General features: G+C 37.6%; 3 protein-coding genes and 1 pseudogene across 9 annotated transcripts in view; 2 read left to right on the top strand and 2 right to left on the bottom strand.

The window, feature by feature from the left end:
* Positions 1–48,143, bottom strand: part of NAA16 (N-alpha-acetyltransferase 16, NatA auxiliary subunit) — a 64,266-nt gene extending 16,123 nt beyond the window's left edge. For 2 of the 4 annotated variants that reach the window (XR_013998186.1, XM_081128736.1), the window contains exons 1-12: positions 47,864–48,143; positions 41,872–41,956; positions 39,963–40,067; positions 38,379–38,536; positions 35,537–35,671; positions 26,277–26,430; positions 23,100–23,219; positions 20,278–20,373; positions 16,238–16,344; positions 6,430–6,502; positions 3,772–3,941; positions 3,286–3,438 (exon numbers count right to left, since the gene is read on the bottom strand). Coding sequence is in view for 1 of the 4 variants with exons in the window: in XM_081128736.1 (XP_080984862.1) it covers positions 3,286–3,438; positions 3,772–3,941; positions 6,430–6,502; positions 16,238–16,344; positions 20,278–20,373; positions 23,100–23,219; positions 26,277–26,430; positions 35,537–35,671; positions 38,379–38,536; positions 39,963–40,067; positions 41,872–41,956; positions 47,864–47,917 (1,410 nt within the window). In the remaining 3 variants the exon portion in view is untranslated. The remainder of the gene's footprint in view (positions 1–3,285; positions 3,439–3,771; positions 3,942–6,429; positions 6,503–16,237; positions 16,345–20,277; positions 20,374–23,099; positions 23,220–26,276; positions 26,431–35,536; positions 35,672–38,378; positions 38,537–39,962; positions 40,068–41,871; positions 41,957–47,863) is intronic. The other 2 variants (XR_013998187.1, XR_013998188.1) reach the window with 1 other exon arrangement.
* An 18,584-nt stretch (positions 48,144–66,727) lies between these two features.
* On the top strand, positions 66,728–118,010 carry MTRF1 (mitochondrial translation release factor 1). 3 transcript variants are annotated; one of them, XM_081130388.1, is made up of 11 exons: positions 67,034–67,118; positions 68,703–68,817; positions 69,319–69,744; positions 75,286–75,377; positions 76,960–77,041; positions 77,224–77,331; positions 85,083–85,255; positions 91,660–91,777; positions 104,146–104,282; positions 107,184–107,282; positions 116,131–118,010. In XM_081130388.1, the coding sequence occupies exons 3-11, from the start codon at positions 69,327–69,329 to the stop codon at positions 116,245–116,247; spliced, it is 1,344 nt and encodes a 447-aa protein (XP_080986514.1). In that variant the 5' UTR covers positions 67,034–67,118; positions 68,703–68,817; positions 69,319–69,326; the 3' UTR covers positions 116,248–118,010. The 3 variants fall into 3 exon arrangements, with proteins under 3 accessions (XP_080986515.1, XP_080986513.1, XP_080986514.1); XM_081130389.1 differs by lacking the exons at positions 67,034–67,118; positions 68,703–68,817 and adding an exon at positions 66,728–66,827; XM_081130387.1 differs by lacking the exon at positions 68,703–68,817 and having other exon boundaries at positions 66,729–67,118.
* Positions 118,011–129,461: 11,451 nt separating this feature from the next.
* KBTBD7 (kelch repeat and BTB domain containing 7) lies at positions 129,462–134,582 on the top strand. Its single transcript, XM_081127675.1, has 2 exons — positions 129,462–129,557; positions 129,725–134,582. The coding sequence occupies exon 2, from the start codon at positions 129,745–129,747 to the stop codon at positions 131,785–131,787; it is 2,043 nt and encodes a 680-aa protein (XP_080983801.1). The 5' UTR covers positions 129,462–129,557; positions 129,725–129,744; the 3' UTR covers positions 131,788–134,582.
* Positions 134,583–138,156: 3,574 nt separating this feature from the next.
* Positions 138,157–138,627, bottom strand: LOC308553191 (ADP-ribosylation factor-like protein 2-binding protein pseudogene; annotated as a pseudogene). The gene has a single exon. The product of its transcript is annotated as an ADP-ribosylation factor-like protein 2-binding protein pseudogene (transcript).
* Positions 138,628–144,179: the final 5,552 nt, after the last annotated feature.

Raw genomic sequence — 144,179 nt, 5'->3', positions numbered from 1 at the left:
TTGTAAGAAATCTACATTATATTTCATTTCAAAAACTTTACCAACTAGAACTAACAAATTTGCATCAACAACTATAAAAATTCTAAACTGTGAAAAATCTGCAAGAAGGAAATGTAAGTACTTCACTCACTTATTAGCAAGCAGATACAAACTGATTTTGATTATTCAAGGTTGTTAGCAGTTTTCCTCCTCTGGATCACTACGTTCTCTGCCACATGTGACGGACACATCTGGACAATGAACCAGTATGGATAAACTGAACAAGCTCTCCATACAGCATGGCAGTTGTCAAGAGCAGACGACTAAAAGCAATTACGATGAGCAAGCTAGATTTTAGAGACTACTCTCAAACAGCCAAACTTTTCCCTTCTTTCTCATTTCCCTGTACTTTTTCAGACACATCCTAGTTGTCTGTGGTTTAGGTGTGTGTGGGGAGGTGTCTGTGGTTTAGGGTGTGTGTATGTGGTCTGTGTTTTAGGGTGTGTGTGTGTGTGTGTGTGTGTGTGTGTGTGTGATTGCACTTCCTTAACTTAAGAAGTTTTGTGTATCTATTTGTTATTGTATTTTACTACTAATCTCTGCCTTGGCCTTCCAGGTGGTATTTTTCTCTACAAACATCACTGCTTTTACATTTACATTTGTACTCTCTTCTAACCTTCGAAACTGTGATACAGTGGGAGAAGCACTGAAAAGTTAAGAGCATTGAAAAGTTTGAGCCCCAGCAATATTACTGTGTGACTGAAGAAGATTCAAGTAACAGTGCTGGAAAGTGTCACACAAACACATAATAAAGTGCTACATGAACATAAGCATTATTGCTATTTTCCTAATTTTTTTCTCCTAATCTTCATCATTCTTGCTAATACTTTTCCCCAACATTACAAAATCTGCTACTTTGCATCTGCTGTTGATCCTATGGCTTCTGAGTTTTAGAAACACTAGTCACTGTAGTTTCTGCTCCTACAACACAATCTTAAAACCTAGGTTTTAGAGTCAGAGACAGCTAAGCTAAAATCCTGGCTCCAAATAAATGACTAGGTGATCTCCTGAAGGCACAGTACCTGACCTTTCTAAACATTTTCTTAACTGTAATATGAGAGAAGTGATAGCATAGGGTTGTTAAGATTAAATGACATCATATATATAAAGTACTTAGCTCAGTGCTTAATAATTGTTAAAGCCACTTTTCTATTTCTTCTTACAAATGGTACACAGATTATTAGCATTATTCTAAATATCAGAAAGTAAAAGTCTGGCAGATTCAGATGAAAAAACCCTTTTTATGATGAGAAACAACAAATGGTCTACAGATAATTGTCCTAATGAAAAATTATATAACACACATTTAATTTTCATTGAAGGCCACTACCTATAAACAATTTGCTGTTTCTAGCTCATCATAAAGATATACACGCTATATATTTAATAGACATATATTTCATATATGTGTATATATAAAAAACACACTATCTGTCATTACCTAGTAATGTCAGAGTTACATTTCTTAAATTTGATGTGCAAAAATGCTACCTTATCATTTCCTTATCAATGAAGACTTCTTTATTGGCCATTCCATTTTCCACTTCTGTGAACTATTCATATCCTTTGTGCATACTTTTGTCGTCTTTTTATTGAGTTTTGTGTGTATATTTGTTTCTATGACATCATTCTTAAAAGTTAATTTTCATAATAAAAGTTCAAGCTATTCTGTGGCTTCTAAATTATAAGGGGTTTCCATTAGCAATCAGTCACAACCAGATTCTAATTAATATTTAAGGAAGGTAGCATACTGGTGCTGTAGTAGCCACGTATCAGCATCACAAGCACGGTGGTAATTTATGTCATCCTGAATAACTTACCTATAAACACCAGCACTAAAGCCCTCCACTTTGTATCTAATGTGTACTTGGAAATTTAAATTATTTCAAAGAATCTTAATTAAAACTTGGAAATCAAACTTGCAACAACGGTTTCCTCATTATGCCTCAATGTTACATTGAATATGTGTTATATAACTATTTCAGTGAATTCTTTGGAGTTCATTATAAATTCTTTTTTCATTATATGGGTTGGCAATAATCTTCCCCAATTCTGTGGTTTAGCTTCTCATTTCACTTATGGTTATTCTGTTATACATTATCTTGAATTTTAATATAGTCAAGTGTATCATTTTCCTCTTGTACTTTATGCTTTTGTTGTCTTAAGAAATGTTTCCTGCCTCAAGCCCTAATTATAAACTTCTATCCTTTCTTCTAAAAGTTTGAAAAATTTGCTTTCCATACTTAGATCTTTAATCCATCTGGAACTGATTGTGTGCAGTGTAAGATAAGGACGTCATTTTATTTTTTTCAACACAAATAACTAATTGTCCCAGCAATATCTTTTCATCTCTGATTTTTAAAGCACCTCTGGTTATATACCAAGTTTCCAAATATATGTGAATGTGTTTCTGAGCTTTCTAGTCTGTTCCATTAGTCTACTTATATTTTTAACCATAAACATGTATTATTTTTATAATATAACACAAAGTCTATGTTGTAAGGATATAAAAGGACTGTGAAGAACAGAAGGTAAAGGAACAAACATTTAGCCCAACAATTTCAGAAAACTTAAATTCTCGAACGGCAGACTAGCAGTCCACGAGCTTTAGTTCTACACAGAACTCTATGAGCAATTGTGAAGTAAGGCACTGCAGAAGGAAACTACACAGCAGTCACAAACTCCTAGTGCGACAGAAGAGTTGTAAATAGAATAGTACACACAGTCACTGAAGTATGGCATACTGCTTATTTTTTACAAAGGTATAAATATGCTCCTGCTATTGGTTTTTTCTTAAATCCTCATCCGAGGATATGTTTCTATTGATTTTAAAGAGAGAGGAAGGGCGAGGGGGGGACATCAAGAGAGAAACATCAATAGGTTGCATCCCATACACGACCATCTGGGGGACTGAACTCAAAATCTAGGTTTGTGCCCTGACTGGGAAATGAACCTGCGACCTTTTGGTGTACAGGACGATGCTCCAACTGAGCCTCCTGCCAGGGCTGCTCCTGCTACTGGTTTTTAACCATCCCCCACCAGAAGCACCTGTACACACACACGCGCGCGCGCACACACACACACACTCTCTCAACTTCAGTAAGAAACCATACTTAGGACATAAGTTAAATGGGATTTTAAAAAATAACAAAAATGAATTCTTAAGAACTTCAGTGGCAAACTTGAGATATCACAACAGAACTTAAGTTTAATTTTACTAACATACAATTACACGCTATTTCCTACCCTTGTGAACTTAGAGCACATTTCCTCTGCTTCTTTTATCATATTTGCTCGAAGCATATATTTTGCACATTTGGAATTGATGAATCTATCAGCCGTGTCTAAAGACTGTGCTTCATCCATCCACTTTGCAGCTTCTTTGAGATTACCTATATGCTTTAAAAGATGAAAGTATTAAAAGAAATTATAGTTTAAGAGAATACGGGTGTAATACAAACAGCAACAGTTTATAAAGACAAATTAGAACTTTGGTACCATTTCTGCAAAATTTATCTAGAAATCTGTAAATTAAATTTCACATTTAGTTAAGAGCTGAATCAAATGAGTAACACTGAGTATAAAAATATGCAACCTAAAGCTCTTTAGGATTATTAGTATTAGAAACAGATTATCAGGGTGCCATAAAAGTTATTTCTACACAGAAATAACTCTGAGGGTTCTTAAGTGGCTAAATTTTCAATTATTCAAAAAACATGTCTAGGATTTTACCTTGTAAATTTTTGCTTTCATATAGAATAATTCTATTAGAGTTGGAGTATTAGCAATTGCAGCATTAATATATTCCAAAGCCAAAGAATATTGCCCAAGTTTATCAAAGTGCTGTGCCAGGAAATACTGAACCCAGAGTAGTGTTGTTGGGGGTTCCTTCTCACCATCCTCTGCAATCAAACAAATACAAAATTATTACAGGGAAGAAGACAAAGTAAAGGATATAACATACTTTCTCTCCCCCAAAGCATAATGAAATAAATAATTATTACAATAATAAACAGTAAAAACCCAGCAAAAATGACCAATTTCAACAGAAAGAGGTATGACTTCCTGTGATCAAGTTCAAAAAGTGGCAGCCAAGCAGAGAAATAAAATACTAGTTTCATAGGCTTCTAACTCCTACCTCACTCCAAAGAAACAGTGCTGAGGAAAGAAGGTAAATCAATCTAACTATGAATTCTCAAGGCTGGCAGTGTAAGGCAGCAGACCCAGGAAAAGTCAAGGAAAATGGCTTGGAGAAAAGATGACCCTAACTACCACTGCAAGATTTCCATAAAGGCAAGAACTGCCAGGGCTTATCACTGTCTAGGTCTCAAAGCTAAATCAGGGAAACCCAAAATTGACGATATGAAGAAGATACATTCCTGACAAGGCAGAAGTAACCCTATGTGAGGCAAAAGCACTCACATTCAGTAAGCTGTTCCCAGTCTTGTACCCTCAAGCTACAATAGAGTAGACAAAGAAATAAATACCAAGCTCTCAAAATAGATTTCAGAAGGGAAGACCTACAGGTATAAAATGAGGAAGAAAGAGCGAAAAAGAGAATTTACCCATACTACATCAAAAAACACAGGTCTTCTAGACTAGCTGACCAAATAAAGTGACAATATGCAAACACACAAATTAGTATAAATTAAAACACAAATAATCAAAAAAAGGCAAAGAGTCCAGCATTTATCTTGTTCCTCTCCCATAAACTATAGTTCAGGGGAACTGAATATCTGATGAATGCAAGTTCTTTACAAGAAGATTTCTAACTAATAAATACAGAAGAAATGATGATTTGAATGAAATAAGGGATTGGGGCAAAGACTCTTAGTGACTGCTGCAATCATTAGGTGAGAGGCCAATGAGGACTCTTTAATGGGCAGATCAGGCTGACAGTGTCTGAACCCTGACCAACCTTAACATCACAAAAAAAGAGACAAAGAGAATGTCATCTGCCTCCAGTTGTGATATAACAGGAAGTACAGTGCATCACATATCAAGTATTCAAAGGGAACCCAAATCTAACCAAGCCTGTAAATCTAACTATCAGTTTACAAGAAATATGGATGACAGCAAAATATATTAAATGATACCATGAGAAAGCAAATCAGCCAAATCCAGAATATGGGACATTCCACAAGACAAATAACCTTTCAACAAATAACATTTCTTTAAAAGGGAGAGGAGGGCACTACTCAAGATTAAAAGAGTATCAGAGATATAAAAATCAAGTGTGGACTTTAGTTGGATCCAGATTCAAATAAACAAATTATATTAAGACTTAAGATAATCACGGAAATTTGCATGTACACTAGGTGTTAGATATTACGGTATGAGAATTAATTTTATGTGAGATAGCACTGTGGTTATGTGTTAAGTGTTTTAAACAGCTAGCGATGCACACTAAAGTACTAACAAGTAAAACAGTATGTCTGCTTTAAAAATACTCCAGAAAGCCCTAGCGGTTTTGCTCAGTGGTTAGAGCGTCAGCCCTCAGAGTGAAGAATCCTGGGTTTGATTCCAGCCAAGAGCACATACCTCGGTTGCAGGCTCGATCCCTGGCCCTGGTTGGGGCGCATGCGGGAGGCTACCCATCAATATGTCTCTCTTACATCAATGTTTCTCTCTCTCTCTCTCCCTTCCACTCTCTCTAAAAGCAATGAAAAAATTATCCTCAGGTAAGGATAAAAATAAATAAAAAATAAAAAATAAAAGTGTCTACAAATTTAAAAATAAGTTAGTAAATAAATAAAAATACTCTAGAAAAAGAAGTAGACAGAAGGTACTTCAAATAAGACCGGCAAGATGTTCATAACAAAAGCTAGGTAATGGGGACCCAAGGATTCCTTAAATCTATTTACTTCTGTGTCTTTTATTTTATACGGAATTTGTTTCAAACTAACAAAAACAAAGGAGCAATGACATGTAAAAGACATGAAGAAACCAGACTAAAGTTACCGTCTGCATGACTGAAAGCAATCTAGAGTGTTTTCTAAAGTTGCCTTGATTTACCTATGCACCTACAAACTGAAAAACAAAGAACCAAATTATACAAGACTTAAAGTATATTTTTTAAAAAAAGAGAAGCAGAGATTCAGTAATAATGCACTACAATATAAACTAACTGCATCATCTTTGGCAAGCCACTCAGTCTCTCAAGTTTGTTTACTCCTGTTAAAATAGGGTTTACTCCAAACTCACATTTATGGAAAATTTAAATTAAATAAAATTGAAGTGCTCTTTGTATTTCATTCACTAATGCAAAAACTTTTTCGTAAGTAGCTATAAAGTGGCATGTACATAATAAACATGACAATTTTACTGTAAGTGATTAAAAATGGATTAAAATGAGTACTCATATTCCAAATGAATCTAATTTAAACTTACCATAAGGACTAAAAAAGTCACACGTTTTAAGGGAGGCTTCATAATTAGTAACAAGCTCCTGGATTACAGAAATCTGTTAAGGAAACATAGTTTAAAATGTTTTAAATATTTTATTGAAGATATTTATATATATTGTGAATTAAATTAGATTTGGAAACAAGATACAGCTTATTTCAAAATTATAAATTAACTAAGCTACTAGGGTGTCTGCACTTTCCCCATCCCGATCATTAGTTTCAGGTTTTGAAGGACAAATTATCACTAGTCACCACAAAACTTTTTCCCCCTCAATAAACACATCTGTATAATTTATTATTAACAGTTAATTTATTTGCTTTTTGCTTCTCGCTGTTTTATTGGGAAGTTGTAGGCCATTATATATTCAAATTTTCTAAAATGTCACCCATCATAAAAAAGTTAAATGAAATTGATACAAATTATACAGTGAGTTGATGGAAGAAGAGGTTAAGTAAACTCCTAACTAGATGTTTAAACTACCATTGTTTTTTAATGATCACTTTAGTAAACAGATTTGAATTTCAATGCTACTCAGGTAGAAAAAATATATTATAAACTGCACTACAAATGTGCTATGCCCTGAAAGTGCCAAATGAAAAGTGACATAAATTAGAAGTGGCAACAGGAAAAAAAACTGCTTATATGTACTGTTGGTATTAAATGCCTATTGATGTTAATTGTTCAGAATAAGTTGGGAAATATAACCATCTTATTTGTGAACTCCAAAAAAACAAAGGTCAAAAGTGAAGGAAAACCATTAAAAGTTTTAATAGTGTCTGACGAATATGGTATTATTTTAATAGTGAAAACTTGAAAGTTTTCTAGTTTTATAAAGTGGGATGCTACTAATACCACCAGAAAAAAGAATATACCAGACAGAGTAACAATAACAGTAATAAGCCATTAGTTGTCATTAACTGCTTTATACATGTAAAGGAAAAATAAAAATATGCTGAAAGCACACAATGGCAGAACCAGCACTGAACCCAAGCAACAAGGCTCCAGAGGTTAGCTTTTAACTACTCTGCTATATTGGTCACTGGTGTCCCTGGAACATTTATTACTAAAGGGCAATTCTCTTTGACTCACAGGGTTACACTAAGAATAGAAACCATTAACAGGACAGTAACCCTTCCCCTATCATTTTTAGTGCACAGAGCACCACCTGGTACACATTAAGTCAGCCAGATCATAAAAAATATACCAAGTACACCAAAATTTGGAAAGGTTAAACTTTAAACATGCACGCATGCGCTCACTGGGAAGACACCAGGGAAGCACAAGTATGTGAGAGAGGAAAAAAGTAAGAGAAGGTTTGGGAGGGACAAACTTACTGTACTTTATGTGGCATTAAGCAACGTATTTACACATACACATTTACAAATTGAGTTTCCAGAGAATCTTCTGGAGGACTTTAAAGGATAGATCAACAGCAATATAGTCATAGTAGGGGACTTTAACACCCCACTGACTTTACTGGATAGGTCTTCCAGACAAAAAGTCAACAAGGAAACAGTGACTCTAAATGGCACACTAGATCAGATGGATTTAACTGACATGTAAAGAACATTTCACCCCAAAGCTGCAGAATACACATTCTTTTCAAGTGTACATGGGACATTCTCAAAGACAGACCACATGCTAGAACACAAAACAAGTCTCTAAAAGTCCAAGAAGATTGAAATCATATCAAGCACCTTCTCGGACATTTACACCATGGAATATTATGCAGCTATAAAAATGAAGGATCCCTTACTCTTTGAGACAGCATAGTGGGACCTGGAAAATATTATGCTAAGCAAAACAAGCGAGTCAGAGAAAGACAAGTGTTACATGATCTTACTCATATGTGGAATCTAATGAATAAAATAAATTGATGAACAAAACAGGTCCACAGACATAAAAGCATGGAACAGACTGATGAATATCAGAGGGAAGGCAGAGGTGGGGGTGGGTGGGGAGAGAATAACCTAAGAACTTATATGTATATATGCATAACCCACGGACACAGACAATAGCGTGGTGAAGGCATGAGGAGGGGGGTGGTGTAGGGCGGAGGGGATCAATAAGGGGAAAAAGAGGACATTTGTAATACTTTCAACAATAAAGATAAATTTTTTAAAAGAATAAACACATGAAAACTAAGGGAGAAAAAAAACTTTCTAGGCTTAAAAATTACTCAGAGTTCAATTTATAGAGCCAAATATCTTTTCATGAACTTACATTGCCATCTACTGGCAGTTGCAAAAACTGCAGCTACAGTGGTTTTAAATATAGCCTGGCAGGAATGGCTTGGAGGTTGAGCACCCACCTATGATACAGGAGATGGAGGTTCGATTCCCAGTCAGGGCACATGCCGAGTTGCGGGCTCGATCCCCAGCAGGGGGCATGCAGGAGGCAGCCGATTAATGACCCTCTCTCATCAGTGACATTTCTATCTCCCTCCCTCTCCCTTCCTCTCTGAAATCAATAAAGATATATTTAAAAATAAAAAAATAAATAAGGGTATATACCTTTGCCTCTCTAGGGTGAAATATTTTTAAAGTCAGTTCAATAATAAAACAAAGTACAACAAAACATACTGAGGTTACATATAATTCTTTATAAAAAAAGAGTATAACCACTACTGGCTAAAATAAATCTTCAGCTTCAGAACTTCAAAACAAGATTTGATTGAGGAAAAATCAAGATAATGGAAAGCCCACACAAAATCTCCTAAATAAAAAAATTGCAAGGAACACTGGCCTCTTTGGTTCATTAAGCATATTTCTTGAATTTAAAAACTTTCTATCATAGTCATTAATTCAGTAATTAAATAAACAATTCCATTTTTTCAAATTTGTCTATGAAAGTTAATCTAAGGATTTTTACTAATGTATAAGGACACATATTTTACTTCAAGTTTAACTTAACCAATTATATCTCAATTAGAAAGTATATTCAACTCCTTTCTTGTAAAGGTTAATACATAATGGCTATTCTTCTTGAAAATAACAGTCTGCCATTGCCATTTAAAATCAAGAAAGCCAATCTACTTAAGTTAGGTATCTAAGATCACAATAAAAAAATAGCCTCAAATAGGACAGCTTAAATTACATGGCCAAAAGATTTGGAAGCCCAAGTGCCCATCAGTAGATGAGTGGATAAAAACACTGTGGTAGATTTACACAATGGAATACTACTTGGCCATAAAAAGGGGGGGCATTTAACCTTTTGCCACAGCATGGATGGACCTGGAGTATTATACAATTATGATCCAGGTGAAATAAGCCAGTCAGACAAAGACAAGTATCATACGATTTCACTTATATATGGAATCTAATGAACAAAATTAACTAACAAACAAAATAGAAACAGACTCATCTGTCAGAGGAGAGAGGTGTTTGGGGAGGGGGGGAGAGATGAAAAAGATGAAGGGATTAAGGAGAAAAAAACACAAACAACAACAAAAAACCTCATAGATATAGACAAGATTGGTGTTTGCCAGAGGGAAAAGGGGTGGGAAGAGGCACGGAGGGTAAATGGGAGATAAGTGGTGATAGAAGATTTGACTTGGGGTGGTGAACACACAAAACAATATACAGATGATGTATTATAGAACTATACACCTGAAACCTATATAATTTCATTATTCAATGTTACCTCAATAAATTCAATTAAAAAATTATATGGCCAAAATTTTCTATGTACTGAAAAAATTTCCAAGTTCAACTATCTTCTCTTAATTTAAATATTTCCTTCTGATAGTTACATTTGATCAGAATTAATGAAGCTCTATTTTTGTTAACAAAATCTAACCTGGGCAAAATATTGTGACTACCACAGATAATTTTCTAAACTATGGCCCTTAATCAGCTTTTTTAATGTACAAGTTGAAAGAAGTCTTTATTAACCTTAAAGACACAACCCTACAACACCATATAATGATACACAATTTTTGACAATATAGATACAAATCATGTTTAAAATGTTACTGCAACAGGAAAGCCATTGGAAAGATCTTTTCATTTTTTAACCCAAATTAGAAAACTAAACATAGTGTTATCAACAAGGACAAAATTGCTGAATTTCCAATAAATGTACAATTAGCAGTGACAATTTTGGTTTCAAAGGAGCTAGTTACAGAGATAAGTTGCCCAAGAACTATGACGCTAAAATGAAATAAGTACTTTTTTACAGAGATGAGGTGTGAGGTGTGAGAAGTAGGGGTGGTGAGAATGACCAGTTCTTGAACATCATCTCTGAATCAAGCACTTTATAAACTTTACTTAAAACACACATCAACTCTTTAAGTACTATTTTCCCCACCTCCATGATCTGGAATCGAATAAGTAGTGACTCATGTAAATAAGTAATGGAATCAGGACTACAAACCAGGCCTGATTCCAAAGCAATGGTCTTTATCAAAAGTATTCCCAATATTTCCCAAAGTGTGGTACATATGATGGAATATGAAATGATTACAGTTAATGCACCAACTTAAATTTTGGTTGCATTTTTTAAATGTATTTTTAAAAAATAAACTAGCATAAACCCACGATTTTTACAAAAAACAAGCAATCAAATTTAGTGATAAATCAACAAATTATAGGTGTTTCCCAGCAACAAAAGCCAAATGATTCAGTACCTCCCATAGAAACATTCCAATAAAGTTCGTGATGATTCTTTCTTCACTGAATAACAGGCCAAGTTTTTTACAATTCCTTGTGCCTATTGTCACAGGTTTCTAAAGGGCACACATATTTCCACACATTCTTTAACTGAATGAAGATCCTGGAATCTTTTCATGTAGGGACAGATTTAACATAAGAAAAGTTTCCTGGGAAACAGCCTACCCTACCTTCTTGTGTATGGACAGCCATACAGTACCGTTTGTTGAGACACCTGATGCTTCATCAATTCAGAGTCTCGTCAAATACTCAATTTCAATGTTGTTGAAAATTACTCATATTCAATATACCTGTGCACTGATGTCCAGCTTCACTGGAATCAACCGCACCTGTAACAACCCACGGCAAACCCTGACGATGATTCATTGTCTGATACAGTGAATGACTACTGAAGAAAACTAGGAACTACTTTTTATATTATAGGTGAAAATGGAAGTCTAAAATTAATTTGTACCTCTTTTTACAGTCAGTTTGATTTCTTTTACAACACATACAAAAAGGAATGTATAGGCTTTGCCTTGGCAAATGAACTAAAATTAAATAAAAACTGACTTTACTAATTATCTTTCTGTGCCAAATACACATCTTTACCCTTAGAGAAAACCCATTTTTCTCACTCATTAAATCAGCAAAGTAAAAGATAAAAGTATAAAACATTAGAACATGTTAAACAAGAAACACTGAAAAAGAAAATTAAACCTAAAATAAGTAGAACAACATAATAAAGATCAGAGTGGAAATTAATGAAACGGAGGAGAGGGTCAACAAACCCAAAACTTGGTTCTCTGAAAAAATTGACAAAATGAGCAATTTTGTCAATTTAGCTACATTGACCAAGGAAAAAATGAAGACTCAAACTATTAACATTAAAAATGAAGAGACATTGCTACTGATTTTGCAGGGGGGAAAATGGTTATAAAGGAATACGATGAACAACTGTATACCAATATTGGATAACTTACATGAAATAGACAAATTTCTAGAAACACAAATTTCAGAAACCAAGTCAAAAAGAAATAGAAAATATGAGTAAACCAAACAAGAGTTTGAATACATAAACTACCCACAAAGAAAAGTGTGGGTCCAGATGGCTTCAATGGTAAATTCTACCAAACATTTCATACCAATACAAATTCTTCACAAACATAAAAATAAAATTCAGAAGAGGAGGGAACACTTCCCAACCCATTATAAGGTCATTATTGCCCTGATATCAAAATGAGACAAAGACATCACAAGAACACTTTAGACCAGTATCTCTCAGAAATACAAAAATCCTCAGTTATATGCCATGAACAAGTGAGTTTTATCCCAATAATGCAAGGTTGGTCTAACATCTGAAAATCAATTAATGTAAGGCACTAATACATTAAAAAACAAAAAAACGCTTGATCATCTCATGAGACACAGAAAAAGGATATGACAAAATCCAACATCCTTTCACAATAAAAACTCAATAAATGTGGAATAGAAGGGACTTCTTCAACATTATAAAGGGCATATACAAAAAAAATCCATACTTAATATTTTTAAGATTTTTTTAAAAATTGATTTTGAGAGAGAGGAAAGGAGAGGGAGATAGAGAAATATTGATGTGAAATCGAAATATCAATAGGCTGACTCCTGCACGCCCCCTATGGGGGATTGAGCCCACAATCTGGAATGTGCCCTGACCTGGAATCAAACTGGCAGCCTTTTGGTGCACAGGACAATGCTCAACCAACTGAACCACACTGACCAGGACCATACTTAATATTTAATGGAGAAAGATTAGATGTTTTCCCCCTGATCGGAACAACAAAAAGATGTCCACTCTCATCAATCCTATTTGACACTGTACTTAGTGGTTCTAGCTAGGGTAATTAGTCAAGAAAATGAAATTAAAAGAATACAAAATTAAAAGGAAGAAAAAATTTTTCTATTTGCAAAAGGCATGGTCTTGCACATAGTAAATCCTAAGGAATCCATTACACCAACTATAACAACTATGTTCAGCAAGGTTGAAGAATACAAGATCAATATATAAAAATCAATTGTATTTTATATACTAGCAATGATCAATCTAAAAATGAAATTAGAAAACCCATCTAAAATAGCATAAAAGAGAATAAAATTTAAAGAATAAATTAACAAAACATATACAAGACTTGCACACTGAAATCTACAAAGCACTGTTAAAAGAAATTAATGATCTAGAAGAAGGTACAAATAAGTAGAAGCATATACCTGCTCATGGATGGAAAGAATTAACTCACACAAAAACCCAAAGAACCACAGCAATCCTGAGAAAAAAGAACAAAGTTGGAGGTATCATGCTACTTGGTATCAAGCTGACTCCTGCACACCCCCTACAAGGGTATAGTAATCAAAACAGCATGGTATAGGCACAAAAACAGACACACAGATAAATGGAACAGAATACAGAGCCCAGAAATAAACTCACACCTATAAGGTCAATTAATATATGACAAAGGAGAGCACATCAAAATTACAACCAAACTACAGAAAAACCAGCATTCAGAACAGCCTGAAATCTAGGTGAATGTAAGTCCTACAACCAGGCATTTAAAGAAGACAACACACATCACTTCTCAGCTTTTTGCCTAAGATCAAGTGTAAAAAAGAAGACATATCAAGACTGGTAGGTGGGGTGAAGACACAGAATGAGCTGGTCCCACACCCACGTACAGGATGTACTTGTTTATCAAACTTAATGTCTTTGAAATCCATCCTTAAGAATTAAAATGCAACCCTTAGCTAAAAACAGAAATCATCACCAGTTACAAATATGCAATTTTTTAAATTTTTTATTTATTGATATGAGAGAGAGACAGAGACCACCATCGATTTGTTGTTCCACTTATTTATGCATTCATTGGTTGGTTCTTGTAGATGCCCTGAATGGGGATTGAACCCGCAACCTTGGCGTATGGGGACGATGAACAAACTGAGCTACCTGGCCAGGGCCACAAATGTGCAAATTTTAAAATGCCTTTGTAAGTAATCACAAATATATGTGGCCAAAATTATTTGAGAAGCATTTCCCATACTTGTAAATATTTCTCACTATACTAACGTTCTGATAACTTGCACTCAATTTTCAGCAGCTTAATTCAACTCTCAAAAGCACCTGGTAAAATTCCCGTAAGATGTTTAAAAATTAACACTAAAGAAATGTCAAAGGTTCCTATATAAATTAGTGCACTCTCAGTGCCTCCTTTAAAAATGTAAATTCTGCCCAGCCAGTATCTCTCAGTGATTGAGCATCAATCCATGAGCCAAGAGGTCACAGGTTTGATTCCCGGTCAGGGCACATGCCCGGCTTGCGGGCTCAATCCCCAGTAGGGGGCATGTAGAAGGCAGCTGATCAATGGCTCTCTCATCACTGATGTTTCTATCTCTCTATCCCTCTCCCTTCCTCTCCCTAAAATCAATAAAAAAACATATTTTTAAAACAAATGTAAATTCCATGCTTTATAAAATACCAACAAATGCTTAACACCTTTATGATGGTAACTTTGGATCAATATTGAAGGAATTTGAAAAAACAAAAACAAAACAAAACAAAAAAACAACCTATGCCCCTTGTGAAAACTGAGAAAGCCAGCTAAAGCCTAAAAGGAACAAATTCTTTAATGACTACAGTATTCAGTAGTTGCTGCAAGAGTGTGTTTGTTACAAAAGCAGTAGTGTAATTCACATACAAAAGTTCTTTATTATTTCTGACTTTCATCTCACCTTTCTTCTCTGTCACCCTTGTCAAAAAGAAAAAGGTGAATTTTGGCAAACATTAATTTAAATAACCCACAGAAATTTTTGGTAGGCACTACTACATGTTTTCATAAGAATCAATCACTATTTATCAAAAAATTGACAGCAGTACCATTACTTGTAAATTATAGTCAAATAAAGCATACAGATATTAAAGAAATGTAGTTTTTTAAAATGTAAATGACACTTTCTACTAACTGGGTCCTAGACAGAATCAGTTGTCCCTTTTAGTTTATGAAACCTGCTGCCATAAGGAAGAAAGTGCCAATCAGTTATACCTATTATTGACTTTGTTTTCAACAAATTATTATTCACAAATAATTATGGGTCAAAGTTAAATAAACAAGTGATACATGGTTAACTAAAAACATTTGGACATTTCCCATAAAATCTTTTCCTTTTCCACTAGTAACTTTCAAAAATTCTGACTATAGAAAACAAAATTTTAGAATTTAATAATTAAGAAGCAATTCTTGGGCCCAGCCAGTGTGGCTCAGTGAGTGACCATTGACCCATGCATCAAGAGATCACTGGTTTGATTCTGGGTCAGGGCACATACCCGGGTTGCGGGCTGAATCCCTAGTAAAAGGCATACAGGAGGCAGCCGATAGATGTTTCTCTCTCATCAATGTTTCTCTCATCAATGTTTCTTTCTCTCTCCCTTCCTCTCTCTCTAAAATCAATAAAAACATTTTTTTTCTTTTTAATTTGGATCCCAAACTCTACTCAGAAATATTTAAAAAAAGAAAAAAAAGCAATGCTTGGAAATAGAATTACAACTTGTCTTCTATTAACTTTTAATTTTCTAATTATCCTTCTAATTTAATACCAAGTGCCTCTTCTCATTTTAAAAACAGGAAAGCATTATTCTCTTTATTCAAGAAATAGCTAAACTATACTTATTAAAATGTAACCTTATGAGTTAAAACTGATAGTACCAAATGGCATTTTACTATTGCACTAAGTCAATTATCCATGTTCTAACTTTAAAAGCATATATAACAAATTAGAAAGTCCACAATCATACTATAAAATAAATGATTAACCACAAAATAGTTAAATATAGACCTCTGGTGACAATTTGTCAAATTTGTAGAACAGTGTACCCATTAAAAACAACAACAATCTTTAATCATCTTAGTGCTTTTATAAAGCCTTTACTCTGTAGATTTCAGACTGACATTCCCTTTGATAGTACTTACACTACATGCATATAATTTCAGTTCAAGTGAATAGCATTATTAGGACAGAGAAAATGATTAAATCATAGCATACTATTTACATGGAAATCTTTCTAAAATAATTTAGTAAAAAGACTACAGCAAAACTGAATGAAGACCAAATTTTACCTTTTCTGTATTGTAATATAAAGATTTCAAAGTAGTAAACAAGGGTGGGCAGCCTTTACTGAAGTTAACCCTCAGGAACTTATCCAATAGTTCTCTAAATTTTTCACCTAGAAACAAAAGTGTACTTTGTTACAGTTTGATTAATGCAAACAGTTCTCAAAATGATTTATAAATAAAAATCAATTCAGAAACAATTATCCCCCTCTCCAATTTTTAAACCCAAAAACTCAGTGAGCATGATTTCTTGTTGGTTACCACCAAAAAGCCTAACACCAAATATCTCAGTTGGAGGATATAGTTTTCCCTACATCTAGGTTCAAAATATCTTCAAGGAACACTTCCAAAGATAGATAAACAAAACGACTGTGTAGCTTTGAGTAAAAGTAACCTACTCTATCCATTCTAAGTATAGTCCCCATAGCAAATATCTTTCCTAATCTCAATGACCAGCAGACTCGGTCCTACTATCAGCAGACAACTCATAAAGCACCCTGAAGACTATAAAATGATTCTACTGTAACCAGCATTATATTCAAGTAGCAGCCAAAATATATTTTCAAAAACTAAAGTAGTATTTACAAATGTTTTCCAAATCAACTAGTTATTTACTTCAACATTCATTTATTCCATAATCATCTACCAAGCACCTATGTGCTAGGCACTGTTCCCAATACTGGAGGTTTAATTTTAAAAATCATGAACTTAACATTTCAGGGGTGAGAAAGACAGTAAGTAAAAGAACCTATGTTAGACAATAGACTGAGCCCAGGGCATTCTAACATTAGAATTAAAATAAATGCCCTATTTGCAATATCAAGTAAATAATTCTATTATTGTTAAACTTTACCAAAAAAATTTTGGTACCACTTTTTCAAAGCAGAAAAAAAGTTGAAAAAAAAATTAGTATTAAATACATAGGCTCTAACTCACAGATATATAAAGTTTTTGACAGTAAGGGTTAATATATAAGGACTAGGGTTAATATATAAGGACTCATTAAAAAAAAAAAATACATGTATGTCATGAATGGTTTAACCTAAAGTAGAATTAAGAAAATGAACTCTTGCTCAGCTGATGGGGCTCAGTAGTTGAGCATCGACCATGATCAAGGAAATTGTAGTTTGATTGCTGGTCAGGGCACATTCCCTGGTTGCAGGCTCCATCGCCAACAGGGGGCATGCAGGAAGCAGCCAATCAATGACTCTCTCATCATTAATGTTTCTATCTCCCTCTCTCTGAAATCAATAAAGCACATACATATATTTTAAAAATGCTTAAAAAAAAGAAAGAAAAGAAAATGAACTCTTAAGGTTTCTTTATGAATCACACTTTATTTAAAAAAAAACACCAACAACCCAAAGTGGTTATTTCTATTTGTTATGAACAATAGTGCTGAACAAAATATGTATACTCAATAAAACTAGATGTCATAAAATTTAAGAGAATTTTAAATTTTATTGAGTGGAAAGTTTATCAAATTTAAAAAGATACAACAATTTGTTAACTCAATTTACTATAAAGATTGTTTTGAGATTATCACTAATCTTTTATTAGATCACATACAAAATAAAGGTCTTCTGGAAATCACAGATTACCAAGACAGCACAAAATTTTTCTTTTGGTTAAACATACATCATTACTTCTCTCAAAATCAAAAGTAATTTCAGAGATCAAATTTTCCCAGCACTTCCTCTGATATAAAAGCAAAAGTTAACAATATTATGGCAGACAGTAAGAGATGTTGTTGCTTACAGGAATGCATAAACCTCCACTTATTTTGTATGTCCTTGTGCAAATAAGCTGTCCACTAAAAACCTCACTTTCTCCACTGTAAGATGAGTGTAACACCTCAAGAGTATTCTTGCATGGCTCAAACAAGATGATAAGTATATAGCAGTAGGCAGTGTGGATGGCATACAGTAATCACTCAATAAATGTTGTTTATCATTATGTCTTGATATCTGACCGATATTGTATTTATGTAGTTAAGAATCTTTTCCATATTTGCTATCATCTACTGAAAAAACAAGCATTTTATCTTCATGTCAGAGACTACTCTAACCTCCACTACTTTGCCAAATTTCTCAGTCTATGCAGATCATACCGGCAAATTTGATTTAAAATACTATAATATACTCAACTCCAAATTATCCATAATATTAAAAGCATCCTTCCCATTAAACTGTTATTTACCTGTACAGCTATGAGGAAAAAATGAGGAAGCTCTTATGTACTCAAACAGAACTAAGCACCAGATACAGAGTTAAGTGGAGATAAGAAAAAAAATGGTGCAGAGCAATCAATGTTTGCTACCAGTTTTGTAGAAAAGGGGGAGAAAAAAGAAAGTTATAAATAAACTTGCCAAACATATATTTCTGGAAGAACCACCATGTATCAGTAACAATGGCTGTCTCTAGGAAAGTTAACTTGATGGTCAGGGGACAGAGACAAAAAAAGACTTCTCACTTAAAAACTGTTTTGTCTCTTTTATTTGAAACTGTATGAATATTACCTAAAAAAGAAGCCTACAAACAGCTATTCAACTACTCAGTCACACACTATATCCAAAACTTACTAATTACTCATCTCATAATTTTTTGCTTTAGGTATAAGAAAAACTCAACAAAACAATCTCCTTTCTTCCTAGTTATTTTCAAATAACTCTTTTATTAGGAAAATGCTCCTCCCTGCACAGTATATCACATCTTGGAAATTCACAATGCATATATTAAAAGTTCTAAGTCCTACAGAAACCTGATTGCTATGTTTAACCCAGTTCCCAAACTCACTTGCCTGAAGAGCATCCCAGTACACCAGCACTCTCCCCACAAAGCCTATTAATATCCACTTGGATTAATATTCCCAGGAAAACATTAGGAAAATTTGCTCTCAGTATTTTACAAATACAAAACAAAAAAAGAGTATTAGAAGACTATTAATCATCTGTGGTACTGAAATGTACTAGTGGAAATGTTTTTAATAAATTCATATCTAATGTCTAATCCAATACATTTCTAAGAAGTATTTCATATATTTTGTAAGTCAGTCAAGTAAAATTGCTTTTAATTTCCATGAATTTTTTGACAAAAAGAAAATATAGCCCAAATATTTAAAAAAATATTTCCACTGTAAAGGAGAATTCATTAGAAAATACATTCCCTCCTTATCCCAAGCCTAGAATATTTTTAAAAGATGTATCAGCTTCCTAGGGTCTGACTTGTATCAAAAGACATGCCGGAAGCCCCAATAAGTAATTCATAACCTATAACACTTCCACTAAAAATAAAGATGACTTTAAAAAAAGGCAAATTTTTCTATAAAATCAACAATGATATGAGCTATCTAAAGAGCTAACTTACTTTTTACTTCCTATACAGCCCAAAAGTGAATAAGTTCAGCTACATGCAATAACCTTAACCAAGGTCATTAATATACTATTGTTCAATAAAAGCAAATCACAGACTACAAACCATAGTACTCCAATTTACAAAAAGTACAAAAGCAGGGCTTTTTTGGGTTTTGTTTCTGGGGATATAAAATATATGGAGCTCTATAACAATAATGCTATGATAAAAAGCAACTTTTAGGAAAGTGGTCAACTCTGAGGATGGCCTTCAATAGGAATGGTGATATTCTTGTCTTGAACACAGTGGGCACAAAGAGCTCACAACTCTTTCTTTGAATTTATACTCTAAAACAATCTAAAACTTCAAAATTTCTACCACTTTAATCATAATACCTCATATAAAATTCATCATCAATTCCAGGGAATTTCATTTACCTTCTAAAATGGCATTTAATTTTTAAAGTCATTTAAGAAAAACAACTTTATGTAATTCCTGATACATAAAACATATAGCTATACACTGAACATTCTTATTAACATATACATAATAAATTCATAACTGACCACTCCCACCCCCAAGAATGGTACAGATGTAAAATAAACCCTAAACCATAAACATGTTTTTAAAATGTAAATGGTACTGAGTAATTTCAACAAATAATTATTAGTGTTACAAAAGATATCCTAATATTACCTGGGACAAGATTCAAAGGTAATCTTCTAGGTGAGATTGCTCTGGGGTGCTGCTTACTAATTTCTTCATAAATCTGAAGCCTCTCTTCTAAAGTGCCTATTATCAGTGAATATGTGTGAGATTCAAAGCATCAAAACTTTTACCTATGATAAAACACTAATAAATGTTTTCAATTATAAGAAAAACTGTATTAACAATATTAAAGTGGCCCTCAATTTTTATAAGAATGACATAAAAAAAGTCTGTGGTGGTGAAATAATATAATCAGTAAATAAGCATTTTAAACCCAATCTCTGAAAAAATCCAAAACTTCTTTTATTACAACAGATTGTATATCCAACTCAAATCATATACACACAAGACACATAGAGTCAATTTATATTTGTGTTTGTCTTATATTCCTTAGTACACAACCCATGAAAAAGAAAATGTTCCTTTATAACAGCGATTTTCAACCGATGTGCCGCAAGGTTTTTTAAAACATGCAACACCTGACTATTTAGTCAGGGGCATTAACCTCTTTTCTCTTATATTGTCAAATAGAAAAATGACAACAGCCAACACAACAATAGCTGCCTGGTGTGAATGAATCAAAATTATACCTATTTTTTTTGGTCAGATGGGAAAAAAATATGATATATATTTTGGTGTGCCACAGAGTTTTCATAATTTATGTGTGCCATTAGATTAAAAAGGTTGAAAATTACTGCTTTATAACAAATCTTACATAAACCCTCTGACCCAATGAAGTCTTCATACATCCCCACAGAAGTTTGTAACACACATTGATTAGGCTTAGAGAAGCAACAGTTTCAGATCTTAAACGTAAATGTTTTAGATGTAATAAGATGAATTAAATCTCTAAGGTAGCCTTGACACTTAAAATGTTCAATGAAACTCCATTATAAAGAACCCCATTAGTACAGATTATGTTTAAAGTAGTAATCATTTCTCCCAAATACAATGATATAAAATGTACTTCTCACAGAAAATTGTATCTTCCCTCCCAAGACCAATCTAATTTTATAGTAATAAATAGAGGCTATACATATAAACTATACGATAATCTGCAACAATTTGCAGATTATAATCTGGGTCTGGTTTGTTATTCTAAAAGAATATCCTGCATAATTTACAAAGATAGAATGCATGCATTATTTAACATAAGCAATAAGCCAATTTACAGCAGAATTTTCAGAAAAAGCAAACAAACCTATTTTTAAACTATAAGACTTAAGGGGATTTTAATTCAGACCACAGAAATACAATTATTTTAAGAATAACTCTTTGTGCTAGTAATCAAAGTATCTCCATAATATTATATCATGATTATAAACACTGTACTTGTTTGATTTTGTTTAAGACGCCTTCCTTCCCCCAATAATATGTTTTGGAGCTCCAATGTGGTTGGATTTTTCGAACTGGGTTATGTGAAAAATAATTTTCACATTCTGTTAACGATTTGGAGGCTTCATGAAATATTAAGCACCCTTCCACCAAAATTCGCATAAAGGCTATTGTATTTTTGTTTTTTAAAAAAGCAGTTCACATAGTTAGGCCTAATATTAGAAAATGACAAGTTTTAAGTATAAAAAAATTTTCCACTACCCCAAATATGACAAGTCTTATAAAGGTAGTTAAATTAACATTAAAACAAAACTATTTCAATGCCCTATTTCAAGTCACAAGTTGGAGCTCCAGAACTTACCATGGGGGAGAAAAGGTCCTAAGGAACCTAAAAAGATAAAGTAATGTAATTAGTTTTTAGTTTTGTAATCAATACATTTTAGATTAAGTATGGATCCTGACATATGGAATATATTATATTCATTTTACCAAAACATGTAAATGCTCTGTATTATTAACTACATGTCAGTAACTGGTAGTTTAAAGAAAAATCATAGTTATCTCACATTTCCAACTTACAGACATATGACTTTTATCCTGTTTTTTTTTAAAAACAAAACAAAGAAACAGATTGATCTAACCAATATTTAAATTTTCATCATTTTCTTAAAAACATGTAAGAAAAATACTTTAGTAATTATGACAGTAAAATTTAAATACAAACAGAAAACCTGGATTAATTTATAACAGTGGTTAGGATACAACAAATAAACTTTTTTCATGGTTCATACTACTATAATGAATATGGGTAGCTACCTATTTACTATTCTTATTAAATTTAAAAATTCTGCTCTTTCAACACTCCTGAACCATAGTTTCATAATTATTTCAGTCATACATTTATCCATAAGTAATGTGATTTTAGAAATATTAACTGCTAACAACATTTAATTATGAAAATATTAGGGAAAATTTGAACTACTACTCTAGATTTCAGAAAAGGGTCAAGGTTACATAATTTCAAAAGATATATAATATTTTACTCCACACAAATTAACCTAGTTTGAAATTAAGAGAATAATTTTTATAACAATGCTATATACCATATACTCTCAGCAAAATTTCTTTGGCCTATTTCTTATTTAGAGGTTGAGGATATCAGACCTCTAATTCTTTAAAAATAATAATTATGACATTTCCCAGAAAGAGAATGCTCATTCTCTTTCCCATATCTCTAGTTAGTCTAAATAGGTAACATTATAATGGGTCAAGGGACCTAAAATTATCTGTACACATTTATCACTTAAGTATAAATATTTTAATTCATTTTCACTCCAATGTTAACCTATATTTTTCCTACATGGAAAAATGAATTCTAGTGCTAAAAATATATGTCCTCAAATTTTACAACTTTACATTTTATTATACTTCAAACACTAGTTAAAAGAAGGTAGAGGAGAAAAGTCATTACATACTAAGTTGCAGAGCTTTTTCCAAGCCTTCATAATAGCACCAATTTTCTGCATTCCGATCAATCAAGTTTTTGAATACTTCACTGGCTTCTTTTAATCTTCCCAATTTCAATAGCATTTCCCCTAAAATTAAGTTTAAAGTTACACTCATTTAACTTAAACATTAAATACCTTTATGATCCCAGATATTTCACTAAACATCATTAGTATAATAGATGTACATGAATGACAGGACTGTACGTGCCTCCCTTTGGGGCATATTGCAGTTTATATAACTAAACATAGACAATTTACAGCTTGCCTTCAGAAATGGACCTTCATTTACACATTCTTCTATACTAACATTCATTTTTGGCTCTCTCCAACAACTCAAATACACATATAGAATATTAATTTGTTAGTAACAGTCTTTGCATATTTTTATATACCTTTTAAAATAACAAAAGACCCCCTACACAGATTGTTAAATAATTCTAATGAAATTTCCCTACCTTCCTATGCAAGATTTAAATGTACTTTCTCTGATAAATTCATGTATTAAACAGTTCTCCATTCAATCCTCTTAATTTCCTTTCCAGGTCACTAAAATTTAAATTAACTCGTAAAACAGTAAAACAAACTAAACACCACTTCACAGAAAGAAACCACACAAACCATGTTCACATGTGGGATACCTAAAGGTTCAATTTTTATGTGGCTTTTATGAAGGCACACAAATTGAAAGCAAGTATGGAGAATGAAGATCTAAACTTCTCAACCACAACAGAAATCATACCTAGTCTAAAATAAAAGGGAGATTCTCAAAAAGAATATATCTCAACTTCCTACCCCTAAGATTTCCCATTCCCCAAAGAATCTATTTCAAACAAATAATCCTCTGAAATGTCATTAAGTCATTACTATTTCTGCTTTTATCATCTTGGAGGAGGTAGCATATGACAGTGGTTATTATATACTATTATTTTACTATTTATATATATTACATATTTTTCAAGCTCTAGAGTAAAACTACCTAGATGTAATTACTGGTTTTACCACTTTCTAGCTCTGCGAACTTGAACAACTTACAAACTTTCAATGTCCATTTCCTTACCTCTAAAATATCAACTACCTCAATCCACTTATGTAATAATCAAAGGAAATAATTTACTTAAAAGGGGTTAACACAATGCTTGGCATAAAGTGAATACATATAAACATTTGCTACTTAAAACTAAAACATGCCCCATTCCTCCAGAATTAACTTCTGGTCAGTCTAATTTTTACCCTGCTTATATAGATATAAGAGACAACAGCCTATTCTTCAAGTCTAAAACTTTTGTTATCTGCTCCTATCATAAGGCAAAGATTATTACTAGAGGAATATACAGGACAAATTATTCACTTGCATATTGATAAAGTAAAAATCTCTAACTTTAACAGTTTTTAAAAGTATCTTAATATGCTAATGTCTACAAAAGACATAAACGTATGAATATCAAAGTCTCTGGGCCTACAAAGTTCACTGAAAAAATAAAAATACCATAACCTGTCTCTATAAGCAATACAGAGTATTGGCTTTATATTCAAACTGATGGCCCCAAAATGACCCTCATTACCAATATATGCTGCAACTTGCAGAATTTTTAAACCAGAATTGACCATACTATATAATATCTACTTTTTAATCACTGCATTCCTATTGATACCAGAAGACAAAGACAGAGAAACAGAAAAAGCAACCTGAGAGTTAAGATTTAATCAGGAAATAGCAATAATACATCAGAACAAAAAAATAATTGCCATCAATTACAGGTAATAGAACAAGAAAGAAACCAGAATATTATTTATCCACATTTTACCAATAGTTTGAAAAATAGTGTTGTAGTCATTATTGATATTAGTACTAGTCACAATAAAAACTAAGTCAGTTGTTATACATTAACAAGAGTAAAGTAAAGGGGTTAAAAGTAAGGGCTCACAGTAAAAAGAGCAGTGGTTGCCAGGGTTGGGGGCAAAGGGAAACAAATAGGCAGAGCACAGAGAATTTTTAGGGCAGTGAAACCAGTACTCTGCATGATACTATAATGGTGGATGCATGTCATTATACATTTGTCAAAACCAAGAGGGTGTACAACACCAAGAGCTAACAGGAATGTAAACTATAGACTTCAAATGGTAATGATGTGTCAATGTAGGTTCATTAATTGTAATAAATATACCAATCTGGTGGGTGATATTGATAGTGGAGGAGGCTACGCATGAGTAGGAAAATACAGTATATGGGAAATCTCTATACCTTCAACTCAATTTTGCTGTGAAACTAATAAAACTACTCTAAAAAATAAAGTCTATATTAAAAAAAAATTTTTAAATAAGGGCTCAGAAGTCAGAAAGATGTGTTTAGAAATTAACTCTATCACCTAAAAGGTGGGGTGTGACTTTGGGCAAGTCCTTAATATCACTAAGCCTTAGTTTCCTCAGCTATAAAATGGAGATAGAAAATAGTACCCATGTTAGAAGTGCTAAAAATTTAAATAAAATAAAGCAGTTTAAGCAATTACCATGCCCTGAAACACAGGAAAAGTAAATAAATGTTAGCTGTTATTTTTATTAAACTTTAGAGTTCTGCAACTATAACAACTTTAGTTTTAAACTGATCATTTTAGTTGGACATTCTATTTAATACAGTATTGCTTATGGAATGGGTAATTGTTGAACAAAGCTTTGTTAAGAAAAAAATGTGCTTGACCCTTTGTTGATAAACTATCAGGACCCTGTCTTCATAATTAGCCCATAATGATACTTGACTTCTTGATGAGCCCAGTATCATTTACTATTCTCATTATATTTTACTACACACAGAGATTAGAGAGAGAGAGAGAGATATACAGATATATACATAAATATATAGACATGGAGGGGTGAAATATAAAGGCAATATAATATTCTGCTTAATAGAATCTGGAGTCAAAATTCTTGGCCACAAATCCAGCACTATCCAGATTACTTACCTGTGTGACTTTGGGCAAGTTACTTACCCTCTCTGTTCCTCAGCCCCCCAACTCTAAAGTGAATATAACAACTACATCGTAATAATAAGGATTTAGAACGTCTTATTTAAGTGTTAAGACAGAATAAAGTAATACAGTTTTTGTTCTTTAACTAAGGCCATGAAAAAGAAAAGGTAGGTCAACTAACCTTTAATTTCTTCCACCAAAAGTTTATCACATATTTGTTTCTCATATGTTTCTATATGTTCCAAAGATTCCTGAAACAGATCTGCTTCTCGCATCACTTGATTCTGGTATAATATCAGTTCACTGTATTCATAGTCTATTTTGTTAAGAGGAACCTAAAATAATAAGAAAGGACTAAATTATTTTATTCATATAATTACATAAAGCAGTTTCAGATCTTTAATTTCATTGCTTTCTCAGGAAAGTAATTCACACAGACTTAAAAAAACAATCTGTGAACAATTACAAACAGAAGAGTGATTAACAGCAAAGATTAATACATTCTTTAAAATAAATAAAGGGGTGGGACTCTGGTACAGAGCAAAGTGAAGAGGTTCTATACCCCCAAAAAAGTATAAAATCATTAAAATCCTAAGGAATCTACATTTAAAAACCTCATCAAGGAGTTAGGCAAGCCTGGCCGGGCATGGCTCAGCGGTTGAGCATCAACCTAGGATCCAGGAGATCAGGGTTCAATTCCCGGTCAGGGCACATGCCCGGGTTGCGGGCTAGGCAGCCGATCAATAAATCTCTCATCATTCATGTTTCTATCTCTCTCTCCCCTCCTCCTTTCCTCTCTCTGAAATCAATAAAGATATGTTTAATAAAAAAAAAGGGAGGTAGGCAAGGTGACAGAAAACAAAATCAATTATATTTTTACATACTAGCAACAAACCACCTGAAAATTAAATTAAAATAATTTCATTCACAATAGCATCAAAAAGAACAAGATATTTAGGAATAAATTTAAGGAATAAATTTAAGAAACAAGATCTATATACAGAATATGCTAAGAGAAATTACAGACCTAAATAAATGGTGAGATAGTGCATCCATAGTCATGAATCAGAATGCTCAATAATGTTTTGATGGCAATTCCTTAAAATTGATCTATAAATTCAATGCAATCCCTACCAAACTCTCAGCAAGCCTTTTGAAGAAATTTATAAGCCAACCCTAAAATTCAAATGGAAATAAAAAGAAGCCTACATCTGAAAAAGAATAAAGTAGGAGGACATGCATTTCAAATTTCAAACTTACTATAAAACTACAGTAATCAATACAATGTGGCACTTGCATAAAAATACACATACAGATCAGTGGAACAGAATATAAGGTCGAAAAATAAGTATTATATTCTGGTCAACTGATTTTCTACAAAGGTGCCAAGGCAATTCAAAGAAGAAAGGGTAGCCTTCTCAACAAATAATGGTGGAACAATTAAATATCCATATGCAAAAAAATGACCTTAGACACATAATTCATACCATATACAAAAATTAAGTCAAAATGTATCACACATCTAAATGTGAGCACTAAAACTATAAAAGAAATCTTAGAATAGGAAAAATTCTTTGTGACCCTATGCATAAAAGAAAAAAATTAGTAAATTGGACTTCATCAAAATTATAAAACTTTTCTTTTTCAGAAGATAACATTAATAACGTGAAAACACAAGTTACAGACTGGGAGAAAATATCTGCAAATAATATATCTGATAAGGAACTTGTAATAAGAACATATAAAGAACTTTTACAGCTCAGTTTTAAGACAAATAACCCAATTAAAAAATGGGCACAAAATTTGAATAGACAATTCATCAAAGAAAAAATATAAATGGCTAATAAGAACATAATAAAATGGTCAATATCATTAGTGTTAGGAAAATGCAGAGAAAATGTAAAGGGGAATACACTATACTTATATAAAGCTACCCATATTAATCTTAGTAAATGTTAAATCCAGCTTATTACTCTAACCTGATTTTTCTCAAAACTAGAGCTTACATGTTAAAAGTTTTTTTAGTATACTTCACAGTCCAGCAGTTTCAGTTCCTGTGTAATCCTAAGGAGCAGCCCTGGCTAACGCCGAGGGTCCAGACACAGGAGTTCATTGATAAAAAAAAAACAGATGATCAACTCAAGGATGCTGATCATGAAAATCCATATCAGGACCAGCAAGGACACTGCCTGCATGTCCATAGCCCCTCCCCCTGATCTCTTTGTCCTGGTTTCAGTCTCCCTCCTTATAAAAACCTCTGTCTGCACTGAGATGTTAAGATGGGTTTTTGAGGAGCGGGGAAAGTCCCCCATCTTCTCAAGATGCCAGCAACTGAATAAATCTCTTTCCTTTTACCAGCACCTGTCTTATGTGTTTGGTTTTCGCTGCAGCAGGCAGAAGAATCCGGATTTTGGTTATAATACCACTAAAACAGATACTATTACACATCCACTAAGACGGCTATCATCAAAAAATTATATATGGTATTGGGGATGAAATTGGAACCCTCGTACATTATTGGAGAGAATATAAAATGGTTCTGCCACTTAGGAAAACTGGGCAGTTTATTAAAAAGTTAAATATAGCCCTGGTCAGCATGGCTCAGTGATTAGAGCATTGGCCTGTGCACCGAAGGGTTGTGGGTTTGATTCCTGGTCAAGGGCACGTACCTGGGTTGCAGGTTTAATCCCCAGCTGTGGTTGGGGCATGTGCAAGAGGAAACCAATCAATGTGTGTCTTACATTGATGTTTCTCTCTCTCTCCCCCCCCCCTTTCATTCTCTCTAAAAATCAATGGAAAAAATATCCTTGAGTGAGGATTAACCCCCCCCCAAAAAAAGTCATGGTATTTCCCGACATGGATTAGAGTGCAGTTATGAAAAAATAAGCATGCCCTCTATGTACTGAAAGGGAAGACACTCCCAAATAAATCAAGTGAAAAATAACAGTGACTCTAGTATGTTACCATTTGTGTAAAAAAAAAAAAAAAAAAGTTAAATGTATACTTACCAAAAAAAACCAAGTAATTTCATTCTTAGATATATACCAGAGAGAAATAAAAACATATGTACACACAGAAATTTGTACACAATGTTCACAGCAGCACTATTCGTAATAACAAATTAAAAACAATCCTTATGTCCACCAGTTAATGAATGGAAAAGCAAAGTGTCATATATCCATAATAAAAGAGTATTTAGCATTAAAAAGAACTGAACTACCAATACATGCTCTAATATGGATGAATCTCAAAAACATGCTAAAGAATAACAAAATAACAGAATCTAGAGATAGAACACTATATTATGATTGCCATTGTATTTCTGCACGCCCATTATTTATACACGTGGAGAACTATGTTTTTTTTCTATAAGTCTTCTCTGAACTAGTCTTCTCTGAACTTCTCTGGGGTAAAGATAGAACAGAGGACTTATCATATAAACTCTGCATTGAGATTTACTTGATAAATGAAAAGAGAAAAGTCTATCAGTCTAGCACACAAAAAATAATTCCTTGCTTTTAGAGTAACTGTCAAAAAAAAGTTCTCATCAAGAAAATACGAAGAGGATGGTGTTAGCAAAAAAGGTAAAGACCTCCAAAAACTCTTATCTCCATAAAAGCAATAAAGAAGTTGGCAAAAAAACTCTCAGAATCACCTTTTCAGAACTCTGGAAATTAATCAAAGGCTCGAAGCTACCTGGGGAGCACATATTGAAGAAAAATGGCTGGATCTTGGTAAGACCAGTGAGCTCTGTGGTGTTTTAACTTGCCCTACTCCTGCTCCATGCTCTCCAGCTACACAGCAGCCTTGAAAAATAAGCTTGTATGCCCAGAGTAGCCACCAGAGAGAACAGAATAAAGCTGGAGCTCTTTTAAAGCCTCCTTCTAAAGGAACTGTAATTAACTGACCCATCAAGTGGATCCCTGTAAGATCCCACATAAAGGCAAACACGGAGCTTGCCCAGAGCAAAAAGCCTTATGGGGAGGAGAGGGCCAAAGGCGTTTGTCAAAAACAATTATGGACAAGTGTTTACCTTTACAGTGCCTGAAGTGATGAACAGCAGTCCAGGTAAACAACAGATTAACCAAAAATCTTAAAGGAGAAGCTGGGAAATGTGATGTCCATCAGAGGCTTTGAAAAGCCACATACACATAAAGGTCTGCACATGCTCAGGTAAGAACTCAGGAAACTCTAAGCTTTCACCTTTTGCTACCCTGACACTGAACAAACAAGAAGCAAAATCTAAGGCAGAGCTGCAAATTGCTTGACTGAGTGCTGAAGGCATATCCCAACTCTTAACAAAACTACAAGTTGGTTCTTTGAAAGACCAACAAAATTGAGAAATCTTCATCTAGAATGACCAAGAAAGAAAAAGAAGAGTACTAAAATCAGGAATAAAAGGAGGGACATTACCACAGAACTTACAGAAATAAAAAGGATTATAAAGAACTATTTTGGCCCAGCTGGTGTGGCTCGGTGGTTGAGCATCGACCCATGAATCAGGAGGTCACAGTTTGATTCCTGGTTAGGGCACATGCGGGAGTTGCAGGTTCGATCCCCAGTAGGGGCAGAGTGTAGGAGGCAGCCGATCGACGATTCTCTCTCATTGATGTTTCTATCTCTCTCCCTCCCCTTTCCTGTCTGAAATCAATTTTTAAAAACATATTAAAAAACAAGAACTATTATGAAAAGCTATATGTCAACAAATTAAATAACTTACACGAAATGGACTAATTCCTAGAAAAAAATACAAGCTACTGAAACTGAAGAAGAAATAGAAAATCTGTATAGACCAATAACAAGTAGAGAATAAATTAGTATCAATGAACTTTCAATAAAGAAAAGCTCAGGAGCAAATGCCATCACAGGTGAATGCTACCCAATGTTTACAGAAGAATTAACACCATCCTTCACAAACTCTTCCAAAAAAACAGAAGGGAACACTTCCCAACTCATTCCATGAGGCCAGACACAGACATCAAACAAAAAGAAAACTACAGACAATATCTCTTACCTCAATATCCCATAACCTCACTAATAATCGAAGAAACACAAAAGAAAAATGAGATAAACTTCTTCACATCTAGAAGACTGAAAAAAACTAATAAAGCTGACAAGAGTCAGCAAGGATGTTGAGGAAACAATAATTGTAAAACCTTGCTGGTAGGCATATAAATTAGTACAGCTCCTTCAGAGAGTGATGATAATAATACTCAGTAAAACGGAAAACATACAGCTACAAGTCTGCAATTCCAGTTTTAGGTATACACTGAAGAGAAACTCACAAATGTGGCTAAGGAAACAACAGACAAGAATATTCATTACAGCAATGCTTTTTAATAGAGGCAAAGTAGAATGGATACACTATGGCTTATTTATATAATGAAACTCCAAACAGCAAATAGCAATGAGGTATCACCTCACACCTGTCAGAATGGCTCCCATCAACAAATCAACAAATGACAAGTGCTGGCGAGGGTGTGGAGAAAGGGGAGCCCTAGTGCACTGCTGGTGGGAATGCAGACTGGTACAGCCACTATGGAAAACATTACGGAGTTTCCTCAAAAAATTTAAAATGTAACTGTCTTTTGACCCAGTGACCCCACTTCTAGGGATATATCCTAAGAAACCCGAAACACCAATCAGAAAGAATATATGGCACCCCTATGTTCATAGCAGCACAATTTACAATAGCCAAGATCTGGAAACAGCCCAAATTCCCGTCAGTAGATGATTGGATAAAAACGCTGTGGGACATTTACACCATGGAATAATATATACTACGCAGCTATAAAAAAGGATCTCTTATCCTTTGACTCAGCATGGAGGGACCTGGAGAGTATTATGCTAAGTGAAATAAACCAGTTAGAAAAAAATAAGTATCACAGGATCTCACTCATATGTGGAATCTAATGAGCAAAATAAACTGATGAAGAAAAGAGATCCAGAGACATAGAAGCATGGAACAGACTGACAATCTCAGAAGGAAGGTGTGGGGGAGGGGGAGAGATTAACCGAAGAACTTCTATGCATAACCCCTGGACACAGACAATAGTGTGGTAAGGGCCTTGGTGGGGGAAGAGGTCGGGAGCAGGGTGGAGGGGGTCAATGGAGAGAAAAAAGGGGACAATTGTAATACTTTCAATAATAAAAATAAATTGTTTAAAAATGGATAAACTAGCCTTACATGTATCAAGACAGACATATCTCAAGAAAGTTGAATTTTAAAAACCTGCATATCATTCATACAGATTTTTAAGTACACAAGATAATACTGTTTTATAAACTTATACATAATGTAAATGCACTGGAATGATTTCTACCAATTTCAGAATAGTGGCTACCTCTAGGGAGGCACATGGAAGAATTTAGCTATTTCTGTAATTGTATTCCTTTAAAAAAAAAATAATAAAATCTGGAGCAATAGGACAAAATGTTAACATCTACAGTGGTACCTCGGTTTTCAAACGTCTCCGTTGACGAACATTTTGGTTTACCAACACCATAAACCCGGAAGTAAATGCTTCGGTTTTCGAACAGGCCTCGGAAGTGGAACATTGCCACATGGCTTCCGCTGAGGGCAAGGTCCTGAGGCCCAGCTGTCGGCTGTTGATCCCTCAGTTTTTGAACGTTTCAGAACTCCAACAGTCTTCCAGAACAGATTGCATTCGAAAACTGAGGCACCACTGTATTTAATTTCTCGTGTATATTTTTATACTTTTCTATCTTACATATATATTAAAATGTATTTATTAATGTTTATATCAAATATAAAGCATATATATTGAAAAACAATTCCCAGTCACAAAACTTTCATTTTCATGCAGTCTTTTATCATTTAAATATTGCTGAAATTATAGTGTACAAAAATTTTATATTATTTCTTTTGCATTAAGAATTATGTTTTAGCCCTAGCCAGTTTGGCTCAGTAGTTAGAGCATCGGCCTTTGGAATGAAGGATCTCAGATTCGCTTCCATGCAAGGGCACGTGCCTGAGTTGCAGGCTCGATCTCCAGCCCCAGTTAGGAGTGTGCAGGAGGCAACCAATTGATATGTCTCTCTCACAACAATGTTTCTTTCTCTCCCTTCCACTTTCTTTGAAAAAGCAATGGAAAAAAATACCCTCTGGTGAGGATTAAAAAAAAAAAAGAATTGTTTTAGCCCTGGACAGGTAGCACAATTGGTTAGAGCATCATCCTGATACACCAAGGTTGAGGGTTTGATCCCTGGTCAGAGCACATACAAGAATCAACCAATGAATGCATAAATACATAGAACAAATTGATGTCTCTCTCTGTCTCTCTCTCCCTTTCTAAAATCAATAAATAAAGTATTTTTTAATAAAAAATTCTGGGTTTTTTTTCCAACCACAGTTTACATTCAATACCCTCCCACACTAGTTTCAGATGTATAGCAGTGGCCAGAAAACCAGGCACTCTAGAGTGTTCCCCCCACCGCCTCCCTGCTGTCCCAAGCATCCACCTGGCCCCATAACTAGTTATCTCTACATTATTGAACATATACTCTATGCTACAATCCACATCTCTGTAGCTATTCTGCAACTACAGAATATTTGTACTGCTTAATCCCTTCACCTTTTTCACCTAGCTCCCCCAATTCCCCGACCTTCTGACACCTGTCAGTCTGTTCTCTGTATTTATGAGTCTGTTTCTATTTTGTTTGTTTATTTTGTTCATTAGATTCCACATAAAAGTGAAATCACATGGTAATGTCTTTCTCTGACTGGCTTATTTCATTTAGCATAATACAGTAAAACCTGGATATAACGGACTAACCCATTAAAGCCAAAAGTCCATTATATAATAAAGTAGGTTTCCCAAATGTGCATGTTAAAAAATTGTCAAATTAGTTAGTTTACCTGTTTTTACTTATGTAGACACATTTGTCTAATTAAAATTAAGTGTGTATGAAAAGTTTAATTTCACAGAAAAGTTTTCTACATGTATTACTGTAATTTTAAATTTATACTGAATAGGTCTAGTATATAAATGAGTGCATTTACCACTCACCAAGAGTAAACAAATGCACACTGCTGGGCTGTGGCTTAGCACACTTCGGAACAGCTGGCATGCAAGTTAAAACTACTACAAAAAGTCATTCCACACAACAACAGAACCAATTACTTCAAGCGATGCAGTGTGATAACGTGCTAATCATTCATGGAATATTGTTTACAAGCAGTGACTCTTGGATTTAAATATGTAGGCTATAGTTATAGATATGTAATATTTATTTATGTTGGTGAAATTACTAGAGTTTTTTTCCAACGTATGGCCTATTTGCTTACATTTGTTAAAAATAACAGTGAAGCCCAGCTGGGTGTGGCTCAGTGGATGAACATCGACCTATGATCCAGGCAACTGGGGTTCGATTCCCAGTCAGGGCGCATGCCTGGGTTGTGGGCTCAATGCGCAGTGGGGGACATTCAGGAGGCAGTCAATCAATGACTCTCTCATCATTGATGTTTCTATCTCTCTCTCTCCCTCTTTTTGAAATAAATAAAGATATGTTTAAAAAAATAAAAAATAGCAGTGAGGCTCTGGCTGGTGTGGCTCAGTGGTTAGAGTGTGGGCCTGCACACTGGAGGGTCTAGGGCTCAACTCCCAGTAAAGGGTCCATACCTGGACCCTTTTAGGTTAGATCTCTGCCCCCATTTGGGGCGCATGTGGGAGGCAACCAATGGATGTGTCTCTCTCACATCAATGTTTCTCTCCCCCTCTCCCCTCCCTTCCATTCTCTCTAAATGGAAAAAATATCCTCATTCCTTGGGTGAGGACTTAAAAATAGTAATAACAATGAATTAATAACAAAAAATAACCTGTTAATTTAATTATAAGCAAATCTTGGTTAAAAGCATTTTAAAATTAACAGGATGTTAATTTTCACATATGATATTTGGACTGGAAGTTTTGTCCATTAAATCTGAAGCCATTAAATTGAGGTCTTCAAAATCAAGTGTTTACTGTACCCTCTAGGTCCATCCATGCTTTGGTAAAAGGTAGGATTTCCTTCTTTTTTACAGCTGTGTAGTATTCCATGGTATAAATGTCCCACAGCTTTTTTGTCCACTCATCTACTGATGGGCACTTGGGGTGCTTCCAAATCTTGGCTATTGTAAATAATGCTGCAACGAACATAGGAGTGCATATATTCTTTTGAATTAGGGTTTTAGGTTTCTTCAGTTACAGTCCCAGAAGAGGAATCGCTAGGTCATAAGGCAATTCCATTTTTAATTTCCTGAGAAACCTCCACACTGTTGTCCATAGTGGTTGCACCAAGGAATTCTGTTTTACACTTGTCAATTTTCAAGTTTTTCCATAGGTCTCAAAGACTTTAATTCACATTTGGGGGTGGGGGCAATACAGAAGTCAACTATTTTATTTGTGAAGGTAGGAAAAAAAGTTAAAATGAACTTCTTACTTGCTGAGTTTGTCTAAATTCTTCCAATAGTTTTAGTGCCATGTCGTAATCTTTCAGCAAATGGTATGCAATAGCATATCCAATCCAGGAAGCACGCTGTGTTGGGCGCAACTGAAGAAGCTGATACCTTGTCTCCTTAGAAGAAAAAAAAATTGTCTTTTTAACCTTCTGTACTTTAACTTTCTATAAAATATTTATATTTCATCACAGTTTTCAGAAAACAATTCAATACCTTTAATTCCTTTTTAATGAATTCAATTAACAAATATAAGTTCCACAATAAAATAGAAATGCTTTTTGTGTGCCTTATCTAAATTACTTTAAGTTGTAAAATACCCCATTACTGTTCATTGTAAGGCTGTCACTGAAAGTGGGCCCTGGGGCCCATGCTTTTGGGCTGACTTACAAAATTACCTTTATATAACAGAATTTCTTTTGGTAATTACACATCTTGGAAGAAAGACTAAGATAGTTTTTTATTGAACTAAAGTTTGCTGTTTATAAAATTATTATATGAAATTTCAATGGATTTACATTATTACAGTAGGCCCCAGAGATAGGATGGACACAGCAGGGGAACTCTCAAACATCTGACAGGGCTTTTCAGCAGAAACACCACTGCTGCTGCTCTGACTGGTCAATATCTATGACATTAGGAAGAAAACACCAGAAATTCCCCTAATGGCTGCCCCAGAAGAATCAAGGTATCTTCATTAGCAGAAAATCCAACCTCCCTACATAGGCCTCACTTCTTCATTGCTCATATCTGCCTCAAGTTCTAGGCAAGTGCAACTGCTGGAGGAACAGGGTCTCATGTAGAACACCAGCTGCAATGAAATTTTGAAAATGTAGTGTTTAGCTTCTGTGACTCTGTGGTTGGAATGGGTGCCATACTCACTATATGCCAAAAGGAGCAACAAGAGCAGATCTTCTTTTGTAAAAAGATATCTTTAACAACTTAGTATCACTCCTCTGCCTTCATGTGTCTGGTTCCTTTTAGGCATATGAAATTAAGCTATTATCACTCTCACTCATTTTCACTGTTGCTTCTGTCACTCCACTCCTTCATTAAAGTCCGGATCAGTTTTCTTCTCTCTGCCAAATCCTACCATTATCCTGGGCAAATGGAACACTGTGTATTCCAACAACCTAACTTCTTAGATCTAAGATTTCCTCATCTCTAATGATCTCCTCTACCCCTCTTTAAGGACCCACTCCCACAACCCCATCCAAGACCAGCAATTTTCAACTGGCGTGCCACAAGAATTTTTAAAACATGCCATACATGACTATTTAGTCAGGGGCACTGATCTCTTTTCTGTTAGATTGTCAAATAAAAAAATGGTAATAGCCAACACAACAATAGCTATCCGGTGTGAATGAATCAAAATTATACCTTTTTATGTCAGACTGGCAAAAAGTATATTTTTTCGTGTGCCACAGAACTTAATTAGTAATTAGTTTGTGTGCTATGAGATGAAAAAGGTTGAAAATCACTGCAATTGTCAAATAGAAAAATGACTATAGCCAACACAACAATAGCCAACCACTGTGAATGCCCTGTCTTGAACCATAAATATATAGGTCATGTAATAGAATTGTATCTTACTGGTCACGTTGCATAATAAGGTTGTGTCTGACTGGTTAATTCTTGGTACTAGAAATCCTTACATACAAATATAGGTACTTAATTTTTTAAAAAGTACTTTGGGCAAAAACGGTAGGTAATTACTTTTTTTTTTTGTAAAGCAATCAAAATTATACCTTTTCGGGGGGAGGTCAGATAGGCATAAAGTATCTTTTTGGTGTGCTACAGAATTTTAGTTTATATGTTCCATGAGATAAAAAAGGTTGAAAATCACTGTTGCAGACCTTATTTGCCACCCAGAAATCATAAATTCAAATATCTCACTCCTTGGCCACAGTGCTTATGGTGCCAACATTTTCACTTAGTGACATTCCTACCCTTATTCTTAAGAGGACACCACGAGTACCTCTAGTTCCTTGGGTCCTTCACTTCTAACCACCAGCTCTTTTACCTTCATTTATTTCACTATTCCTCTCAGGAACCACTCTCTTGCCAACGTTCTTAATTTTTTTGCCTCATGCCTAAATATAATTAACTTTAACTCTCACTACACCCAGGCTGCTAAGTACTGCTCAAGAAAAACTGCAAAACCTTGAAGAATGGTTATTATAATCAAGCTCAACAGAACTCTTGAAACGTCTGTAAAAATCTAGGCATAGGGTGTAAGGACTTATGGCAGAAGGGCAAAAGTAAAAAGTACATGAAAGATTTATTTAAGGAGAACTGTTAAGGGTTGGTGGCCTCCTTCACTTAAGAAAGCAAGAGAATTAATTATGTTTTGGACATAATGAATTTAGGATACAGATGGAGATGCCCAGCAGAAATGAAAATGCCAGTTTGAAGAGGTCTGGACTACAGAAAAAGTGATGTATAGCAATACTTCTCACATTATTTTATATTTACTAACCCATAATAAAGAAAGCTAATTAATCGCTACATTTAGATTTCAATTACAAATGTCTTGTTTACCAGATTTGTAAATTTCAAGCCCACAAAGAATCTAGTACAGCATTTGTACACAGGAGATAGCAGTTTTTTTAAAAGCATTAAATAAAATTATCCTTTTTTAATAATCAAGTATGCAGTTCTACAGCTATTATTGGGAGGAGGTCCCAAGTGACTTTCCCCTTTTATAGACTGCAATCAACAATCAAATCTACATGATCTTGGCTTAGGCTCACCTCATTCTGAATTCACATGCTTTTAAATTATATCTATTGTAAAAATGTGTACACTTAAGACTAAAGTACTTACTCGGTAACCTTCAAGGTCTCTCATTTGGATCTGCAACAGAGAGAGGTCCCTCAAAATTTGCAGATTATCTTTATCTAATTTGAGGGCATTTCGGTAACACTTAATAGCTTCATCGTATTTCTTATCAGAACGCTGCAAGAGTCCATATACATGCCAACCTATTAAGTTAAGGAAATACAGACATTCACAGGTACTAGAAAATACTATGCTACACATCTATCTAATATAAAGCTTTCTTTAACAAAATGGTATTTTGCCTAAGATTTACTTCAGAATGATCTGGGGTCAGAGGGAAGGGAATAGTGAGCAAGTGGTAAGAGATAAAATGAGATCGGCCTTGACTGACAACCGTTAAATTAGTGAAGCTGGGTGCTGGGCACGTAAAGATTCATTATTCTATTCTCTCTATATGTGTACATGTTTGAAACTTTCCATAATATTTTTAAGTAACCTTGGAAAATTCTTGGTAAAATTCTTCACATTCCCTATTTTCCAGTCCCTCACTCGTCTTCATTCTCCTACCCCACCACTTCAACATTTACTTACTATATATTGAAACCCAATATATACAAAAACTACAATTATCTTTTAAAACAAATTTATAGTCAGTCAATTCTAAAACAACATGTAACCATCAGTTAAGTCACCAATAATATTAAAAGCCATAAAATTAAGTTTTTATTTATTGTAAATTAAGTTCTTAGCATATCTTGGAGCCAAAAAAACTACCATATTTACATGCTCTGTTTCTTCACTCGGGAGTTAAGCACTGGGATAAAGAAATAAGTATTTAATATTTTGAGAGAACTCTTAAGTTAAAAATGTGAAAATACTACTAAAACTATTGATGGTCAATACTGGCCCATAGATAGATAAATTAAATGTAAAAAAAATAAGAAACAGGACAGTATGTGAATAAACATATAGATAAGCAAAACAGAAATGAAAATCAATTTCAATGATCCAGCCTTAAAAAGTATTTTGGTTTTTTTACAAGCTGCACAGTAGACACAGAAAAATACAATTATGAGTATCAGTGAAAACAGCTATGTCCCTGTGCAAATGAAACAAGCTGAAGAACCAATATAATAATCATACTTAATACTAAATAAAATGCTTTAAAATAAATGTCTTCTGAATTTTTCTTCTAAATTTTCTAAACAAAAGTTTAAAGAACACAAATTTTACTATACAGATTTACTATACAGATAAGTTATCTGGAATGATGAGAAAGCATCCCTCAGTTTATGGATACAGAGGAAAAACAATGGGTTTCAAGTCAGATATAATTAATAAAGTTATTCTTCTCTCACACTAAGCACAACTGAAATAAATACATGCTATATAGGGATTCTCTTTAAAATACTCCAATAAATAAAAAATGAGGCACGGGGACAGATTAATACTACAAAATTTTGATAATTATTAAAGCTGAGTAATCAGTACATAGAGTTCATCACATTCTCTTCTATATAGGTTTGAATTTTTTCACAGTAAAGTTCTTAACATTCGAATTAGGAAAAAACCTAGCAAATGGAAAATACATATATGAAATTAAACTACTCAACCACAGTAAAAGGATACAGACATGACTCTTGACATCGTTACGAAGTCCTTTACGAACGAATTCATATGCTTCTTCTTTTTTTCCTAAACAGTTCAATGTTAAGCCTTTCATAGCCAAAGTCTCTGAAAAATATTGTTAACCTCTATTTACACATGAAAGATTCAAATTATCTTAGCACTATTTTAATATATGAGACCTGCCATGCTTATATTATTCATCTTCTTAATCCCATAGTTAAAAGAACTTCTCTCCAAAAACTACATTTTAAATACTTGCTTAAAGTTTAGCCCAAGTCCTTTACTGAAATTCCTTAGGTGGGGATTGAATTGCTAAAATGCTTTCTGCTCTTTAGAAGACTCTTTAAAGGGGGTTGAGATTATTTTGCTGAGAAAAGGTAACACATCAGGCACCTGAATCCTGTTGAGTTAAATCTACTACAGTCCACACCTTTCACCTGAGATCAGTTTTGTGTGTTTTTTTAAAATATGTCTTTATTGATTTCAGAGAGAGGAAGGGAGAGGGAGGGAGAGAGAGAGAGGGAAACATCAACGATGAGAGAGTCATTGATCGGCTGCCTCCCGCATGCCCCCTACTGGGGATCAAGCCCGAAACCTGGGCATGTGCTCTGACCAGGAATCCAACCACAATCTCCTGGATCATAGGTCGATGCTCAACCACTGAGCCACACCGAGTGGGCACCTGAGATCAATTCTAACCAAGAATCAAATCTGACTTACACCCCACAAAACAATCTACCTTAATAAAGAGAAAAAAAATCACCTTAATACTGGAACAGACTGCATTTTTGGCAAATTTATTCCAACTAATCCTAATTAGGCTAATTAATATACTTTTGCATTTCAAGGATACAACACTGGAATACAGGAATGGCAACCCAAAAATATGTTTAAGGTAGCTAATGAAAGATGCTTTAGAATGAAATAACTCTCTGAATAATCCACAAAAAATAATCCACAAAGGAATTAGACAAGAACACTTGTTTTCAAATTTATCTCTGTGGATTCTGGTTTTCAGAACATGATGATAGAACAGTCCAAGCCCCTATAAGCAAACATCTTTTTTCTGTTTATACATAAAGAACTTCCCCACAAGCTTCCATGTAGATAATGGTTCCATAGCGAAAAGGCTTGAGAACAAGCTTTAAATTTCTAAAATTCTATGAAATGAAGACTTATTTCCATTTTCTTCAAAGGATGTTTTCAACATTAGAAAGATGAGCTGAGTCAGCCTATTTTCCCAATAAGACAGTCTCAAGAATTAGCCAAGTCTAATAGAGATCCCAGTTAGCTTTGCTTTGCTATAGGATCATAATTTGCATATCTAACCTCATCCATCCTTTTAACAAACACTGGTGACAAGTGAAAAAAGATGAGACAAGCAAATATAGACTTATTAATTATTATCAGAACTAGAAAAACAACTCAAGATAAACAATCTAATGATAAATCAGTAGTGTCATATTTATAAAGGACAGCAGACATATAAAAGACATCTACCAAAGAACAAAATGCACTTGACTATATCTTTATACTACTTCTGTGTTGCAAATATTGTCCTAATTTTATACATAGGAAATCAAAGCATAAACTTAAGTTCTAGTCAAAGTAATACATGAAATCAGGTCTATAAAAATATTGGTATATACTCCAACTGTCCCCCAATTAATCAACCAACAACTTCTCATCTAATAGTAAAGAACTGTACATATACTTACATGAAAAGATTCATAACAGAAGTAAAGTAACCTAGAATAAGACTGATATGAGACATAACTAAAAATGTTAAATATTTATACACTCTACTAGAGAGCTACAAAGCCATGGAATTCTTCTTTCACTGTTAGGAATCCTATCTAATTTTAGAATTAGATTTCCCCAAAACAGTCTCTCACAAATAAGACAGTACCTCCATGTTCAGCAAATTTTGGATTCGAAAGAATCATCTTGCAAAACTTGAGGCCATTTTTGTATTGCTTCTGTTCATAACATTTCTGTAAAGAAATACAAACAAAAATTATTTTATAAAATGAATATACATGGAGCAACTTTTATATAAATTCTAAATTCAAGATCCAAAATGAGGTCTAAAAACATATGTGATGGAAAGATTTTATGTCAATTTATATCACTTATGACATGTACTTCTGTTACCTACTCCCAGTGTCTATTTTCACTTTTACAGAAGATAAAGAAAAAAAAACTTAATAAACAGAGAATTTAATTGTCAATCTACACTTCTACAACTTTTTAAAACCCAGAATCCAAAAGCAAAGACATAACTGACAACAACAGAGAAAAATACTAGAAACTGCATTAAAAGTCTCTGCTACTTCAAGAATGGAGCCGAGGAATACACACAAAATACTGCCATTTATAGAGCAACCTATCATCTCTCTACAGAACTTGTTATAACTCATATTACCTCTGCCTCACAGATGTGGAAAATGTTCACAAATGCTTTCATAAGTGACTCAGCTTAGGAGCAAACTCTGGTGTGACTCCAAAGACCATGATCCTTCCATCACTAGTCTAATATAAGTGTAAGCAACCTCTTCATACCTAAATGCCACCAGACAGTCTAGACTAAGGAATCAGTGACTGCCCTCCATAGCCACTGATAATGGGAACATCCCATCTCCTTTCACTCACATTCTCACTTACGTTGTTACGGGTATTCCTTCGAGTACTAATCCCCACCATAGGACCTCTGCACTTGGGGTTCCCTCTACCTGGAATGTTCTTCCCCAAGTCTTCCCATGGCTAATTCCTTATGATCTGAGTGTCACACATCACCTACCTGACCACTCTATCTAATACTGCTAGCTTCTGACCCCCACACATACACATTTTCTCTATCATATTACTCTATTTTCTACACAACACTAACATTTCCTGAAATTCCTATTTATGTGATTACTTTTTTAGTATCTTCCCCACCATACTGTAAGCTCCTTGAGAACAGGGATCTTGCCAATTTAAAACATGTTTTTATTGATTTTAGAGAAAGAGGAAGGGAGAGGGGGAGAGAGAGTGAGAGAAACATCGATGTGAGACAGAAACAACAATTGTTGGTTACCTATAGTATGCACCCCAACTGCGGATCAAACCCGCAACCCAGGCATGTGCCCTGACCAGGAATCAAATCAGTGACCTTTTGGTGCACTGGAGGATGCTCAACCAACTGAGCCACACCAGCCAGGGCTCTTGCCTATTTTAAACGCTCCTGCATCCTCAGGTCCTAGACAAATAAGCACTGCTCAATAAATACAGCCTACTAAGTTCAAAGAAAAACAGTACCAGCAAAGGAGGAGGAAGTGATTTATCCTTGCAGCAGGAGTAGGATGTGGAGGAGAGAATTAGAAAAGTGTTCAAAGAGAAAAAGTTTATATTGAGGCTTCTTGATTGCCTCTGGAGAAGGAAACTTAGTGGTTGGGAGACAAGAATAGGAGAGGAACCTGAATTTTGAACCATGTGAATGTATTACCTATTCCAAAAATATTTTGAAGTAAAAATTTTTTAAATAATCTGAATTTTGATGATAGGAGTTCACCTGACATATAACAAGAAGAAAAGGAGCAGAAGGAACTACCGGGGAAAAGGAAAAGAAGATAAATGTTTTTTTCTGACTCACCAAGTGATCTCGAAAGTAATAATAATCATACTACCAATAACAGTAATAATAACAGTTAACACTTACTGCAACATTTACTATGTGCCAGGCACTGTCCTCATTTAATCTTTATTGAAATGCCAGGAAAGCCTATAAGATGCATGCTATATCCATTTTAGATGAAGTAACTGAGGCACACAGTTACTGAGTTTTCACACCTAGTGTCAGAGCCACAATACCCAAGTACTCAAGTTAAAGAAAAGTCTTAAGTTCAGTAAGGACTATATATTTAGTATAAAAGATAGATTGTAGTTTCAACTTTAATACTAACCAGAGAACCTTGGACACTTAGCCATTTACCATTCCTGGGTTTGACTGTCTCAACTGAAAAAGAGGGCATGAAGTAGAGCTCCAAAATTCAACAAAATCTACTGCTAAGAGCTAGTCTGGGGAGGATAGGCAGGCATAAGCCATGCAGACCATGTGATAAGCTGGCTGGTGAATTTCTATGGGTGTGCTTATGTACACTAATAATTAAGAAAAATTTACTGTTGGTGACAAAACATTTTAGTCCAACCAAATTTTAAAATTTTATTATAGAGATTTCAATTTGCCATGGAATTTTTGCAGCAAAATTTTACCCACATTTATAGCAATTGTGAGATGATTGAATTATTCACCTTTGTAACACCCTCCTAAACTCATGTAACCTTATAATAAACATTACATACCCAGATAAGAAAATGTTTAGCATTTCCCAATTTATTTGGAGATAAAGCTAACTCAGCAGCGGCTTTAACTTTTTTGTAACTAGAGTATAAAAAAAAATCACAGAGTTGTTTTTTTCTTTTTTTATCTTTATTTAGATAAATAAAGTATTGAAAGTATTACAAATGTCCCCCTTTTTCCCCAATGATCTCCTCCACCACGTACCCCTCCCCTCAAGCCTTCACTCATGGGTTATGCATATATGTGTATAAGTTCTTAGGTTAATCCCTCCCCACGCACCCACCCCCGCCTTCCCTCTGAGATTTGTCAGTCTGTTCCATGCTCCTATGACTCTGGATCTATTTTGTTCATCAGTTTATTTTGTTCATTAGAGTCCACATATGAGTGAGATCAAGAGATACTTGTCTTTCTCTGACTGGCTTATTTTGCTTAGCAAAATACTCTCCAGGTACCATCATGCTGTTTCATAGGGTAAGGGATCCTTCTTTTTTACAGCTGCATAGTATTGTATGATGTAAATGTCCAAGAATATGCTTGGTATGACCTCAACCTAGAAGACTGAGCTTGCAGAGACTTGTTCTGTGTCCTAACATGTGGTCTATCTTTGAGAATGTCCCAGGTGCACTTGAGGAGAATGCATATTCTGCAGCTTTGGGGTTAAATGTTCTGTAAATATCAATTAAATCCATCTGATCTACTGTGTCATTTAGAATCAATATTTCCTTATTGATTTTTTGTCTGGAAGATCTAACCAGTGAAGTCATTGGGATGTTCAAGTCTCCTACTATGACTATATTGCTGTCAATCTCTCCTTTAAAATCCTGCAGAAGTTTTTGTTTAATGTGTGAGTCTTTTGTTCTGGCCTGGGTTTCTTGTAGACAGCACATACTTGGGTCTTGTTTTCTTATCCATTCAGTCACCCTATGTCCTTTGACTGGAGCATTTAATACATTTATATTTAAGGTTATTATTGATAGGTACTTATCTATTGCCATTTTATTTCTTTATGTCTGTTTCTCATTCGCTTTATTTCAACTTCTTATTACAGCAGTCCCTTTAACATTTCTGGCAATGATGGTTTGGTGGTTACAGATTCCTTTACCCTTTTTTGTCTGGGAAGCTCTCTATTTCACCATCTATTTTGAATGATAGCCTTGCTGGATAAGGTAGTCCTGGTTTCAGATCCTTGTTTTGCATTTCCTTAAATACTTCATACCATTCCCTTCTGAACTATAGAGTTTTCTGATGAGAAATCAGCTGACAGCCTTATGGAAGTTCCTTTGTAAGTAACAGATTGCTTTTCTCTTGCTGCCTTTAAGGTTCTCTTTGTCTTGAATTTTTGGCATTTTAATTATGATGTGTCTGATGTGTCTGACGTGTCTGGGTGTGGGCCTCTTTGGGTTCTTCCTGCTTGGGACTCTCTGTGCCTCCTGAACTTGTGTGACTTTTTCCTTGACCAGGTTAGGGAAGTTTTCTGCCATTATTTCCTCAAACAGGTTCTCTAAGCCTTGCTTACTTCTATATCTTCTAGTACTCCTATGATGCAAATACTGTTAAATTTCATGTTGTCCCACAGCTCTCTTAAGCTGTCCTCCTGTTTTTCAATTGTTTTTTCACATTTTGGTTCTCTGATTTTTTTCTACCTTGTCTTCTAATTCACTGATCTGATCCTCAGCTTCCCCTAATCTGCTGTTCATTACTTACAATTTTTTTTTCTGTCATTCTTAATTTCCTTCATAGTTTCCATTTCTTTTCTCATGCTGTTGACCATCCTTCAGTATTCTGGACTCTATATCTGATAGACTGCTTATCTATTTCATTTAGCTCTTCTTCTGAATAATTCTTTTGTTCTTTTATTTGGGGCTTTTTTGTCTCCCCATTTTGGCTGCCTGTTTGGATTTGTTTCTATGTAATAGGTAGATGTGCTAGGTAGGACTCCCAATCTTTTTGGAGGGTCTCTTGTGCAGGCCAATGTCAGATGCTGTTTGTGACTGGCCTTCTACCCTGAAGTTTTCCCCACTCTATAGCTTGTGGTTCCCTCTGCTGAGGCTGGGTTTGTTTGGACAGGACCAAGATGCTCACCAAGGTCTGCTTTTCCAAGACCTGGGTCCAGAAGCAAATTAGGCAAAAAAAAAACAAAAACCCACCACTAAAAAACAAACAAACATGGAGTTGTTTTTCATTATCTTACTGATAACATGACTTGAACTACAAGTACCCATATATAGAGGAAGTAAGCCACCTGTAATCTTTTAGGTATAATGCCAATGTCCTGAAATCCAACAATTCATATATGATTTTTCATTAACATATTTCAGATTCCCTAGACCAAAAAAATAAATCCATCTGAAAGGGGCAAAAAAAGTTCACTTCTCAATACTATGAAAAATATGTGTGACAATAACGAAAGTAAGGATTAAATGTGAAGGTTCTATTGGCTAGAAACAGAACAGCTACTATGAATTTTTACCTGCCATTGATAATACTTAAAACATTCTAAACTTAGTATTTATAGCAAAGGTAAGCGATAGCTAATAGTTACATAACACAAGCTCTAAATAATAAATTCACCCTTAAAATCTAAATGCTTACGTTCAGATGAAAAGACAAACTAGAGAAAAACAACTATTTACAGTATTAGTTTAAAATCTATGGTCCCCAGCGTATATCTAGAAAAGCAAAGGCACGTTGTCTCTCCTCTCTGGAAGAACAGGAACCTGGAAAACCGTGAAGGCACCCGGGACACTGACACACAACCTAAAGAAAAACACACTTCCAGGCTGGCCAGTGGTTATCACTACAGGGCTATTATTCAGGTTTCTTCTCAGAGACAAAGAAACTGCTCCCCTCAAAAGCAAAACCAGCCAGTCCACAAAGCTTTTAACCACTTTCTGAAAGCAGGGCCTGTGCGAATTAAAAGCAATCAGAGTCATGTTCGACTTTATATTAGAAATGCAGTTCATGCCACCTTTTCACTTCGCAAAGACAAGTATATCAAAAACAGGCAGTCTCCCCCAACAGCAAGCTTGGCCTCCCGGCGCTAATTTTCTGGTGACCAGTGTATATCCCAGCCCCACCCCTCCACGGGAGAGCTCTGGCTTTAATAGGTACCAGGGCGCGCTGTGCAACAGATTCAACACAAAGCAGGGAATGAACGCCCGGCGGAGGGGAGGCCGGCAAAATAAAGCAGCAGGAGGACGGAAGAAGGTGGTCACGACTCCGGCCCCGAGGCTCCGCGGAGGGCACCGGCACCTCTACCTGGCCGCCGCGCCCCTGCCCAGAGCGACCGCGGAGGCGACGCGAAGTTCCTGGGCGGGCTGCAGGGCCGGGCGCGGCGGCGGAGGGGAGCGCGGGGGAGCCCAGGTCGCCCGTCCCGGGCCGGGGGGCAGGCCCTGGTCCGGGGGCAGGCGGCCTGGCGGAGGCGGGGAGCCGGGTCTCGCTGCCTCCCAAGTAAACAAAGAACAGAGCGGGGACCCAGCCGGCCCTCGCCAGCGCCAGACCACTCGCCGCGCAGGGCCCGAGGCTCCAGAGAGCCAAAGCGCTGCCTTCGGCCCCTTACCAGGACGCGTTTGAAGAGGTTACCCTCCTTGGGCGGCAGCAGCACATTTGGCATCTCGACCGGCGGGGAGGCGGGGAGCTCAGTTCCGCGGGCTGGGCACCTGGAGGAACACGCCAAAAATCGGGTGCGGGCGATGGGTCAGTTCATTGGCGTGGAGTTGGCCCTGGGTGGCCTCCGAGGGGCTTTTGCGCAGGGCTGGCAATGGAAGGGGAATGTGGCCGGAGCCGGACCCCTCCGTCGGCGCCGCGCACTGTAAGATGGCAGCCAGGGCCCGCCCCTCCCGCGGGCGTGCGCAGGCGCGGCTGCCGGCTGGGGGGGGGCGGGGGACGGCGCGGGGCGCGCTCCTGCACAGAACCTCGCCCGGGGGGCTCATGCGCCGTAGCCCCTCCTAAGTCGCGTGTATTGGGCTCTGATTGTTAATATCTTGGCCCAAGATGGCACGTATATCAGAGGGAGACTTTTTGGATTTCTCCACTCAAGAGCTTGAAACAGTGGTCAAGCCCAACGTCAGTGGACGAACTCGTGCAGACCAAGGACGCGGTCTCAGCATAGGTGACGTCATTGGGCAGGCCTCAACAAAGCTGATGTGAGAGCCCTCTGAAATGTCCGAGGGAAAAACGTATTCCCAGCAGTTTGGAACACCTAACATTGTCAGTGAGAATTAGGGTGGTTTTATGGGGTCACTGATTCTCCAAGTCTACTCCTCCTCGGATGGTTCCCCTTCATACAACACATACAATAATTGTTAGATGGGCCAGGTAGGGAAACTTGGGTACAGAAACTCACCAGGCCTAGCAAGGGACAAAACTGGGAAAACAAGAACCTTGCCCCAGGGGAACCTATCCTCCCCTAGCATACCTCTGGTCATGTGGCTTAGACCCTCTGAGCGGTTCCTCCCTAAAGATAAGGGCTAGGCCTTAGTTGTAGTTCAACTCCCGGCCCAGAAAAGCAGCAAAACCAGATAAGTGGCCCCATGGCTGACTTGGGACCAGCTATTTGACTAACCACCGGTGGCACTGACTGATCAGTGGAGACCACGACCTGAAAGAGCACACCTGGAAAGCTGATGAATACTCTACTGAGACCCTTCCCTAAGATTTCTACCTGCAAGGAAGAGATAAATACACTCATGACAAAGGACCCAGTGCACACTCTCCACAAGGGGAGCACACCGGTGTCATCTCCATGCCCTTCGTCCCAACAAGGGGACCCCACAAGACTTGCAACCAGGGGAACAATGGGCAGCGGCAGCTCGTCCAGGGCTTACCCCTTCCCTGGCCTGTCTCGGAGGCCCACCCCTCTCTCTCTGACTTCTCAGTGAGCCGAGGCAGCACAGCGTAGGTTCTCCTGTTCCTCCTTCTATGTTCTTCCTTGTTTCTCTGTCACAAATATATTCTTGCTGCCATCATGGACCCAATACCCTTTGACTCAGTGCTGTGTAGCCCTTCCCTTTGGGTATCCGCCCATTCCTCACCCCCTTTCCTTATATAAATTCAGTATTTCTTTATCCACCATCTGAGATGGCTACTTAACCTGCCCGAGCACTACCGACCTTAACCTTTCAATAATGAGAGAAACAAAATTTAAACCCAGGATCTTCCAACTCTGGGGCACACTCTACCATACATAAAAGATAGTATAGCCCAAAACAAAAACAAAGCAGAAAAAGATAGAATAATGATAGAACATGTGTGAACCCAGAAAGCTATGGATATGCATCGTTAACAAGAATAGCCATACATACAAGGTAGTTTAATATTAAGGAATATGTAAATATTAGGTACATAAACTTATTATTTATATATGTTCTGGATATTAATTTTTTGTGAATGTTTGTGAGACTACAGGATAATTGGTGCATAATTGCATTTAATGGGCTGTAATCACAGATGGTTTGCAGCTTATTTGATTTTTTTCCCCTCTAGCCTCAGTTTGAGATAAGAGAAAGTATCACGGGAATCTTTAAAAATAGGTAATGTTGCCCAGCCGGGCGTGGCTCAGCGGTTGAGCGTTGACCTAGGATCCAGGCGATTGGGGTTCAATTCCCGGTCAGGGCACATGCCCGGGTTGTGGGTTCGATCAATGACTCTCTCATCATTGATGTTTCTATCTCTCTCTCTCGCTCTCCTTTCCTCTCTCTGAAATCAATAAAGATATATTTAAAAAAAAAAAAGGTAATGTACTGTTATTAAAAAGGGGGAGGTTCGTTGTTATTGTTGTTTTCCCAGCCTGTGTGAGTCTTTTGTTCTGAGGTGGGTCTCTTGTAAACAGCATATATTTGGGGACATTTAATCTATTTATATTTAAGGTTATTATTGATAGGTACTTATCTATTGCCATTTTATTTCTTTATGCCTGTTTTTTATTCTATTTCAACTTCTTTTTTACTTTAACACCCCACTTACTTTACTGGATAAATCTTCCAGACAAAAAACCAACAAGGAAACAGTGACTCTAAATGACACACTAGATCAGACGTATTTAGTTGACATTTACAGAACATTCCACTCCAAAGCTGCAGAATATGCATTCTCCTCAAGTGCACATGGGACATTCTCAAAGATAGACCATGTTAGGACACAACACAAGTCTCTACAAATTCAAGAAGATCGGAATCTTATCAAGCATCTTCTTAAGCATTTACACAATGGAATGCAGCTGCAAAAATGAAGGATCCCTTACCCTCTGAGACAATGGTGGGACCTGGAGAGTATTATGCTAAGTGAAATAAGCCAGACAGAGAAAGATAAGTGTCACATGATATTACTCATATGTGGAATCTAATGAACAAAATAAACTGATGAACAAAATAGATCCAGAGACACAGAAGCATGGAACAGGCTGACGAATATCAGAAGGAAGGCAGGGTTGGGTGGGTGGGGAGAGATTAATGTAAGACTTTATATGCAAATATGCATAACTCATGGACACAGACAATAGTGGGGTGAAGGCCTCGGGGGAGGAGTACAGGGTGAAAGGGATCAATGGGAAAAAAGGGGGGACATTTGTAATACTTTCAACAACAAAAATAATTTTTTTTTTAAAGTGGTGGGGGAGGTCTAGAGGGCCTATGTGTTCTGGTCAGAAACTAGGCTTCCCAAGCTGTTAGAGAAGGAAATAAGGAAGGAGGGCTTTGTGGGAAACTTGGCTGATTTGCACCTGAACTTGTGGTAGTCTAGACAACTGAGCAGGAGCAGTGAATTGCCTGCTCACAGCACCCTCATACCCACCCACTCCATAGTCACTACCCACTGTTTGCTCACTCTAGCAATATTCCGGAAAATTCTTTGGCTCCCAATTTATCTATAGCCTCAGGAGTAAAGGGTTAATTGTAGAAAAAGTTGAAGCTCTAGTGCTCCAATCAGGCCATCCCTTGATTCTCATAGAATATGGAATTTTCTGGAATGTAGTTCAGCCATCTCAAGCCACTCTGCTTCACCTCAAGTCTGATTTCAAAATGACAAATTGAAAAAAGAAAGTAAAAGAGAAAGGGGGAGGGTGGAGGCATGCCAACTGTAAATATTTGGAGACAAGTAATGTTTATCTTTTATGAAAGTTTATTGTGGGCCTTGTCCAGTCTAACTCAATACAAATCAGTAACTCTGTGGTAGCTGCCACATCTTCACCATGGCTCTCCCCACCCCTAAATCAGGCAGCCTATGCTGGTTCTGCATTTGCAGTCTGCAGCTTCCTACCCACTGCCAACTTTTCCCCCTTCCCACAGGCTTCCCAGCATCTCCCAGCAGTACAAAGGAAACCTGCAATCCCAAACACCAAGAAATAGGTAGTTATAAATACTCATATTTAATATTTTCCTCATCTGTCTTTCATACACCATGACACGTAATGCATACATACCTAGGATAGGGGTGAGAGGAGAGGTGAGTAACTGAAAAGAATGCCAATAGTGTTGCTGGTAGTTGTCAGCCTGAACCTTAGAATTCATAAAAGATGTAATGCATGTAATCAGAAAGCCTCGATTAGCCAGTGGCAGTAATTTTATTACTGACTTCCTGTTTAGTCTGGAGCAAATCTTATTTCCACCTTTCAACAGAAAATGGGGTTATAATAGCATTATTGTAATCTTTCACAGCAGGGTTATGTGAATATAATGCTTAGTCTTTTCTAAGCCCGTAGTATAAAACATGCACTGTAAATCTGTACTTGCCGTCTCTCAGAAAGAACGCTGAAGCCCCACTGGCGGCATGACGGGCTTTCACCCAGGTCTTCCCTCCGGGGGCTTCAGGCAGGGTGTACCTCCTTAAGAATCATGAACACAGTAAAATAACTGTAACAACATCTGTAAAGACCTTAACAGTTCCTAATCACTTTTTACATACATGACAAGGGCCGGTGATTCTCTTGCCTAAGCCTAGTAGAGCCAAGGAGAAAAGAATCTAGAAAAGGATGCCTTCCGACCCATAAACAACAGATCTCATGGAGCTAGCTGGCAGGGTAAAAGCAGGGACTTTGCCGCTGTCCCCACAACCAATTTAACCATGTAACTAAAGGCTGGTGGGAAAAGAACTCATCAGATTACCTACCTCACTGCACTTCAGATTCCCTAATGTTTCTGCTCTCTTCTGCCTACCTTGCTCTTGTTTCAGAGGAAGAAAGAGCACTGCATTCCTCCCTTGGAGTTTTTTTATTTGAGAGAGAGACATCGATGCACTGCTCCACCCATCCATGAATTCATTGGTTGAGTCTTGTATGTGCCCTGACCGGGGATCAAACCCACAACCTTTGGCATATGGGGACAATAACCAACGGAGCTGCCCAGCCAGGGCCTGGATAGCATATTCTAGCTAAGGGGAATCACGTGCAAATGCCCTAATGCAGGAACAAGATTGGCATGGTCAAGGCATAAAAGGGACAGGTAGGAAGTTCAGGTTCAGAGGGAAAGTGGTAGGCAGGTTAGCTGAAGCTGTGGGCCAGATTGCGCAGGGTTTGTCATCTCGGGCAATGCGGTTTGGTTTGGTCTTATCCTATGTTCAGTAGGAGCATTTTAACTGGGGAAAGTGACATGATCCGAGATTTTTTTTAATCTTCACTTGAAGATATGTTTATTATTATTGATTTTTAGAGACAGAGAAACATCAATGCGAGAGAGAAACACTGATATGCTGCCTTGCCTCCCACACACGCCCCAACTGGGATGGAACCTGCACCCTTTTTTGGTGTAGAGGACAGCACTGCAACCGAGACACCCGACCGGGGCAATGACAGGCAGTCTTTTAACAAACAAAAGTATCTTCCCTCACGAAGCCTACATGCTAAGGACTGCCTAGTGGCCAAACCCAGATTTTTCCACTCCGAGTTCTCCTTAACCTCCCTGCAGCATTTCTCACAGTGGACCGGCCTGTTTCTTGACTTCTGCGTTACGTAACCAAGGCCCTGCCGAATCCTGGTTTCCTCCTGTCTCTCTTCCTAGTCATTCTCTGGACGCTCCATCAACTCTTCTCCTAAATGTTGGTCTAGATAATTCTGCTTTCTTTTTCAACAACAGCAATAAAACATGCTTTCTCTCTAAATTCGCCCTCCTACAGCTGTTCTCTAGCCACACCTTTCCACTCAGCATTATCCTCAGCCCTCCACTGAGCACTCTGCCTCTGCGCCTCGATTGATACCCAAGCCTTACCAAGGACAAGCTCTCTCATTTTGCATTTTCCTTGCCTTACACACTATAGAAGCTGGTGGGGCAAACATCAACACTGTTTTCTCATCCCACTGCTCTATCATTCTCTTCTTTTCCTCTTGGTCTCAATCCTTCATTTGTTCATTTGCCTAGTGACAGTAGTCATCCTTTCAACTTCACTCCTAGTGCCCATCTACTATGACTCCAGTATCTGTGTGGGTGGCTCAGACCCTAGCCTTGGATAAACAGTGGTACATCCAAACAATGGAATATTATTCAGCACTAAAAAGAAATGAGCTGTCAAGCTGTGAAAAGACATGGAAGAATCTAGAATGTATATTACTAAGTGAAAGAAGCCAATCTGAAAAGGCTACATACTGTATGATTCCAACAATATGACATTCTAGAAAAGACAAATTATGGAGACAGTAAAGAAGATCAGTGATTGTCAGAGGGAGGGATTAACGGTAGGGCACAGAGGATTTTTAAGGCCATGAAAATATTCTGTATGATACAATAATTAGGTAGATATTACAACACATTTGTCAAAACCTAGGGAGTGTGCAACACCAAGAGTGACCCCTAATGTACACTATGGACTCTGGGTAATAATGATGTGTCAATGTGGGTTCATCCAATGTAACAAATATACTGCTCCGGTGGGAGACAGTGATAATGGGAGAGGCTGTGCTTATGTGGGGGCAGGAGGGGTTTCCATAAGGGAAATCACTGCACCTTCCACTTATTTTTTTCTGTGAACCTAAAACTGCTTTTAAAAAGTCTATTTAAAAAAAAAAAATCCCTAGTCCTATAGTTTCTTGGTTTCAGCTCTAAAGACCTTCACCTTCTACTCTATTTTAGTTACCCACTCCCATGACCAAATTTTGAATCAGCAGGACCTGCCCCACCTCTTAAATCGTAAATTCCAGCAATCTATTATCTTATTTTTCTAATTATTTTTAAACTGTATTTGCCAATATTTTTAACACCAAGGACACTTGTTACAGCAAGCATAACATTATCTGTTGCTGAAGATGAGATCCCAGCTTGTGGAACTGGTAGCTTGTCAGAGTAACATTGAGAGAAGTCTTTTTGCCATGCACTGAGGCTCCAGCCAAGAGCTGTTGCTCTCATAGGGCTGTGCTGTACACACCTGTAATTTCTGACGATAATGACTTCAGATTCTTTTGGGGACAATTCATGTTATAATGACAATCTCCTTTCTTTCAACAAACATTTGATTCCTTAATAAGTGCCATCCACTCATCAAGATGCAGGGGATCTAGGCTAGCTCACTCACTCATCTATTCTCAATACACCTATTCTTCAACTGTACCTAACTTGCCAGTATTTGGATCACACCATCTTCTCCTTATCTGTTCACTCATTCAACCTACACTTGCTGAGCACCATCGTTTTTCTCCTTTCTTCCCCTCAGCAAAAACAGTGCTTTCAGTTAATTTCCCATCTGTGCTTACGAGGAAATACATTTCTACTTTCTCTGGAGACTATTCCTGTCTCCTCTCTTCTTAACCCTTTCCTTTTCAGTTACTGTAATCATTTAATAATAACTGTTATTAAGCACTCTGTACCAGGCACTGTACATACTTTGTTATTTCTTATGTAAACCTCATGACAACTCTATGAGAAAAATACTATTATCCCTCTTTTACAAATGAAAACTGAAATTTTAAAAAGGAAACTTTCACACCAAATTACAAAGCAAAGGGCCATACCACCAAAGGGCATGTATTTAACCACTATGCTAAACTGCATCCCAAAGAATACTCATTAGTTTCCATAGACCCTTGGCCAGCCTTCTTCAGTTCCTTTTCTGTATTGTATAGCTGCCAAGAGATTCTGTATTAATTTCCTGTTGCTACTGTAACAATTTGTCACAAACTTAGTGGCCTAAAGCAGCACACATTTATTATCTTACAGTTCTGCAGATCAGAATCCTGCAACATATCTGCAGAACTGCATTAGAGGCTCTAGGAAAGAACTCCTTTCCTTGCTTTTCTCAGCTTCTCAAGGCTGCCTACATTCCTGGGCTCCTGGCCATTTCCTAGAACTTCAAATCCTACAGCATAGCATCTTTTCTTGACCTCTGCTTTCTCCTCACATCTCTCTGACTCTAACACTACTGCCTCTCTGTTTTAGGACCCTTGTGATTACATTGGGCCCACTAAGATAATGCAGGATAATCTCCCCATCTTAAAATACTTAGTTACATCCGCAAAGTCCCTTTTTGCCATATAAGGTAACATAGTCACAGAGTCCAGGGATTAAGAGGTGGACCTTTGGCATGGTAAGGGACATTATTCAGCCTAGCACTTGATCTTTGTAAAATAAAAACCTAATGGCACATCATTTAAAAACCTTCCATGGCTTTCAGGAGAAAGTTGAGCCTCTTCACCTAAGTATGTGAAGCCCATTCTGATTTGGTTCCTGCCTGTCTTTATAGCCTCATGTCCCACCACACAGCCAGACTGTACTACTTGTAATTTCCCAGACTATCAGGGTGTGTGATGCCTAGCTAACTCCTACTTGTCCTTCAAAACTCAGATTAAGCATTAGCTTCTCCCAGAAGCCATCTCTGCTTGCTACTCTGATATGGCTGCCCCTCTTCCACGTTCTCAAAACACTCAGTACTCACCTCTAATACAGCACTCATCATACTGTTGTGGTGGCGGGAACCGCACCAGGTGTCAGACCCATGGGGTCAAAAGGGACCTGGGTTCAGCAACCTCAATACTTGAGATCTGGCTAGGAAAGAATTCGGAGCCAAGATCCAAACTATAAGAGAACATTTATTTGGTAAATCACAGAGGTAGAAAAAGTAATTCCTAGAGGAAATGGGCTTAGGAAACAAGTTATAAAGGAAAGGGCCTTGGAGCTTAGAAGTGAGGAAGCTAAGATAAAGTGTCTGGGGAGAGGGAAAGGGGGAGGGGAGGGGAAAGGGAAAGGCTCAGGTGCCCTCCCAGAGGGAGAGCTCTCTGGGTCCTCCATCCTAAGGATTTTAAGGGTGGCGATCTTAGGGGAGGTCCCAGGGGAAGATCTCAATAGAATATTCAGCAGCTTTCCAGGTGTGTCCTTTCAGGGTCCTGGTCTCCACTGATTGATTGGCAGGCACCAGGGCAGAGGGTCATTATCCAATGCAGCTGGTCCTGAGGTCAGCTGTGGCTGGTTTCATTGCTCTTCTGGACTTAGAGCTGAATGAAATACAACTGAGGCCTAGATGTTACCTCTAGGGAGGAAAAGTCAGGGGGTTCAAACCACATGACCAGGATATGCTAGGGGAGGAAAGGTCACCCTAGGGATGAGGCCCCCCCCCACAAATGTCCTGTGCTAGGCACTCAGGGCTTTCCACCCTGGTGACCTTCTGTACCTGGCCCATTGTCCTTGCTCTGCTCATGTCCATCTGCCTACCACAATACTATGTTGAAGTTAACTTATTTGTCCATTTTTTCCATGAGATTGAAGTTCCTCTGGATGACATCATGTCTTATTTGACTGTTTTCTCCATGTTTCACAACTGGTCCTTGAAAAAACGTGGTTAAATTTGTTAAATCATCTCCCTGTAGCACACAGCATAGCATCTTACAAGGAGCAGAGTCAAAACCATATTTGTTTAATTGAACTGCAATTGCTTTTAACCTCCTTAAGAACAGAAAGATAATTTGTCATCTTTTGCAAGATACTCAGAATTTGGGATTTGTATCCTGCTCCCCAAACTGTAAAATCTAAGTATAATACAAGGAAAGATTTAGCAAAATTTTAAGAGATGTAATTGATATTATATGGGAGCTTAAAAGAAGGAAGAACTGTGATTAGTTGGATGAGCTGAACTCTGAAAGACCATGACAACTGGAATGGTGTCTGTTTTCCTCACCACTGAACCCTTAGCACTTAGTAGAATGCTTAGCACATAGTAGATATTCAATAAGCACTGGAGTGAATCAATTGCACTCCAGGAAGAGGAAATAGTATTGTTAAGAAAAAGTGCACCCTGGCGCCAGTGTTGCTCAGTTGGTTGGAGCTTCGTCCCAGGGACTGAAAGGTGGTGGGTTTGATTCCCGGTCAGGGCACATACCTAGGTTGTGTGGTTATGGTTTCGATCCCCAGTTGGGGTGGGTGGGGAGGCAACTGATCTATCTCACATCAGTGTTTCTCTCCCTCTCCTCCTCTTTCTAAAAAATCGATAAAATACAAAGAAAAATTATAAAAGCGATAAGATATCTTGTTGAATGGATTATTTTTCATTGCTTTTAAGCTATTTACAGCTCTTTTAAGTTGTAGAAAACTGCTAACAATGCTGACGATTCTTGTCCATATAAATGCAAATCTGAATAATGGAGAAGCAAGTGATTACTGCCTTGTGTATATTGATCAGTTTTTCATCATCTTATAAACAAATTCATCACAGCATTCCTTATCGCATATTTATGTTTTCTGTTCAGATTTTTCTTTAGCTAGTTCTAACATCCCTCATTAATTAATAAATTAATTAATTAACAGGTGTACATTTCATATTGTACAAGGGTCATACATAACCTTACCTTTAAAATATCATTTAACAATATGAACAAAAAAGACACATTTGAAAGCGTGTTTTTGGGAAATAAGGGGTTATCTGGTTGAGCTGAAACATGAGGTTCTTGGAAGATGTCATGACAGAAGAAAGCGGTTAGAATTGAGTCAGAGCATGTGGCAGACTGTGTCATTTACTGAGACAAAGAATACAGGCAGCAGAAGCAAGGTCACAGTGCAGCCCAGCCTTCTTGGTTCAAACCCCTTTGGCTATTAGATTGTCCCTTGGGCACAATTAGTAAGCAAGTCATCTAGCCATGCTGTGCCTCATTTTCCTAAAATGGGCATTGCAATTTAACCTACTTCACAGGGGTGTTATGAAGATTGACTGAGTCAGTGTAGGGGAGCTCAGAGATGCAATATGTCTCCAGCAGTAAAGGCATCTGGGAAATATTGGACTCTGTTCAACCCACTGTGACTGCTTAACTCTCATTAGCCTCAGGTTTGGCGGACTACCCAGAAAGCTAAATTGCCACCCAAAGATAAACATCAGGACCAGGAAGGAGGTTAATGAATGTATAGAGTGTGATAACTGCCTGATGTTATCTGTTAACTTAGAAATGCTTTTTTTTTTTTTTTTTTTGATGACCTAGGTGACTACCCACCATACGCTTTTACTATTAGCCCCCTATAAAAAGAGGCCCTGTCCTGGGAGGCTGTGGATTTCTTCCTGGCTGGCCATGGGAGCAAGCAGCTGCTTTGCCCAGGTACGTAAGTTTCTCCTATTAAAGCACTTACGAATTTGAATAAGGCTGTATGTCAGTTTTTTGGAATCGATCCTGAATTTGGACTTCTGGGGCTTTCCCCCAACAGTTAAATGTAAAACATTTAGAGCAATGGTAAAGTATAAGTACTCAATGAATGTTAACTATTATTGTTACAGTTCTTTATCTGAAATACTTGGGACCAATATTTCAGATAAAGAACTTTCAACCTTCAAACTATTTTGGATTTAGAAAGGTAAATGCATATACTGTACACTGCATAACACTCTCAACAGAATCCAGGGCAGCACCCTGTAATCCGACAGATAAATATTTCTTCAGTAAAATATATGAATATTTATTCCCGGGGGATAAATACAGAGATAAATAGCCTTACACTAGTCCCAGTCAGGTTTGCCTGACAAATTGGTTTGCATTAAGACAGGTTTGCCCATCAAATAAGTTACAAAAAAAAAAAAAAAAGCCTTCAGTTTTCAAATATTTCTTTTCATTGAAAATAAGGTTTTTCAGAGCTTTAGGGATTTGGGTTTTTCAGAGCTTTAGGGATTTGGGAATTACTGTATTACCACAGTAAAAACCAAAAAGGGATAAGATTGAAATAGAATTTGGAAATCTTGGAAGCTGTTCATAAAATAAGCTTTGAATTTGATCACCTCTCCACTTTGGCAAAATTTTAATTTTTTCTTTTAAAAATTACAAAGCAAAGGCAACAACAAATAGTTGATGAGGAAAATTTTCTCTTTACAACAAATTAGGTTCTGAAAACAGAATGCTAAAATATCACCATTTGTAACCTCTAATGATGCAATGGACCTAGGCACTCTTAAGTATCTACTATAATTTTTAAAGGACACAACTAAATATCTTCCTTTGGAAGTAGCTAACCCACCTATAAAGTAGTTTTGCCCAAAAAATGTAAATCTGAATCTGATCAAGCTTCTAGATCCCTTTATAGAAAATTCCGGGGGGGGGGGAGAACATGATAAACACAAGTCTAGAACAATCTAGACTGTGTGAAACCCTTCAAGACAAAGGATCCAGTTTCTTCAACAAATATATTGCAAAGAAAAAACACAAACAAAAAGAGGAGGTAACCTATAGATTAAAACAAACCAAAACTATAGCAACAAATTGCAATGTATGGACCTTATTTGAATCCTAATACCAACAAACAACATGCCCCAGACCAAAAGTAACACAATTAGGGAAAAATTTGAAAACTGACTAGATATTTGATAATGTTAAAAAGCTTTTTTTAAGGGTGATTATCTATTTTAAAAGTCTTTATCTTCTGGAGCTACATAATAAAATATTTATAGATGGAAAAATAATGTTTTATATTTGTTCCAAAATAATACAGTGAGGGTAGGGAATAGGGGGAGGGAGGAGGGCAGGTGAAATACTGAGTTGATAACTTTTGAGAATTCAATGATGGGTGTATGGGGTTCATTATATTGTTCTATTTTTTAACATGTTTAAAAATTTTAATAACAAAAAGGGGAAAAATAGAGAGATACATGTCTACACACACAGTATAGATTACATTGTACTCCTGAATTTAGACCATTTTGGATCTAAGTTGGAAAACACATTAATGCTTATAATGGGAATTTGAAAACTACTTATAAAGGGTACTTGAAGGAGAAAAAGATGGAAAAATGAAATTTATTGAAATAAAGGTTTGAAAATGTACAATTTAAAACCAAAGTAAATGATTTAAGAAAAATATTTAGGATGATAATGGAAGAGAAATTTAGGATGACAGAAGAAATGAAATTACCAAGAAGTTGTAAGAGACAACACTAAATGATCTTGTTAACAAAGTTGACTTCACCCAACGGTAATACTAGTTTAGCAAGGGAAAAGGGAGTTTCCAGAATTAGTCTTTGAACCGTCTTTGCTTTTTTTTTTTATAAGAGTAAAAGGAAGATAGTAGGTTGACCTTTCAAGGCCTCTTAAACTCTTTTGACAGAAAATTATTTGAGTGCTCTAGTTTCAATAATGCCAGCAGGTGGCGCATTTCATCTCTCTTTTTTTTTCAAGCTAAGAAAAATCTGAGAACCAGTATAAATACAAAAGAAATGCTGCCTTTTCATTCTTTGTATTCTGCTTGTCTAGGGGAAAATAATAAGAATATAAGGAAAATGATCTTTGTTTTGCTACTTTTTTTTCCACCTTAGTTAGAGCCTGAATTTTGTATTAAATTGCTACATAATTCCTGATTTCATTTTTTTTCTACAGTAAAATATACCTGGTTAAAATCCCAAACTGTTGCTAATCTTCACATTGTGGGATGTTTTAAGATGCAGTCAAGAGCCTAAACTCCAGGGAACCAGAAAGCCAAGTGCATCTTCATAGTGTGCTATGAGCCATAGTGTGCTATGGCTTGTGTGCTGGGATTTTATGTTGCTTTCAGTGCCTGTGAAATTTTCCCAGATAGGACCAAGGGTTTCAACTTAGCCTGAAACAATCTCTACACCCACTCTGGTCTGGTTCCCAAAAAAATGTCCAGGGCTGAGGCAGTTTGGGTGCCCTGCTTCTGTAAAGGAAAGCCCTGTGGATGCAAAAGGGGATCGAATGGGAAGTAACCTCTCGGGGTGATCTGATCATAAAGTCCTAACTGGGCAGGTCATGGTAGGTAGTCATGCCCCAAGCATATAATGTCTTTAATAAAAGGTTTATTTTTTGTTTATTTTTAAAAAATATATCTTTATTGATTTTAGAGAGAGGGAAGGAAAGGGATAGAAACATCAATGATAAGAGTCATTAATTGGCTGCCTCCTGCATGCCCCCAACTGGGGATCGAGCCCGCAAGCTGGGCATGTGCCCTGATGGGGAATTGAACCCCAATTGCCTGGATCCTAGGTCAACGCTCAACCACTGAGCCACGCCCAGCCGGGCTAAGGCTTATTTTTGTCAGAAGTAAGCCATGTCCATTCTTTCTGTGCATCCAGGTTAACACACCTTAGAAATAAATCTTGTTAACTATCCTGAAATACAATCTCCGCCCGTCTTTCTCCTATTTTCATGTACTTCCCTCCTTAATTTCAAATGCATAAAAGAAACTGCAAAACTGTTATTCTCCAGAGCATTTAAGATCTTGCTCCTCAGTAAATGTCATCAGTTTGGCTCAAATACACTTTGTAAAAATTCTCTACAGCAGTAATTTTCAATCAGTGTGACACAAGACTTTTAAAAACATGCAATACCTGACTATTTTAGTCAGGGGCACTGACCTCCTTTCCCTTATATTGTCAAATTAAAAAATGGTAATAGGCCTGGCTGGGTAGCTCAGTTGGCTGGAGCATTGTCCTGATAGGCCAAGGTTGCAGGGTTGATCCCCGGTCAGGACACATACAAGAATCAAAAACAGCCCAAGTGCCCATCAGTAGATGAGTGGATAAAAAAGCTGTAGGACATTTACACCATGGAATACTACGCAGCTGTAAAGACAAAGAATCTCATACCCTTTGGGACAGTATGGATGGACCTGGAGAATATTATGCTAAGTGAAATAAGCCAGGCCGCGAAAGACAAATATCACATGATCTCGCTTATACGTGGAATCTAAAGAACTTAATAAACTGATGAACAGAATAGATTCAATGACATGGAAGCATAGATGAGACTGATGAATGTCAGAGGGATGGAGGAGGGCGGGTGGGTGGAGGAGAGAGTTACCAAAGAATTTATGTGCATATATACATAACCCAAGGACATGGACAATGGTGGGGAGAGGGACTGGGGAGGGGGAAGGAACGGGGTGGAATGGGTCATTGGGGAGAAAAAGGGACATCTGTAATATTTTAAACAATAATAATAATAAAAAAAGAATCAACCAACGAATGCATAAATAAGTGGAACAACAAGTTGGTGTTTCTCTTTCTCTCTCTCTAAAAATCAATCAATAAAAGAATTCTTAAGTGACAACAGCCAACACAATACTTGTTCAGTGTGAATGAATTAAAATTATACCTATTCTTTTTTGTCGGATTTACAAAAAATATATTTTTTGGTGTGCTGCAGAATTTTAGTAATTAGTTTATATGTGCCATGAGATGAAAAGGGTTGAAAAATCACTGCTTTACAGGTTTGGACATTTGTTAAATCCACAGCCCTAAGTGGATGGTTTATTGATGTGGGATCCCTGCTGGACACAAATCAACCTTCTGTTAGTACTGTAGACATAAGTGTCCTAGGAATCTTTTTTTTTTTTTTTTAATCCTCACCCAAGGGTACTTTTTCCATTGCTTTTGAGAGACAGTCGATGGGAGAGACAGAGAGAGAGAGAAACATCAATGTGAAAAAGACACATCGATTGGTTGCCTCCCAAATGGATCCCAACCAGGGCGGGGGATCAAGCCTGCAACTAAGGTACATGCCCTTGGCTGGAATCAAAACAGGACCCTTCAGTCTGCAGTTCAACACTCTAACCACTGATCCAGGCTAGCTAGGTCTGTTCTAGGAATCTTTAAAATGATCTGGAGGTCTCTGAAAGTGAAAATCTGTGAAAATCCCCATTTTCTATCTCTTTGGGTTTTGGCTGAGTTTGCTCTAAATGGATCTGAAAAATGGCTCCACCTATTTTGTTGTTTTAGATTGCTTCAAGTTGGAGGGAGACAGAGGCCATTTAGTTTCTCAAACAGATGCCAAATTGTCAGTGCTTGTTACAAATTCATTTAACAAAAGAACTAAAGTTGACTTTTTTATTGATTTTTTTCCTTAGAAAGAAAGAGTAAGGGGGAGAAAGAGAAAGAGAAACATTGATTTGTTGTTCCACTTATTTTTTAAAGATATTTAATTGACTTTTAGAGAGGAAGGGAGTGAAATATCAACGCAAGAGGGAAACAGTGATAGGCTGCTTCCTGCACACCTTCCACTGGGGAATGAGCCCGCAACCTGGGCAGGGCATGGGAATTGAACCAGCAACCTTTTGGTGCACGGGATGACCCCAACCAACTGAGCCACACTGGCCACGGCTGTTGTCCCACTTATTTATGCATTCACTGGTTGATTATTGCATATGCCCTTACCAGAGAGGAAACCTGCAACCTTTGCATATCCGGACCATGCTCTAACCAAATGAGTTACCTGGCCAGGGCCAATAGTCAACTTTAATGTGAGAAATATCTCAGACATGTTTCCAATTTAATCAAAATGCTGTTTTCTTCCATTAAATCAATTTCTTTATTATTTCTTCACATTTTTATCCTGTAATATAAAAGACTCTTTAGAAGTTATTTAACTTCATAAAATCATTCAATAATAACAACTTCCATAAGGCTTTTCAAACGTTAAAGAATCACCCAGCTGGGTGGCTCAGTTGGTTGGAGTGCTGTCCTGTACACCAAAAAAGCTGCGGGTCTGATTCCCAGGGAGGGCACATACCTAGGTTTTGGGTTTGATCCCCAGTCAGGGCGTGTTTGGGAGGCAGCCAATCAATGTTTCTCTCTCCTCCCCCCTCCTCTCTCTAGAATCAGTAAGCATATCCTTGGATGAGCATTAAAGAAAAGAATAACTTTTTTCTTTTATAGCTTTCTTGTTCACAATAATGCTCAGCAGAAAGCTTCAGGAAATCCAGAATACTACAGAGGAAAATAAACATTACCGATAATTCAGCCAGACTTTTAAATATATATGCATTACATATGGTTTATTTATTTATTTATTTATTTATTTATTTATTTATTTATTCTTTATATATTTATTGATTTCATAGAGAGGAAAGGACAGGGATAGAGAGATAGAAACATCAATGATGAGAGAGTCATCGATGGGCTGCCTCCTGCACGCCCCCAACTGGGGATCGAGCCCACAACTCAGGTATGTGCCTTGACTGGGAATCGAACCCTGATCGCCTAGATCCTGGGTCGACGTTCAACCGCTGAGCTACACCCAGCCAGTATGGTTTTTTAAAAATGAAATAGTTTGCTGATATTTTTAGCATCCTCTTTCACTTAATAATATATTATGAACATCTTTGCATATTAACAAATATAAATATACCACATTACTTTCTTAAAAGACATGGAGGAGGAAGCAGTATTTATAGTACCAAACAGAAATGTCTTTAGGGATTTTTTTAAATTAGGAATAACATACATAAAGTACATAAAGTTGCATGTATATCCCAATAAATTTTTACATATCTATCTTAGTGTGTTTGGGCTGCCATAACCAAATACCAGATTGGGTGGCTTAATTAAATAACAGAAATTCATTTCTCACAGTTATGGAGGCTGGGAAGGCCAAGATCAAGGTGCTGGCAAGGTGTGTATCATTCTGAAGCCTCTTCTCTTTACTTGTAGGTAGTTGCCATCTTGCTGTATGCTCATATGACCTCTTTGTGCTTGTGGGGGGAGAAAGGGGGACAGAGAGAGACCAAAAAAGCTCTTTGGTGTCTCTTCTTATAAGGGCATTAATGCTATCAGATCAGGGTCCACCTTTAGGACCTCATTTAACCTTAATCACTTCCTTAAAGGCCTTATCTGTACAGTCACATTGAGGTTAGCTTCAACATATTAAATTTGGGGGGGGGGGGTTGTCACAATTCAGTCCATAGCAGTAAGGCTTATTTTTTAAAAGGAGAGTAAAGCTTTATAAATAATACTTAATTTATATATCTACACACATCAAAAGAAAGAAAGTATTTTATTGTGTAATGCAGGAGAATGACTTATATGGTCCTTTGGAATTTGTTCTCTACTGGGACATGAGCTCCAGGCAGGCAAAGATTTTTGTCTTTTCTATTCATTGCTAAATTCTCAAGTTTAGAACAGTGAGCACATAATCAGTGTTCAATCTTTACTGAATGATTGAATGTTTTCTTCTTTCTTTTTGTTTTTTTGAGAAGTGGAGGCAGTATCAGAGCTTAGGAGTCACAGATCATTAAGGATGATTGATTGCCTTGATTGAATCTCTGCTCTATCACTTACTAGTTCTTCTACCTTGCACAAGTTACTTAAGCTCTCTGTGCCTCAGTTTTCTCTTATGCACAATGGGTAATGTCGTAAGGATGAGATGAATTAATAGGTTTAATATGTAGCAGACAGAAGTAGATACCTTGAAGTAGGTAATAAATGTTGGATATGTATTTACATTTATGGCTAATTCTTCTGATATGTATGGTCGTAACCTAAAATATCCTGTGAAGTTGGTAATATGGGATTCTTTTTGCACTTTTCAGGAAGAAATAGTGTTAGAAACCCACACCTGGAACCTACATGTTCATATTAACCATTGTCACCCCAATAAATTTAATAAAGTGTTTTTAAAAATTTTTTAAAGGAAGAAATATTGTAAATGTGGTTGCTAATGACTGTATCCCACTGGAATATTTAAAGGCAATTTGTTTGCATTTTCCTGGAATTGTTTATTATTTGGATTTTTAAATTATTTAATCGGTGGTTTACAAGCTACGAACCTAAGTTGAGCCCCTAAATTCTGTATGTGCATGCAACATCTATAAAATCACTAATTTGTATATAACTATAGTCTTTCTTTTGGATCCCGTTATGACTTTAAAAATTACAAATTTATACTCTCATTTAGTCATTAGGTATTTTCTTAGGCAATGGAAGCTGAAAGTACAGCTATTAACAAGCAGATTCCACTAAATTTTTGAATGAGAAGGGGGTCCTCATAAAAGAAATTAAAGAATCACTAATTTAGTAGCTCCATATATAAGGAAATTCTTGTAATTTTACATTAAACATATGGTACATCTTGATTTCTTAATCAAAACTGTAGAGAATTCTCTCCTGAGCTTGCCGTACTGAAAACCAAAGCTCCACCTTTGGGCCAGGGGGTGGGGGCGGGGCGCCTGTGCCGAGATAAACTACAACTCCCAGGACTCCTGGGTGGGTACTACTGGGAGTTGTAGTACATTCTACACTCCACGCTCACCGTCTCGCGCCCCCGCCCCCTCGGGGATCCCGCACCTCCAGGCCACCTCCACGCCTCCTCCGGCGCCCTTCGTATCGCAACCCACGCCCCGCGCTCCTGCTCTGGATAAGTACGCCACCCTGTCGCCTCATGGGAATTTCTCTCGCCTTGTAACTTTTTTCTTTCTCGCTTTCGGTTTCTTCTTTTGTTTCCTGTTTTACCTCATTGTTTTAACGAAGCCCAAGCACTACTCCGCCGGGCGAGGGTCCAGACAGAGGTGAAGCCGGGAATCAGGTGTTAACCCGGAAGGAGTGACCCAGGAAGTGAAAGTGATTCCGTGCTTTTCCGGCTGAAATGTACCGGGTTGGAGAAGGTTCCGACCTCAGCGAGGAAAGCTGACGTCCTCTCTTTTTTATTTTAGGTACTCACAGTTAATTTCTCTTTTATGATCTTAAAAAGCCTTTTTTCTTTCTCCAGTTTGTTTTCCATGTTGTGTTTTTATGGGATCACTCTTTTTTACTGAGTTTCCCAGTATGGCTTACAAGTGGTGCTCTCGCCCCCGATAGTGTCAGTCGGCTGTACGGACGCTGAGACTTGTTCCAGAGCATCAGAGCTGTCCGGTTAACTGTGGGGGGAGGGGGGGAGACAAATTTCTGTTCTCAGGTGTAATCCTGGAGAGTAAATGTCTTGGTCTTTTACCCCCTTAACATCGAGGTTCGTGACCTTGAGAGTTATTCTACTATGGTGCCTGAGATGGAAATTTTAGCCAGAAGTGTTCTAACGAAAATGTTTACCATCCTTTTATTCTGTCCGTTTTCAAGTGGACACACCTGCTCTGATGTGCTTGAAACTCGGTGTGAAGACACACAGAGGCTTCTGGAGGACTGTAACTTCTGTGGTTACTGGGCGTAGATGGATTCTTCCACAGCCCTTCTAAAATGTGATTCAGTAGGTTAAAGTTCATTAGTAGAACCCTGCACACTTTGAATATTTTCTTTCCTAGGTGATAATGATCTATAAGTTAGTGGGCTTATAATGATCAAATGAGCTAATATTGCATGCACCTCCTAGCATAATAGGAACACCAGAGACAATAAAGGTTGATTTTGATACATTTTGACCTTTATTTCAACTTTGAACCACAGGATTTTAGGGGCAAAGTGTTCTTCTTCGAACCCTTTCTTACTCAGTAAAATAGTTGTGTACTTTTATTAGCTCTTGCTTATCTCTGTTAGAGGGGAAGAGAACAAATAATTATTGTACACAGCCTATTTCACCTAACTTGTAATTTTTTAAGTAACTTTTTTTTCCTTGATTGTGAAAGTAATACATGCTATAAGTGTAGAAGACTTGGAAAACACTAAAAAGTAGAAAAGTAGAAAGCAAGCAAAAGGTAGTCATAATCCCACAACTAGAAACCATCTTCTTAACATTTTGATGTATTTATTTTTTAGTTTTCTTTTTTCAAAATATTCTGTACTTTTTTTACCTGTATATCTTGTATTGTGGATAAAATTCAAAAAAGTAATTGAGATTATATTGTTTTGTACAGTTGGTCCTTGAACAATGCAGGGATTAGGGGCAACAACTCTGCCCCCACTCAAGAATTTGCATATAACTTTTGACTCCCCCAAAACTTAATTACCCTTATCCCTGAGTATACATGTTGTATTGGTTGTAGAACCCCCAAGGATACCAAAATCCCAGCTGCTCAAACCTTTCTATAAAATGGTATAGAAAAATGCATGCAATTGGACCTCTGCCTCCACTAATTCCCAACAGCAGATTGAAAATACTGTTTTCAGCCATGGTTGGTTGAATCTGCGGATGAGAAACCAGTGGATACAGAGGTCTGATTATATATTTATTGAAAAAAATCAGGGTGTAGGTGGACCTGAGTAGTTCATACCCGTGTTGTTCAAGGGCAAACTGTAATTATCACCTTTGTCCCTTTTTACCAGACCTACTTTTTAGCCTGTTAATATTTGAAGCTTTCTTCCTTTAGGATTTCGGCTGAAAGGGAAGCATCTTTGAAGAGTGATTGTAGAACTGAGAATGAAAAGCACAGAGCTCTGAATAGGGAACCTGCATTCTAAAATCAGCTCCATCTGCCTGGCTGAGTAAATAATCATGATTAAGTTACTTGACTTCCTTGGACATCTGAATACCTAAAATTAAAGAGTTAAATAAGAAAATAGTTGCTATTTACATCAAACTTTAGAAATCTATGAATATGTAAACCACCTAAAGTTTGCATGAGTATTTTTTACCTTTCAAGTGCTTGTTCATGTACTCAATTCTAGATTCTGGATACTTTCTAGAAAATAGCTGAATTAACCCATTCTATTGATTTACTTATTGGTTACAGTCTTACATTTGCCTTAATTTTATATGTATTGAGTGGGTAGAAAACAGTGCTTTGTGCTTTCTTGATTTATTTTAATGAATCCTTTTCAGAGATTTGAAGAATTCTTTTCTTTTTGTGAGTTATGGAATTTGAGGACTATGTTTGGAGCTGGCTCAGGCAGTAAACTGAGCAAGATTTCTTGAGGCTCCTTCTAACTTTATTATACCTGTAGAGTTTCTTTTTTTCCAGATTGTGTTTATGTATTATATTTCAGATGCTGAGATGAATCGTCACCTCTGTGTTTGGCTCTTTAGACATCCACCTCTTCATGGTCACCACCAGTGCTACATCCACCCCTTTTTTCATCAATTTACACAGATACATCTTGATACAAGGCTGTGGGTTTTTAGCCAAAACAGGGATCACATTTTCCGTCGTCTGTTAAATAAGAATTGGTCCAAGAGATATTGTCATCAAAACACTAAGATGCTCTGGAAGCAAAAAGCGCTACAGAAATATATGGAGGACCTAAATAAGGAGTATCAAACACTTGATCAGTGTTTGCAGCATATCTCTGTAAATCAAGGGGACCAAAGGTCGTTGAATCGAAGACATGCTGAGTTGGCACCACTTGCAGCCATTTACCAAGAAATTCAGGAGGCCGAACAAGCAATTGAAGAATTAGAGTCAATGTGTAAAAGTAAGTAAAAGATATGTGTGTGTACAAGTACAGGATTGATTTTCTAAGTTAAAGTTTTATTGAACTAAGTCTTTAAAAAGCCTACAAGTAATAAGCTTTACACTTGGAAAGGACAGGACTCTCTGGGTATTAAAAGTATTTCAGCAACTAAAGATCAACTATTAAGAGACTGAACTCCTCATGGTGCTTGCCAGGAAGTTTTTAGGGTCTGGGAAACCTTTTTAGAAGCATTTAATTTATGGAACTGACCCTTACTGAGCACTGCCCTTTAGTGCTACATACCAGGGACACAAAAATACAGTTCCTACCCCTCAAAGGGCTTATTTGGTCTAGGTATTATTTTATCACTCTTTAGCCATCTCATCCTAATCACTCCCTTCCCTACTAGCCTTAGGCAACAACTAATCTACTTTCTATCTCTGTAGATTTACTTACTTCGGGCATTTTATATAAATGGAATCATATGGTATGTTGTCCCTTGTGACTGGCTTTTCTCACTTAGCATAACATTCTAAAGTTTCATCTATGTTGTAGCCTGTATCCATACTTCATTTTTTTTTTTTTAAACCCTCACCAGAGGATATTTTTTCCATTGCTTTTCAGAGAGAGTAGGAGGGAGGGAGAGAACAAGAGAGAGCAAAACATTGATGTGAGAGACATCAATTGGTTGCCTCCTGCACACGCCTGACCAGGGCCAGGGATCAATCGAGTTACATGCCGTTGACTGGAATCGAGCCTGGGACCCTTCATTCCACAGGCCAACGCTCTTAACTACTGAGCCAAATCAGCTAGGGCCATGCTTCATTTTTTTTATTGCCGAATTATATTTCATGGTATGGGTGTACAACATTTCATTCACCCATTCATCAGTTGATGAATATTGAGTTGTTTTCACTTTTTGATTATTATGAGCAATGCTGTTATGAACATTTGTTTGCACATAGATTGCTCTGTGTGGACATATATTGCTGAGTTGTATCGTAACTCTATGTTTAACCTTTGGAGGAACTGTCAGACTGTTTTCCAAGTGGCTATACCATTTTCATTCCATCCCCGGTGTATGAGGGTTTGAATTTCTCCACATCCTTGCCAATCCTTGTTATCTGCCCCTTTGAGTCTAGTGATCTAGTGGGTGTGAAGTGGTATCTCCATGTGATTTTTATTTGACTTTCTCTGATTGATGTTGAACATTTTTTGTGTGCCTATTTGTCATATCATCTTTGGATAAATGACTGTTCAGATCCTTTGCCCATTGAGTTATTCGTCTTTTTTTATTGATTTGTAAGAGTTTATATTATAAATAGTTCTTTTATTATTATTATTTTTTTTATTGATTTGAGAGAGAGAAAGGGAGAGAGAGAGAAACATCAGTGTGTTGTTCCACTTATTTATGCATTTATTGGTTGATCTTGTATGTGCCCTGACCAGAGATTGAACCTGCAACCTTAGTGTATCGGGGCAATGCTCTAACCAACTGAGCTGCCTGGCCAGGGACAGACACAAGTTCTTTATCAGATATATGATTTCCAGAAATTTTTTCCCATTTTGTGGATTGTTCTTTGAAACACCACACTTTAAAATTTTGATGATGTCCATTTATCTTTTTATTTTCTTGTTGATTATGTTTTCGGTGTCATATATAAGAAACTATAATCTAAAGTCACAAAGATTTATATTGTTGTTTTCTTCCAAGAGTTTTATATTTTTAGCTCTTACATTTAGGTCTTTGATCTACTTGAGTTAATTTTATATATAATGTGAGAGGTGTTTATTTTTAATTTTAGTATTTCTTAATATTGGTATTGCCTTAATATTTTTTTCTCTTAGGAAAATTTTTTACAGTGTGCAGAAGTTGAAAGAAAAGCATAATGGACTAACCTGAGATTTTAACATTTATCCAGAGTTTGCTATTGGCTTTTAGTTTCTAAACTTTCTTCTGTGCTCTCGTCTGTTTAATCGAGCTTTAGAAATGTAAAGCAGCCCTCGCTGGTTTGGCTCAGTGACTAGAGCATTGGCCCGAGTACTCAAGGTTTGATTCTGGCCAAGGGTACGTACCTCTATTGTAGTCTCCATCTCCAGCCCTGGCCGGGGCACATACAGGAGGCAATCAATTGATGTATCTCTCTCACATCGATGTTTCTCTCTCTCTCTCCCCCTTTCACCCTCTCTGAAAAGCAATGGAAAAAAATACCCGCTGGTGAGGATTTAAAAGAAAATAAATGTGAGCATTGTCAAGTTCATAATTATACCTGTGAAGCTCTGGGTATCCAAAGCCTTATATTTGCCTGCCTTCCATTGGTGGCACTACAAATATCTCACCTATATTTAATGAGGATTATTTTTTACTCTTTAGCATAATGCCATTCAAATTTGTAATTAATTAATTTTGGGAAAGCTTCTTACATGTAATAGAAGGTTACTGAATGCTTTCTAAATTGAATTAATAACTTCTTTAATCCTTGGTTGGATTAGATTGTTTCTAAACTCTCTTCTAGGCTTACAGTTCTACAATTCTGTAATAATAGTAGTACTGGCTACATTTACTCTACAAAACTGGAAGTTTTAGCCATACTAGATTACTCACAGTGTGCTGGATAATGGTTGCCATCTTTAGACAAGAAGTGACCACCCCAGATTACTCCAAAACATTTTATTTGGATGTATATTTAATTTGCCATTCCCTTTTTTTTTTAAAATTTATCTTTATTGTTGAAAGTATTACAGGTGTCCCATTCCCCCCCCCCATTGACCTCCTCCACCTCGCTCCCACTCCATCCCCAGGGCCCCACCCCATTATTGACTATGTCCATGGGCTATGCATACATGCATATAACTTCCTTGGTTAATCTCTTCTCACCCTCCACCTCCCTTCCCTCTTCCCTCTGAAATATGATCGTCTGTTACATGCCTCAATGTCTCTGGATCCATTTAGTTCATCAGATTCTCTTGTTCATTAGCTTCTTAAAAGAAGACCCTTCAACATTTTCTGTAGTGCTAGTTTGGTGGTGATGAACTCCTTTAGCTTTTCCTTGTCTGAGAAGTTCTTCATCTGACCTTCAATTCTAAATGATAGCTTTGCTGGGTAGAGCAATCTTGGTTGTAGTTCCATGCTTTTCATCACTTTGAATATTTCTTACCACTCTCTTCTGGTCTGCAAAGTTTCTGTTGAGGAATCAGCAGACAGTCATATGGGTGCTCCCTTGTAGGTAACTAATTGCTTTTCTCTTCCTGCTTTTAAGATTCTCTCTTTGTCTTTAACCTTTGGCATTTTGATGATGATGTGTCTTGCTGTGGGCCTCTTTGGGTTCCTCTTATTTGGGACCCTCTGTGCTTCCTGGACTTGGAAGTCTATTTTTTCCCCCAGGTAGGGGAAGTTTTCTGTCATTTTTTCAAATAGGTTTTTCAATTTCTTGCTCTCTTTCTTCTCCTTCTGGCATCCCAATAATATGAATGTTGGGCCTCTTGAAGTTGTCCCAGAGACTCCTTATGTTATCTTCATATTTCTGGATTCTTTTTTCTTTTTGCTCTTCTGGTTGGATGTTTTTGTTTCTTCATTTTCCAAATTGCTGATTTGATTCTCAGCGTCCTCTACTGTTGATTCCCTGTAAATTATTTTTCATTTCAGTTCCTGTAGCCTTCATTTCAAATTGGTACTTTTTTATGTCATTGATTTTCTCAGTTATTTTTGTCATACTCTTACTAATATCCTTGAGCATCCTTATAACCATTATTCTGAACTCTATCTGTTAGCTTGCTTGGATCTATTTCATTTAGTTCCTTTTCTAGAGATTTCTTCTGTTCTTTCTTTTGTGACATGTTTCTTTGCCTCTACATTTTGGCTGTTTCCTGGTGTTTGTTTTTATGTATTAGGTAGAGCTGCTATGTCTCCTGGAATTGGTAGAGTGGCTTTGTATAGTAGGTGTCCTGTAGGGTCCAGTGGCTCAGCCTCCCCAGTCACCTGAGCTGTGCCTTCTGGGTGTTCCCCTGTGTGGGCTGTGTTCACTGTCCTATTGTAGTTGAGCCTTAGTCGCTGTTGGGAGGAATTGACCCCCAGGCCAATCAGTTGTTAGGACCAGCTGCAACTACAGCTGAAGAGCTGCTGTGCTGGATACACCCCTATGGGACAGGATTTACTTCAGTGGAGCTTTGGTGTTCACCAAGTGTGCCCCTTGAGTGTGTCACTTGTGGATGTGGTAGGGTTGTAATCCAGCATGGTCGAGTCTGACCACCAGGTGCACTGTCTCTGGGGCCTCCTGGGAGGTGCAAAGTCAGCCTCTGCCAGTGCCTTTCCCAGGGCCACCCAGCATGAGCTACACAGCCAACTGTAGTTGGCTGCTACTTGTGCTGGGCTTGGAGGTGTCCAGGAGAGGCCCAGCTATGAACCAATGCAGGCTGCCACTAGTGCCAGGCCTGGGACCACTTATCAAGGTGTATGGGGCCCGCTGCTGCTTGTTTGAGAGATTTTAGGAAAGTCTTAAGCATGAGGCTCAAGAGGCCACTTGCATAGAAAAGCCACTGGAAATGGCCTGGATGAGCCTGCAGGTGGGAAGGGGCAGGGCCTCCAGGAATCACTGGGGCAGGGCCAAAGTGTGAGTCAGATGCTGGCGATTCAAATATGGCCCCTGCCTGCCGGCTCTGTGCGGGGAGGGATCGCCAAAGGAGCAATGGCATCTGCCAGCTCCTCTGCCTGGGAGGAAGCTGCCCCTCCAGCTCTCACCCCAACTTCAGACAGATTAGTTTCTCCCCAAGTGTCCCAGGTTCCTTTCAAGCTGCTGCCCAGCGCTGAGGCTCAGAGGGAGGGCGTCCGAGTGAGTCTGTGCGTGGGCCCTTTAAGAGGAGCTGCTGGGGCTCCCGCAGCCTCTGCAACCCTCAGCGACCATCCCCACTGGTTTCACAGCTGGGAGTTGTGGGGACGTCTCTTCCCAGCCCTGGAGCCCTGGGCTGGGGGCCTTCTGTGAGGCTGGGACCGCTCCCTCCTCTGAGAAACCCCCACTGCCGAGATTCCCTCCTGGGTTTAACCCATGGCCCTGGGTGTGGGCCCGCAGCGCATCTCCACAATCCAGTCCCATCTGCCCGCGTTTCCGCCCCTCCTACAGTTCTTGGTGCTGCTTCAGTTCCCTGGTTGTAGGGCTTCTGTTCAGCCAGATTTCAGGAGGCTCTGAGTGATGGTGGTTCTGTATTTTCCTTGTAACTTTGACGTGGTTGCGGGAGGCAGCGGTTGCATCTGTTACCTACACTGCCATCTTGTTTCCTCTTCCTGCCATTCCCTTTTAAACCTGTTTGATTAATTACTGATTTGTATAATTACTTATAGACATTCAAATCACAAGCTCTTGGGGCAAGATTGTGCTTTTCACACTGAAATTTTTGGAAATACTTTACAAATACTTGTTTATTGATATTCTCTAACTATTCTAACTGTTCTTTTGTATAAGCCCTTGCCTTCATAACTGAAATAAAACTTAATAGGCAGAGATTAGGTAGTTATTTAAGAGCCTCCCTGTTAAGTATTTAAAAACTTTACCATTGTTACTGTTGTAGGTATAAATAATCAAGATGAAAAGCAGTTACAAGAACTTGTGATGGAAGAGAGGCAAACCATTGCTCAAAAAGTCAACATGTTATACAGTGAGGTAAGTTTTAGGAGGTAAACTAATCTCAGTAGTGTTAATATAAAGAATACCGTTCTTGCTAGGTTATGCACTGGTGCTCAAAGTGCTTTTCAAATACCAATTATTAAATCTTCTTTTATAATAAGTGATTAGGCTGGGTTTAGTGCTTTAATTTGCTACAGAATGAGATTGAAGAGATTGTGATAGATATCAAAGAATAACCTCCCCCACCAAACAGCAATATTCTAAAGTTGAATCTATTAACTTGCCAGGCAATGGAACACATGCTGATAAGGAAATTAGGGGAAGCACCAAGGGTTTTTATTTTTTTATTTTTTCAAAAAATATATCTTTATTGATTTCAGAGAGGAAAGGAGAGGGAGAGAGAGAGATAGAAACATCAATGATGAGAGAGTTATTGATCGACCCCGTAACCCGGGCATGTGCCCTGACCGGGAATCGAACCCTGATCGCCTGTATCCTAGGTCAATGCTTAACCACTGAGCCATGCCCTGCCAGGCACCAAGGGTTTTTAAGTCTTAGAAAGGGGGAGTGGTTCATGATGATGTGTTAAGGATTGAAAATTTGCATTTTGAATAGAATGGAATGAATCCAGTGCTATAGAGACAGTTGCTTAACACAGTCTTTAGCTTCTTCCAGCTCAATGGACAATTTGTCTAAAATCACAGCACTCTATACCATGTTCCCCTCTGTCATATTTGCCATCTCCTGCCTTCAGTCTTCCCTACTCTGGGAATCCAGTGGAGAGGAGCTTTGTGAGGGGTTGAAGGGGATGAGGTGGAGGTATTGGTTTTTGTCACTGATTTAACCAGCTAATCAAAGTAAGATGTCTGATTCTATTATTCTCTCCCATAGACTAGATTATTTTTAACAGAGATAGAGTATTTCAAAAATTGACAGTGGGGAGTATTGTGACACGTAGGTACTTTTAGTTTGATTTGAAAGACCTTTTAGTAATTAAAAAAATAATAATAATAATGGCTTCCCTTTTCTTCTTAAAAGGAAGGTTGGTTACTTTGTTAGTATGCTCCTTTTTTTCTTGTCACAGCTAAGAAACTATTTGAGCCTTATCTTGGGAGTCCTCAACATACTCTTTAAACAAAGCAATTCAACTGAAAAGGCAGGGCACAGTCTGGTGCTCGCTGTCATTTATGTCAGGAGAGAATATGCAATCATGTGTGAAATGAAGACTTTCAAAGCTTTACTTTATTCGTTAGATGAAAGAAGCTACTGTTCAGAACTAATAAGAGGCAAGATCTGAAGAATATTGAATGGAACACTGGACTTTGATCTAAACTTCTGCATTTTAGAAAATTGAGATAATCTGATAGTATTGTAGAGAACATCCTGACAAGTAACTTCATTGTTAACATGAGATGATCACTTTAGGTCTAATTAGGTCTACTTATTAAAGCATTTTAGGAGTAGACCTCATTGGGATGCTGTATGATTTTGTTAATTACTTTTTTTTTAATGTTTGGGGGTCTTTTATTTAAGTTTAAGTAATAATAGTAAATATATTTATATATACATACATATATACCATATACACACTGATGCTTATAATTTTTCTCTTTTTTAGCTTTTCCAGAGTTTAGTGCCAAAGGAGAAATATGACAAAAATGATGTTATTTTAGAGGTGACATCTGGAAGAACCACTGGAGGTCTGTAAAATAATTTTATTGTAAATAATCTAAGAAATACCTAAATTTTACTTTGATTTGACACACTATAATTTTAAAAGTTTCACTTTTGAAGTAGTTACTCGTTTCTTAACGGGCCTATAATTAAGAATGGTTCTCTTAGAAATTCATGCTGACTGAATATTTTTTGTGTTTTCATTTAGGTGATATCTGCCAACAATTTACCCGGGAAATATTTGACATGTACCAGAGTTATTCAGGCTATAAACACTGGAAATTTGAAGTTCTGAATTACACACCTGCTGATTATGGTAGGTGCAGTTGAGGATTCTGTCCATAGATAATGCTGAGCTTCATTAGATCTATGTTGTCCTATTTTTTAAAATACTTGCTCTGTATGTACTAAATACTGTGACATAGGCTCATCAGTCCCAGTGGCTTACTATAGTAGAGTTTTTAACTGGGAGAAGAGAGTGAGAGGCAGGGAGATAGCCACCTAGGAAGGAATAGCTGAAGAGGAGAAAATTTCTCTATGGAAGATAGGTATATACCTTGCCCAGAAAAGCATTGCTTTTTTGTTCAAAGCAAAGCTATATTAAGGTTTTTACTCTAAAGAACTTTATCATTTATGTGACATATAATCAGAAGGTTTACCAGTTCAACTAAGTAGCTAATGATATGTTAGATTTTTATGGGAATGCAGAAAAAGTTAATCATTAGTCTTTATTTTCCATCTAATTGGTCTGATAAGAACTTAAACAACATAAACAATAGCCAGCAATGCAAGCCTTTAAACTTGCAAGTATGTTAAGTATGTTAAATAAGAACATGTGATGGTAATTTTTTCCCCATTCTTTTAATCCACCTGGAAGTAGTTGTCTGCTTGGTTACACAGTGATACACTGTAGTAGACAGAGGGTCATGAATAATAGGCCACAAACTATCAAAGTGAAGAAAGAGAATTAATGTAAATTGAACAATCTAGGGAAATGAAAACCAGTATACAGCATAAGTAAGTGTGCTTGGTACAGATTTTAAATACAGCCAGTGAGAGCAGAGGGAAGGAACAACCTGAGCAGCAGCATGGTGATGGGCAAGATTTTGGTGTGTGTGTAGGACAGTGAGGAAGCCGATTTACCCAGGGCACATTCGTGGTGGAAGTAACAGGAAGTAGATTTGAGTGGGTAGAGTTTGAACATCCTTGAAAACTGAACAGGCCTTGATTGTTAGGGAATAGAAAGCTGTTGAAGATTTTATTCATAAGAATATGACTTGATAAATACACATTTTAAGGAGATTATTTTGACACAATCTGAAGAATGGATTGAACAGATTTGATTTAATGCAGATTGCAGAGAGGTTATTAGAGTAATCCAGATACGACTGAGAGTTAGAATTTGGAGTAGGGAGACGCATGAGACACCTTCAAAGGCAGAAGGGGCAAAATTTGGTACTGACCGGATACAAGAGGGGCTGTTGCTTGCCCACTGTGTCCTGTGTGCAGCGGAGGTTGTTTGATCCTTGCAGTCCAGTGAGATGGATATTAACCCGCTCACAGATGAGAATGTAGACTCACAGAGTAAGTAACTAATCCAAGATTACACAGTAAGTAGTCACAATCCCAGGATTAAATTTAAGTCTGTCTGATCCAGAGCCACACTGCCTCCCAGTAGTCTATTCTGACATAAAGATGAGCTACCGGGATTCTAACCCTTGTAAGCTAGCAAGATTGCGACTCACTCACACCATTGAATGGGATAGAAGTTGAAAGGCAGAGCCAGCCCATTTGGGAAGAATAATGGTAAGTGGGCTTTGAATTATGAAGTTTGTGATTATACTGAGCATTCATTTAGAAATATCCAATAAATTGTAAAGTTGTGTAACCAGAGCTTTGGTGAGAGAACAGAATTGAGGAAAGATATTTGATAGCTGTTAGCACAGAGGTAATGTCTGATACTGAGAGAACAGGTGAGGGAGAGGCCGAGGCACCAAACCTTGGAGAATGGCCACATTTAGAAACATAGACAAGTTGGCAAAAGAAAAGGAGGAGTCTGATAAGTAGAAAAAGGATAATATTATGGAAGCAGGAGAGGAGAGAGTTTCATGGAGAATAGAATCAGAAACAGCAGCTTATAAAAGGTAGAAGAATGGGAAATGTCATTAGTGACCTCTGAGATGTATATTCTGAATCCAGCTTTCAAGAATGAGAGGGAGATGAACTTAAGAACAGGAAGAGATTTTGTTTCAGGTATGTAGAGCAGCCTAAACAATGGTTGAGAAACCTTTTTTTTAGGCACACTGACTCATTGGCAAAATAAAATAAAGATATTTAAAGTAAGATATTTTTCAAAAAACAAAACTTTTAAATATTTTTCTCATACCTTTAAAATCAAAGACTAGGAATAAACCTCTATTTATTGAAATTATAATGCTTAAAAATTGGTTGATTGATTGTAATTAGGAGAAGAAAACAATGTGGATAGAAAAACACTAAAATAGAGAAAAAGAAAAAAGCACCTACCTTTAAAATATGTATATTAAATGACACAAAAGGGGGTCCCAAAAAATGTATACACACTTTAACAGCTGATAGCTCAATTTTGAAAATGAAATGTATTTTAATAAACACTGCCTTTATAATTATTCAAAGTGTGTTTATAATTTTTTGGGACACCCTATATATGTGTGTATATATATATTTAATGTTTAATTGACATAGAGAGGAATTCCACAGAGATATACACAGCACTAGAAGCTGAGTGAAAAAAATCACACTTCCTTACAAAATTTCATATATCAGGTGACCTAAAGTCTTGTAGTTTTTGTTTGTTTGTTTGTTTGTTTGTTTTTTAGAGAGAGCGAAACATCGATTTGTTATTCCACTTATCTATGATTCTTGTATTTGCCTGACCAGGGATTGAACCCACAACCTTGGCGTATTGAGATGATGCTCTAACCAACTGAGCTACCGGCCAGGGTAAAGTCCTGTAGTTTTGTGACTATAGATACAAATAAGGACAATACTCAACCACACATAAATATTCCAAGCTAAATTTTAGATTACCAAATAGTCGTTGTGCAAGCAGTGGAGGGTGATGGCTTTTGATATGTAGTATAGATCTGTATTACTTTGTGATATCTAATGAATTGAAATATTTTCCAAGTTAAAGGGATTCTATGACAGGTGTTATGATATCTCTTCCCTCCCAAAGGATTAATGTTTATAATTATGTTTTGTTATTGTCTGCTCACTAGTTGAATTCATGGAGAGAGGTCACTTAAAGTAATCTGGTGGTTAATTTTATGTATCCAAAAGACATACTTTTCACCACAACAGTGAAAAATAAATTTGTGAGGGGAGCTCCGGCATCCTTGAAGAGCTTTATGATCATTCTTCTTTGTAGACAGAACAGGCCTTACAATGGGAACTCTGGTAGCTGGATTGGGAAAACTAAATGCAACTGGAGTAATTGGGTCTCAGGGTGTCAGGGGCTAAGTGGTGGCTCTCAGTGGCCAAAGGCAAGATGGGTTTGGTTACCATAGCAGACAGCAAAGTCAAAGCAACAACTGACTAGTCTGATTTGTGCAGACTTATGTTGGCTACCTGATTGACCATGGTATCCCTAGAAGTAAAATAGAATGAAAGGCTACTAAATTCTTACTTGATCTGTATGAGCACTTCTAAGTCAAATGAACAAAAGTCTAACCTGAATCATAAAAACAGAAGTCATGGCCACTCAATTAATTCCTAGACTTGAGCCAGTTTACAGACTCAAACCCCTTGAATGAACAGGAGGCTAAGTTCTACTAAAGAACCGGGTACACTGCCAGAAATTTATACTGTAATCTTTCTCCCAGCCTTCCCCAAAGGGACTTATGCTTTTTTTCCCAGGGTAACTGTGCCTTGCAGAAAAGGAAATAATCAGATATTTAACGGATTTCTGGGCACTGGATCTGAAATGACACTTATTCCAGGAGACTCAAAATGTTATTGTAGTCCATTCGTCAGGGGAGGGACTTATGGAAGTCAGGTGTCAATGCAGTTTTAGCTCAGGTCTGTCTCACAGTGGGCCTAATGGATCCCAGAATCATCTTGAGGTTATTTCCCCTAGTTCTGGGATGCATATTTGGAGCAGATACACTCAGCAGCTGGTAGAATCCTTACAATGGTTCCTTGACCTATGGAGTGAGGACTGTTATGGTGGGAAAGGCAAGTGCAAGCCACTAGAATTGCCTCTACCTAGGAAAATAATAAAGCAAAAGGAGTACCTCATTCCTGGAGAATTGTTGAGATTAGTGCCACCATCAAGGACTTGGAGGATACAGGGGTGGCTGTTCCCACCACATCTCCATTCAGCATTTTTGGCCTGTGCTGAAAGCAGATGGATCTTGGATAATGACGGGATAATTGTGAACTTAACCAGGTAGTGACTCCAATTGCAGCTATACTAGATGTGGTTTTGTTGCTTGAGCAGATTAACACCCCTTGGTTCCTGGTATGTAGCCATTGATCTGGCAAACACTTTTTTCTTCATACCTGTCAATAAGGACCACTAGAAGCAGCTTGTTTTCAGCTGGCAAGGCCAGCAGTACATCTCTGTGCCATCTCAGAGGTATATCAACTCTCCAGCCCTACATCATAAGTGAGTTTGCATCCTTCCCTTCCACAAGATATCATACCGATCCAGGCGAGCCAATAGTGTAGTTTCAGTTACTATTGGTACTTGTTGACAATAGTTCAGCACTGCTAAATGCTCTTTGAGTATTATCTCAGTAATTCCTCACAACAACCCTTGAATTCAGAGCTATGTCATATGCTTACATATGCCTTGAAGCATTACTCAAATAATCTGCAATATGAATGGCTTCCCCTTCAGGTGTGCAGTGCTGTAGCCCAGGTTATATATTATTATCATTTATAAATAAGGAAGCAGAAGCATGGACAACTTAAGTAACTTGCCTGTGGACATACAGCTAAGAAGAGGAGGAGCTTGAATTTGAACCCAGGCAGCCTGAGATTGGCTCTATTAACACAGTAAAGTTGCAGCTTTCTCCTTTTCACCTCATATAAATTCAAATATTTTCATTCAACATGAAGTAAAGGGGTGGGGGAAATAATTTTAAAAGTACACAATGAGCCCTGGCTGGTGTGGCTTAGTGGTTAGAGTGTCGGCCTGCACACCAAAGGGTTTCAGGTTCGATTCCCAGTCAAGGGCACATACTTAGGTTGCAGGTTTGATCCCTGGGCCTGGTTGGGGCACGTGCAGGAGGCAACCAATTGATGTCTCTCTCTCACATAATGTTTCTCTCTTGCTTTCTCTCCCTCTCTCCCTTACTACCTCCCTCTCCCCCTTCTACTTTCAATGGAAAAAATATCCTAGGTGAGGATTAACAAAAAAAAATACACAATGATTGTGAGATGGGAAATTTAAATGGTTGTGGCCTCACTCTCAGTTCCTGGGTATCTTTCATAATATGACCATCTTACTACGCTGACTGTGAATGACAAGTTTTTCATATTATCTACCCTTGAATGCATGTTAGCTTCTTTATCTGGTAGTCAAAAATATAAACTAATCTGTTTAGTCTCTGCAAGAATTCCAGCTGTGTTGGACTTACTAAGAGATAGTATGTTAATTTCTGATAAGTGATTGAAAATCCTGATCTAAAACTATACCCAATTTTTGTTTAACATGCTAACTTCAGAAACCAAGTGGGTTCAGTCTGACTTCATAGTACTGAGTCCTCATTAGAAACGTTAGGAACAGTGGCAGCATAGTTTTCCATCCCGCTGAGTCCCCACATAAAAACAAGCAACTAGGTAGCAAAACCAAGAATCCATAGACAACATTTACACTAAAACTAATTGCAAGGTATCTTCACAGAACACCAAAATACAAGAGGAAGGGACAAACCACCAACAGCCATAGGATCTGTATAGTATAAACATCTGTGGAGGAAGAAGGAAGCAATGGGGTGGCATCTGACAGACCTGAAAACTGGAGAATCCTCCTAATAACTAAACAGTTATTTCCTGAAATTTGAAGGCCAGTTGAGAACATGAGCTGAACCTGGGAGTGGGTCTTCATACCTTAGGTAGGAAGACCTGAAGGGGCTGGAGCAGTCTAGCCCCATGACATCTCAAAACTGGTCCATTAGGCACACTGTCCCTCCGGGGAGCATACCCCCACTTTTCCCTTCCCTGTCTTCTCCCATGGGCATGCATCCCCTAAACTCATTGCAACCAGGGGAGCAAATGGGCAGCAGCAGCTCATCCCAGGCTAACCCCCTGAACCTGTCCCAAGGCCCCCTTTTCTCTGACTCTCCAGTGAGCTGACAGCAGCCCTGCCTTGGCTCACTTTTTTTCTGTAATGTTTCTAGAGAGCCAAAGCAGCCCCACCTAGTCTCTCTCCTGTTGCTTCTTCTACCCCAGGCCCTTCCTTGTTTCACTGTCCCCAGCTTTAATGTAAAAAATTTTAAAAATACCCTGGGCCATTAGGGCTCCCTTCCAGAACAGGTTCCCACACTAAAGAAAAATTACTGCAGGTAGAATCAAAATTGAGCAGGACAGGGATAAGAGAGAAAGGGAGGATAAAGTCTAGACCAAAGTCAGGGAGAGGAACAGAGCCAGGAAATCTCAGAAAGCAAGGTACTACTTATTTGAACATTACACAAAGCCAGAGAATTCTGAGAAGTTAGAAAAACCTTCCTGGATTTAGCCTCTTTTTGAATTTAAGGAATACTAGTTTCACATAAAAATGAGCCAAAGAGCTTCCTTCTCCCATCCATCCTTCCATCCATTCATCCATCTAGATATGAATATATTAAGAATTTAGAAACTAAAAAAAAAAAAAGAAATATGGTTTGCAATTGGATTCAAAAGGCAACTGCTGTGCTAATTCCTATCCTTTTAATACACGTCTACAAATTATGAGGTGGTAGTCACCAGGACTCTCAAAATCTTAAATCACGCTCCTCATGCAGCTGTTATGAAACAGCTCTCAAGAGCCAGTTTAAACCCAGTGAGTTCATGTCAGCTCCAACCTAATACTAAGCTCTCACTATGTGCAAGAGACAGGAGCTTTGGGGAGGGCTGGAGAAAAAAATAAGAGCCATTGGAAAGTACCAAAGTCAAATTCCATACAAAGTTTTATAATCTAATAAAATCATTGGACTTTTTTATTTAAAGGAAAAAAAAATATTAGACTTGGAGAAAAAAGAACCTGTGACTTCTAAGCGAAAGAAAATGAGATTTTCAACAGACTGTTTGGTAACAACACTTTGTGCCAGAAAGAGATGGAGTTCACTCAAAGGAAGGAAGTTTGAGTTAAGGATTTTATAACCAGCAAAACTGACTTATAAGTATAAGGGTACTAACTGTTATCAATATCTAGGAATTCAGGAAATACTTTTCCCATGATCCCTTTCTGAGGTATATACTAGAAAACAAAACCAGACAATTAAAATGTTATCAAATAAAGAGTAGGGTGAGCATTAAGTATTTGGGTACCTGTAGAACTAGGTCCAACTGCGGACTAAGAAGCTAGTCTAGGCATTAAGATTCTTTTGTGATAATCTTCCCACTCAACAAATAAGCAAGGGCTACATTTAAATAGATCCTTGAAAACTTGGAAGGACCTATAGGGTTATTCATCATTATCAAATTATGTAATTGAGCATTCTTTTATATATGGCACCATGTTAGCCTAAGATGGCATAGGCTAGTTCAAGCAGAAAAGTCCTAGTATTTTTTTTCTAAAAGTATTTTTATAAAAGTAGAACTTGTTTAATATAGAAAATTTAGAGAAAAAATAAATATAAAAGGTAAAATAAAAGCCTGCTTGCTATTATTCTGTTCCTCAGAGGTAACCATACATAATATTTTGGTATGTTTCTTTTTATATATTAATACATTTACATTTGGAAAATACAGTTTTGTACCTACTTTATGTTCTCATCTCAGGTAGTATACTCACATGCACGCCTTAAATTAAAGATATTTAAGATCTTGATCCCTTTCAAATTAGAATTCATTAATAATTTCTGGATATTTTTTTCCTAGGTGGGCTACATCATGCAGCTGCCCGAATTTCTGGTGAGAGTGTCTATAAGCATTTGAAGTATGAAGGTGGGATTCACCGAGTCCAGCGAATCCCTGAGGTGGGCCTGTCATCAAGGATGCAGCGTATTCATACAGGAACAATGTCAGTTATTGTCCTCCCTCAACCAGATGAGGTAACCTTACCAGGAGACATTGAAAACTTACTCTTTGTAAATGGGTGTTACGCTGAAAAGTCTTAGCTTCTAGGAAATTCAGTGATTTCTCAGGGTTACTTATTGAACTTTACAATCACTTTTGGTAAATCTTTAACTCTTCCCCAGGTAAAGGTATCCCTCTTATCCCTGACCAAGATGTTTTGTTTTATTTTGTACTAAGTAGAAGTCACTTTTCTTCATAAAACAGAATCCACAAAACTTTTTAAATGTTGTTGCCTAAGTTTTAAGAAAAAAATGAATTGTACAGGTAATATTTTGAGGTCAGTGATATATCTATATGGGAGTCTATATCTTAGTTGAATACATCCATATTCCCCTATTTTTATTTTTCCCAACCTTTTAAAAAATTATATTAAACATACACAAAGTTGAAAGAATACCACACTGAAAACTTTTATTACTTTCACCTTTTATAACCTTCCCCTGGAGTCAGTTGTTTACATTTTACCGCATTTGTTTTGTTTGTGTGTGTGTGTGTTTTGTGTGTGTACCCACAGGAATATATATATATATATGTAGGGTGTCCCAAAAAAATGTATACACACTTTAACACCTGATAACTCATTTAATTTTGAAAATGAACTATATGTTAATAAACACTGACTTCATAATCATTCAAAGTGTGTATACATTTTTTGGGCCACCCTGGGTTAAATCTGAAAAGAAAGAAACACTGGAGTAAATAATTATTCAAAATGTGTATATATTTTGGGAGGATACCCTATATAGTTTTTTTCACCTTTAATTCTCACCAGAGAATATGCCTATTGCTTTTAGAGAGAGGGGAAGGGAGAGAGAAAGAGAAACATCAGTCATTTGCCTTCCCGTATGCACCCAACCAGGGACCGAACCTGCAACCTAGGTAAGTGCCCTGACCGGGAATCAAACCTGCAACCTTTTGATGTGCAAGACGAAGCTCCAGCCAACTGGGCCAGGGCTATATACACACACACACACACACACACACACACATACACACACATATATACATATATGTGTGTGTGGGGGGGGTATATATATACATATTCAAAGAACTATTAAAGGTGCCTGTCCAGCGTGGCATAGTGGTTGAGCATCAACCTGTGAACCAGGAGATCACCGTTCAATTCCTGGTCAGCACACATGCCCGGGTTTCGGGCTTGATCCCCGGTACGGGGGGGCGTGCAGGAGGTAGCTGATCAATGACTCTCTTTCATCATTGATGTTTCTATCTCTCTCTCTCTCTCTCTCTCCCTTCCTCTCTCTGAAATCAATAAAAACATATTTTTTAAAAAAAGAACTATAAAGGATATAGCCGACACTATGAGATTTTAACTCACCCTCCCCCCCCCCAAAAAAATCTGTAACTTAAATCTCCAAAGAATAAGGCATTCTCTTACCATAAACTCAATACCATTACTATGAAAATCAAAAATGGTTCTCTAATATTATTGTCTAGGAAAAACTTCTGTGTATTCTGTCTAATACTTCTGTACTCCAAACATTTGGGTATTTTTCCCCATCAAACAATTCACCAGTTCTCTGCAGACACCAAGTGTGGGTGTCCTACAATTTAATTAAGTGTGCCACTGTCTACCTGGAATTAACATCAGACCTCACAGGCTAGGGGTTCAACTCACAAGATTGCCTCCCTTCTCATTTCAGAAGCCAATAGGAAACCCAGGTGTTGCCTTGCTTCTGACCAACTGGAAGGTTCCCACAACCCCTTCCTTGGGTTTGGTAATTTGCTAGTGTGGCTCACAGAACTCAGTTTACTTACTAGATTACTAGTTTATTACAAAGGATATATAGGGAAAAGTATGTGGAAAGAGCTGCAGAGCTTTCATACCCTCTCCAGGCTTTCCACTCTTCTGGCACCTCGACATGCTCACCAACCTGGAAGCTCTCTGAACCTTACACTTTTGGTATTTTTATGGAGGCATCAATATGGAGTCGTGATTGATTAGATCATTGGCCATTGGGGATTCATTCAACCTCCAGCTCCTCTCCCCTTTTGGAGGGGCTGGGTAAAGCTGAAAGTTTAAACTCTCTAATCACGTGGTTGGTTCCCTTGGCAATCAGGCCTCATTCTGTGGTTATCTAGGGCAGCACTTTTCAGCCTTTTTCATCTCATGGCACACATTAACTAACTACTAAAGTTTCTGGCACACCAAAAAAACAGGTATTATTTTGATTCATTCACACTGGACAGCTATTGTTGCGTTGGCTACTGTTATTTTTTATTTGACCATATAAGGGAAAAGAGGTCAGTGTCCCTGACTAAGTAGTCAGGTTTTGCATGTTTTAAAAATTCTCTCAGAACACCGGTGTACCTCTCTTGCCACACCGTTGTTCCCACCTCGGCACACCGGTTGAAAATTACCTCATTAACATAATCTCAGATTTGGTTGAAAGGGGCTTGTTATGAATAACAAAAGATACCCATATCATTCTTACTCTTATCACTTAGGAAATTCCAAGGGTTTTAGGAGCTCTTGCCAGGAACTAGACAAAGATCAAATATATATATATTTTTATTAAAAAATCACAAAATCAGCCCAGTTAAAGTGGCTCAGTGGTTGAGCGTCGACCTATAAACCAGGAGGACATGGTTTGATTCCTGGTCAGGGCACATGCCCAGGTTGCAGGCTTAATCCCCAGTAGAGGGTGAGTAGGAGGCAGTCGATCGATGATTCTTTCATCATTGATGTTTCTCTCTCTCTCCCCCTTCCTCTGTCTTAAATCAATAAAAACATTTAAAAAAAATTTTTTTAATCACAGTTATCTAATGTCTAGTGCATATTATAGTTTTGCCACGTCATCTTGTTTTTTTAACTATTTATTTATTTATTTATATTGAGAGAGACACACACACATCGATTAGTTATTCCATTTATTTATGCATTCATTCGTTAATTCTTGTATGTGCCCTGACCAGGGATCAAACCTGCAACCTTGGCATATCAGGACAATGCTCTAACAAACTGAGCTACCCAGCTAGGGCCTCATTTTTTAATTTTTATTTTTTTGTTAATCCTTACATGAGGATATTTTTTCCATTGCTTTTCAGAGATAGTGGAAGGGGTAGGGGGAGAGAGAGAGAGGGAGATGTGAGAGAGACACACATCGACTGGTTGCCTCACGCTGGGGAGTGGGGAGTGAACCTGAAACCCAGGTATGTGCTCTTGACTGGGAATCGAACCTGCAACCCTTTGGCGTGTGGACCAACACTCTAACCACTGAGCAACACCAGCCAGGGCCCCCCAAGTCATCTTAAAAGTATTTTTGGATCTATTTTTTTTAACCAGGATCCTGTCAAGTTTCACACATTGCATTATTTGTTAATTTCTATAAGCCTGGAAGTCTCCCAACATTTTTTTTTTTTTAAATGACATTGACTCTTTCAAGAGTCTAGACCATTTGTCTTTTAGAATGTCCCACATTCTGGATTCATCTGATTGTTTCCTCATGGTACTCTTTAACTTGTTCCTTTATCCCTGTGTTGTATTGAAAGTTATATCTAAATGTCCCATTCTGTTCAGGATACATGTTTTGAGCAAGAATACTTTATAGGTGTAGTTATGTTCATATTGCATCTTATCAAAAGACCCATAATATCCGATTGTTATACTTTTTAGTGAAGATTAGTTTAAGACAGTAACCACAAAAATATCTCTATTATAAAAGTGTATTTTTCCTTTTGCAATTATTAAGTAATCTGTAGGGTACACATAACTTATTCCCAACAACTTTTCTTCCATGGTTTTAACATCCATCTTTTCCTGATCAGTTCTTTAGTTTGGCTTTGCAACATGGTGAGTTTCCTTTTTCTCTTTTTTTAAATTTTTTAAAAAATTGATTTGAGAGAGAGAGGAAGGGAGGGAGAGACATCAATTTGTTCCACTTTATCAATTTATATATTGTGTTTCATATATTGACCTCATTATAGATTTATTGATTTGTTTTTTTAAATTCAGTGAGTTATAATCATTATTGTTTCTAATGTTCAAATAGTCCCAGATTTAGCCAGTAGTAGCCTTTATAGGGTAGCTCTTTTGAAGTGACTCCAGTGTGGCTCAGGTTGGTTGAGTGTTATCCCATGCACTGAAAGGTCACTGATTCAATTCCCAGTCAGGGCACATACCCAGGTTGTGGGTTCGATCCTTAGGGTGCATACGGGAGGCAACAGATCAGTGTTTCTCTATTGCATCAATGTTTTTTTTTCTCTCTCTCTCCCTCTACATTTCTTTAAAAAAATTGATAAATCATATTTTGAAACTAAATAAAGTTATTTAGTAAATTACTGAGTAATATTTAAGATTTCTGTCCTTAGAATATAACCCACCAAGAAAGCATAGTCAGAACACTATGTTCAAAGGCAGTCTGAAATAATGTTTTTCTGTGTGGTTATACTGTTATTATGGTAAGTACTTTGATTTATTTGTTTCTGTTTATATTTAATTTTAGGATTTGATTTTTTATTCTTTTTTATCTAATTTTATTTTTGGTGTATGTAAGTATTTATATGGGTCAGAAATCAAAACCATAGAGTTATCTTGGTCCCTCTTTACTCCTTCCACTCCATTCCCAGCTATTTGCTTGTTTTCTTCATATCTTGAAAATTAAATTCATTTAGTGGAGCTTCATTTTTCTAAAAGAACAAGGACTTACTCTTAATTGACACTAAACTTTTTTTGTATATTATTAAGTCACTGTTTCTATGTTCGGAATTCCCCAAAAGTCATTTGGTAGTTTCAGTAACATTTGGGAGACTATCACATACAATATCTACATATTTGCTATGTAACTACTTCATATACTGTAATCACAAGAAATGGGAAATTACTCTTCATCTCTTTAATGTTTATTTAGGTAGCCAATAATGGCATATTTTAACAAAGGCTATATAATCTTTTTCTTGTACACTATAGTACTCATTATAGAGGAAACAAAAGAAGAACCAACTAAGCTGTATATTAAATTCTAACCTTGACCCTTTATTAATGTACTTTTCAAAGAGAAAAGTCACACTTGTTGTCTGTCAGATAAATAAGGGATAAATTTGGAACAGAATGTTGAATCTCCCCTCAAAAACAGCGTATTTAGTAACTATTTTTACTATATATGGATATAGATATGGATATGGATATATATATATCCATATATATATATATATATATATATATATATATACACACACACACATGTGGATATGGATATATATATATCCATATATATATATACACACATGTGTGTGTGTGTGTGTGTGTATCTCCAAAGTCAAGGTCATGCAGGGTCATGCTCTCTCCAAAGCTTTTAGGGGAGAATCCTCCCTTGCATCTTCTAGCTTCTAGTGTCTTCAGGTGTTCCTTGGCTTGAAGCTGTACAACTCCAATCTCCGCCTCTGAATTCACATGTTCTCTCTCCTCTAGGTGTCTCTTCTAACGACAGGTCATTGCATTTAGGGCCTATCCAAATACTCCAGGGTGGTCTTATCTTACTTAACTCAGTTACATCTGCAAAGAGCCTTTTCCAAAACAAGGTTCCAATGGTTAGAATATGAACATACCTTTTTAGGTGCCTTCATTCAGCCCAGTAATAAGTGTGTGTGCACTTACACAGTCGATTCTCATTCATAGTGATGTTGTATAAAGTTTCAATGAATGCTGACTGAACGAATACTGAACCATTTCTTCTAGGGGAAATATGTATAATCTCACATAGATTATAACCTTAAATCCTAAAAACGACCCATCCTGGTAGATTCCTTTTTTTTTAAAATTTTATAAAAGAGAAAATGAGATTCAGAAGTGTTAAGTGACTTGCCTGAGGCCACCTTACTAACAGGTACCCGAGTTGGGATTCAAATCCTGTTCAGCCAACCTCAGAGCTGGAGCCATGGGCCCTTTCCTGTCTTCGTCCTCTGGTCATACTGAAACAAGAAAGCATAGTGTCACCTTGTTTGTCCGTAGCTGGGGATGTGCACAACTTGAACTTTTTGCTGCTCTGTGCATGTCTTCTAATGACTGAAAGTGCTATAATAATTGATTTTTGGAAACAAATTTTAGCGAGTAGGTGAATTTGCAAACACAGAATCAGGGAATGAGGATTACGTATATTTTCTATATTTTATATCTAATGTAGTTTTGTGGGATGATGGATAATGAAACTTGAAAGATTGCATAACTTAGTGACCTCATAGTATCTTAAGTCACTGTTGAAAAACAGTATCCATTGAAATAGGGAGTTTATTTCACCTCTTATTTTAATGGCTATGATTTAGGACACAAAGTAATACAGTTTATTTGAAAACTTTTGTAATAAATTTAGCATTAAAGTATTCATTGAGTGTAAAATTTATTTATGTTAGCTTTTTCTTCTAGGTAGATGTGAAAGTGGACTCCAAGGATTTGCGAATAGATACATTTCGAGCCAAAGGAGCAGGAGGCCAGCACGTTAATACAACTGATAGTGCTGTCAGACTTGTCCATGTCCCCACAGGTAAGCAAGTCCCTTTGCTTTTGTACTTTTAAGCTTTTTTCATGGCTTATAAAACTATTTAGTATTTAGAAGGAAATAGTCCTATATTAGTGTCTGGTTCCTTATACAAACTCTTTAAAGGTGACATTGGGGTCATAGGTTCGAGGTCCCTAGTGTGTTCATACTTCGCTTCTGTTTGGAGAAGATAACTCTCTCAAAGGAGGCAGAGAGGGAGTGGACCTATTCAGAGAAGCTGTCCAGGTATGCTGCACAGGGGTAAGCCCCAGCCTAAAAACAAACTTGAGAGTAGTATTGGACATGCCATTGTGATGGATCTTTTGTCACCATGCAGATTGACTGTTAGCTCCATTAGGCTCTGCTGCATGAATGCACTTATTTTGAGTACTGGTAGTTTTTGTATACTACAAGGTAGTTTTGCAGTCCTTAATGTGATTTTAAATATTTCTATCATTTTTCAGATTTTTAAACTTTTTAAAAACTTTTAAATTTTTTTTCTTTTTAAATTTATTTTTACATGACACATATATGGTTTTTAAAGTCCAATGGTAAAGTCCTATAACAAAGAACAACAAGCTCCCTGGACTCCTTCCTCCCCCTCCTTCCTTCCCCTCCTTCCTTTCTTGACCTTAAATTTCTATTACTCGGAGGCAATCACTTTGAACTCTTTTAGCTATATTTTTGGGTTATTATCTCAGTGTTTTTAATTAATAGGCAGGTCTGATTGAGGATTTTGGCTCTTATAATATCTTCTTTTCCTATTCCTAATATTTTGTCAAAATTAATCTTCACTGTTTTCATATGAGGAGCAGGTAAATAGTGTTCACTGCTGAGCCAAGTAATATCCTATGATTTCATTTCATAAAGTTCATAATTACGTCATTGTTTTTTCATTTACATAGTTTTCTTTGACTCCTACATCTTTCATAAGCTCTGTAAAATGAAATTAACCCAGTGTTCTACAGGGCTAATGCTTTTGACAACATATCAGACAGAACACTCCATTATCCTGCTCTAGTCTGGACAAGTTGCTCCCTAGGGCTGCAGTCAGGGAATTCCCTTAATTCCCTTAATGTCTGTTTTGTGTTAGAGCCTCCTGTTTCTCAGATTCCATCTCATTGCTCTTAGTTTACTCTCTCATTTTAGAGCAGTTCGCCTTTAAGTGGCTTCCTGAGAAAAGGTGCATGAGATGTAAATATTTTGAGACTTTGTATTTCTGAAATAGTTTTATTCTCACACATCATTGACCATGAACACGTGTTGGAAATCATTTTTACCTGGGACATTTAAGGCTATTGTAAATTATTGTATTTGTTGCTTTCAGTTTGGACACTCATGCTCTTTATTTTTTTATTTTTTATTGAATTTATTGGGGTGACATTGGTTAATAAAATTATATGTTTCAGATGTACAATTCTGTAATACATCATCGGTCTATTGTATTGTGTGTTCATCACCCCAAGTCAAGTCTCCTTCCATCACCATTTATCCCCCCTTTAACCTCTTCTCCCTCCCCCCACATATCCCTCCTTTCCCTCTGGGAATCGCCATACTGCTGCCTGTGTCTGAGTTTGTTTTCGCTTAATCCCTTCACCCTTTTCACCCAGCCCCACAATGCCCCTACCCTCTAACAGCGGTCAGTCTATTCTCTATCTACAGACTCATGCCCTTTAGTTCTGAAATTTTTGTTCAATAATTTTTTACTCATCATTGTTTTTAATTGAATTTATTGTGGTGTCATTTGTTAATAAAATTATACAGGTTTTAGGTATACAATTTTATAATACATTATCTGTATATTGTATGTGTATTTACCACTCCAAGTCAAGTCTCCTTCCATCACCATTCATCCCTCCTTTCCCTTCTTCTGCCTCCCCCCATACCCCTTCCCTCTGGCAATCATCATACCGTTGTCTGTGTCCATGAGTCTTTCTTATTTATTTTCTTTCCTTAATCCCTTCACCCTTCTCACCCAGCCCCCAAACCCCTCCCCTCTCACAGGTGTCAGTCTGTTCTTGGTATCCATGAATCTGTCTCCACTTTGTTAGTTTATTTTGTTCATTAGATTCCATATATAAGTGAAATCATGTGCTACTTTTTTTCTCTGCCTGTCTTATTTCACTAAGCATAATACTCTCCAGCTTCATCCATGCTATCACAAAAGGTAAAAGTTCCTTCTTTTTTACAGCTGAGCAGTATTCCATTGTGTAAATGTACCACAGCTTTTTTATCCACTCATCGGCTGATAGGCATTTGGGCGGCTTTCAAATTTTGGCTATTGTAAATAATGCTACAATGAACATAGGGGTACATATCTTCCTTCAAATCAGTGTTTCAGGTTTCCTTGGAAATATTCCCAGAAGTAGAATCTCTCAGTCATAAGGCAGTTCCATTTTTAATTTTTTGAGGTAACTCCATACTGTTTTCCATCATGATTGCACCAAACTGCAATCTCCTTTCTCCACATCCTTGCCAACACTTGTTTGCTGATTTATTGATGATAGCCATTCTGACAGGTGCGAAGTGATACCTCATTGTGGTTTTAATTTGCATCTCTTTGATGATTAGTGACATTGAGCATTTTTTCATATGTCTGTTGACCATGTGTATGTCCTCTTTGGAGAAGTGTCTATTCAAATCCTTTGCCCATTTCTGGATTAGATTTGTATTTTTGGTGTTGAGTTATAAGTTCCTTATAAATTTTAGATATTAAGCCCTTATCAGATATATCAGTGAGTATGTTCTCCCATTCAATGGGTTGTCTTTTCATTTTTCTGAAGGTTTTCTTTGCTGTGCAAAATCTTTTTAGTTTGATATAGTCCCATTTAATTTTTTTGTTTCCCTTGCCTCAGGAGACATATCGGAAAAAAAGTTGCTATGAGAAATGTCAAGATCTTACTGCCTATGTTTTCCTGTAGAATTTTATGGTTTCAAGTCTAATGTTTAAGTCTTTAACCCATCTTGAGTTTATTCTTGTGTATGGTGTAAAGAAGAGTTCTAATTTCAGTTTTTTGCATGTACTTATCCAATTTTCCCATTACCATTTATTGAAGAGACTGTCTTTAATCCATTGTATGTTCTTGCCCCCTTTGTCAAGTATATATATATATTTTTTAATCCTCACCCAGGGGAATGCTTATTGATTCTAGAAAGAGGTGAAGGGGGAGAGAGAGAGAAATAATGATGTGAGAAACATCGATTGGTTCCCTCCCATACGCACCCCGACCAGGGATCTAACCCACAACCTGGGTGTATGTGCCATGACCATGACCAGGAATTGAACCCATGACCTTTGCATGAGATAATGCTCCAACCAACCACCTGAGCCACACTAGCCAGGGCTTAGGTTCCTTTTCTAATAGTTCATTATTGGTATATAAAAATGGCAACTGATTTCTGGATATCTATTTTGTGTCTGGCTACTTTATTTCTTTATCAGTTCTAGTAGTTTTTCTGGTGAAATCTTTAGGGTTCTCTATATACACTAGCATATCATCTGAAAATAATGACAGTTTTACTTCTTCCTTTCCAATTTAAATGCCTTTTATATCTTTTTTTGTCTGATTGCTGTGGCTAGGACTTCCAGTACTATGTTGAATAAGAGTGGAGAAAGCAGACATCCCTATCTTGTTCCCGATCTTAAGGGAAATGCTTGTTTGCCCATTGAGTATGATGTTGGCTGTGGGTTTGTCATATATGGCCTTTATTATGTTGAGGTTGTGTTCCCTCTATTCCCACTTTGCTGAGAGTTTTTATTACAAATAGGTGCTGGATTATGTCTAATGCTTTTTCTGCATCTACTGATTTGATCATGTGGTTTTTATCCTTCATTTTGTTTATGTGATGTGTCATGTTTATTGATTTGCAGATATTGTACCAACTTTGCACCACTTGATCATGGTGTATGATCTTTTTTTAATGTATTGCTGGATATGGTTTGCTAATGTTTTGTTGAGGATTTTAGCATCTGTGGTCATCTGAGGTATTGGCCTATAATTTTATTTCTTTGTAGTGTCTTTATTTGGTTTTGGAATTAGGATAATTCTAGCCTCATGAAATGAGCTTGGGATTCTTCCCCACCTCTTGAATTTTTTGGAATAATTTGAGAAGGATAGGTGTTAGTTCTTTGAATGTTTGGTAATATTCACCTGTGAAGCCATCGGTCCAGGACATTTGTTTGTTGGGAGTTTTTTTATTACTGCTTTAATTTCACTAGTTGTAATCTATCCATTCAGATTTTCCGACTCTTCCTGATTCAGTTTTGGAAGATTATATGTTTCTAGGGATTTATCCATTTTGTCCAGACTGTCCAATTTGTTGGCATATAGTTGTTCTAATATTTTCTTATAGTCCTTTGTATTTCTTGGTTTCAGTTGTTACTTCTCCTCTTTCATTTTTTATTTTATTTATTTGGGTCCTCTCTCTTTTTTCTTGATGAGTCTGGTTTGTCAAAGGTTTGTCAGTTTTACCTTTTAAAAGAACCAGCTCTTGATTTTGTTGATCTTTTGTATTGTTTTATTAGACTCTCTTTCTGCTCTGATCTTTATTACTTCCTACCTTCTGCTCACTTTGGACTTTGTTGTTTTTTCCCCCCTCCACTTCCTTTAAGTGTAAAGTTAGTTTGTTTATTTGAGATTTTGTTTGTTTGTTTCTTGAGGTAGGCTGTAATGCTGTGAATTTCTCTCTTAGGACTGCTTTTGCTGTGTCCCATAGATTTTGGATTGTTGTGTATTCATTTTCATTTGTTTTCAGGTATCTTTTGATTTCTTCCTTGATCCCATTGGCAACCCGTTTATTGTTTAGTAGCATGTTATTTAGCCTCCATGACTTTGTGTGTTTTCATTTTTGTGTGTGTGATTGATTTCTAGTTTCATGCCCTTATGGTCAGAGAACATGCTTGATAATGATTTTAATATTCTTAAATTTATTGAGACTTGTGGGTTGTTTTTTTAATCCTCGCCCAAGGATATTTTTTTCCATTGATTTTTAGAGAGTGGAAAGGAGGGAATAGGGAGGGAGAGAGAGAGAGATAGAGGGAGAGAGAAAAACATTGACATAAGAGAGACACATCACTTGGTTGCCTCCCGAATGCCCCCAGCTGGGCAGGGATCGAACCTGCAACCAAGGTATGTGCCCTTGACTGAGAATCAAACCTGGACCCTTTGGTCCACGGGCTTACGCTCTAACCACTGAACAAAACCAGCCAGGGCTATTGAGACTGGTTTTGTGTCCTAACATGTGGTCTGTCCTACAAAATGTTTCATGTGCACTTGAAAAGAGTGTACATTCTGCTGCTTTGGTGTGAAAGGCTCTGAAGATATCAATTAAATCTATCTGATCTAATGTGTCATTTAAGCCAGTTTCCTTGTTGATTTTCTGTCCGGAAGATCTGTCTTTTGATGTCAGTGGAGTGTTAAAATCCCCTACTATGGCTGTATTACTGTCAGTCTCTCCCATTATGTCCATCAAAATTTACTTTACATATTTAGGTGCTCTTATTTTGGGTGCATAAATGTTTATAAGACTTATATATTCTTGTTGGATTGTCTCTTTTTATCATTATGTTGTGTCCTTCTTTGCCTCTTACTGCCATTGTTTTAAAGTCTATTTTGTCAGATATAAGGATTGCTACCTCAGCTTTTTTTTTCATTTGCATTTGCATGAAATATCTTTTTCCATCACTTTACTAAAAGTAGAGTCTGTGTGTATCTTTCGTTCTGAGGTAGGTCTCTTGTAGACAGCATATATATATGGGTCTTGTTTTCTTATCCATTCAGCTACCCTATGTCTTCTGATTGGAGCATTTAAGCCACTTACATTTAAAGTGATTACTGATAGGTACGTATTTATTGCCATTTTACTGTTTTCACTATGTTCCTCTGTTTTGCTTTGTTTTTTTCTTCCTCCTCTTCTACTACTACTTCTTAAAGCCAGGCCCTTTAACATTTCTTGTAATAGTGTTTTGGTGATAACAAACTCCTTTAGCTTTTTATTGTCCGGGAAGCTCTATCTCTCCTTCAGTTGTAAATGATAGCCTTGCTGGGTAAAGTAGTCGTGGTTATAGATCCTTGCTTTTTATCTCTTTAAATATTTTATGCTAATCCATTCTGGACTGGAATGTTTCTGTTGGAAAATCAGCTGATAGTCTTATGGGAGCTCCCTTGTAGATAACTTTCTTTCTCTTGCTCCTTTTAAGATTCTGTGTGTCTTCTTTGGGACTCTCTGTGCTTCCTGGACTGTGTATCTTTTTCCTTCACCAGGTGAGGGAAGTATTAGATCATTATTCAAATAGGTTCTTGATTCCCTTGCTAACTCTCTTCTCCTTCTGCTATCCCTATGATGTGGATATTGTTATGCCTCATGTTATCCCAAAGGTTCCTTAAATTATCCTCAGTTTTTTATTAATTTTAGAGACAGGGGGTGGAGAGAGATCAATTTGTTGTTCCACTTGTTTATACATTCATTGGCTGATTCTTGTATTTTCCCTCACCTGTGATCAAAACTGCAACCTTGGCATATCGGGATGACACTCTAACCAACTGAGCTACCTTGCCAGGGCTATCCTATTCTTTATCATTCTTTTTTCTTTTAGCTGCTCTGATTGTGTGTGTTTTTTCTACCTTGTCTTCCAAATTGCTGATGGGATCATCTGCTTTATCCAACCTACTTTCTATTCATATTTCCAGTGTTTTTGTGTGTGAATGTTTTGTTTTGTTTTGTTTTGTTGTTGATCCTGACCATAGATTATTTTTTCCATTGATTTTTAGAGACAGTGGAAGGGAGGGAGAGGAAGAGAGAGAGAAGAGAAACATCAGTGTGAAAGAGACATGTTGATTGGTTGTCTCCGAATGAGCCCTTACCTGACCCGACCAGGCTCAGCCAGGGCCAGGGATGGAACCTGCCACCCAGGTACATGCCTTCACTGGGAATTGAACCTGCGACCCCTTGGTGCACGGGCTGATGCTCTAATCACTGAACAGTACTGGCCAGGGCCCTTCCAGTGTATTTTTTATGTCAGTTACAGTATTCTTCATTTTCAACTGGTCCTTTTTCATGGGTTCTATATCTTTTTTCATGCTGTTGTAGTTCTAAGTTTCTTGAGTGTTCTCGCAATCATTACTTTGAACTCTATATCTGATTATTTGCTTGCCACCATTTCATTTAGCTTTTTTTCTGGAGAATTGTCCTGTTTTTTCATTTGGGCCCTGTTTCTTTGTCTCCCCATTTTGATTGCCTCTTTGTGTTTGTTTCTATGTATTAGATAGATCTACTATGACTCCCTGTCTTCATAGGGTGGCCTTATGTAGTAGGTGAATCCCAGTGGTGTAGTATCCTTGATCTCCTGAGCTGGGTACTCTAGGAATATACCTTGTGTGGGTTTTGTGGGCCCTTCTGTTGTAATTAAGCCTTTTTTTAAATCTTTACCCTCGGATATATTTATTGATTTTTTTTTTAGAGAGAGATGGAGGGAGAGAGAGAGAAAAACATCAATGAGAGAGAGAAACATTGATTGGTTGACTCCCGTATGCACCCCAAGCAGGGATTGAACCTACAACTTAGGTATGTGCCCTGACTGGGAATCGATCCCACAACCTTTCAGAGTACGGGATGACACTCCAACCAACTGAGCTGCACCAGCCAGAGCTGTAATTGAGTCTTGATGTCTGTTGGCCCATTTGCGGGTTGGATCAATCCTCAGACCTGCTGACTGAAGCTCAATTCTGACCACAAAGTGTGAGCTGCTGTGTAAGTGTTGACCAAAAAAGAAAAAAGAAAAGAAAAGAAAAAAGTGATATTCTTCTCAGTAGGGTTTAGCGCCTGCTGCAGTCGTCCTTTGCATATGCTGTTTGTGAAATTGATTGGATCCTGCTTTGATGTTGTATGAAATTGGTCACTTGGTGTGTTGGTTCTGGGCCTCTTTGGAGGGCCTCTCATCTAGACCAGTGTCTGATGTTGTCTGTGCCTGGCCCTCAGCAACCTGTTTGGAGCTACATGCAATCCACAGTTTGTGGCTGCCTCTGCTGTGCTTGGGTGCACATGGGGGAAGGACCAGGCTGCACTCGCAGGCCAGCTTTTATCAGCACTGGGCCCGATGTCAGGTCAGCAAACGTCCCAAGGCACTCCAAGATCCGCCTATGCCTGCCTCCACCTGCTGCCTGCCTGTTAGGCTCAGTTACTGAAAGAGCCTTTGATGGAATTGGGAGGATGTGGCTATGGGACCTCCCATGAAGGGCAGCTGCTGTGCTGTTCAGGCCCAGGGAAGGTGGTGGATATGGTCCCTGCCCCAGAACTGTAGGACTCGGTCAGTCCCAGATTTTGCCCCAACCTCGGCGAGGCAGAGCCATTAGGCAGCAATCCATTGCCTCCAGAGCCCAGAGGTTGGGTCTACTGGAAGCCGGGAGGGTGGTTTTATTAGATCTCCTGTGAAAGGGCAGCATTGGTCAGGCTCATAGGAAAGTGGGGGGAATGGCCCGTACCCCAAAGTCAGACCACTTAGTCACTGACACCCACTGAGTCCACCTAGACTTCTACACCCCAGCCAAGGCAGCTGACTCCTCAGCAGGGCCTAATTTCCACAGGGTAGGGAGAGAGGTAGTCTACAGGGTGGGGTAGTTGCTTTCTGAGCAGGTTGATGCCACTCCGAGGGGTGTGCTCCACCCAAAAAAGATGATGACTGCAGTATCGGAGAATGACTCAATATAGGGATTCTGGCGACTGTCCCCCAGCCCCCTCCCCAGAGCCACAAACCCCAGACTCTCCTCAGGCAACTCTAGTTTGCTTTGCCCTTTCTTGGCTGGAGCCCAGGTTGAGTGGTTGTGAATGAACTTTCTGCATTGGCCTTTTAATAGTGTGCCTGTGTCTCTAGTGGATTCCATCTCTCCTTGATGGACAGAAACCCTGCTGCTTTTCACAGCTGGATTTTATGTGGGCTCCTCTTTCTAGTTCTGGTACTTTGGGCTGGGAAGCCCAGCCTGGGGTTTAGGCCCCACGCTTCTCAGGGGGAACCTTTGCCACTGAGATATCCCTCCAGAACCTCAGCCACTGCCTATAGGAGCAGGGACAGCCCTTCTTGAGTCTGTGCCGTTCCTACCAGTCTCAATGTGGCTTCTTCTGTAAGTCCTTGGTTATAAGACTCTTCTTCAGCTAGTCTTCAGTTGGTTATTAAGGATGATTGTTTGTTAATTTAATTGTATTTCCAGTTTGTTCCTGGGACAGGGTGATTGTAGTTCCAGATACTCCGCCACCATCTTGAAAATCTAAACTCACAACATTTTTATTGTTGTTCTTCAAATTTTTATTAGTGAGATGTTAGACCTCTTGGATTTATTGTTTAATTTTCTTTTTTCCTTTCACATCATGTTACACTTTGTGTTTTTGTTTTTCCAACATTTATTCTCAGAATTGTCCCTTTCTCATAGCATCTTTTTATATTGTTGATACATTTTTCTTATTTTATTGCCCAAAGATATTAATTTTAGTTTCCCTGAAGTTTTCTTCTGCTTCCTGCAATGTCTATTTCCTCTAAGTTTATTTTATTATTATTTTTTTTTTTTTTTTTTATTGATTTCTGACAAAGGGAGAGAGAGACAGAAACATCAATGATGAGAGTCATTGATTGGCTGCCTCCTACGTGCCTCTACTGGGGATCGAGCCTGCGACCCAGGCATGTGTCCTGACCAGAATCAAACCTTGATGTCCTGGTTCATGGGTCAGTGCTCAAACACTGAACCACACTGGCTGGGCCCCTGAGTTTATTTTTTCTGTTTGGTTCAGTCTTGCTTGCATGTTGGAAATGTCTAGGGATCCTTGGAGGTTCTAAAAGTTCTGAGTGCATAGGTGCCACTTACCCACTTGTAAGTTTCATTGCAGGGCAGTTAGGTGATTAATCAGCTCTTTCCTAGGAACCCCCAAATGCCAGTGTTTTTAGATCTTTTGTCTGTTGGGTAGTTTTCTCCTGAGAAGGATCCTCCAGGGTATAACTGAGAGTAAGTTTAAGGTCTCACTGTTCAGTAACAAACTTTTACTAATCCTCTTGTTTTCAGTGCCATGCCTCATATTTGCCCTTCTTTGTACCTAGTATCAAATCTTTAACTGTCCTTATGTAATTCTCTAAGGACTGTACCTCCTGCCTGCTACAGGTTGAGGGAAAGGCTTCACGATCTACTTCAAAACTTTGTGTTTTTAGTCCTCAAGTCCTTAACCCCAACTTCTGAACTATCTGATGCCTCAGTTCCTACTCCTTTCTGGCCCTCAGCAGGGCAAATTGGCTTGTTTCTGGTCAGCATCTTCCTCTACAGGGAGCTTTCACCTTCCTCCCCTCTACTAAGACATTTAAATTCTTCCATCTGCTTTCTGTCTGTTTATATTGTGTTTGGGGGCTACATACATCACCTCATTTTATTTCAGATGGAGTTTGTGTTTCTGTTTCTTGTTCTTATTGTTTTAGTGTGATTTTTATTTTTTTATTTTTTTTAAAAATGTATCTTTATTAATTTCAGAGAGAGGAAAGGAGGGGGAGAGAGAGAGATAGAAACATCAATGATGAGAGAGTCATTGATCGGCTGCCTAGCCCGCAAACCGGGCATGTGCCCTGACCGGGAATCAAACCCCGATCTCCTGGATCCTAGGTCGATGCTCAACCGCTGAGCCACGCCCAGCCGGGCTTTAGTGTGATTTTTAAAAGAAAGAGGAGGGCCCAGCCGGCATGACTCAGTGGTTAAGTGTTGACCTATGAACCAGGAGGTCACGGTTCAATTCCCAGTCGGGACACATGCCACGTTGCGGGCTCAATCCCTGATAGCAGGAGGCGGCCAATCTATGATTCTTTCTCATCATTGATGTTTTTATCTCTCTCTTTCTCTCTCTGAAATCAATTTTTTAAAAAAAAGAGAGAAGGCCATCTTGAAATCAGATGTCACTTAAAAATTTTAAATTCATTTTTAGCCAATTATTGCTTATACTGTTTGTAATAGCAAAAGTTAAAACAACCTAAATATCTAACAGTAGGATAATTTTATTATATCTCTTAAGTTTTCTATATTGAATTTTATTCTTTAAGGAACTGTAAAAACTTAGAATATATACATGAGCAAAAAAAGAACAGAAAGCATCCATAAACACACTCATTAACCATTGTTGGTATATATCTTTGGTGTGTATCCTTTCAAGTTATTTTCTATACATATAGAAATATGTCCTTTATCACCAAAAATGAAGTTATAATTTGTGCAGCTTACCGGAATTTACCTAAGAACTCTACAAATTATTGGATATTTGCATGTTTTACCTCATATTGTAGGATATTGATCTATATTATAAGCAGTCCAGAAGTTTGCCATGATTTTAGCATCTACTGCAGGGGAAACTTGGTGTTTCTTCTATTTCTTTCATCCTAAGAATGGAAACTATGTTCTTGATAGAATCAAAAGTGAGAACTGTAGATCATTCTTCAGTTTTCTCCATGCACATTTTCTCCATGTGACTCTGAAGAATCACATGCTTTTTAAGCTACTGCTTCTATATAGCTGCATTGTTATTTAATCTTTGATTATATATAACATTTCATCTGAATTAAGAACCTATTCATTGAAAAACACATGACTTTTCTTTCCATAAAGAAACATAAAAAACACTGCCAATTATATGACATGCCAATGATTGTAAGATGCAATTCAATTTCAAAGAAGTTAAAGAAAATTTAAGGGCTTTTTAGAATAAAAATATGGTATTTTTGTTCTCATTTATAATTGAAAATCTTTAAATACCACTTAGTACTATTACTGCCTATAATTTAAAAAACCAATTTCTTAATCCTCACCTGAGGATTGGTTGGTGTTTTTTTAATTAACTTTTAGAGAGAGAGGAAGGGGGAAAGAGAGAGAAATGTGAAAGAGAAACAGGTGTAATTTCTGAAGTATGCTAAATCTAAAATGTATTTAATGCGCCTGGCTAGGCATGGCTCAGCTGTTGAGCATCGACCTTGGATCCAGGAGATCGTAGTTTGATTCCCAGTCAGGGCACATGCCCGGGTTGTGGGCTTGATCCCCAGTGGGGGGGCATGCAGGAGGCAGCCAATCAATGACTATCTCTCATCATTGATGTTTCTATCTCTCTTTCTCTCCCTTCCTCTCTCTGAAATCAATAAAGATTTTTTTTTTTAAATGCAACTTACTATAAAAAAATAAAAATAAAATAATAAAGTGTATTTAATCTTGGTGATCTTTCCCTGATTAACCTTTCCCCCTTTAAAATAGTCCTCAAGTCTCAACCCCTCCCCCCAATTTTATTGAACTACATGGCTGACACCTCACTTCTATCTTAGTTTGGCTTGTGGAGGCTACAGCTTACCTCTGACCCCTGTTATTTTTCAGGGCTTGTAGTAGAATGCCAACAAGAACGATCACAGATAAAAAATAAAGAAATAGCTTTGCGTGTGTTGAGAGCTAAACTCTACCAGCAGATTATTGAGAAAGACAAGTGTCAACAACAAAGTGCTAGAAAACTGCAGGTAAGATTTGTTTGGTGTAATAATTTAATACCTCTGTACAAAAAGTTTTATGTGGAAAACAGTATTTGTTTTTGATCAAATGGAAAACTCTTAGAGCATAGGGAAACATACTCATTTGTAAATAAGCAATAATTTTAAATGCATTTGAACTGACAGATTATGACTAAAATTGGACATGCCCGCTTGCAAATGAGTAGATGACATATGCGTAAACTAAAAATTATTTCCCAGTTGTTTCTCTCCAGTGGTTACACATAACTTTTTTTAAGTTATTTATTTATCTATTTATTTGTTGTTATTTTTTAATCCTCACTTAAGGATATTTTTTCCGTTACTTTTCAGAGGGAGTGGGGGAGAGAGAGAGAGAAGCATCAATGTGAGAGAGACGCATCGATTGGTTGCCTCGGGCATGTGGCCTGACCAGGGCTGGGGATTAAGCCTGCAACCGAGGTGCATGCCCTCGGCCAAAGTCCAACTCAGGACCGATGCTCTCAGCACTGAGCAGAACTGGCTAGGACTCTATCATAACTGTTTTGAAAGGAAATTAGTGTAAAAGACAACGTAATTCTCTGGAAATTAAGAGATTTTTAGATTTTTAAAATCTGAAAACCTATGCTTTTATTATAACTTTATGTGAGATCAAAAATAAATGGCACTGCAAAAAACTGGTAACTGATTGCTAGATGAAGCCTGGGGACAGGGAGTAGAAGATTTATTTTTCATTATATGCCCTTTTATACTTTTGGAATTTTGTACTGTGTACATGCACAGTATTATTTCTTCAAATATATAAGTAGATGAGTTCTAAGCAAAATGAATAAATGTCATTGTTTTAGGTAAACAAAGTGTTGTATGATTTTAAATTCCAAAAAAGTAGTTTGTTTTTGAGAGAGAGTGGAAGAAAAAGTGGAATCCAGAAATAACTGTTCTTAGATCTGTATGCATCAGTAAATTTGGAAGATTTTGTGGCTTTAGGATAATCAGTTGCATAAAACTAAACATTGTTTTTTTTGCCTAGATGTCCTAGTCTTTTCTCACCTCTGCCCTTCTAGTTTCCCTTAACCACATTCTAATTTGCACGTAGCTAAAGCAACAGGATAAATAATATATTAATCTTCTGTTAGTGGTAACCCCAGGTTGTGGCACAGCACCAAGTGTATACATTTACAGGCAGGAATGCTCATTTACAAACCATTACTTCTTGGCTAATAAGTGATACCATAAATATTGTGAAAACTGCCACATTTGATTTAATGAAAAACATTGGGATTTACTTTCCATTTGACATTTTGGGACTAGACGTTTCACATAGTAATTTTTAAAATAAGTATTCAACATTGGCCTTACGCAAATTGTATATCTTCTTCATCTGTTTTGAGAAACCAGAAAAGAGTTTAGGTAAACAAAGTGTTGTATGATTTTAAATTTTAAAAAAAGTAGTTTGTTTTTGAGAGAGAGTGGGGAAAAAGTGGAATCCAGAATGCTTCCCAATTAACTTGTCCATCTGTTTGAAATTTTCTTAGTTGATACTTCTAATGCTTAGAGTTTTTCTTCAGCTAATACATACAGTAGCTTTTATGTGGAAGGCATTATGCCAGGTTCTCAGCCCTGGCTCCACTTATCACCTGAAGAGCTTTGCAGGTGCCTAGGCTTCACTCTTAGAGATTCTGCTGTAGTTGATCTGGGTAGGGTCCTGGGCATTGATACTGTGCTTTGAGATAGTAGTTTCCGAACTTGGCTGGTTACAGAATGATGGGTAGGAAATGTTTTAAAAATGCACAATCCCTGATTCAGTATGTCTGAGCTTGGGCTTTGGAATCTTTAATTAAAACTCTCCTGATGATCAGCCGTATTTAGGAGTTTTGTTTCATATTATTTGCTTTAGAAAATAAGTTACAGAAATGTCTTTTTTGTCTTAAAAAGTGAAGTGAGAGAGAGGATATTGTATGCTGGGGAAGTAAGGGAGATGCACAGACTAAGAAGGTTACAGATAACCACAGCATAAGGCAAACTTTGGTGTGTGAAGATTCCAAGTGTGTGCAGTTTCAAAGAAGGCAGGTATCATATTTCAATTGTTGGGACCAGGACTGGCAGAGGTGGCAGAGATGGTTAGGAAAGGGCATCCCTTGAGATGAGGTTTTAGCAGAGTTCACGGGCACACATATTAATGATATGGTACAATAAATAGCATTATGAGGTATACATCATTTTCAGAAATAACATTGGGCAAGTTGGCCACATTATGAAGTGCCTTGAATTCTGAGTTGAGTCATGTCTGCTTAGAAGATAAGGAACCAAAGAAGAAAATTGATCAGAAAACTACTTCAGGAAGGCTAACTAAGCAGGGTAACACAATGTCAGCAGAGAATTGCAAGATTAATCAGGAGATTTTATGGGAAGTAATGAGCCTTGAACGATAGTAGAAACAGGGCAGGATGTAATGAGAGACCCTTGGAGCCATTGGAAGTGGGCAGTTAGAGAATGGGATGAGTTGAAGGTGGCATCAGTGTCTATATCAAAGCCTGGCAGATAGTAAGCTCCCGTGAAATGTTTGTTATATTGCAGGATGTCAGAGTTTTCTACTTGGATCAAAGGGAACATTGTGGTGTCATTTATAGAAACCAGGAGGAAGAACTGATTGGGGTGGAAAGATAACTTGGTTTTATACATACGGAGTTTGAAGTACCAAAGAGATGTAAATTCTTTTCCCATAACTAAGCTTTAAAACCTGTAGTCTTAAACATTAAGTTCTGCTCATTTTTGCTCTTTGCTACTTTGTATATATAACTTTAGAAAATATTTAAACTGTTAAAATAGGAAAGTAATTTACAAGTACTGTTTTTTATTGTAACAGAGGTAATCTTAAAGTTAAAATATGACTTGCTTTTTATTATGGCACAGGTGGGAACAAGAGCCCAGTCAGAGAGAATTCGGACATATAATTTCACCCAGGACAGAGTCACTGACCACAGGATAGCGTATGAAGTTCGTGATATTAAGGTACTATCACTGAGTATGCTTTATGTACCTTCGACTTTTGAAGAAAGTATAGTCCAATTCTAGACAGTAATGTCTAAATATCAGCAAGTAATTTAAAATCACTAAGCCAGTTTATGTTAGGTAGTCCCCTAAAATTTGCAAACATTTTTATTAGTTTGCTGGTAAGAAACATGGTCTTTATGCCAGTTTGGAACAGCTATCTTGTAAATTCTAATTTTTTTGTTATGCAGCCACAATGTATTAACATATTTTAAATATAGCCATGCACCGCTTCACCAGGGGGATATGTTGTGAGAAATGCATCATTATGTGATGTCATCATTGTGCAAACATCAGAGAGTGTACTTACACAAATTTAGATGATATAGGCTATTACACACCTAGTTATATGGAGCGCCTATTGCTCCTAGGCTGTAAGCCTTTTCAGCATGTTACTGTACAAAACAACATGAGATTACATCAAGCACAAAATTAAATGCTGCAATCAAGAGACATGGTAAACACGAGATGTAGGAGGTTGCTGCCAGTGTAACCGGGCATTCTGTTTTACAGCAAACATTTTTTTTAATCAGGAAAAAGAGTACACTCTAAAAATAACAATTAAAAGTATAGTACAGTAAATATATAAACCAGTAACATAGTTTATTATTATCAAGCACTATGTACTGCACATAATTGTATGTGCTACTTTTATACGACTAGTAGCACAGTAGGTGTGTTTGCAGAAGCATCACCACAAACACATGAGTAATTCGTTGTGCTAGTACCATAAAAGGGCTACAACGTTATGATGTCACTAGATGATGAGAATTTTTTCAGCTCCGTTGTAATCTTATAGGACCACTGTTGAATTGCAGTTTGCTGTTGACTGGAGTGGTGCTATGCAGCATATGACTGTATACATGTGTATCAGTTTTCTATTGCTGCGTAACAAAGTACCACAAACTGGGCATGACAGAGCGGAGTTCACTGCTCCACGTCTCACAAGGCTGAAATCAGGGTGTTGGCCAGATCGCATACCTTTCTGTTCCATTTCCTTCCGTTGTAGGAGAGAGGCTCCCATTTTCTTGCTGGCCATCAGCTGGGCGATGCTGCTCACTATTCAGGACCCATGCAGTTACTTGCTATATGGTCCCTCCACATGCCCTCTCCCACTTTGAACCTCTTGCAGAAATGGCTCAGGCCCTTTTAAGTGCTCACATGTTTAGGTCAGGCCCACCTGGGTAACACTCCTTTTTAACTTAAAGTCAGCCTAATCACTGGAGTGATATTCCATCATAGCCACAGTTTTTGCCTACAGTTAAGGGAGGGAATTATGCAAGGTGTGTGCACTAGAGGGCATCTTATGTGCCTGCGCACCACAAATGTGTATTCATTAGATTGAGGTGTTACAGTTATAATGTTGAGGAAAAGACAATGTCAGTTTGGTTCGAATGTTAACCTTACTAAATCCCATCTGGCCAGGACCACTGACATTAGTACATTAATGATGAAGCACAGAAAAATTTCCCTTTTGCTTCCACTGAGGGCTCAGTGAACTAGGTCCTTTACGGGACTGAGTGGAAAAAGCAGGAGACACAGTTTTTATCCTTTCCTTGGTGCAGGGATACCTAGGGGCTCTGTCACTTGATTCTAGTCTATTTTGTACTCAAAATTAAAGTTCTAATTTTACAAAGGAAATGTCTACTTATTTATTGATTGATTTTTAAGGAAGGGGAGAGAGAGAAATATTGATTTGTTGCTCCACGTAGTTATACATTCATTGGTTGATTCTTGTGTGTGCCCTGTTTGGGGATGAAACCTGCAACCTTGTTGTATCGGGATTGTGTTCCAACCAGCTGAGCTACCCAGGGCTACATTTTCTAGTATTTAGAAATTTCTGTGTGTCTTATGCCATTTCCTCTGTTTTCTCAGCAATTTAAGGCTGCCTTGCATAGGAACTTAAGTGCCTTGTCGAAAAGGAGAAAATATTTGCCAACTTCCCTTTCCTCAGGAAACACACCGTAATAACCAAACACATTTGATCATATTGTTCTAATTACACCACAATCTTTCAGTTATTTTTCTAGTAGTGGTGATGATTTTCTATGAGACAGTGACATTCTTATAACTAGTAATATATTTTAGAAGGGCACATAGGTGCTCGGTATAGTATTTCGCCATGAAACGGAAGCAGGTTAACTGGCTTTTATAGTTATAAAATATCTGACTTTGGCCTAAATAGTAACATGTTATTACTAACCAAAGAAGCACATCAGAATCAGAAATTACAAGGAAAATCATATTGGTATGCTCTAATAATCACTAACCAGCTTATTGGAAAAAAAGAAAACATTCCATATTAGTGAAAGGAAAAAATGGCATAAAAAGTGTTGTAGTAAAGCATTAAAGTCTGCATGCAGGAAAGACACTAGTTTAGGAACTGAATAGTTAAGTAACTGAATAGTTGTGAAAGTGGCAAGAAAAGTGGCAAGGGCCTTAACCCCAGGGCAACTACTATAAGACAATGGAAGGAGTGGAGAGAAAAGAAAGTGGATGCCTGTGGGACTCTGTTCTCTCCTTATTATCTAGACCTTCTCTCTACTCCACCCACATAGTTCCTGATGGAACTGCTATGTTCTTACATGATCATGACCCTGACCCAAGACAATACTTGATTTGTTTGAAGTTTGAACACGTCCTAGCCAATAAGTTCCTTCCCAGGATTTTTAAACACAGAGGGTCATCCTCTCCCTTGGTGACTAAAGCTGAAATACATAAGTTTACAAGAGGTTAGAAGCCACATTTCCAGCCATGGAGAGAAAGCAATCTTCAGTGAGAAAAGAATGAAGCTGATATAGTGAAAGGGGCAAAAATGAGAACTGGATGGAAAATATCCTAATGAGATGAATTCCCATATTCATTTACTCCTGAGGCCCAGCTGCATTGCCAGGGTGGTGGCAGCAGCCCTGTACCTCCCTACCCTTGGTGTCTGTAAGTCACCCAGTATTCCTATGAATTCCCTTGTAGGTATTTTTATTTTTAGTTATGTAGATTATAAGTACAAGCTTCCATGTGATACACTATTTTGTATTTTTATTGTTTCTCAAAGTCCTTGCGCACATTTCTTAGCATCAGCCTACTTCTTGTCCTATATTCCATTTACACTGGAAATTTCCCCTGCCTTGCGCCTTAATGTACAGTTGACCTTTGAACAACACAGGGGTTAGGGATGATGAGCCCTCATGCATTCAAAAATCCATTTGTGACTTTTAATTGACTCCCCCAAAACTTTACTAATAGCCTGCTGTTGACCAGAAGCCTTACGAGTAACATAAACAGTTGATTAACACATAATACATTATATGCATTGTATACCATGTTCTTGTAATAATGTAAGCTAGAGAAAAGAAAATGCTATTAAGAAAATCATAAGGTTCATCTGTGAGTTTTTTTAGATTGTAGCAAATCTCCAAAAGATTTGCCAATATATTTGAAAAAAATCTGCATGTAAGTGGATCCACTCAGTTTAAGCCCATGTTGTTCAAGAGTCACCTATACTTTGTTTCCAGGTCTTTCTTCATACTTATTCCTTATTTTTTTCATTCATTTTTTATTACTATGAAACAGTAATTTTCATTACTCTTGGCATATTTTTTATATGTATGTTTTTTTTCTTTTTTTTAAAGTTTATTTATCTTTATTGTTGAAAGTATTACAAATGTCCCCCTTTTTTCCCCATTGATCCCTTTCACCCTGTACTCCTCCCCCCAGGCCTTCACCACACTATTGTCTGTGTCTGTGGGTTATGCATAAATGCATATAAGTTCTTAGGTTAATCTCTCCCCACTCACCGAGCCACCCCTGCCTTCCCTCTGAAATTTGTATGTTCCATGCTTCTATGTCTCTGGATCTATTTTGTTCATCAGTTTATTTTGTTCATTAGGTTCCACATATGAGTAAGGTCATGTGATACTTCTCTTTTTCTGACTTTGCTTATTTCACTTAGCATAATACTCTCCAGGTCCCACCATGATGTCTCATAGGGTAAGGGATCCTTCTTTTTTACAGCTGCATAATATTCCATGATGTAAATGTCCAAGAAGATGCTTGGTATGATTTCACTCTTCTTGAACTGTAGAGACTTGTTTTGTGTCCTAACATGTGGTCTGTCTTTGAGAATGTCCCATGTGCACTTGAGGAGAATGCCTATTATGCAGCTTTGGGGTGAAATATTCTGTAAATATCAGTTAAATCCATCTGATCTAGTGTGTCAGTTAGAGTCACTGTTTTCCTGTTAATTTTTTTTGTCTGGAAGAAATATCCAGTAAGTTAGTGGGGTGTTAAAGTCTCCTACTATGACTGTATTGCTGCCCATCTCTCCTTTAAAATCCTCCAGAAGTTTTTTTTGTGGATTTTTTTTTCCAGCCTGTGTGAGTCTTTTGTTCTAAGGTGGGTGTCTTGTAGACAGCATATATTTGGGTCATATTTTCTTTTTTTCACATTTTTATTGATTTCAGAGAGGGGAAGGGAGAGAGAGAGAGATAGAAACATCAGTGATGAAGAGAGTCATTGATCGGCTGCCTCCTGCACACCCCCTTCTGGGGATTGAGCTCGAAACCCAGGCATGTACCCTGACCAGGAATGAAACGAAGATCTCTTGGATCATAGGTTGATGCTAACCGCTGAGCCATGCTGGCCAGGCGGGTCATGTTTTCTTATCCATTCAGCTACCCTATGGTTTTTTATTGGAGCATTTAATCCATTTATATTTAAGGTTATTATTGATGGTATGTACTATTGCCATTTTATTTCTTTATGCCTATGTTTCTCATTCTCTTTATTTCTTAATTTCCTCCATAGTTTCAATTTCTTTTCTCATGCTTTTGAGCATTTTTATGATCAGTATTCTGAACTCTGTATTTGATAGATTGCTTATCTCTATTTCATTTAGTTCTTCTGGAAAATTCTTTTGTTCTTTCATTGGGGACTTGTTTTTTGGGGTTTTTTGGTCCCCCCACTTTGACTGCCTATTTGGATTTATTTCTTTGTATTAGGTAGATCTGCTAAGACTCCCAGTCTTTTGGAGGGTCTCTGGTCCAGGCCAATGTCAGATGCTGTTTGTGACTGGCCTTGAGTACCCTGTTTAAAGCTTTCCACACTCCACAGCTTGTTGTTCCCTCTGCTGGGGCTGGGGGCTGGGTGTATTTGGACAGGACCAAAATGCTCACCAAGGTCTGCTTTCCCAAGCCCTGTGTCCAGAAACAAATCAGGCAAAGACCCAAAGCACCCAGAGGGTGATTGTTATTCAGTCTCTTAATGAGCCTCAGGCTGTAGAAACTCCATGGGGTGGGGCAATTGCTTCCACTCCCAGGCAAAAGCTGCTTAGATGGTAAAGGTCTGCCTGGGAAAGATACCCTTTGCTGTATGGGGGAATGACTTGGCACAGGAATCCACATGGCTGCCCTCTGAGCTCTGTTCCCCAAGCCAGCAATCCAGGATTCTCCTCACACTGCTCCAGTCTACTCTTCCCTCCCTCTGCTGGAGCCCAAGGTGAGTGGCTGCGCACAAAATTGTGTGTGTTGGCTCTTTAAGAGGGTGCTTGAATTTCCAGCCATTTCTCTCTGCCAGACAGAAACCCAGCTGCTTTTCACAGCCAGATGTTATGTGAGCACCTTTCTCAGTTCTGGTGCTCTTGGCTGGGAAGCCCAGCCTGGGGTTTAGGCCCCAGAGTCCTCAGTGGGAACCCCTCAGCTGAGATCTCCCTCTGGACCTTCAGCTGCTGCCCACCCTCTTGTGCCTCCTCACTTCCTGCCAGTCTCTATGTGGGCTCCACTTTTCCTCCTTGGTTATGAGTGTGCTCTCCAGCTAGTCTTCAGTCGCAGCTGATTATTCGGGGTGGTTTTTCTCTATTTTAGTTGTAATTCCAGTTAGGTCCCAGGAGAGTGTCAGTGTAGCTTCCACTCAGTCTGCCACCATCTTTAATCTGATTCTTTTGACTATAATGCTCTGCTTGTCTCTGTTGGAGAAATACTATTTGATTTTTAAGATCTAATTCAAACTTTTTCTTTCCCTGATGACACCTTCTTTCCAAAATAATGGCTCCCTTAAGACCCTTTCTTCTTTTCTTTGATAGAGTGGGAGGGAGAAAGGGGGAGAGAGAAAGAGAGAGGCATTGATTGGTTCCCTCCCGCCTGTGCCCAGGGAACATGCCTGCAACCTAGATACGTGCCCTTGACTGGGAATCGAACCAGAGAGCCTTCAGTGTGAGGCTGACACTCTATCCACAGGCCCACACGACCAGCGCAAAACCTTCTTTATTTTTAAATTTCTTGCACAATATTATGATGCATACCTATTGCCTAGCTCCCCACTAAATTATGAGCTTCTGAAAAGTAGGAACTATAGCTCCTTCCTCTTTAATCATTTTATCTTTAGCACTCAAGTTAATCCAATTGAGCTGTGAATGTGATGTGGTTATTAGGAAGACATAATCCTAGCTACATAATTTCCAAATGAAGAAGTCACCGTGACAATGCTATAATAATTTGAGATCCAGACACACTAAATTTATAAGAAATTTTCATATTATGCTCAAAGTGTATAAATCTTAATTAAAAATTTTCATTACAGTGCTTTTACTTTCTGTTTAATTTTTAAGTTTTATTAAGTTTCACTATATGCCAGTGTTTAGTGGAATACAAAGATAGTAAGGCATTCTTTCCCCCTACGGTTTAACTTGAGAGATAACTTAAGTGTATACACTTAACCTAAAATTCAACTTTAAGACCATTCAGGAAAGACTAAATGTAAGATAGTTCATGCCAACAGCAAAACTTTAAATGTTCTGTGTTCTGGATGCCCACGTTAAAATATTTCCATGAAACCAATGTCTAGACTTTGAGCATTTCTAAAATATGAGAATGTGCTAATTCATTGATGCCAACAACTGTAACAAAACTTCTTTAACACCGGAAACGTACTTGAAGTTATCATTTTAGTCATTTCTCAGAAAGGGACTTTATGGAAGACTATAGGGAGGTCTAATTGAAACAGTGTTCATTCAGTGGAATTATTTGGAGGTTAACATAGAGAGAAAAAATTTTCTGAACTTTTTATTTTGAAGTTTTCAAGCACACGTTTAAAGACATGTTCAATATACACCCTGTACCTAGATGCAACAGTTGTGAACATTTTGCTGTGTCTGCCTTCTTTTCCTCCACTCTCTCTCTATACACACCTGTATTGCTATCAAACCATTTGAAAGCAAGTTGTACACCTCAAGATACTTGTCCCCTAAATATTCAAGCGTAAATATTTTTTATTACACAAGACTTCCAGATTTTAAGACTCCTGTACAGTATTTCCAGTTTAAGAAAAAAAAACAACAATTATAAACCACTTATGGATTAAGGAATTTATTTTATTATTTTTTGTACTCCTCACTGGAGGATATTTTTTCCATTGCTTTTCAGAGAGAGTAGAAGGGAGGGAGAGAGAACAGTGATGTGAGAAAGACACATCGATTGGTTGCCTCCCGCATGAGCCCCAGCCAGGGCCAGGGATCGAGCCTGCCACTGAGTTACGTGCCCTTGGCTGGAATCAAACCCAGGACCCTTTAGTCCAAGGGCTGACCCTCTAACCACTGAGCCACACCAGCTAGGGGTGGATTAAGTAATTTAAATTTGGAGGGGGTTGGCATGAGATGTGTGAGCTGGAATGTCCTGGGGGGCTTTAGCTGAGCCAGGTCCAGAGTATTCGGCAAGGCAGAGGATGTCAAGGAACAGTCTGTACTTTAGCCTGGCAACAGGATGCCTGGGGCATTAGGGCATTTCAGTCGTCTTTTCCCTTGTGAAATAACATGATCTGAATGAAAAGGATGGCATTTTCAGGACAAGAATAAGAAGCTTATTTTTCTAGGGTACAAGAGGAGAAAGGATTCAGCAAATATATCCTCCCTAAGGTGGTTTGAGAACTTAGAACTGTTTTGTCAGAGAAGTCAAGCAGAGAGGAATATTCAAGAGAGGGGGATGGTAAATTTCAAAAGATGATTCAGATCTCTGTTTTGTTGTCTCCAGAGTTATTGGAAAAATCCAGATTCTACAAGATTGATTTTTAAACAAAATACAAATTTAAACAATTTAAGATAGAATATGCCCTAGCTGTTTTTGCTCAGTGGTTAGAGCGTCGGCCCTCAGATTGAAGGATCCTGGGTTCGATTCTGGCCAACGACACATACCTCAGTTGCAGGCTTGATCCCTGGCCCTGGTAGGGATGTGTGCGGGAGGCAGCCAATCGGTGTGTCTTTCTCACATCCATGTTTCTCTCTCTCCCTCCCACTGTCTCTGAAAAGCGATGGAAAAGATATCCTCAGGTGAGGGGTTAAAAAAAAAAAAAAGATAGAATATAATTCTATTTACTATTTTGCATTCACTTTTTACATAAAAAGCCATACTAACCAGAGTTATGTGGTATAGGACAGGTTACTTGTTCTCCTTATATGCCTTTTTTTCCCATCTAAAATTAAACACTTTTTTCCATCTGTTAATTCAGGACTTTTAACATGGTAAAATTTAGTGATGTAAGATTTTTAAACTACTTTGTAAACCCCCATTTAAAGACAAAGTATTGTTAACTATGTTGCACTTAGGCTTAAACTGCTACTTTTCAATAAAAATGAAGAATATGACTCAATAACAATGAGCATCCTTCTAAGTTAGCAGTTGTAGTCATTATATTATAGATTAATAATTCTTTGTTGCTATTAAACAATGACTGTAAAGAGACGAAATAAATATACACTTAAGTCTTTGCTTCATTTCTTCTTTATTTCTACTAATCAGATTTTCGTAACTCTCTCTTTTACCAGAAATTTTTATGTGGGGAGAAGTGCCTGGATCAGCTAATTCAGCGACTGCTTCAATCAGCAGAGGAAGAAGCCATTATTGAATTTTTGGATGAAAACCTTAAATCAACAAAATGCTGATTTATTATTTATTATTACATAAATGAAATGGACCTATGCCAGGAAGCTGACTGAGGCATGGGAATCTTTGAGAATGTTCATAAAGTACAGCTAAAAATACACAATACTTACAGATAGGTTTTTGGGTTTTTTTAATTCTTACCCAAGGATATGTTTATTGATTTGAGAGCGAGAGAGAGAGAAACATTGATGTGAGAGAGAAACATTGATCGGTCACCTCCCACACGCGCCCTGCCTGGGGATCCAAACGGCACCCTAGGTATGTGCCCTGACTGGGAATTGAACCCATGACCTTTTGGTGTACAGGACGATGTTCTAACCAACTGAGCCACCCAGCCAGGGCCATACAAATGTATTTTTTAATGAATCAAGCCACATTTCTTGACCTAAAAGTTTATTTAGGTTTTCTGTAAAGTACACACTTTAGAAAACAAGCATACATCATTGAAAAGAAAGTCGAGAATTATGTGATTTCGGAAAGATCACTTGTTCTTTTTATATGCCTTTGTTTTAACCATCTATAATTTAAACACATTTTTCTCTATTCAGGACTTTATAACATGGTAGGATTTAGTGATATAAAATTTGTAACTTTGTAAACCCCTATTTAAAGACAAAGTATTGTTAATCATGTTACAGTTAGGGATTAAACTGCTACTTTTCAATAAAAAAATAAATAAAAGTTGTAAAGAATATGAGTCAATAACAGTAACCTCTAGAATACAGATTGTAGAGCTCTTTGAGAGCTGAATGAATTCTCTACTCCAAACCACGAGCCAATATTTGAGGTAGACTCTCGCTTGGCTTCTCTTACTGTTCTTCGGCTTAACGTAATGAGCACGGGCAGGTGTGGCGTGAATTGAGTAATTGACTGCGGTTGGTTTTGTGTAGTGATATATAAAACCTAGTCCTTACCTCGCAGAGATTCCAGTTGAGTGAGGGAGCCCAAAGATAATCGCCAGCCCGATACCGAGCGGCATGATGTGCAGCAGTCCTCGCTGTCCACGGAGGATACGTTCCCAGGGCCCCCGTGAGTGCCTGAAACCGCCGTAGTTCCTCGTGTCGTGTCACACCGCCGCAATGTCGACGAGAAAAAACGATTCCCCGCCAGAGCCACCGTCCGTGGAGTCTGCACATTCTCCCATGTCTGCATGGGTTTCTCTGGGCACTGGTTTCCTCCCACATCCCAAAGATGTGCACACGAGGTGACTGGCCTCTAAATTGTCCCAGGCTGAGTGGATGTGGGGGTGAGTGCGCCCTGCAACGCGAAGGTGGCCTGTCAGGGTGAGTGCCGCTGTTCGCCCTGAGCTACTGGAATAGGCTCTCGCCTCCTCGGACCCTGAACTGGAATAAGCAGGCTGGAAAAGGATCATCTCACTTGTTTTTATTAATCTTTCTTAAATGTACATATAGCTATTTATTTCAGTGCTTAATAGAAGTGTTTTGGGTCTTTATTTAGAAGTTGGGCGATGTGTTTGTGACCAGAAATGTGCTGTAGGAATGTAACTCTTGTTTACATCAATTAGCCCGTGGTAAAATGGTTTCATCATACATTGTTTCAACCTGAAGTTTTCAAGAACCTATGGATGATGTTAAGTGAGGACTTACTGTATATACTATGTGTTTTCTATACCTACATACCTATGATAAAGTTTAATTTATAAACTTAGGCACAGTAAGACATTAACAACAATAACTAATAATAAAACAGGAAAATTCTGACAGTATACTGTAATAAAAGTTATGTGAATGTGTTCTTCTGGTACTGTGCTCACCCTTGTGATGACGTGAGATGATAAAATGCCTGTGTGATGAGACAAAGTGAGGTGGATGGCGTAGGCATTGTGATGGAGCATTAGGCTACCGTAAGGGTTACTCGAACATAAAGCACTTCAGCCCTAGCACGTTTGGCTCAGTGGTAGAGTGTTGGCCCAGGCACTGAAGGGTCTCAGGTTCAATTCCTGGTCAGGGCACATGCCCAGGTTTTGGGCTCAATCCCCAGTGGGAGGCACACAGGAAGGGGCCAATTGATGTTTCCCTCTCATCGATATTTCTCTCTATTCCTCTTTCTGTTTCTCTAAAATCAATAAAAATCACATATATATATATATATATATATATATATTTCTAATCCTCACCTGAGGATATTTTTTCCATTGCTTTTCAGAGACAGTGGAAGGGGGGGAGAGAGAGACATTGATGTATCTGATTGGTTGCCTCCCACATGAGCGCCAACCTGGGCCAGGGGTCAAGCCTGCAACCAAGGTATGTGCTCTTGATCGGAATCGAACCCAAGACCCTTCAGTCCATGGGCTGACACTCTAACCGCTGAGCCAAACCAGCTACAGCTCAATAAAAAACCTATTTTAAAAAAATACCAATGGTATATTTTACAGATCTAGAACAAATATTCCAAAAATTTATGTGGAACCAAAAAAGATGCTGAATAGCCTCAGCAATCTTAACAAAGTTGGAGGTATCATAATACCTGATATCATACTATACTACAAGGCCATTGGAATAAAAACAGCCTGGTGCTGGCATAAGAGCAGGAATATAGATCAATGGAACAGAACAGAATGCCCAGAAATTGACCCTGCCCCTTTATGGTCAATTAATATTTGACAAAGGTGGCAAGAGCATGCAATGAAGTGAAGACAGTCTTGTCAATAAATGGTGTTGGGAAAATTGGAAAAGTAGATGCAAAAAAATATGAAACTAGACCACCAACTTACATCATACACAAGAGCAAACTCAAAATGGATAAAAGGCTTAAATGTGCCCTGGCCCGTTTGGCTCAGTGTTTTTGGTCCACACAGTGAGGCATTTATGAATTGCTTCCAGTACTCAATGCACAGTTCCAATAATCCATGTGCAGTGTTTTAAAATCTTACATATTATTTGTTCTTTATATGTTAAAATTGTGTATTGAATCTAAAAATGCTAAACTTTATATTATTTTATGTCATTTCATAATAATTATTTACCAAAAATTGTTATCTTGGAATAGTATATCTTACAAAAACAACTTTTTAAAATCAATTACATTATAATCAAGTCTATAATCATGCCATTTTAAGTTTTGTCATTTATAGACAGTCATTATTTTACTCTGATACATTTACAAATATGTTACATTTTGGAAAAACTTGTGAAAAGGACTCTGACTCTAAATTACAGATTTCTAAGCAGGTCATCTCTTTGAAATAGATAAAGATTTATAGAACTCTACGGAATAACTGGATTCATGGAAATACTGGCAAATAATCAGGACAAAAATTTGTTATATGGGACTGAATGAACTGAGAATTATTATTGTTATGACTTTGTTCAAAATATTGCTGATTTTTAAAAGAAATCTTTTTGTTTTCCAGATATTAGAAAATTTGTGTGTGTGTGTGTGTGTGTGTGTGTGTGTCCCCGAACAGTTTGGTAAATTATACCCTCATAAACAACATTGAAGCATTTATATTTTTCTCCCTACCTAATCCCTCCAAAATTTGGTAACTCTTCAAGGAGTATTATTTCCATGATAATACATTTACACAAGTCTAATAAGAATCTGTTCTCTTTATAATAGGACACATAAAACCAGGTTCCAATTGTGGTTTTATTAACCAAGTCTTTGACTAGAATGTTATAATCAAGAGGGACATTCCTGGACTCTGGATGTCACCCAAAAAGCTTTAAAAAATAAAAATTGACTTTAAAGCCAATAAAAACTCTTTGGAAAAATGGCCTGATACCTTGCTTATTTACATGGTTCATAGCAGTCTTTCCAAGTAAGGAATGACTGCTTTCCTTAAAGATGCCAAAAAAAGAACCTGAAGACATTTTGGGGACCTCAAGAACTTGAAAAATCCACCCTATAGGTACTGCTGGCAAAGCCAGATGGCAACTGTGTGGCTTGGCTTCTGCGCCCTATGGGGCTGACAAGCTCAGTCTAACGATTCCTTTAAGTGAAATTCCAACAAAGATTTTAAAAAGCCTATATAATCAGTGCTACTCTTGTATTTATGCAAATAATCAGGTGAAATTAAAATGGGACTTAATACAGTCTCTTTAATGAGAAATGAAATAATTTTAGGGGAAAAAATGTGTTTCAATAAAAATCACAATGCCCAATTGTGAATATTGGACTGTAGTGCAATTAATTGTCTTCAAAGTTTAAAATTTTGTTTTTAGTCTATAAACTGAACAAATTCCTGAATTCTAGTTGTCTTCAACCCTCCAAGTTAGTGTTTTATTTTTCTCCCATCCTTTGACTTAGAATTATTGAGAACTAATACAGTGCCAACCATACAGAATTTACCTGAACATCTGACGACATCACCAGAAATATGTAAACTACAAATTAAAAAATCTGTCAAATTGTCACTGCTTACTTTTATTCCAGCAAAAGAAACTTTAAGCCTTCTCGACTGAAAATCTTAGACTTAGAAACCGGCTTATAATTTGCTGTCATCATTAACCTTTTTTTCTTCTATTTTCATAGACACACTGCTTATTAAATACCTGATTGCTTGCTTACACAATATAGGTCTCTCTTTGAAAACCCATCAGCATTACTGCCTCCTGAAATAAGACTCAACAATTTAAACTGACTTATTTTCAGGACTAAATAATTGAGTCAGTAAAGTATGGAACACTCTACCAACTTCGCTTCTGGAATGATACAGCAATTCCATGTCAGGATGATGATGCTTTGGGGACTCCAGCCTATTCCTACTTTGGGAAATCAGCTAACAGCCTGTCTATTCCAACCTCTGATTTCATTCCGTTTTCCCCCTTAGATCAGGCAGGAAGAGACCTCCATACCCTATACAGTCAAGGACCACAGCCCCTATCAGCAGGAAACAGTTACTGAAGGTAGACCTTCCTCATCACCCCTGCAAGATTTTAGGGCTGGAACTCTCTGAGGGCGGAATGAGACAGGTCAGTAAGCCAGGACAAGTGGAATAGGGAGACGGAGACAGTTACACAGCAGTTTACAGCCATCTAGAAAATTTAGATGCCAAGCAGTTTGCAGTCACCTAGTAAATCCTATCTTCCCTGAAAAGGACACTTGACTGGTTTGCACTTCTCCCCAAGCAGAGGGTAAATAGCTTAAATCTCCCTACTCAGGGAGACTGAGAGCAGAAATCCAATTAGTGCCATTTGCCAACCACACCCAAGGACAAAAGTTAGAATAAATCTTATTCTGGTCTATCAGCATAAAGACGAATATTCTATTAATCTTCCTCTAAGACTTCCCCTAAACGCCCAGCCTTTAAAACCCCTCAAAATGAAAGTCCAACAGGCACTCCTTCCCAGGAGCAGGCGCACACTTCCCACTCCCCCTCTGTCCCCACAGGCATGCATTTCTAAACTCCAAGGGACCCCACAAGGCTTGTAAAGGGCAGCAATGGGCAGGCAGTTCATCCTGGGGAAACCCCAGAACCTGTCCCCAAGGTTCCCTTTTCTCTGATTTAGTGAGCCAAAGCAGACCAGCCTAGGCTCACTTCCCCAGCCCTTTCTTGTTTCACTGTCCCCAGCTTTAATAAATGTCCTCTGAAATTCACCCAGACTCATGCTGTGAAATGTTTCCTATTCAAAGTCAAAACCCCACACACTACTGGCTGGCCCTAGGCAGACCCGCCAAGGCCAACGTCCCCTTTCTGGCAAGAAGCTTTCTAATTTTCACTTTTCTGTTTATTATTAAGCGCCATTTCAAATTAATTTTTGTATATGGTATAAGGTAGGGATTAAGGGTAATATTTTTTTCAACTCTCATCCAGTTGTTCCAGCACCATATGTTGAAAAGACTTCTCTCTCTCTCCATTGAATTACATTGATACCAGTGCTGTTTCTAAAATTTTAAATTCAGTTCCTCAGTTACACTAGCCACGTTTCAAGTACTCAGGAGCTACAGGTGGCTTCTAGTTACCATATAAGTCAGGGTAGATATAAAATATTTGCACATCATAGAAAGTTCTGTGACAGCAATGTACCTACTAAACATTTTAGATTCTGCGAAAGGTAATCTAAACCAAATAACATATGGACAGATATAAAAATTACTGAACTTTATATTAAGTACCTAGGGTAGTCAAATTCAGGGACAGAGAGTAGAATAGTGGTTACCAGAGCTTCTGGAGAGGGGGGAAGGAGTTACTGTGAATGGGTACAAACTTTCAGTTTTGTAAGATGAAAAGAGTTCTGGAGATGGATGGTGGTGATAGTTGCAAAACAATGTAAATGTTCTTAATGCCAAAGAAATGCATTTTTTAAAATTGTTAAAATGATAACATCTTTTTTCAAATTATAAGGGAATGTTTATTTTAGAAAGTTACATAGGTACTAGAAGTGAGCCAGCTGGGCTGCTTAGGCTCAGGAAACAAGTTACAGAAGCAAAAGAAGGGCCCTGGAGCTTAGGAGAGGGAAAGGCATAGGTAATGTGCCTGGGGGAAAGAAAAAGAGGGCAGGAAAGGCACAGGTGTGCTCCCCAGAGGGAGAGCTAAAGTGGTAACTTTTATGTTAGATATATTTTCCAATATAAAAAAAAATTAAATTGCTTTTTCCCCAGTTGGTGTTTAGTGCATGCAAGAAAGCAATCAGTGTTACTAATGACTTAATTCTTTCTAGTGTATCTGGCAGATGGATACCCAACAGGTCCAGAGGAGATATTGAAAAGCAGAGGCCCACTCATTCTTGGGATATTTCTAGTAAATCCACTTCAGCTAATAGGAAAATAGAGAAAAGCAATTTGAGAATTATTCTCCTGCTGTGTGTTATCCACCTATTTGTGTAATACTAAAGATTTCATTCATTAGGTAACGGTAACACATGGCAGACTAGCAGCAGGAGCAGTCTGGTTTTTAAATGAAAATTCCTTAACTAAAAAAAACCCTCTAAGCATTTGATTTTGAAAATTCAACCTGCAGACAATGTGCGCACACACACACACAAACACCATACTTTTGTAAAGCATCGACTCTACTATATAAATTTAAGAAATGTCAGGTCATGTATGGATACTCTAAGCTCTGAGGACCTTGTGCTTTTGTACAATACAAAGTCTGTTTGTTAAAATATTTTAATGTATCCCTAGCCAGTTTGACACAGTAGTTAGAGTGTTGGCCTGTGGACAGAAGTGTCCCAGGTTTGATTCCACCCAAGGGCATGTACCTCGGTTGCAGGTTCGGGGCACATGCTGGAGGCAACCAATTGATGAATCTCTCTCACATCCATGTTTCTCTCTCCTTTCCACTCTCTCTCTCTGAATAGCAATGGAAAAAATATCCTCAGGAGAGGATTAAAAATATATATATATATATTTTTTTAATTTAAAACTCTCGTTAAAATTTCTTAATAAAAAACAATTCCAGAATCTTCAACTAATTTGTAGAAAGGAAAAGAAATAGTATTAGACAACTTGAAAATACATTAAGAGGCTATGAAAATAATCTTGCTGGGGAGGTGGAGGTATGGGGGGAGAGTGGAATGGGTCAATGAGGGAAAAAGGGGGACATCTGTAATATTTTCAGTAATAAAGATAAATTTTAAAAAATAATGAAATGGATATTCAATTAAAAAAGGAGAAAACTTCCCTAAGCTAATGAAGGAAAAAGCCACACACATTCAGGAAGCACAGAGGGTTCCAAACAAGAGGAACACAAAGAGAACCATACCAAGACACATTGTAATTAAAATGGGAAATGTTAAAGACAAGGAGACGATATTAAGGCTGCAAGAGAGAGACAAGCAGTGACCTACAAGGGAATCCCCATAAGACTGACAGATTTCTCAACAGAAACTCTTCAGGCCAGAAGGGATTGGCATGAAGTTCTCAAAGTAATGAAAAGCAAGAACCTGCAACCAAGATTGCTTTATCCAGCAAGGATATAATTTAAAATTGAAGGTGAAATAAAGAGCTTCCCAGACAAAAAAAGGCTAAAGGAGTTCAGTACCACCAAACCAGCATTGCAAGAAATGCTAAAAGGACTGCTCTAAGAAAAAGAAGGAATAGTGAGAGAAAGGTACGTCAGCAAAAAGGGGGAAAATGGCATTAAATAAGTATATATCAATAATAACTTAAATGTAAATGGAATAAATGCTCCCATCAAAAGGCATAGGGTAGCTGAATGGATAAGAAAACAGGGCCTATATATATGATGTCTACAAGAGACCCACCTGAGAGCAAAAGATTCACACAGGCTAAAAGTGAAGGGATGGAAAAAAAATATTCCATGCAAATGGAAATGAAAAAAAAGTTGGAGTAGCAATACTTATTTCTGACAAAATAGACTTCAAGATAATGACCATAACAAGAGACAAAGAAGGTCACTACATAATACTAAAGGGATCAATCCAACAGGAGGAAATAAGCTTTATAAATGTAGCCCGAACAGAAGTGGCTCAGTGGTTGAGCATTGACCTAGGATCCAGGAGATCGCTGTTCGATTCCTGGTCAGGGCCCATGCCCAGGTTACAGGCTTGATCCCCAGTAAGGGGTATGCAAAAAGAGGCCAATCAATGACAACTCTCTCATCAATGATTTTTCTCTCTCTCTCTCCCTCTACCTTCCTCTCTCTGAAATCAATAAAGATATATTTTAAAATAAGTAAATAAATAAATAAATAAATAAATAAATAAATAAATAAGCACCCAATATAGGAGGACCTAAATACATAAAAAATTTCTTGGTGAACTTTAAGGGGGAGACTGACAGCAACACAATCATAGTGGGGGACTTTAACACCCCACTGTCATCGTTGGACAGATCATCAAGATAAAAAATCAGGGAAACACAGACCTTAAATGAGACACTAGATCTAATGGATTTAATTGACATTTACAGAACATTTCATCCCAAAGCAGCAGAATACACATTCTTCTCAAGTCCACATGAAACATTCTCAAAAACAGATCACATGTAAGGGCAGAAAGCAAGTCTCTACAAGTTCAAGAAGACTGAAATCATATCAAGCATCTTCCTGGATAACAATGCATTAAACTACAAATCAACCAGTATAAAAAAACTCAAAAATATTCAAACACATGGAGGCTAAATAGTATGTTATTAAACAATGAATGGATTACCAAGGGGATCAAGGAAGAAATAAAAAGCTTCCTGGATAAAAATGAAAATGAACCGACAACAACTGAAAATCTATGGGACACAGTGAAAGCAGTCCTGAGAGGAAAGTTCATAGCATTACAGGTATACCTCAAGAAACAAGAAAAAGCTCTACTAAACCATCTCACACGACAACTAAAAGAATTAGAGAACAGCAAAAAAAGTCTTGAGTAACTATAGGAAGGAAATAATAAAGATCAGAGCAGAAATTCATGACATAGAGACTAAAAAAAAATACAAAAGATCAATGAAACCAAGAGCTTGTTCTTTGAAAAGATAAATAAGATCGATGAACCTTTAGCCAGACTCAACAAGAAACAAAGAGAGAGGACCCAAGTAAATAAAATCAGAAATGAAAGTGGTCATATAACAACTGACCCAAGAGAAATACAAAGAATTGTAAGAAAATACTATGAGCAACTATATGCCAACAAACTAGACAACCTGGGTAAAATGGACAAATTCCTAGAAACATACAACCTTCCAAAGCTGAATCAGGAGAATCAGAAAATCTGAATAGGCTGATAACAGCTAATGAAATTGAAGAAGTAATCAAAAAACTCCCAGCAAACAAAAGTCCTGGACCAGATGGATTTATAGGCCAGTTTTACCAAACATTCAAAGAAGAATTAATACTGATTCTACTCAAACTAATCCAGAAAATTCAAGAGGAGGGAAAACTCCCAAGCTCTTTTTGGGGCCAGCATCATTCTAATCCCAAATCCAGATAAAGACACTAGAAAGAAAGAGAATTACAGGCCAATATTCCTGATGAACATAGATGCTAAAATCCTCAACAAAATACTAGCAAACTGGATCCAGCAATACATTAAAAAGATCAAACACCATGACCAAGTGGGATTTATTCCAGGAATGCAAGGCTGGTATAATATCCACAAATCAATAAATGTGACACATCACATAAACAAAATGAAGGAGAAAAATCATATGATCATATCAATAGATGCAGGAAAAAAATTTCAACAAAATCCAGCACCCATTTTTGATAAAAACTCTCAGCAAAGTGGGACTAGAGGGAATGTACCTCAACATAATAAAGGCCAGAGATGACAAATCTGCAGCCAACATCATAGTCAATGGTCAAAAACTAAAACCATTTCCCTAAAAACAGGAACAAGACAGGGATGTCCGCTTTCACCACTCTTATTCAACACAGTAGTGTACCGGAAGTCCTTGCCACAGCCATCAGACAGGAAGAAAATATAACAGGTATGCAGATTGGAAAGGAGGAAGTCAAACTGTACATAGAAATCCTTAAAGACTCCACTGAAGTACTACTAGATTTGATAAATGAATTTGGCAAGGTAGCTGGATACAAAATTAACATCTGAAAATTGACAGCATTTTTATACACCAACAATGAACTCTCAGGAAGAGAGACTAAAAAAAAACACAACCATTTACCGTTGCAGCTAAAAAAATAAGATACCTAGGAATAAACCTAACCAAGGATGTAAAAGACCTGTACTCAGAAAACTACAGGACACTGTAAAAAGAAATAGAGGAAGATATAAACAAGTGGTAGAATATACCATGCTCATGGATTGGAAGAATTAATATCATTAAAATGTCCATACTACCCAAAACAATCTATAGATTCAATGCAATCCCTATTAAAATACCAACAGCATAATTCACAGAGCTAGAACAAATATTCCAAAAATTTATATGGACCAGAAAAGACCCTGAATAGCCACAGCAATCTTGAGAAATAAGAACAGAGTTGGAGGAACCACTTTACTGGATATCAAACTATACTACAAAGCTATCGTAATCAAAACAGTCTGGTACTGGTACAACAACAGACATATAGATCCACAGAACAGAACAGAGACCCCAGAAATAGACCCACAGCATTATGGTCAGTTAACATTTGACAAAGGAGGCAACAGCATACAATGGGGTAAAGACAGTCTCTTCGATAAATGGTGTTGGGAGACTTGGGCAGGTACATTCACATGCAAAAAAATGAAACTACATCACCAACCTACTCCACACACAAGAATAAACTCAAAATGGATAAAAGACCTAAATGCAAGTCGCGAAACCATAAAAATCCTGGAAGAAAACATAGGCAGTAAGTCACAGCTCACTTAGTGGAATTTTCACTGATACATCTCCCAGGGCAAGAGAAACAAAAGAAAAAATAAATATATGGGACTACATCAAACTAAAAAGCTTCTCGTCCCCTTTTTGTATTTTGAGAAATCAGTCTCAAAATACAAAGGAACCCCATGGTGTGGGAGAACATATTTGCCAAGGATGCATCTGATAAGGGGCTAATTTCCAAAGTGTACAAAGAACTCATACAACTGCACAAGAGGAAGACAAACAATCCAATTAAAAAATGGGCAAAAGACCTGAATAGACACTTCTCCAAAGAGGACATACCGATGGCCAAGAGGCATATGAAAAAATGCTCAATGTCGCTAATCATCAGAGAGATGCAAATTAAAACCACAGTGAGATATCACTTGACACCTGTCAGAATGGCTACCATCAACAAATCAACAAATGAAACGTATTGGTGAGGATGTGGAGAAAGGGGAGCCCTAGTGCACTGCTGCTGGGAATGCAAACTGGAGCAGCCACCATGGAAAACAGTATGGAGGTTCCTCAAAGAATTAAAAATGGAGCTGCCTTTTGACCCAGTGATCCCACTTCTAGGAATATATCCTAAAAATCCTGAAACACTAATAGAAAGAATATATGCACCCCCGTGTTTATAGCAGCACAATTTATAATAGCTAAGATCTGGAAACAGCCCAAATGCCCATCAGAAGATGAGTGGATAAAAAAGCTGTGGGACATTTACACCATGGAATACTACAGCTGTAAAGAAAAAGAAAAAAAAGGATCTCTTACCCTTTGGGACAGTATGGATGGACCTGGAGAATATTATGCTAATCGAAATAAACCAGGTAGAGAAAGACAAACATCACATGATCTCACTTATATGTGGAATCTAAAGAACATAAACTGATGAACAAAATTGATTCAGTGACATGGAAACATGCATCACATTGACAAATCTCAGAGGGAAGGTGGGGGTGCATGGTGGGGAGAGATTAACCAAAGAATCTATATGCATATATGCATGATCCACGGACACAGACAATAGTGTGGTGAAGGCCTGGGAAGGGAAGTGGGGAGTGGGGGGTGGTGTCAATGCAGAAAAAAGGAGACATCTGTAATATATTGAATAATAATAATAATAATAAGGCGGCTATGGAAATAATCTTGCTGGAGGGGGAGTGGAATGGTTCAATGGGAGAAAAGGGGGGACATCTGTAATACTTTCAAATATAAAGATAAATTAAAAAACATAAAACGGATACTCAATTTTTAATAAAAAGAGAAAATAATCTTGCTCTCTAGGAGATTAAGTGTCGATAGATACTGGCTCATCTACCTACATTCCTGATTTGCCTATTTAAGGCCATCTACAAGTGCTGTTCTCTATGACGTCACTTTTGTCTATGACATCTTAATGAACCTATGCATATCGTTTATTATTGAAACTAGTGTAATACCCCTCACAACCTTTCAAAAGAAGCAACATGAAAAACTGGAAGTTTCCTTTGCACAAATTGCTCATGGTTTCAAATTAGGGGGATGTCTCATTTTTCAAAAATTCTAAAAGGAAAGCTAACAATGTTTAAATCTTTATATGCTAGGCACGGTGTAAACACTTAATTTCCGTTCTAATCAACAAACATTTATTGAAGCTTCCTACATCCTAGGCAATTTATCTCAGTCCATCCAAACACAATCCTATGAGTACTATCCCTATTTTACAAAGAGGGAAACGTTCTCTTAAAGAGATCTTGTCACTAATGCATATTAAAATGGAGCAAAGCCAAAGCTAAGCCACCAGATCCTGGAGAATTACCGCTTTTCTGATTTTGTTAGTCAAAGCAGGCTGACCCAAGAAACCTCGCGATATTATTACTCAAACTACTACTCCCAACAGGCAAAGCGGCGTCAGCTCAGCAGCCTATGCGCGTGGGTCTGAGGGCCCCGGCGTGCCTCGAGGCGCGAAAGGCAGCCTGGGAGTCGCAGTTCAGGACGGCTGTCGGGACTGCCAGCGCGGCGGCGGCGGCTCCCTGGTGTCAGCCCGCGGGCAGTGACGGCGAGCTGAGGCAGAGAAAGGGCGCGGAACTGCGAACGGGTGAGTCAGGCACCCCCTACGCGATAAAGGGAGCGGCCCCGCTGCGTAGTGTGGAGTTAAGTAGGTGCGGCCCCTGCTGCGCGCTGTACCGTCGTTGCGACAGCGATAGCAGGGTGAGTGAGGAGGAGCCAGAGCCCGCTCCCAGCCTAACCCGTGCTCGCCCTCAGCTCCCGCCGCCATCTCCACCATGCAGTCCCGGGAAGACGCCCCCCGCTCTCGCCGCCTCGCCAGTCCCCGTGGTGTGAGGCGGCCTAAGAGGATTTCCAAACCCTCCGTTTCTGCTTTTTTCACGGGCCCAGAGGAGCTGAAGGACACGGCCCATTCTGCAGCCCTGCTGGCACAGCTCAAGTCCTTCTATGACTCTCGGCTGCTGTGTGATGTGACCATCGAGGTGGTGACGCCCGGCAGTGGGCCTGGCACAGGCCGCCTTTTTTCCTGCAACCGTAACGTGCTGGCTGCCGCATGTCCCTACTTCAAGAGCATGTTCACGGGCGGCATGTACGAGAGCCAGCAGGCGAATGTGACCATGCACGATGTGGATGCCGAGTCCTTCGAGGTGTTGGTCGAGTACTGCTACACAGGTCGCGTGTCCCTGAGTGAAGCCAACGTGCAGCGCCTTTACGCCGCCTCCGACATGTTACAGCTGGAGTATGTGCGGGAGGCCTGTGCCTCCTTCCTGGCCCGCCGCCTTGACCTGGCTAACTGCACCGCCATCCTCAAGTTCGCGGACGCCTTCGACCATCACAAGCTGCGATCCCAGGCGCAGTCCTTCATAGCCCACAACTTCAAACAGCTCAGCCGCATGGGTTCAGTCCAGGAGGAGACTCTGGCAGATCTGACCCTGGCCCAGCTGCAGGCTGTTTTGCGCCTGGATAGTCTAGATATCGAGAGTGAGCGGACAGTGTGTCACGTTGCGGTGCAGTGGTTGGAGGCGGCTCCCAAGGAGCGGGGTCCCAGCGCTGCAGAAGTCTTCAAGTGTGTCCGCTGGACACATTTCACTGATCAAGATCAGGATTACCTGGAAGGGCTGTTGACGAAGCCCATTGTGAAGAAGTACTGTCTTGACCTTATTGAAGGGGCCCTGCAGATGAGATATGGTGACATGTTATACAAGTCTGTGGTGCCAAAGCCAGACAGCAGCAGCAGCAGCTCTGTTGTATCCACAGCAGAAAATCCACCCCAGAGGCTGGGTATGTGTGCCAAGGAGATGGTGATCTTCTTTGGACATCTTCGAGATCCTTTTCTCTGCTATGACCCATACTCTGGGGACATTTACACAATGCCATCACCTTTGGCCAGCTTGGCTCACACTAAAACGATCACCTCCTCAGCTGTCTGTGTTTCTCCAGACCATGACATTTATCTAGCTGCCCAGCCCAGGAAACACCTCTGGGTGTATAAACCAGCTCAGAATAGTTGGCAGCAACTTGCAGATCGCTTGCTCTGTCGTGAAGGCATGGATGTGGCCTATCTCAATGGCTACATTTACATCTTGGGTGGGCGAGACCCAATTACTGGAATTAAGTTGAAGGAAGTGGAATGCTACAGTGTTCAGAGGAACCAGTGGGCACTGGTGGCTCCTGTACCCCATTCCTTCTATTCCTTTGAACTAATAGTGGTTCAGAACTACCTTTATGCTGTGAACAGTAAGCGCATGCTCTGCTATGATCCTAGCCACAATATGTGGTTGAACTGTGCTTCTCTTAAACGTAGTGACTTTCAGGAAGCCTGTGTCTTCAATGATGAGATCTATTGTATCTGTGACATCCCGGTCATGAAGGTCTATAACCCAGCCAGGGGAGAATGGCGGAGGATTAGTAATATTCCCTTGTTCTCAGAGATCCACAACTATCAGATTGTCAGTCATGGCCAAAAGTTGCTCCTCATCACTTCTACCACTCCACAGTGGAAAAAAAACAGGGTGACTGTGTATGAATATGATACTAGGGAAGACCAGTGGATTAATATAGGTACCATGTTAGGTCTTCTGCAGTTCGACTCTGGCTTTATTTGCCTCTGTGCTCGTGTTTATCCTTCTTGCCTTGAACCTGGTCAGAGTTTCATCACTGAGGAAGATGATGCACGAAGTGAGTCTAGTAATGATTGGGACTTAGATGGATTCAGTGAGCTGGACTCTGAGTCAGGAAGTTCAAGTTCTTTTTCTGATGATGAAGTCTGGGTGCAGGTTGCACCTCAGCGAAATGCACAGGGTCAGCAGGGTTCTTTGTAAATATTTTGAATCACTAAGATGTTTCTACTGCTATGTAATGTATTTAAAAAATATTCTTTTCCTAAAAAAAAAAATTGATTAGGACCGCAGATTTGGTTTAGAAAGGCTAATGTTTGAATTACTAATGTTAAAAATTTTAAACAGTCCATGAAATCAACCTATATAATAATTTACTATGTTAAAAGTCAAGATTAAAATATGCAAAAAAATGAACTATGTAATTCATTAGAATGCTTGGTGGTTTTTTTCATTGTTCAAATATTCATTGCACCAGTGAATTGTATTAATTAGTTGCACTGTTTACATTTTGGTTACCTAATATAGTCTTTTGTTAACTTTAATTCTATTTAGTGCCTGCCATAAGGAATTTAACTTTTTAATTTTTAGAATAGAAAATTAGACTAGAAACATGATAGGATTTTGAAGATTTATATTTTCCTTCAGAATAATGAAAGTAATAGATTTACCAAATTTTAAAGTATTATTTAGTATTCTAAGTTAATCTAGTTTGTTAAATTTGGTTTGGTTTTCTTCCCTTTTGCAAATGAAAAAAATTGAACATATAAAGCTTATTAAATAGTGATTTCATTTTGATATAGTGCAGAATAGAAAAGCCCACAGAAAGTAAAAAAAAATCAGGATTCCATGGTTTTAAAAAAATTTAGCCTCTGATTTTGAAATGTAAAATGTATTTTTGCTAAATGACCATTTTTCTATCTTAAAAAACATCCATTCTAGTAGAGTCACCAATTACTGAAACACCCTTCTAAACCAAAAACAAACAAAAAACCCAAGGTGATATGTAAGTTCATATTTTTCATATGCAACCTGATACATGCTTCATCAAATCAGAGAAACTATCCTTTTCACTAATCAAATCATTGAATAACGTAAATTTTGTCCATTGGTGACGCCTTGTCTTAAAAAGTTTATATGCTCTCCTAAAATATTTTGGCTGTATAGTTTTGGTGTTTGTCTTAGAGGATTCTTCAGCAGGAAGTGATTTATTCTTTACTGTGTTGTGAGGTAATTCTGGTTTTGAAAATATGTATAAGCTAAAAACAGTATTTTATTGAGATCAGTAGTTACTGTGTCCATCAACTATAAAATCAAGGGCCAGCAGAGAACTTTAAAACTTTTAAGCCGTGTATAGAACGGTTTTGTGTAGCATTGAAATATTCTGTCAGTTTTGTAAGTTACTATAAATGAGTATCAGTTTGAAGGTATTTTTGTATTAAAAGTTGACCGTTAAAGAACACAAGTGGATGATGGCATTTGGGGCCAATAGTGAAAGTATATTTCCTTTAAAATATTTCCCTAAGCAGTGATATACATGGTTATTTTATTAGGGTATTTATATCTGTTCTGTATTTCTCTGTGAACCAATGTTCTAGTCTTTGTTTTTTTTATTTTTATTTATTTATTTTTTTGTATCACCATGATGTGAGGGGAAGGCCAGAAATAGAAACTAAATTGCACAAAATTGACATGTTAAATACAAGAACATATAGGTGCTTACCTTTTAAGAGGGTCTGTAAATACATAAGGTTTTCATAATACCTATACATGGTAAATGGTGTACATATACAGATGCTTATGGTCCATAAATTTTTTTATACCACTTAGAATTATCTTGGATCTTTGTTCAATAACAGGCTAATTCCTTTTCTCTGTTAATTCTCTAGTGACCAAATACTAACATTTATTATACCCTGGTGGAGTACTGAGGAGTGTGCTCTGGGATGGGGAATTGAATTTTGAATGAAAAAAAAGAGGGAAAGAAAAGTATTAAAACAAAACAACACACAATGTTGTTTTCTTAGCCATTTTGATTGGCCATTTGAAGACCCCACAAGACATTCCTGCTTAACATTATTTCTAGTGAAATAAAGCAAACATGTTTTAGTGGCCTAAGGCTAACTTTTGTTCCATTGATAACAGGGATGGTATAAGCACTGCTTTTAACAGAAAAGCGAGTTCTCTAGAGTGTTATTTTTTTGGCCAACTTTTTTTCACCCGTAACTTCTGTTGATACCTTTTTGTTTTATAAGGTTGAAATAGGACAATGCTTATCTCAACCATATTATTCATCTGCAGAATTAAGGTATGCAACCAATTGATAAAAGACAAATCTTTTAAGTTGTCATTCTCAACTTTTAAGTTAGGTATAAGCTAATTAGTAGTAATATATTGGTTTACAAAGAGGTTTTCTTGGGAAGGATTTTGGTTTCGTGATGTGTTTGTGAATTAGGGAATAGATGTTAATCATTATTTTAAAGATAAGTGATTTGTACATGGTTAGTTACAAATAAAACTGGCACTAGAACCCGGGCCATTTGATCTCTTAATTTAGTGTTTCTGCTAAATGTGTGAAACCCTTACTTACACATTGAGTGACACAACTAGAATGATGAAATCCCTTCCTGACAGGAAAGCACCTTTATCTCAGTATGCATTTAATTGGCACACTTTTAAACAAATGCTCAATATAATGTCATTTTCAGGGCTTCTATTTGTAAGATCTAGAATGATCTTAATGTTTTGTATCTGTGTGCCTCTAGTTCAAAAACCTTAGAGAATCCCAAATTATTTCAGTACTTTAAAAATTCAAATGATAAGTGGCTTTGGAGTTTTCAAAAGGGTAAAAGACTACTTTTAGCAAATAACTTGTTTAATTTGGGTTTAGTATTAAATTTAAGTTATAGTTTGCTACTAACTGCTCATTAAACTAGGGACTACTGTTTGCCTGAAATTATTTAAGTGTAATTTTAGTTTATAACTCATTCATCATGTTAAACTTCAAAAGAAAATTTACTTGTCTTTGTCCTTTTTTAAAATATATATATATATTTATTGATTTAGAGGGAAAGAAACATCGATGTGAGAGAGAAACATCAACTGGTTGCCTCCTTTATGCATCCCAACCAGGGATCAAACCAACCCACAGTCTGGGCATGTGCCCTGACTGGGAATTTGAACTGACGGCCCTTCACTGCATGGGATGACACTCAACCAGCTGAGCCACACTGGCCAGGGCTAACGTTTACTTGTCTTTGAAATTGTAAAGTGTGATATGTAGACTACAGTCTGCTTTAGATATGAACTCCTGGAGTCAATTTATGTTGCATGCTTCTTAGCTGTTTTACTTTGCCTCTGTCCTATCATGTATCTCCTGTAGCTTTTCTTTCTTTCTTTTTTGATTTTAATAACCTATTTTATTTAACCCAATCTATCAAAAATATTATTTCAAAAGTAATCAATACTGTTAAAAGTGATATATTTTACATTCTTTTTTCATACAAAGTCTGAAACTCTGTATTTCACATGTACAGTAGCACACTTCATTTTGCACGAGCATGTTTTAATAGCTATTTGTGGCTACTGTATAAGACAGTACAGACCTAGATTTTTGTGACTTTCCCCTAAAACTGAAATCATTTCTCAGTCTAGGGACCCTGAGGTGCTGGCCCATAGAGATCTCTCATAACCTCTTAAAAATTTCAACACCTTTTCATCATTACAACTTTAGAAGAGTATTCATTAAAGCAAATGTGATAAATATGAAAGCATTAAGAGGCAAAATTACTTCTAGAAAATATGACTACCAATCTTAAGAGAATTAATTGATAAGCTATTTTAGAACCATTGAGATGGTTAAATATATACAAAACAGTTTTTTTTTTTAATATATCGATTTCAGAGAGAGGGAGGGAGAGGGAGAGAAAGAGAAACGTCAATGATGAGAGAGTCATTGATCGGCTGCCTCCTGCACACCCCCTGCTGGGGATTGAGCCTGCAACCCTGGCATGTACCCTGACTGGGAATCGAACCGTGATCTCCTGGATCTAGGTTGATGCTCAACCACTGAGCCACGCCCGGCCGGGCAAACCAGTTGTTTAATGGAAAAAAAGGGTATACAGAAGCTGCCAAGTCTGAGAGTACCAGATAGGCAATAGGTTTTGTGCCCTCTCCTTGACTTTGGGCCATTTAGTCACCCCATCTATTCCATCATCTCCTGTTCCTCATTTTTTCAACCTTGTGGACTAAACATTGTCCAAGACACTGGGGAACAGATACTGTTGCATACCATTCCCTCCATTTTTGAGACATTTTCTGAGAAACTATCCTACTGTGGGCAGTCACCTGTCTCCAGTGGAATCAACTTTTTATATTCTCACCTCCAAAGCAATTTTAGCTGCTTGTAACCATATCTTTTTCTTTTAAATTTTACTCACAGTACAAAAGTATTTAATAGGTGCCACATCAGTACAGAAAACATAGCCAATAGTTTATCCTTTAAAACCAGAGCAGTCAAGTGAAAAGTCAGTACAGATTTTTTTTTTTTTTTTAAGGAAACATATTTTATTATGATTTCCCTACAAGTTATCTTCCCATTTGCTTTGAAGATTTTGTTGTCACAAATGATGACATTTGCGGTCTTCCTGTAAGAGGGTCTTCATGAGGGAAAGTGAAAGTTGATGACCTTGTGCATTCTGAAGCAGGGCTAAAGAAGTAGCCCTAAGTTTACTGATCTATAGGAAGCTAAGATGAAGATCAGAGAGCTTCTTGAGAATGATCTGTGGGCAGTGGCAGTCAACTCAGATTCTTATTTTTACTTAAAAAAATAAAAATCTAAGGTACACATTGGGAATTAAATTACTATTTTTTTTCTTTCTAGAGATGTGACATCCATGGTTTCTGGTTAGTAATGTTCTTCAAACATACTAAGCCAGCAATTTTCAACCTTTTTCACCTCTTTGCACACATAAACTAATTACTAAAATTCTGCAGTACAACAAAAAATATATTTTTTGCCAATCTGACAAAAAATAGGTATGTGTATATATATATTTTTTTTACTTTTTTTTAAACATGCCTTTATAGATTTCAGAGAGAGGCAGGGAGAGGGAGAGAGAGATAGAAACATCAGTGATGCGGTTCATCATTGATTGGCCGCTTCCTGCACACCCCCTACTGGGGCTTGAGCCCGAAACTCAGGCATGTGCCCTGGCTGGGAATCGAACCGTGATCTCCTGGATCCTAGGTCGATGTTAAACCACTGAGCCACGCCCAGCTGGGCTAGGTATAATTTTTTTATTCATTCACACTGGGCGGCTATTGTGTTGGCTGTTGTAATTTTTTTTTCATTTGATAAACTAAGGGAAAAGAGGTCAATGCCCTTGACTAAATAGTGAGGTATCGCATATTTTAAAAATTCTTGTGGCATACAAGCATGTTGCAGCACACTGGTTGAAAATCGCCATGCTAAGCATATGTACTAAATCAAAGCAGACAGATGAGTAGAGAAGTTGTTTACTATCTCCTATTCCTGCTGAGTTAGGCCAGTAGAACATGTCTTGATAGGAAGATTTTGTCAGGAAGAATTGCAGAACCCCTACCCCAACAGAAAACCTAATAAACTGATTTATACAGAAAGGGTTTTAAGCAAACCCACACAACACTTAACATGCTCTAAGTAAAGGAGAAAATGATAACTTTTGTCTACTTCCAGCATAAGGACACATTCACTGGTGCCCAGTAAAATAGGAGCGCCAACATAGAAAGCATTTTGCTTTTATAGCACTAACAAAAAACACAGCATATACTACTTTGATCTTTAAGGAGGTAATCGTGAAAGTCCCACTATTACATCCACTTAGGTTAGCCTGAGTATTCATCTATAAAAATATTTTTTCAAAAATGCTTAAAAGAAAGTTCTAAATACAGCGGGTCTTCATCAGGAGCAGCAGAAGACATGGAGATACAGGGACTGCAAGTGCAAGACTAGGAATTAATTTTCACATGTAGCTTTTAGGTAAAGGACATCTTTCACTTGATGCCTACAGCCAAGACTATGGCAATTGGAGCTCCAGAAATCTCAAGACAGGCCACTGGCTTGTGCCCTAGATAAATACTCCTGAACAGTAAAAACCCCATTGAGGCTGGAGGACTGAAACTTGGATGCATGGAAAAAGCTGTAAGTGCACAAACAGATTCATGCAAAGTCTGCTGGGACAAAGAGGGCTGGTCACCGTGGGTGCTGACATACCAACATCTGCGCTGGGGAAGGCCCCCCAGGTGGAATGCTGAGTGTGGACTTGCTCCAGAGGAGCCTGACTCAGAAGCTGCTAAAAGAGGCATCTACTTGGGGAGAAGTATCAAGGTTACTGAGCATAAGGTTTTTCTGGAGAAATAGGTCCCAGGAGGGTCAGGTAATTTTTTTTTTTTTTTGGATCCATCAAAACTTACTGAAGAGTTGCAGAACAGAGCCAGTCTTTCCAAGATCTATCCTTTTGCCATGGGCTGAAATCTCTCCCAGTATACTGGGCTGCTAATGTCCAGAACAATCTCATTGCCTAGAGATGGGACCTAGGGCCACAGATTGTTCTGCAAAGCTGGCACAGGGGATAATTTACACAATGAAATCACCACCAAACTACTGCTTGAGTCCAGTCCCCAGCCTTTTTCTGTTCTGTAGTCCAGAAACATTTCTTTAAGTGCCAGAAAATCAGTAAACATGAGCAGCACGTCAAATACGTCACCAGCTACTTCACCTTTATGGTGCTGTGATATTGTGAAAGCCACCATGTTAAACCCAGGAGTCTGCTCCTGCAGCTGTTCTTCAATATACTTTTCTATCAAAGAAATATATTTGTTAAAAATAGGTGTGTAGGTGAGCTTATTCTCTTCTCTGTCTTCAAACTCCTAGTAGTACTTGTCTGTAAAATTTCTCTAATAACTGAAACTCATCATCCATGATAATGTCCTCTAAATAATCAACCACAGCATCAAATTCTGCATCAGAGGCAGAAGAGAAAGCCTGAAGAAGCTCTTTTCCTCTAGGGCAGCGATTTTCCACCTGTGTGCTTCAATACCTATGTAGTCAGGGGCACTGACCTTTTTTCCCTTAGGTTGTCAAATGAAAAAATGACAACAGCCAACACAACAATAGCTGTCCAGTGCGAATGCCCAGTCTTGAACCATAATATATAGGTCATATAGTGGAGTTGCATTATTGATCACATAGTATGATATGGTTGTGTCTGATTGGTTAACTCTTGGTATCAGAAATCCTTATATACAAGTATAGGCACCTGATTTTTTTTTTAAGTTACTTTGGAGCAAATGGTAGATCGTTATTATTATTATTGTAAATCAATCAAAATTCTATCTTTTTGGTGAGAGTGTTGAAAAATATATCCTTTAGTGTGCCCCCAAATTTTAGTAATTAGTTTATATGTGCCATGAGATGAAAAAAGTTGAAAGTTGCTGCTCTAGGGCATCCGTCACCTACATCTGTTGGCCTTCTACCTGGTCTGCGTGTGGGTTCCAACTTCCATTCTGCTTCACAGGATCCCAGCCAGCAAAGGGGAGGCCTGGCCACCACGGAAAGCAGGCTCCCAGCTCAGCCTGGTCAGAGCCTGACGCTAGGCCCTGGCCTGAGGCCCCCTGGCTGCAGCCACACCACCGACAGCCAGGCCTCTGCGCAAGCTGGGCTGCATTGCAGCGCTAGTTACTCACATCAACTATATCTTAATCAGGAATATATGTGGGGAAGTGGCAAATGCTTCCTTAATTCTGGGGAAACTAGCAAATAGCAATGGTTCAGAGTCTCAATGATATGGCTTCTTTTGTACAGAGAAGATATTATAGGGCAATGTTCCTCTTAAATGGTTTGAATTTCTGTATGTTGTTCTTGTCACTAGGTAATTCTTGATTTTTTGTCAATAAGAGTAATAGAATATTAGAGCCTAGTTTTCTCATCTAAACCCAAAGAACTTTAAGTAACATGCCAATGATCACATTGCTAGTTATTAGCAAAATCGGAATTACAACTGTTTTCTGTCTCTGAATCCGGGAACTTTTTAGTATGCCCTTTGCCTCCTGTATAGCATTTATGATGAAATCTATGCCATTTTTTCAGTGTGAACACCATCTCAAACATGGAACTTGGAAAGTAAAATTTTTGTTGATCTGCTTGAACTTTATTTGGCCCTCCAATCTAGTAATGCACCTTAGGGCACTGAGTCTGGAATTACTGCACTGCTTACCAAGAACTCTGAATAAAGGGAGGCCCAGACTTGAAGCAAAGCCATCTTAGTACAGTTGAGAAAGGAAATAAAAAATTGGTTTTAGTTAAAAATAAAACCCAAGAAAACCTCCATAATCAAATTATGATTTTTCACATATTAAAATATAGTATTCTTTTTAGTATTATGCTTATATTTTTAGTATTGTATTATTTATACTATTTGTATTTTTAGTATTATATTTTGATCCTTTCAGTTTAGATAAAGTAATCTCTAAATCAGAGCATTGAGCTAACTTAATAAATATAAAATTGTTCTTATTTAAATTCAGTTATGATATTAAATATGTCAAAATAATAAGGTATACTTTCTCAAATACTACCTCTGTTCTGTAACTCACCAAATACCAGTTGAATGTAGATTTAAGGAGTAATAAAATTGCCTCTAAATTTGAATCAATTTGCATAGTATTGTACCTCTAATTTAAAGAAATGATCATGTCATATTTTATTTCAAAATGCAATCTAAACTTATCAATAGTCTGCACATTATTGTGAAGTTTTGAATTATAGCTGGAATCAACCTTAGAGTTGCTATATGATATAATAATGCTTGAGGTCTCTGAAATGTCAGCGATTCATCATACAGTCAGTTCTGATTTTCTAGGAACTCAGGTCTTTTTATCCCCCCATGTTAGCTATCTACTGGTTCTGTGAATGTTCAAGAGAAGAGAACTGGTATCAGTCAACTGTATTGCTTGTCAAGAGACTCAGAAGATTTGGGGAAAGGTGAGGCACAACCCAGTGTTTAAAATAAGATGGGTTCCTACTCACTTTTCTGCATATGTTTTTCCAGTTTTCCCAACCTCACTTGTGGAAAAGAATATCCTTTTCCCATTTGGTATTCTTGGCTCCCTTGTAAAATATTTGTTCACCACGTATGTGGGGGTTTATTTCTGGGCTCTCTATTCTGTTCCACTGATCTATATGTCTATTTTTATGCCAGTACATACTGTTTTAATTACTATAGCCTTGTAATATAGTTTGAAATCAGGAAGTGTGCTTACACCACTCACAGAAATTAACTTGAAATGGATTAAACACTTAAACATAAGCCCTGATACCATAAAACTCCTAGAAGAAACATAGGAAAGCAGCTCCCTTGACATTGGTCTTTTTCTTTTTTAATCCTCATCTGAGGATATTTTTTCCATTGCTTTTCAGAGAGAGTAGAGGGAGGGAGGGGGAGAGAAAGAGAGAAACATCGATGCGAGAGAGACACATCGATTGATTGCCTCCCATACTCGCCTCCAGCGGTGCTGGGGGTCAAGCCTGCAACTGAGGTACGGGCCCTTGGCCAGAATTAAACCCGGGACCCCTCAGTCCTCAGGCTGACACTCTAACCACTGAGCAAAACTGCCTAGGCTCCTTGACATTGGTCTTGGCAACGATTTATTTTGGATATGACACCAAAAACACAAGCAATAAAAGCAAAAATAAACAAGTGGGACTACAAACTAAAAAGCTTCTGCATAACAGAATGAAAAGGCAACCTGTGAAATGGGAAAATATTTGCAAACCGTGTATCTGATAAGGGGTTAATATCCAAAGTATATCAAGAACTCATTCAACTCAGTAACAAAAAACAAGCAATCCAATTAAAAAAATGGGTAGAGGAACTGAATAGACCTTTTTTCCAAAGAAGACATCTAAATGGCCAACAGGTACATGAAAAGACACTCAACATCACTAATTATCAGGAATGGCTGTCATCGAGAAAATGAGATAAGTGTTGGCGAGGATGTGGAGAAAAGGGAACCCTTGTATACTGTTGATGGAATATAAATTGGTTCAGCCACTATGGAAAACATTATGGAGAGTCCTTAAAAAATTAAATATAGAACTTCCATATGATCCATCAGTCTCACTTCAGGGTATATATTGAAAGGAAATTAGAACAGGTTATTGAAAAGATATCTGCAACCCCATGTTCATTACAGCATAATTTACAATAGTAGCCAAGATATGGCAACAACCTAAGCATCTGTCAACAGAAGGATGGATAAAAAGATGAACATATACACGATGGAATATTATTCAGCCATGAGAAAGAAGAAAATTCTGCCGCTTGTGACTACAGTAAAGGACCTTGAGAACATTATGCTGAGATAAAACAGAGAAGAGACAAACACTGTATGGTATCACTTATATGTGGAATCTGAAAAAGCCGAACTAGTCACCTCACCTCTATGAAATTTTATGTTTCAGAAAGGGATGCCTCACAAAAGTAAGGCTACATAACAACATTCCGGCATTTTCTGTGCCTGAATTATTTTTGCAGTGGTATGTGAATGTAATCTACTCAACACCTCAAAGTCCAGCTCATTAACCATAGTAATCTACTGAAAACTTAGTTGCTTGCCCAGTTCTTATGCTGACTTCACATTAATCAGGCTATCCTCGTATATTTGAGATACACATACAGTATCTTTTGTGTGTTTGTGAAAGCCTCAAAATAGCTGCAGAATATTTTGAATAATTGCTTCTTTCAACTGTGTGATATAATTTTCATAATTATAATTTCCATTATGAACAATGATATTTTTTTTGCTTCATTTTTAAAAAAATTTTGAGATTATTGCCCTGGCCAGCGTGGCTCAGTTGGTTGAGCGTCATCCCATGCACCAAAAGGTTGGTGGTTCGATTCCCTGTCAGGGCACATGCCCAGGCTGTGGGCCTATTGATGTTCTCTCACATCCGTGTTTCTCTCTCTCCCCCTCCCTCCCTTCCTCTCTCTCTCTAAAGTAAAAAATAATAATAATTTTGAGATGATTGTACATTCACATGCAGTTATAAGTAATAATTCAGAGAAATCTCATAAACTCTTCATCCAGGGTCCCCCAATGATAACATCTTGCTTCATTATTGTACAATATCACAACTAAGAAATTGACATTGCTACAAATCATTGGCATTCATATACATATTACCACTTCTACATGCACTCATTGGTGTGTGTATATTTAATCCTATGAAATTAGAATATCAGTACAATTAAGATACAAAACAGTTCTAACACAAATAACTTATGGCTATGCTTTTTTAACCACAGCTGCCTTCTTTACATCTCTAGCCCTTGTCAACCCATGGTTTGTAATCCTAATTATTTTATTTAAAGAATATTATTTATTGAATCATACAGTATATAACCTTTTGAAATTTATCCAAGTTATCTTGTGTATCAATAATTCTGGATGTAGACACTTGTGAGTGGTCCAGTAACAACCCCCTAAATATATGCTCCTTAAAAACAATGACAACACCAGCAAAAATTCTCAAAATAAATGTAGTAGAACTTTGGAAATTAACCAAAGGCTGGCAACATTCCAGAAAGTGTTTAATAAAAAACAAAAACAAAAAAACCCTGAATCTCCAGCTCCATGGGAGCCTGGAAATTCAGTAGTTTTGCAACTACCTATAGTAACTGTGAAAAAGAGCAGGTTAGCAGTCACTGGAGGGGACAGGATGGACTTGGAGTTCTCCAAACGCCCGTTCTCCGGAGAACGGAGAATTGTCAGCTACCACTCCCAGGTATGTATTTGCCCAAGAGAATTGAAAACATATCCAGAAAAAAATTTGCACACAAATGTTTTGACCTGTCTGATAGCTAATTTAAAAGCTCCATTATCGGGACTTTTCTTTATTTGACCTATTTCATAATACACTCTATGAAAACAGCTTGACATACAAGGCATTTGTGGGGTGGGGGGGAATTAGTGGCACAAAAACAACGAAAACAGATAAATTGGACTTAATCAAAATTAAACTTTTGTGTTTTATATGATATCAGTAAAAGGAAGAGACAACCCATGCAAAGGAGGAAAATATTGGCAGATAATATATCTGATAAGGGACTTGTATCTAGAGTATGTAAAAACTCATATAATTCAATAATAAAAATACAAAAAACCCAATTGACAATGGAGAAAGGATCTGTACAAACATTTTCCCAAAGAAGATATACAAATGTTCATCAAACACATGAAAAGATACTCAACATCAGTAGTCTTTAGGGAAATAAAAATCAAAACCACAATGTGATACCACTTTACACCCACTTGGATTACTATATTCAAAAACAAAACAAAAACAACAACAAATAACAAGTGTTGGCAAGGATATGGCAAAACTGAAACCTTTGTACCCTGCTGGTGGGGAATGTAAAAAGGTGTAGTTGCTTTGGAAAACAGTTTGCAGTTCCTCAAAACATTAAACAGAGCTACCACTCCCAGGTATGTATATGCCCAAGAGAATTGAAAACATATGTCCAGAAAAAAACTGGCACACAAATGTTCATAGCAGT

The sequence above is a fragment of the Miniopterus schreibersii genome (assembly GCF_964146895.1).
Source record: "Miniopterus schreibersii genome assembly, chromosome: 2".
Taxonomy (NCBI): Eukaryota; Metazoa; Chordata; class Mammalia; order Chiroptera; family Miniopteridae; genus Miniopterus; species Miniopterus schreibersii.
Note: the sequence above shows the minus strand (reverse complement) of the source record. Positions and strands in the feature narration are given on the sequence as shown.

What these genes read in the sequence shown, in the direction of transcription:
- MTRF1 (XM_081130389.1), top strand. Translation starts at nt 69,327, where the DNA reads ATGAATCGTCACCTCTGTGTTTGGCTCTTTAGACATCCACCTCTTCAT. An exon ending in TTACACACCTGCTGATTATG is followed by an intron (nt 77,332 to 85,082) that starts GTAGGTGCAGTT and finishes TTTTTTTCCTAG; the next exon opens with GTGGGCTACATCATGCAGCT. An exon ending in ACTTGTCCATGTCCCCACAG is followed by an intron (nt 91,778 to 104,145) that starts GTAAGCAAGTCC and finishes GTTATTTTTCAG; the next exon opens with GGCTTGTAGTAGAATGCCAA.
- KBTBD7 (XM_081127675.1), top strand. Translation starts at nt 129,745, where the DNA reads ATGCAGTCCCGGGAAGACGCCCCCCGCTCTCGCCGCCTCGCCAGTCCC.